We start from the raw sequence: 144179 nt of genomic DNA, 5'->3' as shown, positions 1-144179 counted from the left end.
ATTAAACAGAAAGAAAATATAGGAAGCTTTAAAAAAATAAGGGATTTCTCTCCAATATATAGGACATCTAAGGCATTTAAGAATCAGTGCTGCTGCAAAGACTGCTGTGTCTGAGAAGCTTCAAGTATCTGGCCACAAAGTGATCACTGTACATGCCTCTGTGTCTAGGAACGCGTCAAGTCTCTGACTTACCCGATAGTCACGCCAGTTAGCTGTGTGTTTAAGAAGGCTTTAAGTCTCTTATTTGTCTGGAGAGGCAGTTCAGGTGTGTGGGGGATTTTCCATGTGATCATGTATACATCCCACAAAAAGCGGCTACTGTGGGCTATAACCTTGTGGAAAACAAATATATCTAGGTTTAAAGTGCTTTGCTTTCACAGTTGGCACAAAGTACCCCAGTACTTATTAGACGCTTAGTACATGAAATTCGTTCATTTTGATACATTCTTTGGACACCTCACGGCAATATACATCAATACGCAGCAATATAATTAATGTTTTTCCTTTTTTTAATTTTGATTGAGTTAGGCATTACCTTAAACACAATTACACTGTCAATCCAATTAATATTCCAGCACACTACCCAACCCGCACCAAATCAGGTGGGAAAATCAAAGCTCTTTCTTATCACAAACGGTAACTTAAAGTTTGATTTTGCTTCCTTTTCTGTGTGCGAATCTTTCTAAACAAGTCTAGTGTGTACGTGTGTGTTGTATTTTTTACTTGTCAATTTAGTCATTAATTCTGCATTCGAATTCATGGAAATGTATTTGCTGTAAGCTGTTTTTGTTATACTTGTTTTTCATGATAACACAAACGCACGACTCATTTGTAAAGGGGTCTTTTCACAGATTTTGGCATGTATCGAAGTTTGTCATTAAATGCTTTATATTGATAAATTGAAACATTGTATCTAAAAAGCTCCAGTAAAAAAAACAAGAATACAATTAAAAAAGAAAAAAGTAAACCTTAACTGGCCACAAACCACTGACCCCTGGAGTTCTTGAGTAATGGTCAACCTCTAAGAGCACAAGGCCAACAGTGCTCATACAACAAATTATGTATTTTATACATTATATAAGCAATACTCGTAGTTTCGCAAAAAATAACGACAACAACAGAACACTAGAAATTATTCAAGCGTTGCAACGCTTTATAATTTTCAGTGTTTTAAATCGTGAAAAGATGCATATAATGGATATTTTAGAGCATGTTAAATGTTCAGTATTACTGTTTCCTCTCAAAAATCATTTTGTCAATTTTACCAAAACGTTAAAAGGCACCTTTAAGTTTAAAATATTGAGTTGTGCTGGCATTTTAACGTGTTTATGTCTCAAGTATTATGAAATTAACTTATTTTCTTCACACCGTGCTATCAGTAGTTACTTATTTTTAGGACAACCTCTAGCTATAGGACCTTATTCGGCTTTTTTGCATATGCGCATAATATCTTGCCAAACATATCACATACGGGGTGTTACATAACCATGCGTTCAGATATTTTTTTATAAAAAAGAAAATACTATTTGTTTAAATAAGCAAGCAACAAAATAAAACTATAACAAGAGATGTGTTAGTCAGAAACACAACGCCCCTTAATGCGCAGCTTTGATTATATTTTTTTATCTTTGACCTTAAAGAATGACCTTGACCTTTCACCACTCAAAAATGTGCAGCTCTATGAGATACACATGCATGCAAAATTTCAAGTTACTATCTTCAATATCGCAAAAGTTATGGCCAATGTTAAAGTTTTCGGACAGACGCACAGACAGACAGACAGACAGATAGACAGACAGACGGACGGAAGGAGTGACGGACAGTTCAACTGCTTAATGCAATTCTTCATAAAAACAACAAGATCAATAATAGAAGTCATGCGACTGTTTTGCTCACAGTCCGTGTATATATGTTTAATTTAAATACTATATTTCTTCAAGAGTTGGTCATTTACACGTTTAAAATAAATCTGTTAACATTATTTCAAGAACGTGTTTACTAATGTTTTTTGTTAACTATGTTTGCATCTTACTCTGATTACCGCTTGATAATAGCATGTCTCAGTCGACATTTGATGAAAAAGAATGTGTAAAGAACAACGTGTGCTAAAATAAAATTCTACCTGCCCTCAAATATCTACTATCTTTTTTAAATATACGTAATGTGGCTACGATACACATGTTTTAAGTATATTGTACACACATTGTTTTAGCCTGAAATATACATAACTTACACATGCAACGAACATTAAAATCATAGTCAACATCTAAAAATATATGTTATAAAGTTACTAAATTGAAACATGTTAAAACAGTTTTGGTATATTTACACTTATTATATGATATATTTTTACTGCTACTTGTGGTAAATAGTTTATTAAACAGATGCCACTCGAGGGATTTCGGTATTGGTGCAAGGACGTCTAACACAGATATTTCAATGTATAGAAATACTGAAGTTAAAAGTTAATTAAAAATCAGTAATGTTTATAATAAACAACCTTGAAATACAAACGTTCACATGCACTAATGTATCTTTCGTTTATACGTTGAAAGCTTGGTTATACGTCATATGACTGTAAAGTGATCTTCAATTTTCAAAGGAGTTAGGTCTAGATTTATGTACTAAAAACAGTTTTTTCATATTGACTTTTGTTATGGTAACATACCGGACTGTACTTTATATCCATAAAGTATGGAATTACTTGTGGCACTGTTCAGTGTAAGATGTTCTTTGTTTATACCATAGGTAACTACCCTTATATGGTAAAATAAACTACCCAGAATCAACCGGAATTATTCTTCAGATTTGTAATGCCAGCCTCCATACATCGGAATTTACAATAGCATTCATTAAGCTGGGCGGGGCGACTGAATATTTGGGCGATATTTGATTAATTGCAAAGAAAACTTTTTCTTTGATTATAATACGATTTTCGTCTGTTTTCCTTTAAACTTAATTAATAACTTTGTTTTTGTCTATACTTCGCATACTTCTCAGCAATGTATATTTACGCGCGATTTTTTACATGAAACACATATACCATTATGTTGTTCATAATTATAAGAAAATAACGTATTGCATTGTTATAATTTTAAAACACCGATATGACTCGGTGAAACAGTTTAATTTAAGTTTGTGAATTATTCGTCTGAAGATAATAATTCAAATGATGACATTTAAATTATTACGAATTCACAACAAAACATTACTGTTAACGTATAAAAAGGTCAAACTATTAATAAATAATATCGATACTACAATTGTGTGTATATGTGCTATCCACACTTCTTATTTTCATTAATGTTAGTATATGTTCCTTACTGCAAGAATTATCTACAAATTAAAAAAGTGATAAATGCGTTTTTATACACATTTTCTGGTATCATTTACTAATCTAACATTTTGTTCAGAAGGCATTTCACTCTATTTATAAATAAAAAAACTACAATGCATCTGAGAGTATACTTAAAAAACTTGAGAAAAGTGTATTTAGATGTTTGAACAGTGTAAATAAGATAAGTGTTTTTTCGTTTTCAGAAAGAGTGCCCATTGAGATACGTAAGATAATGACTCGCATTGGGTACGGTGAGGACATGAGACGGTTTCGGGCGGAAAAGACCAGGGAGCATGTTCGGCTGTTTAAGAAACAATATCGGGTTGACAATAGTAGGCTGTTTGAGAGGCTGGATTATTGGTTAAGTGAGTCTACAATAATCATTGCTGGCAGCATGGCAGAGGGGTTGACCCTCTGGTTCAAAAGCGACTCTGACTTGTTACATGTTCTGAACAGTGTCCTTTGTGTGGAAACTGGTATCAATATTCAAACCATACCAAACGGCATGGGAGTTTACAGGATGGATACACGTGTATATCCAGGACATTGTAGACTGTTACTGGAAAGACAAAAGCATGCAAATCTGGCTTGTATTAAGAATGCGCTGTGTGATAATGGATATGGAGTAGTTCTATTAAGTAGTAGTTAGTAGTTTATATCTGGATGTGGTAGATAAGCGTTGGAACCAGAATATATTCACACAGTTCAGACAAACTAGTAGTACATGAACGCGCGGGGCCGTCGATACAATCATCCTATTATGGCGTACTTTATATCGACTGCACTGTCACTGCCGAGCATCCTACAAAGATGGGCTGCCAGACCCCGTCATTGGCCGTCATCAGTCATAACTCAGAAAATCGTATCGTTATGAGCCTATCTAACCCCGGTAGAATTTAAGAGAAGTAAATACAAGCACATGGAATGGAGGATTTGAGGCAGAACTAGTCAACAACCTTAATGACACACAACCAAAAGTGTATGTTTTGCTTAACATGATCCTAAAAGATGTTTTAAGACCATATAAGAAAGAAATTTAATCATACGTGATGAAAAATATAGTATAATTGCAAGCTGAAAGTTATCCACAGACAGAGTTTCATGCAAGCAGCTTACTTTTTTGGCTGCATGACGGACTGAAAGAGGTTAGAGCTGCTATTAATAAAAAAACAATGACGCTATTTCGTGATTCCAGATAGAAACTTAATGGCAGCCTGTGGTTTGGACGTTGCGCTGCAGCAAAAATGGATAGCGGATATCACAGATATGGTAGAGGAATGTCCAATGGTTATACTGAGATTACAGACGATACGAAAAGCCATTATCGCGTCACCAGAGCCACTAATGTGGTTCAGTGAGACAATGATGGAGCTGAACATTCTGCATTTGGAGGTTGTGAAGAGAGTCGTGCAATGTAATTATTATCCTGGAAAGAAGGATTGCTTGGATTTAACGCTGTGCGTGCTTGAAACACGCAGTACAGATATACTGAACCGGTTGTGACTACTTATGCTCCTGGAGGGCAATTATGTACATGAACCGTTTGATATTTTAATAAGAATATTAACATAACATTGAAATGAATATACTTAAATTGCATATGTACCATTGCTGTATAACTGGTCGTATATCCGCTTCCAACAATGTCGGTCGTCAAGAGGTTCATCGACGGTTCATCCAGAGTGTCTGCTTCATTGTGTAATTGTGCAGCAGTGTTCGGTAAAAGGATTACCTATACAGCCTTTCTATATGGGCTAGCGCTTAGAGCGACTAGGTAGAGTGTCCGCTCGATTGTGAAATTGTGCAGCCGTGTTCGGTATAAGGATAACCTATACGGCCTCGCTATATGAGCTACCGTTTATAGCGACGCGGTAGAGTGTCTACCTGATTTGGAACCGGGAGGTCCCGGGTTCTATCCCCATTGTTAACGGGAACGTTTCTGGGTGGGTTACAGTTTGACGAAAACAAATGTGGTTGTTTTAATAGTCAAAACGCTTGTACCTAAATATTATAATTGCTATGCTCTGTGTTTTAGTGACATCCCAAACATCTACATGCAGTTTCAACAACTCAACATGACTCGTAGTGTTATGTTGATTAGTTTATTATATGTAAAAGAATTATATTGGCTTTGTCTTATGTTCCCTTATCCTTTATTCAAAACATGTTCGAGATCGTAACATTGAAATATGAAAGCTAAATAAAAGAATGGCTCCGTGTCAATAATATCAATCGCGTTATTTCAGCGTTCAAACCGGTTGACATTATAAAGAAAAGGTCATTCAAATATTCAGAGTGTGTTTCTTGTTACCACCTGACTTGACATCAAAGGGCAAATGGACATTATTGCAACATCTTTCGACCAACAGGTTACTTTAAAAACATATCAATAACAATGGACCGGTAATTAGTTGACGTTTCAACATCGGCAATAATGTGAAAACAACATATCTTATTTAAATATTCCGCGCTCTGCTAAAACCGGGCATACTTATTGTGAGTAAAATATCGCCCCAGATAAGCATGTGCAGCAGAATTCAGTGCATGCGGAGAGTGTCATTAATGATTAGACTAAACAGGCTTATCTGGGACAATTCTTTCAGCACGCGCATGAAGCCCGGTTTTTAAAAGGCGCGGCTTAAATTCATGCTTGGTGCAGCTTAAATAAGTTCACTCTTTGGTAAAGTTATTTACATGCAGTGTTACTTTTTTAACTGATACCACAATGGACTGTGTTTATGTGCAAAATCAAAGCAAACAATCATATTAAAAATTTACACATTACAAGTTTAACAAAGTGACCATATTGCATTTATGTCGATATTTGAACTTAAAATTGAAACAATTCTAAATATACTTTCCAGATGTTATAAATGGCATTTCTATTTTCATCTCCTAATTCAACCACGACTATAAAACAACGACTAAATAGGGAACGATACGCATTTATTTTATACTTTCCGCTGGTTTATTGAGAAATATCAGTGAATTAAAACTGATAATTTCACTGTTATAAACAGTGAAAATTATCAGTGAAAATTATCGATAATTTTCACTGTTTACTGTGAAATGACGTCACTTTTTCACGAAATGTCGTCATTATCCCAGCGAAATGCTCAGGTTAAACTGTTTAACAGTGCAAATATACTGTGAAATAAAAGCATAAAATAAAAAGAACATTTGCTGCGCCACTCGTGAAAATATTATTTTCTATGATCACTCGTGAATAGATTTGTCCCGGAATTAGCGCGCACTGGGATTTTCCCACGTTAAGTCACGTGACTCCGGTACAAATAGTCGCCATTTGTGATATTGCGTTATCAATGAGCGCACAATTTTCGACCGATTCTGTGGCAAATTTACAGATTTTTTTGCAGGATAGGAGTGTTGTGTTTAGTGGAATAAGAAAACCCGCACTCGTTGAGTTGTGTTTTCTTGCCAATAGTTTCGGTTTAGAGCTAGTTCTGGCTACCATAACTTTAAATGTCGCTTTTTATGATTATTGACAGGCGCGACTTTATAGTTATGGACCAACCCCATTAGGAAAGTCAACCAGAAATTCCCGAAAAGTTGACAGTAAACAAAGACCGGTCCAAAACAGCTTTTAAATGCAGTTATTGGCCTAAATCAACCACTTGATCGGAAAGATTGACATTTTTCACATTTAACTGATATATTCTTTCACAAAATACTATCTTAAACATTTTAAATTGTATATATTCTGCTCTTACATATCGAGAAAAACAGCAATGTGACAGATTTTCTTGAAATGCGAATCTCTCGATATTTCACGTTCATATGACGTTATTTCTTTTTTTAGTAACATACCATGTGCTCAAGTGTTTTCAAATTCAGAATTACATTTCCCGGTATTTTAGATTATTCTGGCTTGTTTTGTAAACAATTTGTAGTGTAAGTACAAACTCAAGTTTAATATTATTTAAAACTACCTGATTATCAATGAAATCAGTCTTATAATCCAGACGTAAGTTGTTAATCACAATTAATAGATTTCATAAAACGAAACTAATGTTTACAATTTCATCAAAAAATGTCAAGGTCGATCCGAAAGTATTCAAATGAAAACTCGTCACATGACAAAGCTACAATGGCGTCAAAATTGTGAATTTCAGACTGATGAGAGTTATTTTCATCTATTGTAAGATGCATTTGAAACATTTGAACCTGAAAATATTCCCCGATGCAGTAATTTATATTCATTCACCAATATACGTAGAAATGTATCCAAGAAAATGAGTTTTCTTTGATTTATAGCGTGACATAAATATGTTACAACTCTGGTTGACTTTCGATACGGGTTTGGCTTCAGCGTACAGGTATGTCAATACTATATAAACTGTACGCTGAAGTTTCTTTAGCTAGACCCTGATGGTTTTAAGGAAGACCGAGCTGAAGTGATCAGTGCTAAACTAACGTGTGAAACTGAAAGCCTGTGTTTACGAAATCCGGATCGGATTATTGGAACAGCTAACCTGTCGTTTGTGCCACATTTTTCTATTTTTGATATTTACAACTATCTTCTTGCGTTTAATGAGTTTGACCATGCTAAACTGAGGGACTATCACCGTATGGAGGGTTACACCATGGCCAAGGACGGTTACGTTGTGTATTTGGAATCTGTTCCGTATGTAAACACAGGTAGCGTAATGTCATACATTTTATTTTTCTTAAGATTGTACATTTATGTGTGTAACTTTGTAACACTCGATCTTCGCCTGGGACTCGAACCTGAGGCATTTCAGTTTCTTTGCAGGTGTTGTACTCATTTAATGAGTTATCCAGACTCCAGTACACTTTAACTCGTGTAGCACAAACTTAACATCATGTATTAGTGTATATGTATCATGTATTCATGTGTATGTCTAGCTCCTTAAAACCACAATTAAACTGTATGTCTGTTTTAAATATATTTTATATATGCATTTTATTAGTAAATAATCATCATTTCATTACCAATAATAATATGTTGACAAATTGTGGAGCTGTCATTACACATATGATGTCATTCATTATAGGTTATGTTGCCGTCAAGGCACATGTGAAACGCCGAACCAATGACAAGGACCCTGTAAGTAAGAAGGGATATAATCCTCAAAACATGTGATGAAGGATCCATTCATTCTGCATACTGTACATGCAAAGGAGGGTAAGAAAATGTATTTCAGCCTTTTCCTACATCTGTTTTTACAATAGTTGAGAAGGGTTATAGTAACTTAGTAATTATAGTAATTTAAATTTAGAAAGTTACACATGACTGTATTTGCATTAAAGTGCACATACGAAGAATAGTTATTAATTGCAAACTATTTAATAGTTTAATACACAATATTGGACATTTAGAAAATTCTGTGTTTAAAAAAACATGTTATAATCCTAGCAAACTACTGATAACAAAATATCACCATTTGTTAAATGCAAGCTTTTTTATACTGTCTCTGTGACTCAAAATATCTTACCCTTTACCCCAAGCAAACTTTTCCAATTTGCTGAACATTTTCCCAATCCAAAAATATAACAGCAGAAATTATTATTATATGTCATAAAATAAAGTGAACAATTGCTTGGTCTTGTTTAAGGACAAGTGCCTCAAACTACGTAACACAAATGTTTGAAACTGTATTCACAAACTGTTTTATTTTATTTTTGGCTCATGTCTCATTTTGTTTAAATAACATGATTGCATGTAAATTAATTTATTCCAGAATTGACGGATGCTGTAGACATGTTGTAGCCACCCTATTTGAAGTACTAGACTTCATTGAAGATTTTAAAAGCACTAGCTGTACATCAGAGCCGTGTTTGTGGGTACGCCGTGCATCTCAGGTGGATCAACTTTGGAAAGTTATATCTGCTGTTGAGATGGAAACTTCGGTAACTGTTAACTCAAGGTATTAAATCAAAAATGCTGTTTCAAATAAATATTTCTGATTAAAAGTATTACAAAAGAAGACATACTCTGATTAAATAAAGCAATTATTAAATAATTTCATATAAATACTAAGACCAAACTTTAATATTAAGACCAAATTTTAATGTTTTTGGCTGTTGTTTTGAATGATTTTGTTCACAAGAGTGTTCATGTACAAATTATAATGGAAATTTATTGTATGCATAAGAAACTTAAAGAATACCCGATATGAGTTCAATATAGGGAAGTTTATCTTGCAATGCTTAGATAAACTTCTCTATGTTGAACACTTATCATTAAGAATAAGAAGTCTTTTTATCATTTTCTACGCTTTTGTTCAATTAAAGATAATAAAACACACTTAAGTCGAAAATCATTAAACAAGATTGCGACAAAAACTAAATCACATAATTTTACTGCAAGTGTTTGCTTTATTCAGCAGTGTGTATATAGCCCAGTTTATCCCATTTGTCCAGGCTGTAGTCCATGGATTTGTCATGAGAATTTGAGATGGTTGAGATCTAATATTTGTACATGTTTCCAAGAAAAACTACTTTTTGGAAAACCCCATTAATCTACTGGTACAAATAAAAGCTGAACCATTTATAATCCTATTAAAATCACACACTGTATCAACCGTTATGTTTTAAAGTAAGCTGTAAGCTATAATTGGTTGATATAATGGACCAGCGTTGTTTGTACCGGGTTGATTAGTGAGTTTTTCTAAACTCACGCTTTTCCGGGATAAGTCTATCAGCACAGTGTTTTAGCATCTTTTAGCAAAATAATATATTTTTACAGCCGAGGAACTCCAGCTCCCGTTTACTTGCCGCTAACTATGGACTTCCAAATTGCTGACCCTGATGTATTCTTCAACAAACTCAAGGAACTTTAACCTAGTGCATGTGCACTACGTGCAATACCAGTATATGATTGCTCCAGTAGTTACAGGCCACCACCACCACTTAAGTGTGCAACTCCTACAGAGAAAGCTCAACAGTTTGTCCAGAATCATGAATGCGCTCACAGTTCAAGTAACTGTTCAACCATATTTGTTCACTAAACCTTAATGTACTCTTCTTTGGAGTGTGATGACATTGAGAAGTGCACAAGAGGTCAATCCAAGAATGATAATTGGCATAAGATGAGGAAAGGTCTGTTGTCTCCCTCAATTTTTTATAAAATTATTCATTCAAAGGATCCGGGAAAAACTTCCAATTCTGTACTATTTGGAATTAAATTTGATAATACATATGTTCCTGATCCTATTAGTTTTGGACGTCGTTTTGAAGACAAAGCTCGTGAAATGTTTATTAAGGCACACCGCTTTAAGCACCGCCTTGGTAATCCCAAAGTAAGTGTTCCAGGATTGGTCATTTCAAAAATTGATACAATTCTTGCATGTTCCCCAGATGGTGTTGCAAATTGCAAACTATGTGGACAACTTCTTTTGGAAATAAAATGCTTGTTTAAATATAAGCATTTTCATCCAAAAAATGCTCTTAAGTTGTCAAAATTTGTATTGAAAGTGAAGACAAGATTTTAAAAATGAGTTCTTCTCATTCATATTTTAGTCAGATTCAAGGCCAGATGGGAGTAACTGGTATAGAAAACTGTGTATTAGTTGGATATACTCATATGGGTATACTTAGTGTGCAAGTTGAATTTGACTCTGCATTTTGGGAAGCAGCTTAGTGTTCTTTGTACAAGTTTTATCACGAGTCATACTTTCATGTTATGTTGAATAGTTTGCACTCAAAGAAGTAATGATATAAACGTAGAAATCTAAAGTGGAGTTTTTTAGTTTGCAATGTACAACACCATCTGGGAAACATGCAAGAATTGTGTCTCTGTATGCATATATTTGTTTTTAAATACCTCATGTCTTAATAGTCTATATAAGAGTCCAAAGAAGAGTACATTAACGTGTAGTGTTCAGGTCGCAGTGGTGTAATGGATATGGTGTCCACCCAGCAACCGGGAGGTCACGGGTTCAATCTCCACCGTGGAAGTGTTCTTTAGATCTCCCGCAAAGACGCCTAGTACTGGTTCTAGACCCAGGAAACAGTCTCGAGAGCGTTTATATAAGCCTTAGGCTTTCGATGCAATCGAGCTAAAATAGTTTAAAAAAACTAAACTAATAGTCTATAGGATTGATTATGCATCATTTAATGCTGATGTTTTTGTTTTAAATATGCATGTTATTACTGTAAATGTCGGTTAATAGCTTTTCATAGCTAATGTTTCTTTGTTACACATGTACCGACTTAAAATAAAATTTGATGTGATTTGATTTGAGTTTGTTGCTTACATCAACTGTTTTATACTGATAAAATAACCAGTCAGTCAGTTTATATTCAGTTATCCGATCTAAATAAGAATATTTTAAACTGTTATGTACTTCTATTACTTTATACTTTTTAGTGATACCCAAACAGGTTAACAATCATTATTAATTATTACAATTAATTTTCAATTTTAATAGAACAAATGTGTATGGCAGTAAAAATACATATTTAGAAGTTAGATAACTGAATGTCAAACATGAATATCTGATTATTAATAGGGATACTCAACTCGTATGACGAATGAGACTCATTCTTTCTTTATTTACACATACATATGAAAATAAAAAAAATTATTTTCGAGTTTCCACTGTTTAACAGTGTTTACTAAGAGCAACTTACTATGAAACTGATTTTAACATCGATACATTAACAACTTAATTGAATATTTGTTAACACTGAACAATAGATCAATTTGCAGGCTAGATGAAATAAAGCAATAAATCAATCTTATAGTCAATCTTTTTTGATGGCTCACTAAAATAACACGTTACATTCTTGCTCTATAAATTAACAATATTTTTCCTAACAATCGTGTGTGAATTTTAGTAAATTGCACATGTACTTACAATATCGAAAACTTATGCAAGTAAGTAAGTAAATAAGTAAGTTGTTTATTATCATGACATGTGCAATATAACAAAACATCATATTAATATATATATACAAATATGCTTTGCACCCGACCCGATGGGCCTATAAGTCACCAAAACAGAATAGTAAGTAAGAATATTTCAACATTTGTACAATAGCACCACATACACTGGTGCATATGAATAATATAATGAATATGAATATGAAAGAAAGATTGTAATCTGCATGTAATTTTTTCACTATACAGGATAACCTACTGTTGCCTTTTTGACATGGTTGTTTTAATGGATTTTCCAGCTGCATTCTGTCCCAAAACTTTAACCTTTCATTAATGTTTTGCAATAACTTTTGAAATATTGAACATAGCAACTTGATATTTGGCATGCATGTGTATCTCATGGAGCTGCATATTTTGAGTGGTGAAAGGTCAAGGTCATCCTTCAATGTCAAAGGTAAAAAAAGCGGCGCATTAGGGGGGCATTGTGTTTCTGACAAACGCATCTCTTGTTTTTTTAGATCTTCCCCCATAGACACAAAGTTCTGGTTCTATAACCCGGAAACAGACTCGAGAGCGTTTCAAATAAGCCTTAGGCTTTCGATGCAATCGAGCGTAAATAAATAAGTTTGAACTAAATGGGCCCTTTTTCATCGAAAGGTGAACCTCTTAGCACTCCTATCTATATATTAGGTGTGTATACTTCTAAGGGATGCTGCTCTGTAAAAAAAAAAGCTCATAATCCACATAGTATGTATGTAGTTAAGCAAGGCAAGGTTGGAGGTTACACAAAACTGATACAATTGTTGTAATCTGGTGCAATAAGTACCTGAATTTTAAAGGAATAATTCCTGAAAGAATTTTTAAAGTTTCCATTCTTCTAATTGCTCTTTCTACATGAATTCTTACAGATGCTATTGACCGGGACCTCTTAACAGCTTTGCTGCTTAAGCACTTACCATGGGTAAAGGCAGGGATAATGAGGTTAGCTTGTTTAGGCAAAAGCAAATGTCTTATATTGAAACCTCTGTCTGCCATTATATCATCCCCTTCTTGTACATATTGTAAAAACTCACTATCCTGTACATTTTTTGCATCGGTAACTGAGCCTGTATATATTTTTGAAAGAAAAATTATTGTACCAGGTGGAGAAATAGCTATAAGCTGTTTAAAAGTATTTGAATGTTTGTAGCTGGACCAAGTTACTTTCAGTGCGGCAGGTTTTATCGGTTTTTGTATAAAATACTCTGTACAATCAATAATGGCTCTTGTTCGTGGGTCTAGAAAAGGACAGAGGGAGGTTTACTTTAACAATATCACGGTGGGGTCACACAATTAAGGGTTTCAATTATTGGTGAAGCAGATTTGTCCAAGAAATAAACATTCTGCTAATGTGACTTTTTGACAAACCAAAAAGATATGATAAATGATCATAACCAAACCCCGTTCTTATTTCAACAAGGCACACTAATAATTCAACAAACAACACATCTTTGTTTCTTTTCCTCCCTTGAGTTTTCATTTTTCTGGGTATGTTCTTATATTTTCCATTCCAAAGCTTTATGCGTTGTGCAGCTGGAAAATTCCATTCAAAAAACCATGTCAAAAGGGCAACAGTAGGTAATCCTGTATAGTGAAAACATTTAGAATCTTTCTTTAAAAATGTTGTTAATTAAATCATTAACTATAGTATTATCAGTTTGGCTACACTGGTGGGTAACAGAAGTTCACACTGTCTTGATAAGTGAATGGTCTTGATCAGAAGCAACCAGATCATGGAAAAATGGCACATTTTTCAGTTGGTTCAGATCATTACTGTCAGTCAAAGGTGCTGATAGTGAGTGCTGAGCAAAATTTAACTTTGTCTTCTTGGTGGTCCCGCGCTTGATTATTGGAGATGCTCTTTCAACTGGGCGCTTGCGTGAAGATGATGTTGAATTAGATGCATACATGGCTGGAACAGGGTCAGTAGCACCAGGGAGAAAATGCTGAAATATAAATTAAATGAGTGGTTATAACAAGATCTACCAAATAGTATTTTTTTATGCTTATAGCATGTGCCAATGTTAAGATAGGGCCAGGAAAACAACTAGCATTAATGGCCACTTAAGTACAGTTTAAGTTCAGTCTACAGTACAGTACAGGTTGCAGTTGATGTGTTCAACAATTGATAACTTGTGACATAAAACGACACAGGTTAAGAACAAGAGCCATACATGTCAGTTAATGCCATGTTAGTTATTATTAATTTAAAATAAATTTAAATATATTTTAAAAATCCTTTCACTTCTGGTTTTCAAAATTGTGTTGTTGTTTTTTCTACCCAAATCATAACTTTACTCTACACAACAATAGGGTTTACAAATATCTAGGTTCGAAAGCGCTTGGTACAAATAAAGACATACAGAAGGCTGTGATATTTTATTTAAAATTCCGCTAAAATTCAAATGACACAAATAAAACTAATTAAACTATCACCATCGAACATGCGAAGTGATGCGGACGAATCATGTCCATTGGTAAATCTTCGTGTGGTATGCCGCAGTTCTTGACCCACAGTTTGCATCGTTCGATGGACGTTTTTGGTTTGGGAAATGGATGGAAAAATACATCTTTCATATGTGGCCGGTCTTTGTACCTAGTGTCACTTGTGCATTTTCCCCAGCTACACCGTTTGGTTACCATATTAAAATGGATAAGTCAGCGATTTGAAAAAGTTAAGTGTAGAAAGCACTCAAATATTCGCGCCTCGCGTAGGTTTGTTTGTACCGGGATCACGTGACCTTAATATTGGAAAAACCCAAATGCGGATTTCCGGGACTGACGTATTAAAATCGATAATCCCCCGAATCCAACACATATCCTCTATATTATTAAAACGTGGGTCGCATTTAGATAATCAATAATAACCGAGTAAAGAATATGCTTTGAGACAAAGACAACCGTGTACATTAATATTGTAAGGTCTGTATCTGCTTGCAATATAAGGCAGAATGGATCAATTTATTGTGTTTTTTTTCTCGGGATGATAACAAAACCAGATGGGTCGCGCTCTGGGAAAGCATGTGCGTAAAGCATCGTCCCTTATCAGCCTGTGCAGTCCATACAGACTAATCAGATACGACACTTGCAACCAAGACTTGATGTTTGTTAAGAAGAAACTTACTTTAAATGAAACAGTCCAAAAAAGCGGACAGAGCCATCCTGATTAGAATGTGTGGACTGCATACTGGACGACACTTCACGCACATGCATAACGCTTTCCCTGAACGAGATTAAGATCCACGGCAGCCTACAGCTGTCGTTTTCCGTCTTTCCAGACGATTCTGATGAATTCAGAATGATTTAGAAAACAGTATATGATGTGGCCTACAGCTGTGGTTGTCAATCTCACAAAATGATGGAACACGTATTCAAATACATGACATAGTGATATCTTGTTTGAGCTGAACAACGACACGTCCATGTACACTTACCTTAAAACTTGCTAAAACCACGAAAGCCATTAGCATTTACAAGGCGATAACCAGCATCGCATATACCATTTCGCTTTCGTTGCAATTCATGTACTCATGGTTTTAATCTTTACCAGAGCAATAGAACTAATAGTATCGGAGGCATGATGAAAGGGAGTAAATAACACGTCAGCTAAATCTCTTCTTGCTGACAAGATTTCAGATGTTAGCAACATATGGTTACAATTCCAGTAAAGTAACAAGATCATCAGAGGCAATTTGGTAAAGAGTCGTGGATCAAGAAGTTAAACACCCGATATCATCGCGAGGATGAATATGAATTACAGTAATTACTCAAATTTTAAAATTTAAGAAACAAGTGATGCACAAAATTAAAAACAATTGATAATAAGACTTTCCGTGTATGCTTTAAGTGGACTTGACGTGAGATACATCTTGGATTATATGAATATGTAGTCAGTAAAACGTTCTGTTTATGGGCGTTGAAAATTGAGGCTAGTTTTTGAAAAAAAAAGGCTTGATGCATGTGCGTAAGTCCGCACAGGCTCATCAGGGAAGAGACTTTCCACTTACACTGGATTTACATTAAGAAGGCACCTACTTTAAACGAAAAATTCCATTATAGCGTGTCGACCCAGATTTGCCTTAAATGACAGCACATACTTATCTGGAATGACACTTAACGCACATGCCTTAAGCCCGATTGTCCCAGAACGCGGCTCCATTTTGGAATGGCAATTACTAGATACACTTTAATAAAAAGTAACATGATGGGCATATTCCAAAATCATTTTTTTTATTTGAATTGCTGATTGAATATTTCAAAACATGAAAATATAATTATTTTATATTTCGATGTTCAAGATGACATCGCAAAGCAGGAAATAAACTGATGCATTCAATTATAATTATTGTATATATCATCAACTGATCGCTAAACGATTATACAAAAATAACATGTCATCAATATACTCTGTAAAATACTAGCAATACTAGATTACACAAATAAAAGATGACCGAAAACACGTTGCAAAAATATAGCTTCTATTGGTTTTATCATTTCAATTCACAATTTTGTTTCAATATTATTAATAGTTAGAAAACAGTTAGTTCAACCTATATTAGGAACAGTGCAAGATCCGCATTGCTACCTTCAAAGTAAACATGCATTCAGGTCAAATGTCAAACTATAACACGTAGTTGTTATAATAATTTTTGCAGAGCTCAAACTTCTTAATGTATGTTATAATTTTGATATGTGCACAAATGTATGTTTCCTTAATTACTTGCAGACAAGTACTCATTGATATGAGAACGAACAAAAAACGCACACACTGATGATTACCTTTAGTGTCAAAGTCATACTTGAATTTAAACTATCAAAATGCAAACTGATCACTTAATTTTGAACTAAGTGTCCGTTGAATTGAGCCGCATCAAGCAAAAAGGGGGTCTCATGCCATACGTGACCAACGTTACTGAAGACCAGCCTTTTCATTTGCGGCTTTCTTATCAGGCGCTATTCTGTTTGCTATTGAGATCAGGAGAACGTATAGGACTTCAAGTGGGACAGTGGAACCCCATGACCAAGCTTCGCTAATCGTCACATAGATCAAACGATTTTCTTCATGTAAAATTCAAATTCGAGCTCAACTTTTAAAGAGAATCAGTTATTTATTTTCTTAATGTAGCTTATTGCTTAATGCCCGATATATTCAATGGTTCAAACAAACCATTATGTTTCAAATATCGCATGACCAGTCAGGCATTGAAATTCAAGCTATTACTAAAAACAAATGGCGGCAAACTACAATTGATTCTCGTCGAATCCTTGAACAAACCGCATAAAATAAAAAGTTATCGTCTGTACAATAACCATACGGTATGTCACACTTACTTGTGTGAAGAAGTAGGGGTTTTAGAACAGATTTAAGTGGAGCTTTCCTCACTCAGTTTACTACATTAAACACAAAATAAGAGCAAAAAACCGTTCCCACTCGATATTTTAATTTTGATGCAAGAATCGCTTTCACATTTTGTAGGAAACTTACACTCACTTTGAATTGCATACTTATTTAAATAAAATTCAATGTATTAGTGGTAACGGCCTTATTTTGTGTCGTGTCATATTTTTGAAAGACCTCTCTCACGGCATCGCGGCAGGATGATATCGGAGTCAAACAACCAACTCGATGTCATCTCTACATGAATGTCGCTGATAAACTCCTCCAGCAACCTCTTTGTGCACTTAAATCTATGATCACATTAACATTCTTTTCTGAATAGCCCACAGATCATAAACAGCACAGCCTTCCACGTGCATCCGTTGTGCCACCTCAACCATTAGCTTTCTCATACGTCTCGATATCTCATGCTGGATATCATCATACTCATCAGGCACTAAATCCTCACTGAGACTATACGTGCGTCTGTTCCAAAACTCCACGAACAGCATTTCCAGCTCCATCCTTTTCTTGCTGAACCACAACATCGGCTCTGGGGACGCGACGACGGCCTTGCGTATCTTCGGCAATCTCAGTATTACCCGGGGTCCTTCCGCCATCATATTCGTGATATCTGTTAGCCATTGACTTTTCTGCTGGTCCTGCAAATCACTGCCTGCCATTAAATTTCTTTCCGGAATCATGTTATATGACAGTTGTTGTGTGGCAATAGCAGTCTTAAGTTCTCTCAGTCCGGCATGCAGCCAGTGGAAAAAACTACGTGTATCAAACTCGTCCTGTGAGTTACTCTCAGCTTGCCAAAGTAATATATTTTTAATTACGTATGATGTAACTTCTTTCTTACAAGGCCTTAGAACATCTTTTAGAATCGTTTTAAGCATAACATACACTTGCGCTTGTGTGCCATTAAGGTTATTTACCAGTTCTGACTCACCAGTGTTCAAACAAGTCCGCCACTCCATGTGCTTGGTTTCACTTTCCTTAAAACCCACCGGAGTAACAAAGGCTCCAAATGATACGACTTTTTGTACTGTGTCTGGTGACGGCCAATGACGGGGTCTTGCAGCCCATCTTTGGAGGATGCTGGGGCATTGACAGCGTAGTGCGAGTACTCTGTCCACATGAAGTACACCATCAGCCGTCCATGGTGTCGACGGCCCCTCTCGCTCATGAAACACTTTATATGAATCTGCAGATGATTCCGAATATTCATCTAGGAATAAACTACTACTAAGTAGAATGTCCCCATATCCATTATCACACAGACAATTGTGAATTCTGTTTGAATGTGTATGCCCTCGTCTCTCTTGTAACAGTCTGCAGTGTCCAGGATATACACGTGTATCCATTCTAAACACACCAATGTCGCCTGGTATGGTATGAAGATTGAAACCAGCTTCCACACAGAGGACACCCTCCATCACGTATAATATGTCCATGTCGCTTTCGAAAAAGCATGTCAGTCCCTCTGCCTTGCTGCCAGCTGTGATGAAAGATTTATCACTAAATCGTGCATTCACCAGCCTATCCTGCTCCTTGTACTTCTCAACTCTCCACCGCCTGATCTCCTCGCTGTACCCCAGCCGGGTCATTATAGTACAGATCTCAAAGGACACACGTTCGACATGATTCTGAAAGTACAATAACACAATATAAAAGTTTGTTAACAATGAGTAATTCATTATATTTGAACTATTAACAATTAATAAATACACTTTCCGGACATTGGTTGAAATATAGTTTTAGATAATAATTATGTTTCAGTTATTCATAATAGCGCATAATGTCTTCTAATATACGATTTAAATAAATGTTTAATTATTAAATAAATTATTAGAAATAGTACAAGTAAAAATAAACGCATACATCGTGTTTATGTATATGTGATGTTGTTTATATTATTAATACTAGGGATGTCAACGAATATCCGAATATCCGAATATTCGGTCCCGGACCGAATATTCGGATACTATTTTCCGAATCGAATATTCGGAAGAAAAAAATCAAATAACAATGAGTAATTTCAAAGACTTTGTATTCGTGAAATTTGCTTCAAACATTGTAAAAACGTTGTTCCTCGTGTCATAATGTTTAGTCCGGATAATTCGTCGCTATGGTGATGACAGTATACCGGTCATAAATCCCGCTAATTGCCGAACAAAGACAGTCACTATGTGTCAAAATTATGATAGGTTCAAATCGCATCGGCAATCAAAACACCGACCTGCAATTGATCCAATGACTCGAATTACATTTAAAATTATCAAAGATTAAATGAGTAAAGGAAAAGCCGACTTGGTGTAAAAAACAAATAAGACCGTATGGAAATTTAAACACCGACCCGTCTTGATCTAATAACTCGAATTACATTTAACATGATCAACGATTAAATAAGTAACGGCAGTGCCGACTTGGTGTGAAAAACAAAAAAGATCGTATGGTTATAATCACGTTGTCCAAAAGCTTTTAGAAAATAATTTACTCAACCTCTAATGAGTATTTGCGTATCGTATGGTCCAAACTTTAATTAATTACTCAATATTCAATCAGGTATTATATTTAAAGAAATGTTTTTGGTATTTCGCCCTCATTTAATTGAAAATACATTTGTATTATCATTGCTACACGCATAAAGTAAATCTCTGTCCAATCAAAATGCCACCTACACCTTCCGCTGCTTGGAAGTATTTCACGAGATCATCCGATAAGAAGTCGGCAACGTGTAACTTGTGTGGAGTTAATCTTACGTGCATCCAGGCCGGTACGACGTCCAATCTTCTCAATCATATTAGTAACAAACATCCATCTTCTGCATCTTCGAATGATGCTGGGGACTCTAAGAAACAGTCGTCAATGTCATCGTTTTTGAGTACTCCTAAGAAAGTGTGTTTCCGAAAGTGAACGGCTTACATGTGCTATTGCGGAGAAATAGACTCTCCAGTGATCTGGTCGACGCAATCGTGTTTTTAAATAAGAACAATGTTCATGTGCCCAGTGACGCCGATCCGAGTGACTTTTAAATGTGGCAACGATGTTTTATTTGCATGTGTTCGCTATGTAAATAATACGTTTAAGTTCAGTTTAAATTATTTATAGATCTAACTGTTTTGTCTTGTAATTATTTTGTCGTCATGTAAATATAATGTTTCTCGTTCTAGTGTTGATGTACAATATTAAAGCACGTGTTCGCTATGTAAATACTACGTTTAAGTTCAGCTTAAATTATTTATAGATCTAACTGTTTTGTTATGTAATTATTTTGTCGTCATGTAAATATTATGTCTCTCGTTCTATTGTTGATGTACAATATTAAAAGTTTAAAAACAGTTTTCGTCGTTCAATTTTAACAATTTGCGACGGCAATGCTGTGTCAATATTTAGTCACTTCCGGGGAACTTCCGGTAAAAACGAAAGTAGAATTCATGGAGTAATGGTACGGTAAACAAAGTTGAATTTTTTCTAACAGATGTTGACCGAATATCCGAATATTCGTTCGGAAGGATGACCGAATATCCGAATACCAATATCGGTATTCGTTGCCATCCCTAATTAATACGTTTCATAAGAAGTTTTGATAGGCATTAAGACAACCCATTGTCGTATGGAAACTAATGCTAGATTTATTGATTAGTTTTATATTTTAAAAGTTTTGTCTATATACTAATTGTCTAAAACTCACAAAGTGAGTTTCCGCGTTAGTTTTCTTATTTAATTAATTACAAGCGATTTACGCTGCTAACAAGCTAGCCACGCACTTAATTGTTACTACATATTCACCCTTGGAAACCCGATATGCTGTGAAAAGTTGGATGTGCTTGGAAAAGTTGCCGATAGATTTCGCTGAATTTCGGTAGGGTAAGTAAATCCAGTTCTATAATTGTTTAAAGGCATTTTTGAATAAAAATATATTTTGGTATATGCAAAGGAGGTGTTACCATGTATGCTAGAAAAATCCTGGTTATTATTATTCAAGATTTATTGAAATATGGCTATTGTAAGTCGACGATGCAGGAATGCGTCCCATATTTAGCACATTACTTACAAATTTCTTTAAAGGTATGCCAGTGGGAAAAAGTTTTTGCACCGACAATTATATCAACCAATGTCCGCGAGTAACATATCCTCCAGGGTTTCTTTAAAAAATCGTATTGGTGGAAAAATTCGACTTTACATTCAACGTGTTGATGAAAAAATGATATGACCTGGTGCAGTTCAAAAGATGTCGAGATATGACAGGAATGCAGTTCGTTTATCAACTTAAAAGCTCACTATTACAGCTGATTTATGCGCTTTGCATGCTTGTTCCTTGAAATGAAACTTTTCATACTTACTATTCGGTCACTGTTTGAAATAATTGTGGAGTAAATGATACTCTAACGTAGTAATCCACAAGTATATTTTAACCCCGTAAGAGCGATTTTTACGGAATGAACCTCATTGTGTCGAGTTATACAGAAAACCGGACATAAAGAACCCCCAACTGTAGCTCCGGTATGTACGGACAGACAGACAGCCACTGACAGAGACAGACACAGAGGAGATAAGCAGACTAAGAGATATTCACGACATGTATGCGAGAGCCGTTTATTAATAATCTACCTTTAGTGGGTTACGCGACTTGCAAACAAACTGCATGTCGTACTTAATATTCAATACGATAAATACCATTTATCCATGAAGTGAAACTTTCAATGACTAGTAAAGTAAAACACATACTATGACGTCATTGAATGAGTATAGTGATAAAAGACCAGAGCTATATAATTTAAATGCAAGCTTGACGAGTTCTCTCAATATGCTTTTAACGCTAAAATGGAAAGTACGTCCTTGTTTTAAATGTTATAATTTGCTGAAATCTGGCTGAATATATTCCTTCAAGGCTTGGGGCTTCAGCAGATGAGAACTGCGTGTTATGTATGCAAATACACATAAGAAGGAGGCGTGAATTGGGTTTTGAAAATAAAAGTTTACAGTTTGCATATATCATTACCAAAAAAAAAACGAAAAGAAACAGACATTGACACACGTGAATTGTCGGGGATGTTTGCAAAGCTGTCATCTTTAAAGTGATATTATGGGCATCTAACATTTTATAGGTGTCTATCGCAATCGTTGTTTATTTTTTTTTCACTTCATATACACTTATATTTGTTAATGCAGCATCAACATACTAAAACAATATACCGGAAAGAGAAAAAGAATATCAATCGTACTTTCGTTTGACAACTGATCATGCATGTACGATGTGAACCTAAATTTAGTTTTAGTGCAGATTCGTTCATACGACACAAAGACACAATTTTGTTTTACGGATCATTTCGGCTTAGAGGACTGGGTGAGTGATGTAAAATATTTTTTATAAAATATATTTTTAATAAACAAATGGTAGCAAGATGAGTTGCAGATAATTGGTCAGTAACCACATTTAACTAACTTTTTTTACCTGTTAATGCTTTTCAGCTCAATTCAACAGTGAAAAATGCCCATAATATCACTTTAAGCCATGTATCATAGATCCAAATTTAGTTCAGATTTATGAAAGTCTACCCATTGGAACTATAGGCAGAAAATATTATTATAAATGTTTAGATTGCCTAACTGACGTTTATTTTTACCTGTTTGAATCAATTGCTTTACATTTACAATGATTTTCAAACAATAAAAAAGGATACAAATAAGCTGGAAATTAAATAAGATTCAGAACGAATATAATTATGAATCCTCAAAGTTCAATGAAATCGATCTAAAATGCATCAGAGTGGGCATAAATCAGCTGTAATAGTGAGCTTTTAAGTTTATAAACTAACTGCACTCCTGTCATATCTTGACATCTTTTGAACTGCACCAGGTCATATCATTTTTACATCAACATGTTGAATGTTAAGTCGAATTTTTCCACCAATACGATATTTTTAAGAACCCTGGCGGAAATGTTACTCGGGGACATTGGTTGATATAATTTTCGGCGCAAAAACTTTTTCACTGGCATACCTTTAAAGAAATTTGTAAATAAAGTGCTAAATATGGGACAAATCCTGCATCGTCGATTTTAAACAGCCACATTTCAATAAATCTTGAATAAAAGTAACCATGATTTTAGTAACATACATGGTAATTCCTCCTTTGCATATACCAAAATATATTTTAATTCAAAAATGCCTTTAAACAATTATAGAACTGGATTTACTTACCCTACCGAAATTCAGCGAATTCTATCGGCAACCTTTCCAAGCACATCCGACTTTTCACAGCATATCGGGTTTCCGGGGGTGATATTGTTCCCATTAAACGCTGTAAAATCAACTTTACTAGGCTATTCTGGAGTCACACCCTGACAAAATTACCTTTTTGCTATCAGTGCAATATTAGTTTTAAGGCCGCAGTATACTAATCCCAAACCTTATGTTATTTTATCTAAAATATTTAATTTTATTCAAAAATAAAGTCAACATTTGGAACATAGGGACTACCATTACAAAACATTTTCTTAAAGAGCATTCAATTACCATAAATGCATTTAAAAAATAAAATAAAGAATAAGAAAAAAGGTATATAAGAACTTTACACGTTTCTAAATCCGCTGATTTTTCATGTTTTTACAAAGAACTTTTAAGTTTGATGTAACCCGCCTTCGCGCATGTAGTCTCCAGTATTAAAATAAAATAGTGGTGTCTTAGTGAACATCAATTCTTCCTTTTAACACAGGTCTACAACAAATAGGATAAGATTTGCGTTTCATGAAAACAGATATGTAGATATACTCGCAGATCTCCATTATTTAGTATACTGTAACCTCCAGTCTCTCTGTTAACCGTACGTGACGAATGCACATGCCCCTGTGTGTAGGAAAGTTGTAAGTCCCTTACTTACTACTACCTGGTATGATGCGTCAGTATAGAGCGCTGTCGTATAGGCTTTTGTGTCTGTAAGCGCTTTCGGACCCTGTCTTACCTGAGAGTGACGACTGTGAAGGCTTCTTTGTCCTGGAACAGTTTCAGTCTGTGACATGGCTGATTGGATGCCTCCTTCTGCCATTTTCAGTCGGCTGTGTGTACATAATTGTATTCAAACATTAAAATATAATGATAAGGGAAGATAGCTAACATGTGAGCCCGAAGAATTCGTCAGAGATAAAAGATAACAACCATAAGTCAGCATATAAACATCGGTGTAAATTTTGTAATGTGTTAAAAGATCCAAAGATTCGCTAAAAGTCTATAGGGTCTTCATAGTGCTTTCAATTCCAATACAGTGCAGTACGATTTCGCAATAAATACATGGAAATCCCAGTCAGGTTGGTATATTGGAATTGTAGGCGTGTCCGCACCTGATTATCGATACAATACGTGCAAAATATTGATGTTCATGATTGCGATTTAAAATAAAGATTTTCGTACTAAAAGATATATCAAATTAAAACACCATTAAGCTGAAATTGGAACGTTATAGTCGTAATTAAATACGTGTACTTCTGAAAGTGCGTCTACACTTTCGATTTCAAAATCGTTCAATAAATAGAATGTTCTTGTTAGGGTTAATAATATCGCGATAAACATGTTTCATTGTTGTGTCAGAGAAAACAAACTTAATATAAATCTATTTGAGTAAACATAAACAATCTGCGAAGATTCGCTTATTACAAATGAACTTACATTTTGGGTAATCACTCGATAAACTGCAAGCAGAAGTATTGACTTCCGTAATGCTTTACATACATTCTATTTTTAGCGTTCGCGTCACACAATAAAACACTACTTACCGTCATGAGATTATCACCAATCGTGATATATCGACTATCTCCGGAATGTTCTTGTAATCGGGGTGTTATGGATATTTTATCAACGTGTAAAAGCAAATAGTTTGTTTAACATGAATTTTCATGGATTCATACAATATTGCATTTTCGTGTAATCATAAATTCGATGATTTTAAAGGGGCGTTTTCACATAGCGGTATGTATTGAAGTTTGTCATTAATTGCATTTTATCCTATCACCAGATGAAAATCGATAACGATCGTATAAACTTTAGCTTTATACTAAAGCTATTTTTAGATAAGATTTGTGTTTTTCCAAAAATTGGAGATTGTGTTTTTGTCAACTACGGAAAGATAAAATCGTCGAAAATGCGATATTATGTAATTATTAATGGAAAATAGGGAGGAAATAATAGGATAAATAGAATATTATGTAAATTTTGGATAAAGATCAAGTTTATCATGCTCGGCTCGAACCATGTAAGAGCTCGGCAAGCCTCGCGCTACATCGGCTCTAAGCCTCGCATGATAAACTTTATCTTTATCCAAAACTCACATAATATTCTCTATATATCAATACATGTAAACATTGGTTCTAAAAAGCTCCATTAAAAACAAGAATACAATTAAAGAAAGAGAGAAAAGTAACCCTCAAGTCGGCTCGAACCACTGACTCCTGGGAGTAAAAGGCTATCGCTAAGACCACACGGCCATCCGTGCTCATACAATGAGCTATGTATTTTATACTTTATACAGGCAATCCTCGTAGTGTCACAAAATATAACGACATCAACAGAACTCTCCAAATTATTCATTTGTTTCGCGTTTAACGCTTTATAATTTTCAGGTTTTTAAATCGTCAAAAGATGCCTATAATGACTATTTTAGAGCATGGTAAATGTTCAGTATTACTGTTTCCTTACAAATATCATAACTTCAAAAAAAAATTGCGAATCTGAAACAATTATTTTGTGGGTTTTTTTCCAATTAACAAAAACGTGAAAAAGGCCTCTTTACTGTCTGATATATGACTTCGGAATTGAACTTGCATTGGACAACGAAATTCCACGAAAATAAGGGAAAGTTTTGTCTTGTTTGACATAAATAACGAACATAAGAAAGGCAATTGTCACCATGGGTCTTTGTTGATCCTTAAAATTGTTAGCGATACCAGGTCATTAATTTTTTCTCCTCGTACCAGTTTAGAGCTTAAAGAGCAGTGATTCGACGTTTGGCTCGCAACTTCAGCATAATTAAGCTGCACTTTGGGAAAACGGTGCTTAATGCTTGCAGGTAAACAAGTGTCGCCTGTGCCTGTGCAGTCTAATCATGGACGAAAACTTCACACTGTTATTCATTTTTATGCCCCCTTCGAAGAAGAGGGGGTATATTGCTTTGCTCATGTCGGTCTGTCGGTCGGTCGGTCTGTCGGTCGGTCGGTCTGTCCGTCCACCAGGTGGTTGTCAGACGATAACTCAAGATCGCTTGAGCCTAGGATCATGAAAATTCATAGGTACATTGATCATGACTTGCAGATGACCCCTATTGATTTTGAGGTCACTAGGTCAAAGGTCAAGGTCACGGTGACTAGAAATAGTAAAATGGTTTTTGAATGATAACTCAAGAACGCATACGCCTAGGATCATGAAACTTCATGAGTAGATTGATCATGACTTGCAGATGACCCCTATTGATTTTGAGGTCACTAGGTCAAAGGTCAAGGTCACGGTGACCCGAAATAGTAAAATGGTTTCCGGATGATAACTCAAAACGCATACGCCTAGGATCATGAAACTTCATGTGTAGATTGATCATGACTCGCAGATGACCCCTATTGATTTTGAGGTCACTAGGTCAAAGGTCAAGGTCACGGTGACCCGAAATAGTAAAATGGTTTTCGGATGATAACTCAAGAACGCATACGCCTAGGATCATGAAACTTCATAGGTAGATTGATCATGACTTGCAGATTACCCCTATTGATTTGAGGTCACAAGGTCAAAGGTCAAGGTCACGGTGACCCGAAATAGTAAAATGATTTTCGGATGATAAATCAAGAACGCTTTTGCCTAGGATCATGGCTCTTCATAGGTACATTGATCGTGACCCGCAGATGACCCCTATTGATTTTCAGGTCACTAGGTCAAAGGTCAAGGTCACAGTGACAAAAATCGTATTCACACAATGGCTGCCACTACAACGGACAGCCCATATGGGGGGCATGCATGTTTTACAAACAGCCCTTGTTTTCGATTTGAAAGGAAATTACTTATTAACGAAATAAATTAACTATGTGTTAAATATAGCATTTTCAACTGAAAGAAAATTCCATGTTCATGTTAAAATCAATTTCAATAAGAGAATATGTACTTTTCAATACATAGCCTTACCACTGTATGAAACTCCAAACCTGAATGAGCCGGAGAGAATGTGACCGATCTGTTCGTAGAGAATGTGTCCGATATGTCCTGAGTGAATGTGACCAATCTGTCCTGAGAGAATGTGACCGATCTGTCCTGAGAGAACATGACCGTTCTGTTATGAGAGAATGTGTCTGATCTATCCTGAGAGAATGTGAACAATCTGTCGAGAGAATGTGACCGATCTGTCCTGAGAGATGTAACTTATCTGTTCTGAGAGAGTGTGACCGATCTGTACTGACTTGATGTGACCAATATGTCATGAGAGAATGTGTCGATCTGTTTTGAGAGAATTCGACCGATCTGTTCTGAGATAATGTGGCTTACGAGAAGGCCAGAAAAGTTGATGCTACGAGTGCTGGCAGGTAACTAGCTCAGGTCACAGATTAAGGGCGATGTACCATGTGCATGTAAACTAGTCTCACAAAGTCAACGTATTGATGAGCAGTTCACCAAATGTTTGACAAACGATACTACTGTCGACCAAATATATCCAATTAACTTACCGTTACTCCAACAATTCTTTAATCATACGGTTTTGGATAAATTGATGAAAAACATCTCGTATAATGATCCAATCAATGTATTATTACCGGTGTTTAAAACATTCGATCAAAACACACAGGATATATTAACTCGGTCGCTCAAATTAGAAATTGACATGCAAACATTTGTGAAAAGAGCAAAGAAAAACCAAATTGTGTACCATAGCCTAACAGAAGCAATGTTTAACGGTGAAATCTCAATTGAATCAGGTTTATCCACTTTTGATATAATTTCAATCATAAGTATATTACTCACAATCGGAAACACGCTCATGTTGATATTTCTTTCACGAAAAATTAGCATTCTATTAACTGCGATTACACTAATAAAACCAACTGCGGCACAACATCTTAAATACGACAATCCCACCACGCCCTCACCATTTCAGGAATTTGCCAACAATCTTAATGAGTCTCTGAGATATGAACATTTTCTTGTCTTTCTGGCCATGATTCACGTTCTCTTGCTAATAACAATCCTTCGCAAATTGCAAATATTCAAACGACAACGTGGTACTCTTTTGATTTTACATATATCAAATGGTTTAAATTGTATTGATATCAACATCGTCAGTTCGGTTTCTTGTCGATCAGAATGGATCATTGACTTACCTGTCACCCTGAACATAAACAGCATACGCTTTGGATTGTTTCCAAAACTGCTCATTAACACTACGGAAATTTCGTTTCGGAACACTACAGGGGATATAATAATGGAAATACCATCTGCTCTGTCAATTGGCATTTATCAATACATCAAACTTCGACAAATACTCAACACAAACTATCACACTGAACTATTCTTGGTCCATAACGGAATTAAGGAACGTACTTAACCGAAATTCTACTCCTTCCGCAATCAAAAAAAAATAAAAAAAATAAAAAAAAGAGAATAGCATTAGTTATCACTTTGTTTTATTTCATTGATAATTATCATCATGTTTGAATATGTTATAACTTTGATGTCAAATTTTGCATGGATTTCAACTTTGATGTCAATTATTCAATGTTAGATTTCAATTTTTCCATTTAACCATTATCAACACTTTGGAGATTATTGAAATGATTTGGTTGAATTTTCAATAGGCCTAACAAAAAAAATGTTTGTTTCCACTGACATGGCCTAAAAAATTAGGGTAGGTAGGTAGGCAAATAATTTTATTTTTGAAAATATTTTTTTTTAGAAAATGTCGTACATGGTGCATCTTCTTCTCATTTTTTTGTGTACAACTGTATGTACAATAAATTTGATGATGTATGTAATGCAATATGGCTTAATTTAAATGCTTTAATGAAATAAAAACTTGCTGTTCATTAATTTTGCATTTGTTGCTTTCCTTATTTTCGAGTTTAATGTTGACTTCTGGCAGCGGCTTTAATAGTCCATTTTATAACCAATAAAAGGCATAACTAAAGTCGCAGTAAGCTTGACCCTCAGTGTCTATAGGGATTCAGTGTTGTTATACTTTCCGTTCCTTTGGAATCATGGAGTATATACTATATTGTTTATAATTTATAATATATTAAATAGCCCAAAAGTCATGCTAGGGGGACGCGAGTGGTGTTGCATGTAACATTATCACCATGAACAGACCCAATCAAACTGGGTGTGCTATTATACTTCTTGGATGCAGTTTATGCTTCCAAAGAACCACATTTTCAGATTATATTATGTACTGGTGTCGTGAGTTCTTTGAGCCGACCAGGTTTTTGTTTTTCGATGCGCGAAAACTGGTTTTGAAATAATTATATATACATTTACTATCAACTTGTTTATATTCTTTTAATGACAACAAGGGCATATCACATATCATAATGTAACATACATTTTTCAATATAGAAATAATTAGTATGGTACTTGTCAACGTACAAACATAAGTTATTTTATAGATGAACATTTAATAGGGGTGTCAATTGTTCCAAATTTGAAATCCTGAAAATTAGGCCGAGGGTCTTGGAACCGCAGCCGCAGGAATCCAACAGGAATAAAGGGCAGATCCACCACCCCATCCAGAGCCTTTACTAATTGTTCTTTTTTTATAGTCTTTCCAATTGTATTTTCAGGTGAATACAATCTAAAATATTATAAACCACACCGTCCATATCACCGCATGTGCATTCGTCATTCTATTTCTTCTATAAAGAACTTCGAAAATAAATTAAAATCGACGAAAAATAATGTATCCGAAAACGACAGTCCGAAAAATTGTACGCGTTTGCCACATGAAATAAAATGTGCATATCGTTTGACTGCAGACATTGCAAAACCTAGCAAATATACAATTTGGTTGCCATATTGCTTTACAATAACATTTTTGTGGGTAAAAAACAACTTAATTATCACCTTTTAATTTCAAACGATAATCGGCAAAAAGTTGTAACATCGTCGAACGTCGAAATAGAACTAATTATTTATTTATCATCCTTTAATTCAGATCGATAGTCGGGAGAAAGGTGTTAAGTAATCAGCTTAGAAATAATTCATTTATTGGTACGCTTCTTTTGATTTGCTAATCTTTAAATACGACGTTTGCCATCAGCCGCTATATTGTTGGCAGACGACAAGATCAACTGAGTGTGTATTTCAAGTGTACAGTGTCTGCGCATGAATGACCCAATATCATGTGTGAGCAAACTCATTGCTGATTGGCCAGCTACCACATGCGCTTCAATAACAATAAAAATGATATGCGGATAACGTAGACAAGTTTGACAAGTTTATTGACCGTTGCCGAAAAATACGCGGTCCGATTTTTTTCGAATTTTGGGCTCAAAAAAGATTAGGACCGGCGGCAAAAAATTAGGTAGGGTCGGGCCACCGGAAACAAACAATTATTTTTGTTACGCCTTATTAAATACTACATCTTGCATGTTTTTCTCATTTTAGATGTCAATCGTTACATACTCCCATTTTATTCATTACATACAAGATTTAAAAAAAATAAAATATATATATAAATATATAAAATATTTAAAATTACTATCTCAATGGACACTGTAATTAACTTTTCATTGTTTATGTTACATTCCACCTATTTCACATTATTATTTAAATACAATGGCAATTTATCTGATAATCTAGACATTTCCTTCCCTTTGAAACACGATCAGCTACATCACATAAAATACTTGTTAAATGCTTTTCCCAAATTAAGAAAAATCCATAGACGTACTAAAAAGTTACTATTTACGCACATGTTAAACAATTCTAACATTTCATTTTCAAGCTTAATTTTTGCTATAAACTACTTCGCATACGGAAGATTTATTCAATCAAAATTTCTACCTCCCTCTTTGTATTCCTTTTCCATCCCAGACATTTTAAACGCGGATGTTAAACAAATCAATAGATTAATGAATCAACATTATCACTTTTACCAAAAATTCCTTAAATGCCAGTCGATTCCTTTCGATTTTGACGACACATATTGCCGAGTTTGTAACGAATCCTTAAAAAATTGCAAAGAAAAATTCATAAAAATCCAAGGTCTTTATCCCCATAGCAAAAAAATCTGGAAAATTGATAGCTTAAATTTCCATGTATTAATACGAACTCGTTGTTGTAATAGACCGCATCATTCCTTTTGTGATTCTCAAATTCTCCAAAACAAGTTCATAATTTGCAAATTGTGTCTTCATTATCGTAAACCATTCGACTGGAGCCTTTTGCCAAATTGTTAATCCGTGTGTATAAATTGTATATATATTTTTTTCGTTTCAGACACTTCCGACGGAGTGTACATTTAAAGTTGTATTTTCATTTACGTTCTTATTGTTTCATTTTAATTATAGCCTGTATTTGTTCTATTTTGTCAATATTATATTTCATTATCGTCAATCAAAATGTACACCATTGACGTATTCATTCAGCTCAGTTTTTGGCTTTACCATTCTGCATACATTCAGGCCCTCATTCGGTTTTCACCAACACTTTACATTGAAGATATCATAGCCAACACACTCCCAATTTACGAATCACAGTTACAGCAAATCCGTTACTTCATATCTACCTTTCAGACAATGGACACCATAGAACACACACATGACATGTCAATATTTACATACATGATGACATCAGAAGAAATACAACTTGATACCATGGTCTTCCTCATCAGCTACTTAGACATACCTGTTTTACACCAGCAAACGTACGACCACTTATTAAGCATTAACCATACACAAAATATCTACCTTTGTAAAGCTGTCATAGGAACTTACGGGTTTAAATCACTATTATCCATAAAAGCATTTCGTTTCCTAATACGATCCACATCACTTCCCAAAAAATTCCGCAAACACATGTCTATCACTACACTCTACCATACCGACAATGATCAATTACACGAGCGCATACACCAATTTATCGCTACTGGTCGCCGCGGAAAGATACATTTAGAATCTTATTTTCTTTGTCAATTCTGTCTACAGTACAATTTAGGTGGCGCTAGAACACATTGTTGTGGCCTAGGTTATCACGTCATATGTGGCAATCAACATCAGGTCATAAAGAACAAACATTTTTGCTGATTTTGTTTCACGGAACTACAGGATTCGGACTTGCAATTAATCCACACTCGGCATCAACAACCACAATTCCATAAGATCAAAAGTAGAAAACAATACCGTGCAACAAAACAGATCAAACATCCGAAACAAACAAACAGATACGATTGGTTAATACGATTCCTGTTCAAATCCCTCACATGAGTTAGTCGTGGTGCTACATATGTAAATATATTATATTACTGATGTTGTTTTGTTGTACTCTAGTGTCATTTTCTTGTCACTCTAATCTCTGAAAAGAAACTTATATCACATATAGCATATACCTAAGAATTTACTATTATTTCATATTCTTTATTTTTCTCTCAACAAAATTGTCATGTGCTTTGAAATAACGTAAGAATGATTTTATTTTTTTTATAATAAAAATGTATTTATGCACGTAACATATTATTTATTCATATGACATACATGTTGTGTTATATTATAAATCAGATGATAGAAATTTAATTACGGAACATATAAATAACATGATAGCAACTAAGAAGTAAACTTAATCATCATTATCGTATTCCAGTAATTATCAAGAGGTGGTTTTATAATATTACAAAATCATATGTATAATTTCAGACATTAGATAGACATTTAAGCAATGTAAGAACATAATTATTTACATTTACATTTATGCTTCACATAACTTTTTTAATTATTGACACATAATTATGTTGTATTTGTTATACAACCTTATTGTTGATTCAAATATATAGTAACATTCATTCAATGCATAGTGTGTTTACGAATTCTTTTTGTATTATCTACATATTACATCTGTTTCGATTGTTGTTAGACTTAGGTTAGATTAATGTATGCATGCTTTAATATTATACACTTAAATGTTTTGGGATTGTTTTAAAAAGCAGTTAAATTTAAACAGCCCATATATTAGAATAGGAATTCTAATTAAAAGAAGGAGGGGAGGATGTAATCCAATTAAAATCACAATCTTATGAAATATTTGTAATATTTAAATTTTCATTTTAACTTATTTAATAATTTTAATTAATCATAATTAATAAAGTTTAAATTAATTTAAATTAACAAAATTTTATAATTAATATTGCATATTGTTTAAAATAACTATTGCATATTGTTTAGAATAACTATTGTATATTGTTAGAAATACTTAAGGAATTGTGCAGTCCGTATTACGCATTAAGCCCGGGTTTCCTACACACCACATTTTGTGCCAGGTGAGCTACAAACTCTAACATATTGAAAACTACCTTGATGTACTATAAGAAAACAGCTTAGTAAGCTAAGAGAGCGAGTCGCACATTCCAACCTAAATTGTTTCCCAAATTTGGAACATAAAAGTACACAGTAAAAGCTTCGAGAAAGTTCCATGACTTAGGGTTAACAGTCTTGACCCGAATAAACATAAAAAAGTAGGTGAATAAGCGTATCACGTGAGACCACGTGGGATCACGTGGGATACGTATTTGGAAAAGTCTGATCAAATTTCAAAAAGCAGCCACCGAAAGAATATTTAAGAAAATGCTGTGCGCGATTTAAGTACTGTATTTTCGGATATTCTTTCAGGTGAGATGTTATTACTTATTTATTTTCAAACCTATATTATTGTTTGCTGCAAATAAATATATTCATACTTAAATTAGTGTTTGCTACTTCAATTTGTTTTAGTTACATTCAATGAAGGGTATTTAGGAAAGTTGTTTGGCTGCACAATATCCGAATAATTATATATTGTGTATTTATGATGATTACTATTTTATAAGTATCATATTAGTTAAACTAATAATACTGTTTTCTCATTAATAAATAATTTCTTTATTTCATGATTTGATAAAACAATGTTATTGCCTGGAAACTGTTAGTGAAATTGAATAATATTCTGTATAATTTATTAATATATAATAAGAATCAATATCGTTACATATGTATGTATATATCATAAATGATATCTGTGCATGCAAATATTTATCTTGTTTTAATACAGTACCACTGTATTTTCGGATATTCTTTCAGAATAAAATGGGCTGTTTACTTCACCGACTTCCTTAATTATAAACATTTCTTAAAACTCAAAGAATGGTAGCGTTAAACGCTAATTGAAATTGAAATATGGCAGAAACAACATTCGCTAAGACCATAAATCAAAGAACGAATAGAACTGTTAATTACTAAGAACTAAATAATGTATCGTACGTAAATGAAGATCCCGTTACCAATTATATCAAATGGAAATGATGAAAACCTCAAGGAACATACAATTATAGGAAAAGCACGTACGATAAATTTATCCTGTTCGATCAACGTCAATGGCGTCGTTTATAACGACGGCAATGTATCGGAAAGGTTTCGGACGCATATTAGCAACATATTCAGTTACTTTCATTCTAACGGAAAATCTTTCGATCTGGTAAACAAGGAGTCCGACACACGCCTTGTGCATCCATTTTCATTCGAAGAGGTTTCAAACGCAATACGGTGCCTCGCGAACCGCAAACGTCCGGGACATGACAATATTCTGAACGAACATATAATACATGCCGGTTCGGTTTGTACGAGCGCGCTAGTAACACTGTTCAACTCGGTGCTTCATTATAAAAAGGTCCCAATAAACTGACAAACTAGCATTTTGATACCTCTATACAAAGGAAATGGGAAGCCTAAAGATAACCCCAGCAGTTACAGACCTGTTTCCCTTATACCATGTTTCACACTGGTCGCGCTTAACCCTGTTCTACTCCAAAACCTTGTAGATATCGTGTATCGGTACTGTAAACAAATGGAATATTGATATGAACGTTGAAAAATCAAATGTTTTAGTTTTTCGAAACGCCGTCATAGCCCGCAAACTGGAGCGAGTATATAGAACAGACCAGGTCTGTCTCGCACTTAGGTATATTACAAGAATCTGATCTAAAGCTACATAACCTCATCGAAGAAAGACCTACAGAAAGCTAATTTTTGCTATGGCAAGTTATGGTCTCCACCCAAGAGGTGTCAATCCCCTTGTTTCAGTAAAACTATACAAAAAATATTATACCAACCGCTTTATAGGGTGCCGAATTATGGAATGACATGACACAAAGCGAAATACTTAGTATAAATAGCTTCCAACATTTCATCGCCAAGCAGATTAAAGGACTAACCATAAGAACACGCTCAAATATTGCCGAACCAATAAAAATTGGTCTCAACAAATTATCAGCGGCTATTGAAATAAAGAAGTTAATGTTCCTACATAAGATATTGTCACTACCCGATGACACAATCACCCATAACTCTTAATAAACAAATTCATATTGTATAAGTCTGATAATAAATGGGTGCAAATGGGTTTTATTCCAGACATTTGTCCTCTTTTAAGAAAGCACAATCCCTAATGTATCGTTAATTAATGTATAGAACATGGATTGAATTTGCCTCTAAAATCAATTTGGAAACGCGTTGTGAAGCATACTGTTCTGTGGCATCAATACAATTGTTTAGGGCAATGACTCTCCAGCGACAATGAATTTCTATGAATTTCTTTTTTTTCGTATTTTTTACCCACTATTTAAACCGGTCGTCTTATATTCTGTTTTAAAGACGTGCAGCTTTAGAGAAACGCTACTAACTATAGCACAACTGTGGTGTAGGCCATGAACACATGTGATATATGCGAACACATATATAACGACCATCTGGCACATGTTTTGTGTGAATGTGAAGTGTCGGACTCGTTGAGACACAGCACTCGGAATAACTTTAAACATCAACTAGATTCTATGAACAGTATAGACATGAGCTTGAGAATACTCGGGGCTCCAGTAGAACCCATACTCGGAGTAAGAAAGAACAATGTATATCTGAAACTGTCATACATTTTTATTGTAAAATGTATCAGATATTGCCGTAGAATATGTATGTGTTAAACATCTTGTGACAAGAACTTAATTTTTAAATAGTATTCATGTACTTGAAAAAACGCACTGTGTATCTATCATACACTTCAATTGTATCACATGCAGATGTATATGTATAATGCACTTATATCATTATATGTAGATAATTGTTATAATAACATGTTCAAAATCTCCATTCTGGGGAAAATTTGATTTGATTGATTGATTGATATTATTGTTTACATTCGGGATTTTCCGCGCATGCACATTAACGGGTTGGCAAACCACTGGTTTAAACATATGCAAACAGACATGTGTTTAACGTTATAAACAAATCGGATATACCCCGGAAAACATTAAAACACATAAATAACAATTCGCATATATTATATTCAGTACCAATAGTGTATATGAATAAATTTTAAATTTCCTCTAAATAAAAATACCAGTAAGTTTTCAGCTTAAGAGTGAAGGTGATCTGACGACTTAATTAATACCGACGATTCCACAAAACAGAACAATGAAGTAGCATTATAATAACTTAAATTAATGAAATTACATGGTATAAAATGGTATGGGTGTGCTATTGTGTTAATTTTCATGAACGATCGAAAGTATAAGAGGTGCATTGAAACAACCATAAATCAAAGCCGTATACAGCGATGCTCATTACAATATAACATGTTTCGCAGTGATTGATACACGTGCTTCTCACCTAGGTGACCCAGGTTCGATCCCCGTTCCCGGGAGAAAGTGAGTTTGGTGAGGATTTACTATACCGGACAGGTGGGGTTTCCTCTTGGTACTTAGGCTAGTTCACGCAACGCAAGACCACACCGAAATTGAGGATTTTTGATAACATCTCAATAGCGGGATATTACAGTTATAGTTCAAAATTCATCCCAACTTTCGTGAGTCTATAAAGTTAATTAGGTAGGAGTGTCGAGGCACATTCCCGGTCCACACACAATGCAGCCTTAGGCGCGAGAGGACCTCTCAAACCTCGAAATATACACAAACTTAAAGTATTTAAATCGTATTTATATTGTCTATTACATTGAGTAAATTTCTTTTAAATTGAATGAACATATCGATGAATATTAAAGTGATATTGTGGGCATCTAACAGTTTATCGGTGTCTATCGCAACCGTTGTTTATTTTTGGTGTTTTAACTTCATATACACTTATTATTGTTAATGTAGCATCAACATACTAAAACAATATCCCGGAAAGAGAAAATTAATGCATTTGAATATCAACCGTACTTTCGTTTGACAACTGGTCACTTTAGTGCAGATTCGTTCTAACGACACAAAGACACAATTTTGTTTTACGGATCATTTCGGCTTAGAGGACTGGGTGAGTCACGTAAGAATATCAAATATAAAATATATATTTATGAACAACTGGTAGCAAAACTGAGTTGCAGATAATTGGTCAGTTACCACATTTTAACTAACTCTTTTGACCTGTTAATTCTTTCAGCTCAATTCAACAGTGAAAAATGCCCATAATATCACTTTAACGTATAACTAATTGTTTTTTACACGTAATGCAAATTGAACTGTCAATGAATGCGAATTGATATCTCTATACTAGTGATTATGAGTGATACACACCTAACATTTTACATCATTAATCTATAATGTTTTAATATTTGGCAAATATGACTAACCCTCTTTGTGGCCAAACGTAATTGCTTTATTTTATTATATGATGTTTCGTACATTTCCATAACGAACACTCTTACTAAATTATGACGAAGTTTTTATTTACTGTAAGCAATAAGTAATTTAAATGTTTAGCAATCAACTTGTAAAATAATTCAAATGTTAAGTTACTTAAGACTTTATTATTATGATTTAATAAGCTTATATCTATACAGCATGTAGTTTCTGATAATCTATTTTGGAAAACACAATTTTATTTTTTATTTTACAAAACAGATATGTAACATATCAAATTAAAGCAACACCGAAGTATTGTGGCGTTAGATTTCTCCACGAAATGACAGAACAGAACAGAACAGAAAGTTTATTCATATAACTTGAACATTTACAGTTCATCGTTACATATACAAAACTGACAATATATAAGCAATAAGCACAGTAATGCGAAAGTGACCAAACTAGTATATAAAAAGGTGTTAAAAATGCACTAAGGCCATCGAATTACTCAACGTTTGCATTCAATGTATCAGTTCTCATTTTAAAAGCATTTTTACAATATATCGCGAGTTTATTTAGGACTTTGGTTTTATTATTTGTTAACAAAAGAACAAATTTATGCATACTAGGTCGGTTATAATAGAATGAGTCAATATACATTTTTCTTATATCTGTATAAAGAGGACATACAATTACACAATGGTATTCGTCTTCAATATCATTTGAGTTACATATATTACACTTGCGTTCGTTTTTAGGAATATTTGTATGTCTCCCAGATTCAATTTTTAACATGTGTGACGAAAGTCTTAATTTTGATATGTATTTTCTTAAATTAAAGTTTTTGATTATGTTAAGGTAATCAGATAGTTCAAATCGATGTTTCAATTCTTTGTATAAAGTTAATGAACTTTTAACGTTTAAATCATTAAGCCACAAACCTATGTACATATCAATAAGTCTATTTTTAAATATAGGAATAAATACATTTGCATTTACTGATTCTGGGTACATCCAAACATCTACAAAACCAGTGTTTTGAAGTAAGTCTCGTACTGGTAATCCAATTGTTACATCGTATTATATTTTAGCACCATTTCTCATATTACATAGTGTACTATATAATATACAATAAGTTTGTTTAACAGTATACAATTTTATGAAATATTTTATAATTCGTACATAGCGATTTGTATATAATGGGTATCGCCTTAGTTCCCCGTACACAGCTGAATTAGCGGTACTCATTTTGACACCCAGTATTCGTTTCAAAAATCATCTGTGAACTCTTTCAATATCATCAGCATTTACAAACCCCCAAACCTCACACGCATAACACAGTATTGAAGTAACATAAGAATCGAACAAATTTAACATTATTTTAACAGGAACATGCATGTCTTTGGTGATTGCAAAAAGCGACCCCAAAGCCTTTAAGCCTTTATCGGATAAAGCTTGAGTAGTTTGTATAAATGACCACCACTTGAAAGTACAATGCCGAGATAGTTAATAATTGAACCATTTCTATTTGCTCATTGTTATAAAAAAAATTGGCTCGTTCTGTGAATTATTTCCTCCCTTTTTATATATGACCACTTTTGTTTTTTCTACATTGACTTTCAACCTCCATCGTTCACAATATTCGTATAGATTATCTAAAGATTTTTGCAATCCTTTTGGTGTTTCTGAAAAAGTTACAGCAGCATCTGCAAACAATAACAAATAAATAGATAGCTGGTCCAACGTGATCATGTTTTCATTGTTATTACTCAAAAAGAGTTCGATGTCGTTAGCGAAAAGAGAAAATAGTATAGGTGAGATTGTCTCCCTTTGCAATAATCCAACTTCGCAATTAAAGAAATCCGACAACGTCCCCACATGCCTTACACATAATTTCACTTCATCATACATAGACCGAATAATTTTTAACAATCTACCGTTTATTCCGCTCTTAATAAGCTTGTACCATAGTCCGTTCGATATTGAATCATAACATTTCATTAGGTCGATATAGCAACAGTATAGTTTCTTTTTAGTACTGAGTTGATTATCTATAAAAATGACTGCTCAATATTACTACTGATTGAAGACATGGATGGTGATAAATGTGATAAGTGATCAGACATCCGTTTGACACAAGGGGTTTATGAAACCATGTTGTAAGTTAGTGATTTTCTGGACAGTATCTGATCATTAGTAGATAATCAAATCGTGCTGAACAAAGGGCCATGAAACACGGGACTAAAATGTGTGATGTAATTATACAATTACGCTTATTAAATTACTTATTTATTAACGGCGAGTATTATTATTTATTTTTAATTTTCGTGTAGAATATGTACACACTGACAGGTTGTAATTAGTATATCATTATTAATGTTGATGATCCTTCCTGTCTAATTAGCCATATGCGACGGAAATTGCACCTGGTGTTTCAGCGAATATAGCTTTTTAAAGTCGTTGTAAGTTAGTTTTTAAGTAGTCCAGCCTGAAAGTTCATAACGGAGTGAAACTGTTGTTAGACACGGATAGATTCGGGACTATAAAATTCTCTATAGGATATTAGAAGAAAATAACTGCAGACAAGGACATTTGAACGGTAATTAAAATATATTTCAAATAGGCAATGGCACTGTTATAATGAACGTCGGTATATTAAATAATAGATGCCACTAGTAAATGTTGTATAGGTCATAATATACTTAATGATTTCCTTAACAAATTGAATGTCAAAGCAATAACTTTAGCTCAAAATAAAGTCAAACGTTTGCGCATACAGTCAACCATAACCATAGCTTTTCTTAAAGAGCATTCCAATCCGTATTGATTTTAACAATAAAAATATAGGCCATGCGTAATGTAAGAAAGAACTCGACGCGAATCAACGATCACAGTTATAGGGCCATCTTTTCACCGGCTTCTTTCCAGTTGATGAGAGTTTTCAGTCTCATGTAGTCTCCAAACTTAAAGCAAAGCAGTCGATTCGTAGTAAACAGCAATGTTTGTCCTACCCCATCCACAGATAAATATTCAAAAATAAAGCATGGCAAATTCCGATACAGAGAATTGTGCCTTCAAATAAATGCTGTCGATTTTTTTTATAGAGTATAGCATTACACACCAAAACTATCACTGTGGATCTACAGACGATATATTTCATAAATCAGCCTATCTTGCGGAGCATTCCAGAGATAGTCGATGTATCACGATTGCAAATCTTTTTAGTATACTGTAACCTATTTGGTATTTAGACGAACACGACAACAACAACTACCCGAAAAGTATTTAACAAATTTAATATTAAAAACACGTTTATTGAGAAGGTGTGATCTCTACAGAAATAACTAGGTGAGTAGGCAACGACACTCATTTGAAGGCTTAAATGAAAGTAAATTTATTTCAATTAAAGCGGGTATATACGATTTTGTCAAATATTTATGAATTTTTATTTAATGCTTTCCGGTGGTTTATAGAGAAATATCAGTGAATTAAAACTGATAATTTCACTGTTTCAAACAGTGAAAATTATCAGTGAGAATTATCGATAATTTTCATTGTTTACTGTGAAATGACGTCATTTTTTTGACGAAATGACGTCATTATCCCAGCAAAATTCGTTAGTTAAACTCTTGAACAATGTATATAAACTGTGAAAAATGCATTAAATAAAAAGAAAATTTGTTGGATTCGGTGGATTATCGACTTTAATTCACTCGTGATCATAGAAAACATATATTTTCACTCGTGGCTGCGCCACTCGTGAAAATATTATTTTCTATGATCACTCGTGAATTAAAATCGATAATCCACCGGATCCAACAAATATCCTCTATATATAAACTGTGTAAAAAACTTATTATACTGGTCAGCGAGTATTTGTCGGACAGCAGTATTTATCGGACGTTCTATTTATTTCGTGTATTTTAACCCTTAAGCACACTTTTCTACGTCACATACTTACGCGCGATTGTTTTCTCGATGTTGACACCAGAAATTCGTTGAAAGGCAAGTATTGTAGTTAAATAACTGTAATGTTTACAAATTTTGTCGCAATGAAATGTGATCCCCGCGCGGGGGATATTAATAGTACGCGCATGCGCAAAATAAGTCACTTAATAAGGCCCGACCTGTGTTCTTGACATTTTCGGTCGTCTGCTACCATATCTCCATTGTTTTTTCTTAAAACCTCATATTTAGCACGAAATTGATGTAGTCAACAGCAACAAACTATTTACGTTATTGATTTGTTTACATTAAAAACTCGACACACTTTTATAAACAGATATCTGATTTGCTTGCAAAATGTTTATAGTTAACTCTTTGATTAAAGGGAAGCAAACCTTATTGACGACTATACATTCACTGCTGGTATTTTCGCCCTTGATGAGTTTGTAATAGCTGTGTTTTGTAATATTGAATAGTCTAATCTATGTTAATGTTTGCATGGTTATTTTACGAATAAGCCCCACATTTGATAGCCAAATAATACACACTGAAGAATACATTTTGCACCATTAAATTAATACATTCACTTGATTCTATCGTTTCAGTTCAGAAAAATGCCATTTTAAACATAAGTTGTTGTGATTTACTCAAATTATATAAATGTCCGGAAAATACTCCTGTATATTGTAAAATTACCTCCCTTTGATGACCCCATTTGCGGGCCTCGTACATACGCATGCGCACATCAAAATCCGACTTTGTTTACATGCACTTGTACATGACGAACCCAAGATATATCGGTAAAATTTTCATTCCGTATTTTGCCTTATTAAGGGAGTAATCCACGAAAACCCCTGAATTTCGTCCGACAAATACTCGCTGACCAGTATATATATTTCCATATAAATTAAAATAAAAGTTTAGAAGAACATGTGCCGAAAAATGCGAAATAAGCCAGATATTTAATTCTGAAATTAAAAACGGCTGTACAGCCGAATTCGCCAGCATGTATACCATACATGTACGATTTGAATCTAAACTTAGTTCAACGGTTTATTTGAATTCCTGCAACGATATCTATTCCTACGACACACGAACACTATCTCCGATCCTAATACAAAAACGAATGCTTCGGTTATTGTAGGAAATTATGTACGTCACTATCGGCTCAGGGCGCTAATTTGTCTTTGCTGCATTTTATGAAATTCGGCTTCAATGTATAATTTTTCTTGCCTATTTTGTGTTATTGTAACATATTTTATCAATATATTACAATTAAACACATATAAAAAATCGTATATACCCGCTTTAACAGATGGCAATTTTTGTTTAAATGACGAGAATTGGATGTCAAGTATTTTCCGGACAGAGTTATTTTCCGGACATTTTAACATATTTCGTGACAGATGTCCGAATTGTGTTATCCTATGAAATATGTGCTTAAATAATTAAGGCAATATCATTGGTCTTTAAAAAAAATATTTGTATATTAATTGTCATAAATGTAAACTAAAAGTTAACTATGCGACTGTTGTTTTGGGAAATAAATCAGGGGCGTAGATAACCTCCAAACATTGGGGAGGCGGACACAAGGTCCCGGCTCTGAAAAGCTCTGAAAAGAATAAAATTGTTAATGTAATAAATTTTGCCTTAAATATTAATGATAATAATAGAAAATAAAAACATTATTAAGCCACAAATTGAACAATACCAGTATTATTTGTATGTTGTGTTTTTTTCTAAATTTCGTTTGTATTTAGATCGACGTTAGGTTCATAAAAGGTAAGAACGGTCACAAATTAAAATTTTATACTAATATACATACCTCATCGTAGTGGAGCCATGTGAACTAATCAAACCAACTAGATTGGAATGAACGCTGTTCTGACTTTTCAGCCTTTTTCTTCCCGAATGTGTACTTAGTTAAAGCAAAATTTCAAGGCTGATTAGGAATACTCATTTTGAACATTAAACAATTACATATAATATGTTATTGTTTCAATGATTTCTAATCAAATAGTAACTGTGATACTAAGAGAACAAAAATATTTTCAATCAAATTAATGTTTTTCACACGTATATTTACTCAAAATTGTTTTAAGTGGCAATTACCTTTGAATTAAAGCGATCAATTAAAATCAAAAGAAGTCTGTCCTTAATCAAAGCACTGACAGTGCAATCACGGAAAGGAACAATTAACGCAATTACATTTACCCAGGCCCCTGGTTTATAACACCTAACAAGGGATATTGACACATCACTATTCGCAACCTTGGAGCAAACGGAGAGGGGACACATGGCTTCTGCACTGACTGCGGGTGATACTGGTTTAGGGGCGGCAATTATTGGGGATTTTACGTTTTATTTATATAACGACGACTAGCCGAAATATTGGGGAGGCGGCCGCCTCCCCTGCCTCCCCATTACCTACGCCCCTGAAAATGAACTGCTTGTGTTCCCCTAGTTTCTCTTGAATGCTTTCAGCTTTTACCAGTGCATTTGTACATTTGTAAGTTCTTGCTGGGAAAGGCCAAAAAGATGTAAAACAAATATGTTCCATGTATGTTTATAAAACACATAACCTCTTACAGTACACTCCACGCGTTTTCCCCAATTTCCCTCCATACTCCGCGGGTTTCGACCTGGAGGGAGATTAAGAAAATCCCGCTATACGCGGCGTTTGCATGATTTTGGACGCGGCGGTTAACGATCGGCAAAACTGATAAGCCAACGCGGCGGCCCTCGGCGTTGGCAACGCGGGGGAAACTCCGCGTTTTACGAGATAACGATCAATTTAATTTTCTTTGACTTCCTGATTTTCAAATAAAATTACATTTATTACAAGTACATACATGTACATGTAGTATAATATTTACAATAAAAAAAAACAACCAAGATAGATCGATCCCGACGTGGTTGTAGAAGTAGTTGTTGTTGTATAGAAAACTCGTTGATTTACGACACACAAAACGTCGTCTTTTAACTAATACTTACCAATTAATATAAACACAGTTTGCAACATTGTTTTTATTTTGATAATTTAATCCAAAGTTTTCATGTTAGCAGGTGATTTTCTATACTTAACATGTATACAAATGACCAAGGACCCTAAAAATCTCGCAAATCTGTGTGAATTGACAGTTTGACGTAATCAAAGAAAAGCCGCTTCCTGTCTACAGGCATAACTTACTCAAGTAAACACGTTCAACGAATGCATAAGGAATGGTTTTAATTGTCGGAACAAAGTCAATTCTCTTTGTTTGTAGGTTATTCCATTGATTGCTAAAAGGTGGTAACTATTGAGTTGATAATTGCATTTAATATTCACAGTTGTATTCTTGTTGCGTCGACATTCTAAACAATGTTTACCAGTAATTATGGACCAAATCGGCAGAGTGACATTCACACATGTTAATCCCTTTTGTCAAAACACCGCAGACAGCAGTCTACACAATAGGTCAGTAGACAAGCTTTGCGTGTTTTCATAACGTCAAACACTTAAAATCCAGTTCCGCCCAGATGTCTTCTTTAATCAGTTTACTATACAATTAGTGTTAAAATAATTACTCTACTAAAATACCGTAACGATAAAGATTCGGCGTGTTCGATTTGAAATTATTTTAGAGGAAATATCAACTTTTTCGCGATATAATTTCGTTAATAAATACCAAAGAAACTTTTAACCGAAATCAACAAAATTCAATGTTCTCTGCGCTACAAAGTTTGTATAAAAAAATCAATACACGCACGCTTTGCAGGAGTATACATTGTACCTTGACCTTGTACATTGCAGCATAATTTTCGCGCGCTTTTGTCGGGAAATATACATGACTGTATATTGGAAGCATTTGTAAACGTCGTGTTAACAATTAAAAATCGTAGTGTGTTTCGGATTACGAATTATTATTCTCATTTGGAAATTTTACGGAACATTTATTCTTGTGTCATATGTGTTATGATTTAAATATTAATTTGTCAAATGTATTATATTAGACTAATTCATATCGTAGACGTACCTGTGAATTAAAAAACATAATTTTTATACGTATTAATTTTCTATACAATTATCTTTTTTATACATGTACTACAGTATTTTAACAATTTATTATAACAATGTTTTTATTTTTTGGCATGCCCAGTAGCACACTGCTAACGCGGCGTTGCGCGGCGATCACTGATAAGAACGGAAAGTGTCTGCATTTACCGACTAGCCTAAAGTAATACACGCCGCGGGAATTAGCGGACGCGGCGTAACGCCGAGCGTTTTATCGAGTTCACCTCGCTCTTCCAACGCCGCGTGAACACTCGCTAGCAGAAAAAACCCGCGGAGGGAGCGCGTTTTTTGGGGAAAACGCGTGGAGTGTACTGTACCTATACAACAAATTGAGTCTTTTGTGGAGAAATGCTAAAAAGACCTTCATAAAAACTTATATCAAACCAAAAGCAGGAGTTTTTAGTTATAGCATTTAGCTATAAGCATTTTTTTCCTTCATAATAAAGTACAAGAAAACAGCACTTTCCCAAGTAGAAAAAAATACAAATTTCCCAATTGCTGTTAAAAAATTCCCAATTGAAGTTTTCCAAAAATATATATATTTTTTATAAATAAAATGCAACATTTAGTTTGTTTCTCTATCCAGCTAAATGGCTTTAACCTAAGTAAATACAATATTGACAACTTGACAACTCTAAGTTACATGTAATATGATAATAGGTGCTACATGTACCTTATTTACAGGCAAAAGCTTATTTGATAACCATCTATTGTAATAAATATTTTGACACTACAGTGTACAAATCATTATAATTGTTTCAATGATAAAGTAACGCAGCCCAAATAAATCTTATTTTTTTATTGATGAAAAAAAGCGTTTTACATCTGCCAAGCTATAAGATTTATTTAATATCATAGAATTGTGTGCTTTTTCAGCCTCTGGAATTTAAAGCTGGTTTGGTGGCTGCGGCGTAGTAGATATGGTGTCCGCTTAGTGACTTGGGGGTCTCGGTATTATCCCATGAGTGGGAGCGTTCTTTAGATAACCCTAAAGATGCCAAGTACTGGTCCTACCCAGGAAACAGGTTATTTCATAAAATGTCTCAAGTCAAATAAAGCTGTTGATTCAAGCATAAACTTATTTAACAAAATCAAAATAATGTAATGTGTCAAATCAATTTCTCACTTGGTTTTTTGCAATTGAAATATTTCACAAATATCGGTATCTCACAAGGTTTTAGTTTTCTTTTGTAAACTATTGTCGCCTAGTTAAAATGTTGTTTCCACTAAAACTAGCGATTCTGTAGTTATTTAAAAATCACAGTCCAAACTGCATACACTTAGTATGAGCTGTATAGTAAATATTTGAATGCAAACAAACATAAGGTTATACCATCCATATTTTATTTTAATTAAAACATTCTAATAACACAAACAACAAACACAGATATTTAAGTAATCATATGAACTTATTTATATATGAGTCTTTCTAGGCTCAGCCACTAGAAGAAGCATGTAAATTATGTTAGTATATTCAGTACATATAAAACTAATAATAGTAATGCATTGCGATACAAAACACTTCACATCATTTATTTGCAAATAAACGGCAAGTAACACAATAAGTAATGCTTAAACTCTGTCATCAACTTACAAGAATATTTACGTACATGTACTTATAAAGTGATGTTATCTTTTAAAAATATGTTGAATGAATTTCTTACGTATCATAATCCATTCAATGCATTATCAAAAACAAGTATAATACAGAATAGTATGCAGTTTATTCAAAACAATATATTATACATACAAATTTATGACCTTAAAAAAAATAAACAATTCTGGTTTTTTACAAGCATATAAAATATTTATCATGGAACAACAATTAACAGCCTATTTATTAATTTATTAAGCTAGTTGCTACTGTTTTTAATTACATCGTCTTACTAAATGATCACAACATCTATGTATGCAGTGCTTTTACAAACTTGTGGTAAGTTGTTTTATTACAAGTTAATCATTTAGTAATGCTGCAGTTGCAGACACTGGTCAACATATAGGCTAAATTTGTATTGGAACTATCACTTTTCTTCAACATGTTTATTGCCTTCAAATGTTGACAATGTTTGCACATCCTGGTCTTTATAATGTGATAGCTGATTTTTGTTTACAGACAGACGATATAGACTCTACAAAGTTCTATAAAAGTTCACATTAAATTGTGTTACTTTGAAGTAAACCTACAGAACCCATAAACAAGAACCCCATGGCTAAAAACTTTATTCCATAGAAACTTTGATAGTTCAGGAATCCCTCCTTTTTTGATTTCTAGAAACCAAAACTGTCAGTTTCACTCAATAGAATGGCTTGTTGTGTGATGCCCAGTGCATAACAGTTTCTCAAAATGGAAAACCAACAGTGAACACAAATCTTAAAATTTGATAAATGATGCAGACGTTTTGTAAATTCCAGTTTTTTTGTTTAATTTTGAACAGTCTGGAATATTTTGGTACGAAAATCCAACAGTGTTAGATTTAGTGGTTTTAGGTAATATTTATATAGTGATATGTAACCTCGGCAAAGTGCGAGCAGACAAGGTGTAAACAAGTTGAAACTAAGCTAAAATACAAAACAGTTAAATTCACAATATCAATACATTTTCAAAATAAACTTGTTTCTGATGGATTACAATCGCAACTTACCAGAGTATTGCTAATTGTCACATGTAAAACTGCTTTCTGACAGCGAATGGAAATTGGGTCACAAACTCTGACATGTAAACAGCAGGTACTGTAGGGAGGCGCATTTGAAATACTGCGAGAATACAGATGCCGACTACAGTCAATCTTGTATTAAAGGGGCCTTTTCACAGATTTTGGCATTTTTTAACTTATTCATTAAATGCTTTATATTGATAAATGTAAACATTAGATCGTAAAAGCTCCAGTAAAAAATCAAGAATAAAATTAAAAAAAGGAAAAGAACATTGCCCGGAGCAGGTTTCGAACCAGTAACCCCTGGAGTCCTGCCAGAGTTCTGAAGTAAAAACGCTCTAGCCTACTGAGCTATTCCGCCGAGTACACATACGCGTTGCATTTTATACCTTATATAAGCAATCTTCGTAGTAATACACAATTTAACGACAAAAACAGAACTCTCCAAATTATTCAATCGTTTCGCGTTGCAACGCTTTATAATTTTTAGGTTTTATAATCGTCAAAAGATGCATATAATGGCTATATTAGAGCATGGTAAATGTTCAGTATTACTGTTTCCTCACAAATATCATAACTAAAACGAAAATTTGCGAATCTGAAACAACTTTTTTCAATTTTGTCAATTTACCAAAGCGTGAAAAGATCCCTTTAAGAGACCACTCAAGGGAGTAATCAAAAGTGGTCTCTTAATGAAATGGTCTTTAAATAAAAAGGACATTCTGGAAGAATGCTTACCCTCAATTTTAATCTATATGAAGAATAATCTCTTTTGTCAACTATGATTTTAACTTTTATAATAAAATGAATATAAACACAATACATAAACAATATTTTACTTATAATGTGTCTTATTTTTTCACTTATTATAAATTATCATATATTATAAATGAATTGTGTGTACATATTTATTTGCAAAAACAACATAGACAAGGAAATATTTTTCACGTTTTTTTTTCACCTGACACATAATTTTCCACATCTTCAAGCACCTCGGCTTTACGCTTAAGAATGTTCTGAATTTGAGTTTAACCGACTCCAAACTCATCTGCAATTTTACGTGCACTTTTACTCTTTGACAATTCCAAAACCCGAATTTTCTCGTTCAACGTTAACACTTTTGGTTTTGACATTTTAATTTCTGCATGTACGCTTAAGGAAATCTGACTCGATTATGATACATACTGAGCTGAAAAAATTAAAACACTTCAATTGAAAACAAACAAACAGACCTGATTGGAAAATTTATTAAGTAAATAACAATGTGATTGGCTAACAAATATCTACTAATTAGCATAATTTGAAATTGGTAATGTACGGATTTCGACAGATGTTGCCGATTAATAGTTTATTTTTCCGCACTTCTCAGGAAATGTTTGTCGCATACAGTGCATTGTTTCTGCACCTGTTATCTATACTCGAGAAAAATCGGCGTTGTCTCTTAACGTTCCACATAGTAAACTGTTTAAGCTGTAGACTGTGCGTAAAACGTTCCTCTATTATTGAACTCAATAAATTGATATGCAGTCTACAACAATACCGGTCAGAACCGGTCAACGAGACAAAGCATAATCATAATGGTTAATGTGAAATCAAAGCAGCGGTGTAACAGTACATCTTATCGGTTTAGATAAACAATTAACACGGACTTGTCCCTGAAAGATCAATACATTAACCACTTTTACCTCCTAGTGGTCGCTTAATTCAAGATTTGGACATCAAAATACATAGAAATCAGCGGTCGCTGGTCGCGTAAGACAAAAGTCGCTGAATACAATATCATTATATAGCGAAAAAGCTCCGTGGGATTTCTAAATGGTCGCATAAGACAAAGGTCGCTTAATACAAGTGGTCGCATCCACAAGATTGACTTGTATACTGTTTTAAAAAATCATTATTAGCTCAGCTGTTTTAGGAGAAAACCCGAGGTATTGTCATAGCCAGCTCGTCGTCCGCCGTCAGCCGTCCAACGTAGGTGTCGTGCTAAAACCTTAACATTGGCTCTAAAATCAAAGTGCTTCCACCTACAACTTTGAAACTTTATATGTAGATGCCCCTTGATGAGTTATACATGCCAAACCCAATTTGGGGTCACTAGGTCAAAGGTAAAGGTCACTGTGACCTCTAAAAAAAATAATGACAAGCTTTCGCAGCCGAGCGTTGGCACCCGTTATGCGGTGCTCTTGTTTTTAAACAAGCATTTATTGATTTATGAGGATAATAATAATAATTAGATGTCGAATAGATTGAAGCAATTAAATTCGAAAGAAATCTGGTTTCATGCAATACATTTTAGACAGGTTATATTTATTAAAATTGTGTTTCCGAAAACTAGTCTGTGGAATACATGTATGACTTGTTCCGTGAACAGCTTAAGGCCAGGAAACAGGATGCATAACAAAGAAGAGCAAAAAGGCATATTTTTTGCGGTGGAAAACATGTAATGCAAGAATAAAGAGTACAATTCGCAACACAATGGTAAACACCCTTCGGTCTTTTGACCTTATCAGTTTTTAAGTATTTGGGAGCAAACAATCTAATACACAAATTTCCCAATATAAAGACTCCGTGACGCGAATGTTCCCAATCTTAGGGTGTTTTGCGCACATTTTTATCCCCACGCTTTTTGAAAAAAAGGTGGGGATATTGTGGTTATCTCCGCCGTCCGTCCGTCCGTCCGTCTGTCTGTCCGTCCGTCCTGGCCACTATCTCCTCCTACACTAAAAGCACTAGAACCTTGAAACTTACACACATGGTAGCTATGAGCATATGTGCGACCCTGCACTATTTGGAATTTTGATCTGACCCCTGGGTCAAAAGTTATAGCGGTTGGGGTGGGGCCGCGTCAGAAATTATCACTCATTTTTTTAGGTTATTTTACATTTACTTCTTTATTTCTACACCGATTCACTTCAAATTGATACTGGACCTCTCTTATGACAATACGGTCAATCTCAACCATGCATGGCCCCATTCCCAACCCTGGGGCGCCCCGCCCACATAGGCCACACCCACCAAAAATTTCCATTTACTATAATTTTTTCATTTCTACACGGATTCACTTCAAATTGATACTGAACTTTTGTTATGGCATTAGGGTCAATCTCAACTATGCATGGCCCCAATCCCAACCCTGGGGCGCCCGCCCACATAGGCCACACCCACCAAAAAATTCCATTTACTATAATTTTTTCATTTCTACATGGATTCACTTCAAATTGATACTGAACTTCTCTTATGACATTAGGGTCAATCTCAACTATGCATGGCCCCATAACCAACCCTGGGGCCCCGCCCACATAGACCACACCCACCCAAAATTGCCTTTACTATAATTTCTTCATTTCTACACCGATTCACTTCAAATTGATATTGAACTTCTCTTATGACAATACAGTCAATCTCAACTATGCATGGCCCCATTACCAACCCTGGGGCGCCTCGCCCACATAGACCACACCCACCCAAAATTGCCTTTTACTATAATTTCTTCATTTCTACACCGATTCACTTCAAATTGATACTGAACCTCTCTTATGACAATACGGTCAATCTCAACTATGCATGGCCCCATTACCAACCCTGGGGCCCCGCCCACATAGACCACACCCGCCCAAAATTGCCTTTTACTATAATTTCTTCATTTCTACACCGATTCACTTCAAATTGATACTGAACTTCTCTTATGACAATACGGTCAATCTCAACTATGCATGGCACAATTACCAACCCTGGGGCGCCCTGCCCACATATGTCACACCCACCCAAAATTGCCTTTTACTATAACTTCTTCATTTCTACACCAATTCACTTCTAATTGATGATGAACTTCTCTAATGACAATACGGTCAATCTCAGCTATGCATGGCCCCATTACCAACCCTGGGGCACACCTAGGTCAAACATTCGGCGTGGGGATACGCGTCGGCCTCTGCCGCGCCATTTCTAGTTCCCAATTGGGCTGGTACCGTTACTTTTCCCAATTGGGCAAAACAATTGCTGTCTTTATAGCAATTGTAGCAAAGGAAAGGAAAAGGTTACTTTGAACTAATTTTTTACCCAAATGTCTGATGGTCTTGTCTTATTACAGCATTTGAAAGTTTGTAGTGTATAATAGTACAAATATGGCACATTTAACAATATTGTTTGTGTAACTATAGGTTAATTGGTACATGGTGTAAGCACTACTCACACATTTGTTTTTTTGCAGGTTGTTTGGCATATTTTCAAATCCTGATACATTTTGTAGCTAGGCGTTTTCCATTGCACACATATAGGCATTTTCTGGAACCGCTGACATGTTTGAAACTTGAATTAGTATGATTATTCTGAAAGCACACCATATCATGTTAGTTGTTTTACTTTGCTCATATTTAGGAGATTTTGTGTTTATTTACTTTGAAAAGGAACACCAAAGGGAATTCAGCAAAACATCATGTCAAGTTTTGTTTTCAATGTTCAACATCTTACTTACAGTTTAACATTTTCTATTTTAAATTTATCTCCTTATTAGTTGCTATTAATTTTACATAAAATGTTGAAGGATTATTTATTTGCTTTTTCATAAAATTTAGATAAAGTTGTAAAGCATGACTTTTTTATGCCCATGTAACAAAACTTCTGTAAAATACTACATACAACTTGAAAAAGCTTTGTTTTGTGTAACTTTGTTGGACTTCTATTGTGCGCAATTATGTGCACAAGTGACATTAGCTTTGTGTAATTTCACAAATATATAGTACAACAATGAAATTAAGCAGTAGAACAATGTACTTATGTTTTGGTAATTACCGGTATACATAATTGTCAACATCATCTGTATTTTATGCTTTCACCAAGAAATGCCTCAGTAGTTAAGGATCTCTTTTGAAAACTTATTGGTTATATATGATTTGTTTTCAAAACAATAACCAAAGTGGGTGTAAAGTAACAAATCTAGAAAACTTTCATATTAGCATAAAACCATTAAAAGGCATTATTTTTTACAGTGGATGTGGAATTTTGAAAAATAGCTGCAATTTCCAGTTCTGTTTTTTACGGAAACATATTTAATTTTGGCATTGTCTTTCGCTGTGGGGGGAAACTAAAGTAACTTGAGATAAACCACACTGTCACACACATAAAGAAAAAATATTGTTAATTTTATTGTGCATATGGACTGTATTTGTCCCCTAAATTTAGACATTTATTCAAACAATGCATTATTCCTCTTTTTTTAAGATAAAAACCTAGTAGCAATGGAATATTGCTGAAAAAAATTGTTAATTGGCGAAATATACATGTTTTACATGCCTATAGTCAGGGGCGTTCCTAGGCATACGGCAGTACACCCGTTGCTTTTAATTCAGTTCAGGGCTTTTTTTTCCTTTTTTGGGACCCGCCGAAAATCGGCCCTTTCCCCTCGGATTTTTTTTCCCCTCAGAAGGTAAATTTTCCCCCAGACTTCATTTTTTGTGTTTGTTGTTTGTGTTATAAGAACAACATATACATAAACATTAGAAGATATGTGCAATAAAGCTCTAAACACGTAGGGCTGACATGGGCTCAATGTGATTTCTGTTTTTGATTTTTAGACTGGTAGCTTGGAGATTGACAATTACGCCTTTGAAATCAACCCGACGCAGGAAATGTTTGTGTTTACTTAAACTTCCATGCAATTTTCACAGCTGATTGAACTTAATGAACTATGATAATGATTGTTTGCAAAAATATTCCCCATTGGCCTGTTTTTAATACTAAAGCATAGTCCTAACGCTTGTGAGAGTAATACTACTCTTTAAGAGCTTTGTGGCTTCCTTCTCAGTTGAATGACTTTAATTTGTAGATAATGATTATGAAAGGAAAGTTGTCAGAATTATTTCATGTTGTCTTTTAACCATAGAGTCTATTTTTTTTCACCAAGATAATATGTATTCTAATTTCAACTCCTCCTTAAGTGTGTTGTGGACTTGGCTATAATTTTCTCAGGGAATAACATTAATTTAAAGGTCATTGTGCAAAAGATGATCTTTTGTGGATTTTACTGAATAGTGACTGGATTTGCCTGTGTCCATATACATGTACGGTATGGGTCATGGGGGCCTTTGAGTCTGTTGCATATCTAATTAATCCTGAAATTTTCTGTTTCCTTGCAAACGACAATTGTGTTGCCAATTATTTGTCAATAATAAAATGTAACACTTAATTTGACTTTTTTCACAGGTTTTCCTGGGTGTTGAAGAGAGTCATGGAATCCATGGCAAACAATACAGAATGACAACTATATTGTGATCAAGAGATTGAATTATCAGCGGCCAGAAAGTGAAGTGACCCTTTTATATTGACACTTATGCAAACTTATGTGTTGATCAATTTGTTGACTCGTCAAATATAGTATTAAGTAATCAAGTGATGTTGAGGCCAACTTCAAAATAATCTAGTGACACTGTGTTGATCGAGATTGACTGATGGTAACCTGTGCATTGATTTAGAGATATTGGTAAATTCAAACCTCGTTGGCGATTTAGAGACAGCAGCATCACACAACAACTACTGTGAAATTCCAGACATGTTGACATCAAATGACAACTTTTATAGCAACGATAAGGAGCAGTTCTGGTGTGATTTCTGCGGACGTGGTCTGGGGGACCTCATAAGCTTGAGGCAGCATGTTGCGGAGCACATTGTTGATTCCATCGCAGATAAAACTGACACCAGCGTCAGTTTACATGCAGGCCTTTTGTGTAATCAGGAACCTGTTACTGACGGAGATGTGAAAATAAAATTAGAAGACACTACACTAGGTATGCTTAGCGTCTTATCCTCACATTGTTTGCTATCCGTCCTCACATTGTTTGCGCAATTAATAAATGGTGGCTGTCAAGCGATTCCTATATTCCCATTTTGTTCCTGTATTTCGGAAAGAAATCTTCTATATGTTTTTTATAAATCTTCTTTATGTCCTATATTCTCCTGCTTTTTATTCCCCCCCCCCCCCTTTTGAAAAAGAGAAGGTACAGGATATTGTTTTCCTGGATGAAAGTGTGTAACAGACTCTGTTGGTTTGTCTGTCAGTGAGTCGGTCTGTGTGTCTGTCGGTAGACCAATTCCTTTCCAATCAATAACTTGTGAACCGATTGACGGATTGGCTCAATACTTTACATGTGCATTGACCACGGACAGTAGATGACCCCTATTGAAATTGGGGTTACTAGATCAACTGTCAAGGTCACTGTCACAATAAGTGTGAAAATCTTTTCCGCTCAATAGCTTGTCAACGAATTGACGTGTTGGCTTGATACTAAACCTGTGAATTGGCCTTGGAAAGTAGATGACTCCTATTGAAATTGGGGTCACTAGGTCAAATGTCAAGGTAACTGTCAAAATAAGTCTGAACATCGTATCTGATCAATAACTTGTCAACCAATTTACCATTTGACTTGATACTTCACATGTGCATTGGCCTTAGGCATTAGATGACCCCATTTTGAAGTGGGGGTCACTTGGTCAAAGGTCAAGGTTACTGTCACGATAAGCGTAAAAATAGTTTCTGATCAAAAATTGACTGATTGGCTTGATACTTCACGTGTGCATTAACCTTGGACAGTAGATAAACGCTATTGTAATTGGGGTCACTTAGTCAAAGGTCAAGGTAACTGTCACAATAAGAATGAAAATCGTTTCCGATCAATAACTCTTATACCAATTGACCGATTGACTTGATACTTCACATGTGCATTGGCCTTGGGCAGTAGATGACCCCTATTGAAATTGGGGTTACTTGATCAAAGGTCATGGTCACTGTCACAATATGGGTGAGAATAGTTTCAGATCAATAACTAATTGACCGATTGGCTTGATACTTCACATGTGCATTGGCATTGGATAGTAGATGACCCCTATATAAAGTGGGGTCGCTAGGTCAACGGTCAAGGTCACTGTCACAAAAAGTGTGAAAATCAAGGCCCTGTTTTGGGGCCATATGTCCCCGACCACGGAACTCTCGTTTTTTATAATGCCCACCTTCAAACAAGATGGGTTATTTTGTTTTGCACATGTCGGTCCGTCAGTCGGTCCGTCCACCAAATGATTCCCTGATGATAACTCAAGAATGCTTATGACTAGGATCATGAAACTTCATAGGTACATTGATCATGACTGGCAGATGACCCCTATTGATTTTCAGGTTACTAGGTCAAAGGTCAAGGTCACAGTGACTCAAAAGATTGTAATGGTTTCCGGATGATAACTCAAGAACGCTTACGCCTACGATCATGAAACTTCCTAGATAAATTGATCATGACTTGCAGATGACCCCTATTGATTTTTAGGTCACTAGGTCAAAGGTCAAAGTCACAGTGACTCGAAACAGTATAATTATTTTCGGATAATAACTTAAGAACGCTTACACCTAGGGTCATGAAACTTCATAGGTACATTGATCATGACTGGCAGATGACCCCTATTGAATTTCAGGTCACTAGATCAAGGGTCAAGGTAACAGTGACTAAAAACAGTATGTTTTCCGGATGATAACTTGAATGCTTATGCTTAGGATCATGAAACTTCATAGGTACATTGATCATAATTGGCAGTTGACCCCTATTGATTTTCAGGTCACTAGGTCAAAGGTCAAGGTCACAGTGACTTGAAATAGTAAAAAAGTTTCCAGATGATAACTCAAATATGCTTACGCCTAGGACCATGAAACTTCATAGGTACATTGATCATAACTGGCAGGGACCCCTATTGATTTTCTGGTCACTAGGTCAAAGGTCAAGGTCATATTGACTCGAAGCAGTAAAAATGTTTCTGGATGATAACTCAAGAACGCCTAAGCCTGGGATCAGGTTATTCATAGGGACATTGGTCATGACTGACAGATGACCCCTATTGATTTTCAGGGCTCTAGGTAAAAGGTCAAGGTCACAGTGACTTGAAACAGTAAAATGGTTTCAGGATGATAACTCACGAATGCTTAGGGTTAGGATCAGGAAAATTCATGGGGACATTGGTCATGACTAACAGATGATACCTATTGATTTTCACTTTTTTTCAGGACTCGAGGTCAAAGTTCAAGGTCACAGTGACCTGAACCCACTACAACTGACAGCCCATTTGGGGGGCATGCGTATTTTACAAACCCTTGTTACAAGCCCTTGTTTATTTTATCATTTTGTAAGAGGGCAATTTGCCAGTTGAAAAGAATACGCATCTTAAGGAAAATAAATTGGATTTGTTTCAATTAAAACACAAACAGAACAAACTAACCTGTTCTCTATCAGTAGGACAATTTAAAGGAAAAGTACCATAAAAGATCACAGCTTTGAGGCCCAGTGTAGCGCCAATACTGTAAGTAGGACTTAGTCCATAACTTAAAAGTCATTGTGATTTTTAGAGACCAAAGGTCAAATATGGCCACGATATAACGGGTCTAGACTATAACCAGATGCGTCCATGATTTCATGTGGATACTAGAAACTAGGTCTCTCCGTGAAATCAAATAAAACATTCTCCAAACACTCCGAAATTACAATCAGTGTTGAGTGTTGGTTGTGTACATTTGTCTTATCACGCAATAAGATAGCTGACTTGGATTACCTAATGCACATATATTCATGAAGCGTTTATTTGGTCATATTAATGTTAGTTCATATAATTAATTGTCAATATCACTGATGTTTCACAGGGGCTCCTGACTGTCAAGAGGCCGCTGGGTGTAGGTACACGTGCTCAGTATGTGGAGCAGACTTCTCAGAGTTGCTGGGGTTCAGAAAACATCACCATGTACACAATGGAACTGGCATTACTACTCCAAATGAAAACTTGCTTCAGGTAAACGAGGAGATTTCTTCAAGAGACCTCACTAATGCTATAAGGATTGGCAGCGGAGAGCGATTGCATATCTGCAGCGTGTGTGGAAAGGGCTATCTCTTCAGCTCCCATCTCACTAATCATATGAAAACTCACTCAGGGGAGCCGCCACACCGTTGCAGCGTGTGTGGAAAGGACTTTGTTAACATCACCAAACTGAAAAGGCACATAAGGCATCATGACCGGCAACACAGTTGCAGCATTTGTGCAAAGAGTTTTGCCACCAGTTGGAGACTCAAAATCCATATGCTGATTCACACGGGAGATCGGCCACACAGTTGCAGTGTTTGTGGAAAGGGATTTGTCACCAGTGGCCATCTCTATCAGCATATGCACATTCACACGGGAGAACGGCCACATAGTTGCAGCGTGTGTGTAAAGGACTTTGTCACCAAAAAACAATTGAATATTCACATGATGTCTCATACAGGAGAGTGGCCTTACAGTTGCAGCGTGTGTGGAAAAGGATTTGCTAACGGCTTCGACCTCAAAGTCCATATGAGGATTCACACGGGAGAGCGGCCACACAATTGCAGCGTGTGTGGAAAGGAGTTTGTCACCAAAACGAAATTGAAAAGGCACATGATGTCTCATACAGGAGAGCGGCCACACAGTTGCAGCGTGTGTGTAAAGGACTTTGTCACCAAAAACCAATTGAACAGGCACATGATATCTCATACAGGAGAGCAGCCACACAGTTGCAGCATGTGTGGAAAAGGATTTGCCACCGGCTTCAACCTCAAAGTCCATATGGGGTTTCATACGGGAGAGCGGCCACATAGTTGCAGCGTGTGTGGAAAGGACTTTGTCACCAAAAACCAATTGAATATTCACATGATGTCTCATACAGGAGAGTGGCCTTACAGTTGCAGCGTGTGTGGAAAAGGATTTGCTAACGGCTTCGACCTCAAAGTCCATATGAGGATTCACACGGGAGAGCGGCCACACAATTGCAGCGTGTGTGGAAAGGAGTTTGTCACCAAAACGAAATTGAAAAGGCACATGATGTCTCATACAGGAGAGCGGCCACACAGTTGCAGCGTGTGTGTAAAGGACTTTGTCACCAAAAACCAATTGAATATTCACATGATGTCTCATACAGGAGAGCGGCCACACAGTTGCAGCGTGTGTGGAAAAGGATTTGCCACTGGCTTTGACCTCAAAGTCCATATGAGGATTCACACGGGAGAGCGGCCACACAGTTGCAGCGTTTGTGGAAAGGGATTTGCTGCCAGCTTCACTCTCACTAAGCATATGATGATTCACAAGGGAGAGCGGCCACACGAATGCAGTGTTTGTGGAAAGGGATTTGGCGTGAGTTCCAGTCTCACTAAGCATATGATGATTCACACTGGAGAGTGGCCACACAAATGCAGTGTTTGTGGAAAGGGATTTGGCGTGAGTTCCAGTCTCACTAGGCATATGATGATTCACACAGGAGAGCGGCCACACAAATGCAGTGTTTGTGGAAAGGGATTTGGCGTGAGTTCCAGTCTCACTAGGCATATGAGCATTCACACTGGAGAGTGGCCACACAGTTGCAGTGTTTGTGAAAAGGGATTTGACACGAGTTCCCTACTCACTTACCATATGAGGGTTCACACAGGGGATATGCCGTACCCGTGCAACTTGTGTGGGAAGGCCTTTGTTTCAGACTCCTCCCTCAAAAAGCATATGTTGATTCACACGTGAGAGCAGCCTCACAATTAAAACGTGTGTGGAAAGGATTTTGTCACCAGATCTCAACTCAAGTGGCACATTTGGTTTCATACAGGAGAGAGTTGCACAGCTGTAGCGTATCTGACAAAAGCTTTACAAATACAGCAGTTCTAAAAGTGCACATGAGCTGCCATACAGGATATAACACTTTCCAATGTTCCAAGTGCGGGATAAAGTTCCAAGTGCGGGATAAAGTTCCATCAAAGGGAAATCTGAAAAGACATTATACAGAGCCACAATAACGAGTGCATTGACGAGTGTCTGCAAGAAGAAATCGGTGAAGTCCTTTTCATTAAACGCTCATAACACACGCTTCCATCATGGAGAACAAGATGACGCGAGCTTTGCAGTTTAAGATAAATGTTAAATCTAAAATCTAAAAGATCCGCGCACATGGATTGGCATATATTAGTTTATGAAGATCCTGCCATTTGTCGATCATGTTGTACTTCAGTATTATTATTTGTTCAAACATTAACCTTCTTGTGTGATAAACTTGCTTCAGATGAAAACATATATTAATATTTATTGACTTTACATGGCTTTAACAAATCTTAATTTAAGCTGTTATGCTTATTACTCATGACATCACCGAAATCAAATGGGGTTGGGCAGGGATTCTATTATAATATGCATTACTACATGTATGCATTTCATTAAGGGATGTGAACGAATATTCGAAAATCAGGCCGATTTTTGAATCCTAAATTCCGATTCTAATATTCGGTTTTTATGCAATGAACCTTTAAAAAAAATAAATATATATTTATTTATTTATTTTTTTACATACATGAAATACATACATGTAGTGCCTATTCGACAAACGTCGAAAAAGAAAAGTTCAAAAATACCGTATTTTTTACAATTATTAGTTTATATTGATTACAAAATCCTTAACAACTGTTTCAAGTAATGTAATATACCAGTCGTGATATTTTAATCAAATTAAACTATATAATTTAAAAAAAAAGGTATTTTAGAACTTCGTCGTTTGTGGTTGACTGTCCCTTTAAGTATTTATTACAAATGAATAAATTGTCGAAATGCTATACATCTTGAGTTAACATTTTCTTGTTATATCACAAGGAACTAGGGTCAAATAGTTTTCTTTAGTTTTCTGTTTATCAGAGTCCTTTTCTCATTTATTTTGTTTGTAGTTACGAGCAAAACTCGAGATCAATTCAAAAAGAAACACACTTTGCTATTTTGGCATCGTTAGAAAAAAGTCATTTTTGACGATTTTTTATTTACATGTGTCAGACTGTAAAATATGTATATTTTGTGTGTACAAAGTAAATGTTTGACGAACTTAAAACTGTTCACTTCGTTGTACTTTAGCATTTAATATAACAAAATAAATCTAATACTTTCTATTTTACCATTGTCATAAAAAATGTTCAATGAACTTTTTTATTTGCTTATCAGTGACAGTTAAATACGTTATTTGAAACTAAATCAACTGTACTGTGCATCGTAATAAAAAAAAGTTAATTTTTAAACATTTTCTATTTGAAAGCCTGGCATGGTCATTACACATTTATTTTGTTTGTAGTTACGTGCAAAACTCGAAAACAATATGAAAAGAAACACACTTAGCTGTTTTGGCATCGATAGAAAAAGTCATTTTTGACGATTTTTTTATTTACATGTATCAGACGGTGAAATATGTATATTTTGTGTATAGTGATGAGAACAAAGAAAATAGCTAGACATAGTCGAAAATTTGCTTTATGACATCGTAATACAAAACGTCATTCTTGAACATGTTTTATTAACCAGGTTTTTAACCAGGTTTTCCGAAGGAAAAAACTGGTTATTAGATTGGCGAATGCGGGCGGGCTGGCTGGCGGGCTGGCGGAATAAGCTTGTCCGGGCCATAACTATGTCGTTCATTGTCAGATTTTAAAATCACTTGGCACATTTGTTCACCATCATTGGACGGTGTGTCGCGCGAAATAATTACGTCGATATCTCCAAGGTCAAGGTCACACTTTGAGTTCAAAGGTCAAAAATGGCCATAAATGAGCTTGTCCTGGCCATAACTATGTCATTCATTGTGAGATTTTAAAATCATTTGGCACATTTGTTCACCATCATGGGACGGTGTGTCCCACGAAAGAATCACGTCAATATCTCCAATGTCAAGGTCGCCACGACTAAAAATAGATTTAAAAAAAAAAAACTTACAAAGGGGGTTAATTTTTTTTGGTCATTTCAAAAGTTCAGTTTGAGTTTTCTCCCTTTATCAGATTTTTTTTTCACAATGAAAACCTGGTTTTGTGACAATTTTGTCCCTTGTTTGCGTGTGGTATGTTGCAGGGTCATTGCATATTATGTTGTGTTTAGTTACGAGCACAACTCGTGAACAATTTGAAAAAAGACACTTTGCCGTTTTGGCATCGTAATAAACAAGTAATTTTTTAATTGCATGTGTCAGACGGTAAAAATTTATATTTCGTGTGTACAAAGTACAAAGTAAATACTGCTTGCTGAACTCAACACTTTTCTCTTTGTTAAAAAATACTACTACTTTACTAAAATACTACTATACTATACTATATACTACTGAGCTAGGCGCAACATCTTAATGTTTTGTGTCATTGTTGAATTATACAAACTGTCACGGCCTACTGGTTACTATTGAAACTAGTCTATGTAAAAACGTATGTTCTGGATTAAAAAACTATAAACGTTCGCTTAGATGAAGATTTTTCTTATTGTTTGAAAACTGCGCCCATTATAGGGAATCTATTTTAAAACAATATCAATAAGGTATGAATATTTTCGAAAAAAGTAACGGACAAAAGTTTTTACTTGCCTTTATATGATGAGCCGTTGGAAATCGTCGCATCATTCAAATATTTGGGTGTAACTTTACTAAAAAACGAGAAATTGTATATTAAAATCAAATAAATATCAGAACACGGTAACATGTCGCTTCATCGACTTTTATCTCTTGCAAACCAATATAAATTCCCAACTAAAGAACATTATAATCTTTTTGATAATTAGTAACCACCGCTCTTCACTACTCTGCTGAATCTAGAGATGTATTCATACGTTTTTAGCTCACCTGAGCACAACGTGCTCATGGTGAGCTTTTGTGATCGCTTTTTGTGCGTTGTGCGGCGTCAACAATTGCTTTGTTTACTCTCTAGAGGCCACATTTATTGTCCAATCTTCATGAAATTTGGTCAGAAGATTGATTTCAATGATATCTTGGATGAGTTAAAAAATGGCTACGTTTGCCTAAAAAACATGGCTGCCAAGGGGCAGGGCATATTTCCTTATATGGCTATATATGGCTTTAGTAAAATTTTGTTAACACTGTAGAGGCCACATTTATTGTCTGATCTTCATTAAACTTGGTCAGAAGATTCATCCTAATAATATCTTGGACGAGTTCGAAAATGATGCCGGTTGGTTGAAAAACATAGCTGCCTGGGGGCGGGGTATGTTTCCTTATATGGCTATAGTAAAACCTTGTTTACACTCTAGAGGCCACATTTATTGTCCAATCTTGATGAAATATGGTCAGAAGATTTGTCTTAATCATATCATGGATGAGTTCGAAAACGGTTACGTTTGCTTGAAAAACATGGCCGCCAAGGGGCGGGGCATTTTTCCTTATATGGCTATATAAGGCTAAAGTAAAATCGTGTAAACACTCTAGAGGCCACATTTATAGTCCGATCTTCATGAAACTCGGTAAGAAGATTCATCCCAATAATATCTTGGACGAGGTCAAATATGATGCCGGCTGGTTGAAAAACATGGCCACCACGGGGGCGGGGCTATTTTCCTTATATGGCTTTAGTAAAACCTTGTTAACACTCTAGAGGTCACATTTATTTTCCGATCATCATGACACTTGGTCAGAAGATTTGTCCCAATAATATCTTGGACGAGTTCGAAAATGGTTTTGGTTGCTTTAAAAACATGGCCACTTATGGCGGGGCATTTTTTCTTATATGGCTATATATAGCTATAGTTAAACCTTGTTAACACTCTTGAGGCCACATTTATTTCCAATCTTCATGAAATTTTATCAAAAGATTGGTCTCGATGATATCTTGGATGAGCTCGAAAATAATTATGTTTGCTTGAAAAAAATGGCTTCCAAGGGGCGGGGCATTTTTCCTTATATGGCTATAGTAAAATCTTGTTAACACTCTAGAGGCCACATTTACTGTCCGATCTCCTTGAAACTTAGTTAGAAGATTCATTCCGATAATATCTTGGACGAGTTCAAAAATGATGCCGGTTGGTTGAAAAACATGGCTGCCAGGGGGGCGGGGCATTTTTCCTAATATGGCTATGGTTAAACCTTGTTAACACTCTAGAGGCCACATTTATTTTCCGATCTTCGTGAAACTTGGTCAGAATATTTGTCCCAATAATATCTTGTTATCTCAGGTGAGCGACTTTGGGCCTTTCAGGCCCTCTTGTTAAGAAAAAAGTATGTGTCAACAAATCAATACATCTATCAGCACTGTATTGCGAATTATGACGATACCCCATATCTGTGATACGTAAATTACAAATATTTAAATATTGCTTTAAATAAATATCATGAACGAATGGTAGTCTCATAAAAAAACATGCATTAATGCTCAATGACGCAGAAAAACACATAGCTTTCAACAAAAGAAATTGGGCTTTTCAAATCAAATCAATAATCGAGCAGCAAGGTTAAACTTATGGATGGACTGAACAAGAAACTCTGAGAGAAAAATATGAACAAACATACACTTTCAGTCTAATCAAACAACGATTATTTGATCATAATAAACAACACTGATACAGTGAAATCAATAACTCATCAAGACTAAATACATATTGCCGCATCAGGAATACGTGTAATTCAGAACAATATCTGGATATGATTACAACGAAACAATTAAAAAAAAAGCACTAACTCAATTCCGCCTAGATAAGAACAGATAAGAAATAGCACGAGGTCGATACCACAATATTGCTCGTGATAACAGAAAATGTAAATTTTGTTATCTTAAGGTTGTAGAACGTGAATGCCATTTCTTATTAATATGTCCGAAATTCAGTACGTTAAGGCGAACACAAATAAGAAAGGAAATCATTAATCTTTCAATATATATGCAAATCGTTTACGGAACAATTCAGAAACAAATTAATGCATTTATGTATTTTATTTTTTCTCAGAATTTGATGAATCATTATCAATATCAGTGTTTAAGTGCTTCTACTTATAAAGCACAGTGAATTCGTCGTCACATTATTTTATTAACTACACTCTGTATTAATGTTTAAGTGCCATATCTTATGTTATGAATCTGTTAAATCTTTGTTTACTTCTACCATAACCTAATTTTCATAATTATTCTCAGCCATCTCTTTATACTTGTGTATTTTGCATTTGGCTTAAAAGCAATTGTATGCTTAAGACCTTATAAATGTTGTTGTTGTTGTTTTGAAATAAACGATAGTTAAACATGTTAAGAAAAATGACAACTTTTCGAAACTCTCTCGCTTTAAGACCAATTCGAACGCTAACTTAACAAAACCTGCCACTAACACCTCATTTTCAGGGATCAATGGACTGAATAACCAGAATAAAATCCGTATTATTCTAAAACTATAACATTTAAACAATCAATTTAGTAGAAAAAATAGAACATGTACTTGTTCGGGTTGTTTGAGTCCAACATGCAAAGTAACCACTGTGAATGCGATAACACACTTTGTCGTTTTTCTTGAAACACTTTGAAACAAAACACACACAAATCCAAACTCAAAATTAAAAATGAGGAATTATCGTCTGTGTACGTTCATTATTTGCCGAACAATTATCCTTCTGTATAATGCTCGATAATACCGGGTTTTCTGTTCGTAACCTGTTTCATAAACAATTTGTCGAATATTGTTATGCAAAATCATACAACGATTTTTATGAGACCGAAAAAAAAGATAAGCGAATGTAGGTGTGATTTTAGTGATTTACAGTTACGATTGTGAATCATTCCCTATCCGATAAAAATCAACCTTAAGTTGATAAAATTTTCGGTGATTTACCTCTCGAATTTAGTTGTTCATTTAAAAATGATATGTTATCGTTTGAGTGCACTTTGAAAAATACTAATAAAATCTTACAGTATACTGGTTTAAACATGTGTGGTAGGTCAACTGTAGCGTCACAATGTTAACGTAAGCCTAATTGAGGCTTTCTTAAAGTACCATTATGTACACCAAGTGTCACTCTGAAGTTAAATTAGTCAGATTGTACATTACAAATCGAAAGTGAACATCAAGTTAAGTGATACGCTACTAGTACAGTATTTCTTCCGCTATTTAATTTGTCACAAACATAGCTGTACTATCGGCTATGACGCACTGCATGCTACATAGTATACACTATTCAGGGTTTAATTAGTTCAACGAGTATTTTGGACATAAGACGAGAACTGTGAGTATTTTTTCAATGTATAGCAGTTTGATAGATCACAGTTAATATTGATTAGATGGCCATTTAATATGATCAGACATATATTGGTAAAAAGACATATTGACATAGTAGCAGCCGAGTTAAATACGATTTCAGCCGACTTATTTAAATCATTTTACACGGTTATCCATAAGTATGAAACGCCTCGTCTGTCTTCTGTCGACTTTTGCTATATCGGCTGTTTCATTGAAATGATGTGGGTTTAAATCCTATGATACGTTGTTATGTTATAATAGTATGCTATGTGCTTGCCATAGTATGATGTGTGCTTGTTTTGGTATGCTGTGTGTTTGTGATGGTATACTGTGTGTTTGTGATATGTTGTGTGTTTGGATGATATGCTGTGTGTTTGCCATTGTCTGTTGTGTGCTTATCAAGGTATGCTGTGTGTTTGTTGTACTATGCTGCGGGTTTATCTAACACTTTTCATTCGTTATGATGTTACTTGGCGGTATTGTCATTCGGAACACTCGGTTCTTGTCAATTATCACGTGAAGGCTGCGTTCTTTGTATGACATAACCATTAGATATTGAGAAGAATCGAGTGTTCCGAAAGAAATTAACGCAAACTAACAATTTTATAAAATATTGGTGTACGTTTATAATTATGTCCAATCATAGATATCCTAAACACTGTTATAAAACGTTAAAAGCGTTTGATGACTCCGGAAGAAATTGTTGGGCTTCAAAAGTCAAAACAATGTTATTTCGTTATGGCTTTGGATATGTATGAATAATTCAAGAAATTAATGATGTTAGTTTATTCATATAAGACACGTTCGCCAACGCATTACTGATTGTTATACTCAGAACTGCCAAAGTGATAAAAACAATTAATCTCGCTGTCACCAGTACATGTACTACAAAACAATGAGGTATACAGGAAGATATCTTTCATCAGAACACATACCATTAAACATACAATTGCATTTTTTAAATTTAGATGTTCTTTTCATGAATAAAATGTTGAGATATGTAGACAATCAACTATTATAGTTAGATGCTTTAATCATAAATTAAATGTTGAGATATGTAGACAATCAAATATTATAGCTGATGATAGATTATGTTATTTTTGTCTTGGTAAAAATAGTAAAAGTGTTATTGATCGTGAATTTCATGCATTTTCCAATTGTTTAAAATTTAGAGAGATCCGTACCCAATATCTCTTTTATTGGTACCATGGTTGCAGTTAAGTATCTGATTTTTATTCATTAATGGGATTAACCAATGATACAATTACACATAAAGTCACAACTGTTGTACACCATCTGATTAATACCATCAATTACTAATTTTGTATTTATATGTACATCTATTTAGTTACAACATCAGTAACAAATTAGTAAGTTATTAACAAGGCAACGATGTGATAATATATTTTTTGTGTATATTGTATATCATTTGGCCGGTGGCCTTTATTTACTTAAATAAACTTGTTTGAGTTTTGAGTTTAGTAATATGTTATCTATTAAGAGAAAGCTCTTAAATTAAGGTGTAAAATTAATATTTCGCCAAACTCACTTATATGTATGATAAGAACACCTTAGATAATACGCTAGCTTACACTAATTTAAAACTAGGCTAGACAAAAGCTTTTTAAAAACCTTATTTTGAACATTTAGGCTTTAGCTATATGTTGCATGAAAACGTAAACTAAACATACCATTATCCAAAACTCAAACAACGACTTAGCGATCAATACGTCCAGTCATGGTCTGATATAATAAATTCGCACTTAAATTAGATTTTTACGTTAAATAATCCGAATATGTTGATAATGATTGCCAGAGAAAGGTCTTACGTGATTTACACTAAACGCTCACTCATTAGACATTAAAACTTGAAGCATTAGACATGCAATAACATTGCGAGAGAAAACAGGACATGCAACAGTGTACCAGTAACCGGGCTGAATCAGGATATCACTTCTCATGTATATGTACGCTTTATCGTGGTTTAAGAAGTAAGTATACAGATGACAAATCGGTTCACACTGTCAACAGGTTCACATCCATGATATCCAATGCTAACACTAGACAATTCATAATTATTTCTAAATTTGTTTACAATGCCATGTTAACAAAAACTGATTATCTTAGTAGTTACCTACTTGGTTGCTTCTTGATAACACTAACAATGTAACCTTATTAGTTATTTATTTATTTATCTATTTATGTGATATGGTTTGTGTTAAGTATTTCATTTATGTGATCGTTTTTTGTATATTTGTTTTTGAATGTGGCCAAAGGCATGTATTTGTTAATTCTGCCAATAAACTTTAACTGAAACTGATATTGTCAACATTCTCAATTCTGTTAATGTTTTATTTGTATTAATTGTGTTTTCTATAGTGGTAACAAGGTTTTTCTAAGATAATACCTTGCGAACTAGTTTTTTAATGCATGTGTCTCTCGCTTAATGTTGGCTTAGATATTGTCAATGTAAACATTCTGATATAAAATCACCAATACTAAATGATAGAAGAGGCTTTCAAAGTGCCTGCCATGTTTGTTTCTAAGATATGACAGAGTGACTTAATGTTTGGACGCAAGTGATCCGTAATAAAACTTTGTCTAGATCTTGTTAAGAGAAACATGCTGGCCAAGTTTCATAAAGGTTTGATTAAAAAATAGCCTCTACAGTGGTGAAGAGCTCAAAGTAGACACTTCACCACGCACCACACGCGACGTCAGACGCTGATATAGACTTACCGCAATAGGTCACCAAGAGCACTTCGTGCTTAGGTTAGTTAAAAAGCAAAAAAAAATATTTAATGCCCTTTTACCATTAATTTCGCTTTTGAAAGTTCTCTGAGGATCATGAGATTTGTAAAGAACACAATTATTAACAAGAACCCCAAAACAACCACCCCACGGAAGAACGTGCTACCACAATATGCACATTTATATAAGGAAGAGTACAATCATTCTCTGAAATAAAATTATAATATGATTCGCATTTGTTTCGGTCTAAATATAATTAAAATAAATATTTAACACAGCGTATCTGTTTGTGTTTAGCAAATCAAGTAATGGCGCCGCTTAGCTGTTATTCTTGTAAATGCTTCCATTGATTTTGATTGTCGGGCTTTGTCACAAGGTTACCTAGTTTCCTGAATCAATCAAAACATATGTGATTGAATATTTTCCAAAGTGTCAAAAGTATGAATAAATACAACGTTATTTCCTGTATATAAGTTATCACTTTATGATTAAGCATGAACTGTTATACTAGAGCTTTTCACAAAGTGACGATGAACTACCACCAACGCCGCATGACGCCATATGTAGCAACCAAAAGAACATTATCTATGGGGCTTTACCAGTTTTGATGACAGGGTCATGGTAGATTCTAAAAATAAATGTATAGGATAAGGACAATGTAAGTTGTACAATATGGTCCGTATATGTATTCTATATTCAAAGCTATTTTGATATACGAGGCCATGTAAATCATGTGATCCTCGGGATGGGCCCAATTTTGATCCTAAGGACATGATTTGAAAAAAAAATGCAGAACAACACAATTAGATGTTACATACTAAATATAATATCCCTTGGGAATTCAATGGAAACGTTTTAAAGTAAATGTGCTATATAATTTTATATAACATTGATATTCCAAGGGCTTGACCGGTGTTTAACCCAATGTAATAATGAAACACAACTTCGTAGACTACTGTACAATGTTACATACTAAACTTAACACGGTGATGACAATCTACCCCTCTCCCCTTCAAACATCGTTTTCAAATGATTGTAAAATATTAAACTGAATATTGAAAAAGAACGGAATAATAAATACCTCAACAATATTCATGAGTTTTCTAACATCCTTTCCATCTAGGTTAGCTGGATCCTGAATATGTAAACAACACTTCAATTATGATTCGCCATCACAGGCAAAAACTTTATGTGTGTAGTGCGTTTCATGGCAAAATGCAGTATATTGTAAGTTATAAGTAGTAAATAAATGGTGCCGTTAAGAAGATAAAGTATTTTCAGTATGCAATATGTACCCGCGAAAAGTTCCACATTAACAGCAACGTTAATTTGTGTTAATAAAAGCAAAAGAAAAACAAAATTACGTCCGTTGAGACGGATCCTCTGCAAAACAATTTCCAACAATTATTTCACCAAAATTTCAACGTTAAAATAGAGATAGAAATTAACCAAAATGCAAAAAAGTTCTGGCGGTTGTGCTGGAACCTTTATCTGGTGGATATGTTGATAGCAAATAATAATTTAAATTTTCAAACAATACTTCTGTTTATAGTCCATATATTTGACTTACTAATTATATCAATAATTCAATTGTCTACGGTAATCAAGAATATGTGTTCCATCAACACTGATGCTATCGGTTGGTTAACAAAGAAACCACCTCTTTCAATAAGTCAAAGAAATAAATAGACCTAGGTTAGGTGATCTTGGTGGATAGGGAATGGTCATTGGCATTTATCTCGAGTATTATTAGTATAATGGTGATGCTAGTTATTGACGGAGAGATAAAACAGTACATGCCTCAGTAATAATTTAATCGGGTGCATACAAGTAAACAAGTTAGTCAACAACCAACAGGAAATAGTCTTTCAGGTGCAAAACATACAATTATCCCTACTAACTTACCCGATTAAATCTTCCCAATGCGATACGAACTGCGATAAAAACACTTTCTTTCCCTCGAATATTTACTTCTTGCTCTTCTTCATTGGTTGCGATCAGAGATATGCAAACGTGGTCTCCAAAGGCTGTTACCAATTCTATGTCATTTTCAGAGTGCAGTAACAGCTCGTCAAAATGTAAATCTAAGTGACATAAACATAACAATTGGGATGCAACAGGTTACTAAATCATTAACCGGTTAACCTATTATTGTAACCGGTGTATTGAACGGTTAACTTACAAACTTAAAAAGTATACTTTCCAACATACCATATTGCACGTACATGTACTCTCTTTAAAAACGAAGATTTTTGATCGCATACGTTGGTAACATAAACTGCCATTATCATGTTCGTGATATAAATGTTTTATTGATGACACATTCAATTAAATTGATACGCAAATGCATGTTAGACTTTGTTTGTAAGTATCCGGTTCAAAAGCATATAATTAAGAAATAAACTAATTAATATTGTTCATTTATTTAAAAAAAATGTTGGTGAGACTTATCTCTTACATCAATTTAATTAATTATATTTTGTTATTATGTTGTTTCTTTGTTATTTCCATTTCAAATTTACTATGTTTGATGTTTACTTGCACCCATTCTGTTGCGGAAAGAATGTTGTTGTTTTTTCTTCTAGTTTCGGTCGACGTAAAGTGTTGTTTTGTAATTTAATTCGTTTTATTATTCGCTTTCTTTAAAAAACAATTGTGTAAGACAGTGGTGGTGACATCGTTGCTGACGGAAAAACAATTACACTCGGACAGATCAAATATGACGTTAACTTAATAGAAGTTTCACACATAACAATAAAACCGGTTAACCGATCGTTAAGTAGGTTAAACGGTTAACATGTTGCATCCCTAATTACAACATATGTTGCGTTACAATAAATTTATTTAACCCAATGTGGTCATTTGCAGCATATGTTTCATGTAACTTACCGATTACAGTGCAAACATTCTACATTACTCATTCAAAAACGTCATTGTTTTTTGGTATCAAAATTAAACGAATACGCACATATCATTTATATTAATACAAATCCTTTACAGGCGCATTTATATTCAACACATCAGTATCGCTACTTATATCATGTAATCAAAGAACGCATCATAATTGTTCCTAAATTTATGTGTACGATAGTAATATGGTTTTACCTCTTGCTATTTCCTTGCGCTTTTTGAAAACCTTTGTCTTAACAGTCCCCCGATCTTTATTGCATAATTGACTTTTAGTATTTAAAATAGAAATCATACCTACGATGCAATCAGTATTACTCATATGATTAACATGTATGATGTGATCATCTTCGACGTAAACATAATCAAACACGGAAATTATATATATATTTTAAAGACGCATGCGGTAAAATACTTCTTTACTTACTTATTTATTTCTTTACCTAACATGGGCATAAAGAGTGATAGCAGAATGTTTATAAAAAGGTGTAAACTAGAAATGGGACCACCAGAGTTCGATTACCATAAGACGTGTTCATATTTATATATGTGTTTACTCGATACTATGAAGTGTATCAATATGAGTAAGGATAATAAAATCACCAATCTACACAGTGAGTTTTGTTAACTAGTTTGTTTATATTCCGTTCTAAAACTCAGTAAGAATAATTTAAAACGTCAACAAATATCTAAGCGTTATAGTCAATTTACAGTAATTAACTCTTTTTTTTTTGGGGGGGGGGGAAATGAATATTTTTTAACACGATGCTGCAAACAGCGAAGCTGCCTACACAAAAAGAAATGAATGGCCCTATATAAACTAGAATGCATGTTTTAGAAGATATAGTTAGTATTTCCTAGGTTTTACCCTGAACATATTTTTTCCCATTTTTTGTTAACTGCATGCCGTTCGACCGATATCGAAATAATTAAATAATCTATCTAACCTGTTTTATATCGGACGAGATTTATTTTCTGAAAATGGTGTTCAGTGCATTCCTCTGCTTTCAACAGCTCTTCATATTCACCCTTGTTCAGCAGGAAGTGTAGTATATTAATCTGCCTCATAACCAACGGAACTTGTAATGTGTGCAACTTCCTTGATGATTCACCAGGTTTGATCTCGTACTCAGACAAATCACAGACTAAACAAAGTCTCCCTGCAAGCATAAATCCCTGGTACGCACAGACTTTGTCAATGCTTATATCAACGGTGACTGTTTGCTCTTCCTTCCAACCGTTAGGAAGGGGCACTACTTTTGAAAAGATTGTTCTATCTGATTCTTCAATCAGACTGCAGAACAGTTTTGTTTTGTGGCAGAACAGACACTGACAGAGACCAATCGTTATTCAATGTCACTTAAGATGAATTTGTTATCCTTACATAAAGAACAACATCATCATCCTCAGTGCTGCGGTTCTTACATTTGACACTTGTTATACGGAAGCAGGCCTTGTGTACATCTTCCTCGCTGTCATAAATTGCCAACAGATGTGCTGCAATATTTAAAAGGTGTAACTCATTTGTTTTTAGGTTACGTTAACGGCTGATTCTCTTCGTTGTAGAGGCTTCCTCATCCATTGTTTTGAAGAGGTCTCCTATTGATTCACGCTTTAAACTCGTAAAGTCGGCTTTGCTTTCCACTGTTATCTCCTCTATTTCAGCATTAGACCTCAAAAGAAGTAATTTTTCTGGCGCGTCTGTAAACAGATCAGAACATCGAATTCTTAAAAAAAATCATAACTATAAAACCCATATATGAAGGAGAGCTTTGGAATATGGAATTAGATATTAGTATCTATGATATATTTAAAAATGAGGTACAAACAAATAATAGGATTTTACTGCGAATGTCGCTGCCCTATAAAGTGTCATTTTAACGGGACAAAATGGCCGCGCCCCAGGGGTCACATGATATTAATAGATATAAATAGCATTATCTCTATAAACTATTCTTTTCTGAAATCACAACAAAACATCAAAAACTTCAATAGTCGATATGCAACCGCAAATACTGGCACAATTTGAGATCGTGTCTCTTAGATAGTTAAAACTGGACCTTACTAAGGTTCATTAGAAACGGTATTATACATCTTTTTTACACATTTTCTTCTTCGAACACAACTTCGGGGACTATAAATAGGTGGTGTGCAGCCATATACTCGTCATATTTAACCATTGTGTACATACCGGTGTGACAATAACGCAGTGACATCACCATCTAGGTTTAGAATTATTTTTAACATGATCTCAAGAAAACGAACACGTAGGTCATGTTTTTACCCGGAAGTTTAAATCATAAAAACTGGCGTATTTATAACATACAATTATGTAATAGCTTTATGATTTTTACACGGAAAAATGTTTGTTTAATACGGACAATTTAATGAAAACCTGACGTTGAATAAATATAAAACGGCGTTTGGTGAGAAACAACTTAAACATTAGTTTTAGCGAGATTGAACACATACTTTCGTTTTGTATGCATGAAATGTACAAATTAAAGTTAAAACACGAGTACAATATATACGAAATCAAGTGGTTTATATGCTTATTCATCGTATGATACCTCACGCGACTTTTTCATGTAGAATTTCCAAATACCTAGCGCGCGATTTTTTTAATTATAATATATGATTATCGAGAATTAAAACAAATGCCATGTTGCGTGGAGCTACAAAAAATAGAACAAAGGAAAAACCAGAATTTAGCGAAAGTGCAACTTGTAATTTACCTTAGTAGTTAAGCATCCGAAGGTACAAACCTATATCCACTGTCTACCCTGATTTAATGACATCAATGAGCAATTAAAAGCTATTTAGCAGTATCTGTGTGAAATACGTGTTTGTTGTAAACAATGCCTGAGAATATGACTTATGGAGGAAACCCAGCATATCAGAGCCAAATTGTGTCTGGTGCCAGTGGTGGCCTGTAGATTGTCTCTGAAATATTTTGTTTAATATGGACGATATCATAATTTAATAAACTGTTTTGTATTTACATTGGCTCTTACTTCAATCTCACGTTTTCACTTTGGCGTGCATACAACAGACAATGCAACGGGGTTATATGGGATACAAACTAACAAAAACGATGCCAAATTAAACACTCTTTACGAAATCACCTTATCAGTGGAAAAAGTGCATCGAACTACATGCAAGATTATTGTAGATGATATCAGAATCATATTTAGAAAATGTGTCTGGCAGTGCCAAATTCTAAGTCTAGACACATGTTCTCACTGGAATATTTTCATTGAACATTTAAAGGGACTGTCCAATGGATTATGGTCTGAACAAAACATAAAATTATTGTTTTAGATATTAAAAACGATTACCGCCTTTGATTTAAGGATATAAAAACTCAAAGCAGACTAAAGGAAGTATAACACAAACCAACACATAAGCCCAAGCGGATGGGAATTCCATATTATATTTCAAAAACGCCGCTCGACGTTTTTGACCTAAAAATAAATGTAGCTGAAAATCAGCTGACAAGTCACGTGGTACATGGTACTGTCATTTATTTTTGGCATAGAAATTACATTATTTCTAAAGAAAGAGATTTAGCTTGTTGAACAAATAATTGATTTTCATTGAATATTTTTGGTAAACCAATAAAATATACTTCATATTTAAATCAATATTTTTATTGGAATATCACTTTTCACAAATACGAATATGCGGTCGAAAAGAATTCAAGATGGTTCGGACAAAAACAAGTGCTAGCGCTAAGACTAAAAAAAAACAAGAGATGCAAGGTACAGGCGTAATAAAAGGGAAAGGATAATAGACATTGGTATTCAGTGTGATCGATGGAGAAGAGTTAAAGAAGCTACTGGGATTGAAAAGGACGAGAAAATGATGGAAATATTGATCGATGCGTAAGTCTTCTTCATTTGACATTTTCAGTTTGTGTTTCATAGCTACTTTTCTATAAATTCCCTTAATTATTTTGCTATATAATGAACACGATTTGACTTACACACACACAAACCCTTATAAGTATAAAAGATGTGTTTTAGAAATGTACAATGCTTTTAAAGGGACTGTCCAATGGATTATGGTCTGAACAAAATATAAAATTATTGTTTTAGATATTAAAAACGATTATCGCCTTTGATTTAAGGATATAAAAACTCAAAGCAGACTAAAGGAAGTATAACACAAACCAACACATAAGCCCAAGCGGATGGGAATTCCATATTATATTTCAAAAACGCCGCTCGACGTTTTTGACCTAAAAATAAATGTAGCTGAAAATCAGCTGACAAGTCACGTGGTACATGGTACTGTCATTTATTTTTGGCATAGAAATTACATTATTTCTAAAGAAAGAGATTTAGCTTGTTGAGCAAATAATTGATTTTCATTGAATATTTTTGATAAACCAATAAAATATACTTCATATTTAAATCAATATTTTTATTGGAAAATCACTTTTCACAAATACGAATATGCGGTCGAAAAGAATTCAAGATGGTTCGGACAAAAACAAGTGCTAGCGCTAAGACTAAAAAAAAACAAGAGATGCAAGGTACAGGCGTAATAAAAGGGAAAGGATAATAGACATTGGTATTCAGTGTGATCGATGGAGAAGAGTTAAAGAAGCTACTGGGATTGAAAAGGACGAGAAAATGATGGAAATATTGATCGATGCGTAAGTCTTCTTCATTTGACATTTTCAGTTTGTGTTTCATAGCTACTTTTCTATAAATTCCCCTAATTATTTTGCTATATAATGAACACGATTTGACTTACACACACACAAACCCTTATAAGTATAAAAGATGTGTTTTAGAAATGTACAATGCTTTTAAATTTCAGAACTACTTCTGAACTAGAGAGCTTCAACAATCATCTTTTGATACGCTCCAAACCAAAGCGAAATGCTTTCAGGTAAATAAAAAGTTAAATGTTTAAAAAATACACTTGTTAAAGTGTTTCTTTTTTTATGAACACATGCTCATTCATTGAACAAAGGAATTTATGCTCTTTCTTTTTGAGAATTTACATTTTAATAGTGTAAAAATGATGTACCCTTTGTGACAAGTCTCGTAATAAACTGCCTGAATGACTAAAATATGAATATATTTTTAGCTCGGCTGTTTTCGGAGAAAACCCGAGGTATTGTCAAAGCCAGCTCGTCGTTGTTGTGTCGTCAGCCAGCTGCTCGTTGTCGTGTTGTCCGCCGGCGTCGTGCTAAAACTTTTACATTTTGCTCTACAATCAAAGTGATTCCACCTACAACTTTGAAACTTCAAATGTGGATTCACCTTGATGAGTTCTACACGCCACACCCATTTTTCGGTCACAAGGTCAATGTCCCTGTGTCTGTGACCTCTAAAAAAAAATTATGACAAGCTTTCGAAGCCTAGCGTGGCACCCGTAACGCGGTGCTCTTGTTTCATCATGTGATAGTAAAATTATTTATGAACAGGATTTTTGTATTTTTGTTCACAGGATGTTTAAACAACTAGTAGTTAATCAAGAAATGAATTCTGATTATGAATATGTCAAGTCATTGGTGTTGAATTAGTTCATATCTAGTGTAACATCATCAAAGTCCTAAAGGCAGATTTTCACATGATGAGTTGCATGATATTTTCTGAGTTTCATTTCTAAAATTATTTTTTTCAGCTGTACAGGTGTCAGTTAGCAGCAATAGAATATTCAAAACACTTGAATCGTCCTGTTTTGTTGGACAAAGAAGGAAATGAGAGGTATTTATATTATTGTTTTCGCCCTGTATGTTGATTTGTATGTTTGTTTGCGTCAAACTTTAACATTTTGCCATAACTTTTGCAATATTGAATATAGTAACTTCATATTTTGCATGCATGTGTATCTCATGGAGCTGCACATTTTGAGTGGTGAAAGGTCAAGATAATCCTTCAAGGTCAAGGTAAAAAAAACAAATTCAAGAGAAGTAATAAGCTTTAAAGAGTTCATCTGAACCTACCAAATGATAAAAAAAAAATCAAAGTGGCGCAGTAGGGGAGATAGTGTTTCTGACAAACACATTTCCTGTTTTTATTAAATTTTGAATTGTAAGGATCAATTTACAGATTTATGATTACTTATTGAAAGTTTTATTATTAATAATTAAATTGAATTTACAAACATGATGTATTTAAGCTCAAATTTGACACATTCATGTGACATGAATAATAAGTATACATTTTGCAAACAATTCTCCTGTCATAAAAGAACTACTGCAGCAAAGTATGCACTGAATCAGTAAATTTATATTATGGCATATATATTGTCTATAGATCTTTATTCTTTTGTTTTGTTTTAGCAATTGTCATTTCATTTTTTCAAACATCATGTCAGTTATAAAACAATCTTTCAGGAGAAAAAAGGTGCTTGTAATTGGAGCACAAGGCCTGTGAAAAAAACATACATAACCGGTTTGATCACTGAAGTTATAAATGAATTCACCATAGGCAAGAAAAGAATAAGTGGCAAATGTGAACAGCTGCCTAAAGACTCCAAAAGAATTAGGTCAACTATAGCCCCCGTCACCCCTCCACCTACATCAATACTTGGAGATCAGCATGTCTCTAGATTGAGAAAAGCGAAAAAATGAATTGTTGCCCAAGACGTGTTTGATATTCATTTGAAGTTGACGCAGAAGTTATCTTTGTTAGATAACTATTAAGTTTCACATCTTTAGTGTAAATATAATTTTAGAAGTGTTTTGAAAATGTACAATCTTACATTATGTTATAAATAATGAATGCTCTTGGTTGTACAATGCAATGACATTTGTTAGTAAGTTTTAATATTGAATTTAGCATAAAAAAAATTTTTTATGTTATATTTTGTGCGTTTTTTATCAATACATTTTTATGCTCCCCCAAAATTTATTTTGGGGGGAGCATATAGTTGCCGCTTCATCTGTCCGTCCGTGTGTCTGTCTGTGCACAATTTTTGTCCAGGCTATTTCTCAGAAAGTAATGACCGGAATTCAATGAAACTTTATGGGAAGCTTCACTACCAAGAGGAGATGTGCATATTATCAGCCGGTTCTCTTCAGATGATTTTTCACAGAGTTATGGCCCTTTGAAATTTTCCATTGTACATATAGTGCAATTCTTGTCCGGGCTATTTCTCAGCAACTAATGACTGGAATTCTATGAAACTTTATGGAAAGCTTCACTACCAAGAGGAGATGTGCATATTACCAGCCGGTTCTCATCGGATGATTTTTCACAGAGTTATGGCCCTTTGAAATTTTCCATTGCACATATAGTGCAATGCTTGTCCGAGCTATTTCTCAGCAACTTATTACAGTAATTCAATGAAACTTGATGGGAAGCTTCACTACCAACAGGAGATGTGCATATTATCAGCCGGTTCTGGTCGGATGTTTTTTCACAGAGTTATGGCCCTTTGAAATTTTCTATAAACTGTACATATAGTGCAATTCTTGTCCAGGCTATTTCTCCCCAACTACTGACCGGAATTCAATGAAGCTTTAATCCATCCATCGTATAATTTTGTCCACAGTTATGCCCCTTAAGACGTTTCCTTTTATCTGAATATATAGTACAATATTGTGACAAAAAAACACTTTTGGGGAGCATCACCAGTCTACACCGGTTTTTTGTTACACATGTAAAGAACACAATTTTTCTTACAAAATGTTTAGTTTTTTGTTTGATTATCGATATGTGTTTTTCATTGCCTTCTTTATTACCTGTATTTAAAAAACCATTGTAGTCAATGTCTCTAAGCCTCTTATAATTGACCTCGAGAGTAGTTTCCTCTTTAATTATCGATACTATGAATGTGATAGTGTATCCAGATATGCCTCAGTGTTCTATTTACACATCAACATTTAATACTTTTTAATGGCCATACTCATTTGAAATGCAAATCACCTAAATAATTAAATGCCAGCATCATACACTCGAACCAACTTCAATGAGTTCTCAACTCCTGTCACATTTCTATGTGCATGTATTGAGTTCGATCCATTTTCTGACACCAGATGAATATAATACAAAATTTGTAAAAAAAAATCAAACTTCAATGCATGGATCAAGTTCATATCACACTGAATAAAATACCTCAATTGTATATCAATTTAATAGATAGGAAAAAATCGGCTGAGCTAAAATGTAGACGGTCTGCACAGGTTACTACATAAAGAAAGCACACAATATACAAAACATGGTTGAACAATAATAAGATACTATTTTTTTTTAATTTCAACAGCAACTTGTTGCTTTTTTATTGATTTCGAAATGTTTAATCATGCATTAGCATATGTCATGTTTAAAATGTATTTTAAGAAACCTAATCTAACAAATATCAAGTGTGAAACAAAATGACTCCAAATAAAAATAAACAAGGGCTGTTTGTAAAACATGCATGCCCCCCATATGGGCTGTCAGTTGTAGTGGCAGCCATTGTGTGAATACGTTTTTTGTCACTGTGACATTGACCTTTGACCTAGTCACCTGAAAATCAATAGGGGTCATCTGCGAGTCGTGATCAATGAACTTATGAAGTTTCATGATCCTAGGCGTAAGCTTTCTTGAGTTATCATCCGGAAACTATTTTACTGGGTCGAGTCACCTTGACCTTTGACCTAGTGACCTGAAAATCAATAGGGGTCATCTGCGAGTCATGATCAATGTACCTATGAAGTTTCATGATCCTAGGCTTAAGCGTTCTTGAGTTATCATCCGGAAACCATTTTTCTGTGCGAGTCACCGTAACCTTGACCTTTGACCTAGTGACCTAAAAATCAATAGGGGTCATCTGCCAGTCATGTTCAATGTACCTATGAAGTTTCATGATCCTAGGCGTAAGTGTTCTTGAGTTATAATCCGGAAACCATTCGGTGGACGGACGGACCGACTGACCGACATGAGGGAACAACATACCTCCTCTTCTTCGAAGGGGGGCATAATAAAAAAATCAAAATGCAAACTTAAAATTGAATAAATGCAAAAGATATAAAAAATAAAAATAAAAACAGGTAATACACAATTGACTGTTTTTTTATGAACGGTCTTTTCAAGCAAACGTTACCATTTTTGAACTCATCCAAAATATCCTTGAGACCAATCTTTATTTTACGGCTGTAGAGTGTTAACAAGGCAAATGTAGACGCCGCACGACGGACAAAAGGCGATCACAAAAGCTCACCATGAGCACATTGTGTTCAGGTGAGCTAAAAAGTGTAAAAATCAAACTATTAAGTTCAAACAAGAAAATAAAATAAGTATACAAGAAATGAATTTTGATTTTCAATTAGTTTATTTACATAGTATTCTTAAGAAATATGTCATTGCTTCTTTTATTTCTTTCATCTTACAATCCAGAGTACTCGTGGCATTTCATTCAAATGACACCAAAGTAAGCATACAAATGTAAAAACTGCTGTGCAAGTTTTAATAATAAACTAGCACATTTCACACAAATTGATTTTTCAAAACAAAATGCATACAACTGAAAAATCCAAATGATTAAGCATAACTCAAATGATTTGCATAAATATAAATGTTTCAAAAAAGGAGCCAGAACAAAAAATAATCAAAACTAAGAAAAGTTCTATGTCTGATAAATGAAAAAGAATAGCAACAAGGGCTGTTTGTAAAACATGCATGCCCCCCATATGGGCTGTCAGTTGTAGTGGCAGCTATTGTGTTAATACGTTTTTTGTCACTGTGACCTTGACCTTTGACATAGTGACCTGAAAATTAATAGGGGTCATCTGTCAGTCATGATCAATGTAACTATGAAGTTTCCTGATCCTAGGCCTAATTATTCTTGAGTTATCATCAGGAAACCATTTTACTATTTCGAGTCACTGTGACCTTGACCTAGTGACCTGAAAATTAAAAGGGGTCATCTGCCAGTCATTATCAATGTAGCTATGAAGTTTCATGATCAAAAGGCGTAAGCATTCTTGAGTTATCAGCTGGAAACCATTTTATTGTTTTGAGTCACTGTGACCTTGACCTTGTGACCAGAAAATCTAAAGGGGTCCTCTGCCAGTCGTGATCAATGTACCTATGAAGTTTCAAGATCCTAGGCGTATGCATTCTTGAGTTATCATCCGGAAACCGCTTTACTGTTTCGAGTCACTGACCTTTGACCTAGTGACCTGAAAATCAATAGGGGTTATTTGCCAGTCATGATCAATGTACCTATGAAGTTTCATGATCCTAGGCCTAAGCGTTCTTAAGTAATCATCCCGAAACCATCTGGTGGACGGACCGACATGTGCAAAACTATATACCCCCTCTTCTTCGAAGGGGGGCATAAATATGCAAAATTATTAGAACACTGGGCCTTCACCTGGTACGAAGCCTGTATACTGGCCTTAAGGACTAGGAAACTTCTCCCTTATTAATTTAACACAACATGCTGGGACAGTTATTCTCATGCATTAAGATGGTAAATTGTCTGTATGCAGCATGTCTGAAAGATTTATTGACATCTTCTAGTGTCTCTGCATAAAAGGAAAACACATCTTGTTGATACTGCTGCTGACTGTAGAGGGTCATCCTATCCAGCACCGAAAGAGTCATCTCCTACAAAGAAATTGTAACAGATTTTACAATAAACTTCTTGCAAATGTAACTCCAATCAGCAGTCAGTGAGACAGCACACTAGATTATATGAGCCTTGTTCTGAGAAAACTGGACATAATGCATGTGCGTAAAGTGTCGTCCAAGATTAGCCTGTGCAGTCCACACAGGCTCATCAGGGGCAACACCTTCCGCTTTTATGACATTTTTCGTTAAAATGTCTCTTCTTAGCAAAAATCCCATTTAGGCTGAAAGTGTCATCCCTGATTAGCCTGTACAGACTGCACAGGCTAAGCTGGGACGACACTTTACGCACATGCATTATGCCCAATTTTCTAAGGACGCGACTCATATAAAGGGGTGGAAAGGTGTTGATGGTATCAATGCAATGGATCAATGGAGTACAAAATATTGAAATGGTATGCAAACTTAACAATTTTTAAGCAAAAAAAGAGTAATCCTTTCTTTACTCATGTAAAATCATAAATTGCATTGAATAAAATAGCAAGATGACAAACAACTACACAATGTCTTAGCATCTTTGTTGGCATTAGCTGAAATTCATTTTAATAAGCCAATAATGATTCAGTAAATGATTTTCCCACATGACAAAATTGCCTTTATAGCAGGATTAATTTTTAAGATGGGATATTTAATAGGTTTGACCCATTTCTTAGTCCTTGTTATAACACAATATGACGCTGCAAAACTTAAGATATTCAGTTACAGAAACTCATAATACATGAATCTTACTCACAGGTCTGTGACTTGAGCATAATTCTGGGACCATCCCACAGCAAACTCGATCTTCCACTCTCTCGTTTTGTGGGCATCTGTGACAAGAGCACCACTTAGTTATTGTTGCTAATGTATCAACTTTCTGGCAGGACGTTTTCCTTAACTCTTCTGTAGACTTGAATCCTGAGTGTAACAAATAAAACATCATGCATTTGATAAAAAACCAAGTAATGCAGAAAATCTAATAAATAATAGCAAAAAGAGTAACCCTAAAATGACAAAATCATGATGTCAATGTCATGACCTAATCACATGAGTTATAGTGCATTTCTTGATTTACTACATGTTATTTGCAACCACAGCCTACATCCACAGATTTCGGACCTAAATATTGTGAAAAAAAAGCAAAAATTCCTACTATTCTTAGCCAAGGTGACTGTTCAACTCTCAGGCCTTTACAATAATTGTTCTAACTTGTAAATCATAATGGGTTATAGTCAAACCTGCATTTATCAACACAGAGCGGACAAGGGTGATATTATTATTTCTTCTTAGTTCGTCTGGTCACAAATAGATATACATAATTCACTATACCCCTCCGGTTGACCAGGTGGGAGAATTTATCGAATAACTGGCACATAAGTAAAATGTGTTCACACAAGAGCATTAAAATAAACTTACTGAATCTGTGTCCTGAGAATACAACAACATTCTCTTAGATGGCTGTCTCACGCATTTACTTCTTCTCATCTCTCCCTCTGTTTTTGCCTAAATAAAAAAACATAAATAATACACTGACTTATTTGTGCTCTAGGATCTGGGCACGAATTTACTGTGGAAGAATCAACTGGCTTCTATTAGCAAAATTTAAAAGTTAATGTAAAACGTACGTTGCAAAATAAACAACACAAAAGTCAAAACGAGAAAATCATAAAATCAAAATACGTTAAATTGATTCTCATTTTCATGCATTGGAGTCGTCTACTACACAGGTGAAGGGCGCGTGGCCAAGTCACTTTATTACTATCAATTTGTCATAAAACAACATTTTTTATCATATTGACCAAAAAAAAAAAAATTTTTTTTTCTGATATGTTATATAACATATCAGAAAAAAAAAATTTTTTTTTTTTGGTCAATATGATAAAATGTTGTTTTATGACAAATTGATAGTGTTAAAGTGACTTGGCCACGCGCCCTTCACCTGTGGTCTGAAATGTCTCTTTTCCATTGTCTGCAAAAAGGCAGTGAAACACCAAATTACGCAACATTTTTTTTTATTCAGCAAAACAGTTCAACGCTAAATTGTTTGTGCATGATGTTTAAAAGATTTAAGTTACATTTAAAAGCGAATACGTTTGTTCGCAATATGTACGGTACCGACGGACTAATACATTTAAAACAAATAGTCTATGTTTTTAGTTCTTTCCTTCTAGAAGTCTAGCCACGGCGTGAGAAAATAATATTTCAAATTGCATTCGTTAGCACACCTCATCCTTTACCACTAAAGATTATTATAAAATCGAGTGTGTTGTTGTAGTTTATTTACAGGTCGTCCCCGCGTCTTCACGACTACATTTGGTATCGACCTGGTTATAAAATCGAATTTTTGTTCTTGACTATAAATAGTCTATAGTCTTAATTAAAAGTCGAATATGGCCACAGTAAATAACACTGAAAATCGCACCATCGTTCCTTTCTGAAAGTCGACTATGGCCACAGTAAATGACTCTTAAAATGAGACCATCGTTCATCACTGCAAGTCGAATATGGCCACAGTAAATGACTCTTAAAATAACACCATCGTTCATTACTCAAAGTCGACTATGGCCACAGTAAATGACTCTTAAAATGACACCATCGTTCATTACTAAAAGTCGACTATGGCAACAGTAAATGACTCTTAAAATGACACCCATCGTTAATTACTACAAGTCGACTATGGCCACAGTAAATGACTCTTAAAATAACACCCATCGTTCATTACTGCAAGTCGACTATGGCCACAGTCAATAACTCTTAAAATGACACCATCGTTCACTACTGAAAGTCGACTATGGCCACAGTAAATGACTCTTAAAATGACACCATCGTTCATTAATGAATGTCGACTATGGCCACAGTAAACGACTCTTAAAATGACACCATCGTTCATTACTGAAAGTCGACTATGGCCACAGTAAATGACACTTAAAATGACACCATCGATTATTACTGGAAGTCGACTATGGCCAAAGTATATGACTCTTAAAATAAGACCATCGTTCATTACTGCAAGTCGACTATGGCCACAGCAAATGACTCTTAAAATGACACCATCGTTCATTACTGCAAGTCGACTATGGCCACAGTAAGTGACTCTTAAAATGACCCCATCGTTCATTACTGCAAGTCGACTATGGCCACAGTAAATGACTCTTAAAATCGACTATGGCAACAGTAAATGACTCTTAAAATGACACCATCGTTCAATACTAAAAGTCGACTATGGCCACTGTAAATGACTCTTATAATAACACCATCGTTCATTACTGAAAGTCGACTATGGCCACAGTAAATGACTCTTAAAATAAGACCATCGTTCATTACTGCAAGTCGACTATGGCCACAGTAAATGACTCTTAAAATGACACCATCGTTCATTACTTCAATTCGACTATGGCCACAGTAAATGACTCTTAAAATGACACGACCGTTCATTACTGGCAGTCGACTATGGCCACAGTAAATGACTCCTAAAATGCCACCACTGCTCATTACTGCAAGTCGACTATGGCCACAGTAAATGACTCTTAAAATGACACCATCGTTCATTACTGCAAGTCGACTATGGCCACAGTAAATGACTCTTAAAATGACACCATCGTTCATTACTTCGATTTGACTATGGCCACAGTAAATGACTCTTAAAATTACACCACCGTTCATTACTGGCAGTCGACTATGGCCACAGTAAATGACTCTTAAAATGTCACTACTGCTCATTACTGTAAGTAGACTATGGCCACAGTAAATGACGCTTAAAATGACACCATCGTTCATTACTGTAAGTCGACTATGGCCACAGTAAATGACTCTTAAAATGACACCATCGTTCATTACTGAAAGTCGACTATGGCCACAGTAAATGACACTTAAAATAACACCATCGTTCATTACTGCAATGCGACTATGGCCACAGTATATGACTCTTAAAATAAGACCATCGTTCATTACTACAAGTCGACTATGGCCACAGTAAATGACTCTTAAAATGACAATATCGTTCATTACTGAAAGTCGACTATGGCCACAGTAAATGACACTTAAAATAACACAATCGTTCATTACTGCAAGTCGACTATGGCCACAGTAAATGACGCTTAAAATGACACCATTGTTCATTACTAAAGGTCGACTATGGCCACAGTAAATGACTCTTAAAATGACACCATCGTTCATTACTGCAAGTCGACTATGGCCACAGTAAATGACTCTTAAAATGACACCATCGTTCATTACTGAAATTTGACTATGGCCACAGTAAAAGACTCTTCAAATGACACCATCGTTCGTTACTAAAGGTTGACTATGGCCACAGTAAATGACTTTTAAAATAACACCATCGTTCATTACTGCAAGTCGACTATGGCTACAATAAATGACTCTTAAAATGACACCATCGTTCATTACTGCAAGTCGACTATGGCCACAGTAAATGACTCTTCAAATGACACCATCGTTCATTACTTCAATTCGACTATGGCCACAGTAAATGACTCTTAAAATGACACCATCGTTCATTACTGGCAGTCGACTATGGCCACAGTAAATGACTCTTAAAATGTCACCACTGTTTATTACTGCAAGTCGACTATGGCCACAGTAAATGACTCTTAAAATGACACCATCGTTCATTACTGCAAGTCGGCTATGGCCACAGTAAACGACTCTTAAAATGAAACCACCGTTCATTACTGGAAGTCGACTATGGCCACAGTAAATGACTCTTAAAATGTCACCACTGTTCATTACTGCAAGTCGACTTTGGCCACAGTAAATGACTCTTAAAATAAGACCATCGTTCATTACTGCAAGTCGACTATGGCCACAGTAAATGACGCTTAAAATGACAACATCGTTCATTACTTCAATTCGACTATGGCCACAGTAAATGACTCTTAAATGACACGGCCGTTCATTACTGGCAGTCGAGTATGGCCACAGTAAATGACTCTTAAAATGTCACTACTGCTCATTTCTGCAAGTCGACTATGGCCACAGTAAATGACTCTTAAAATGACACCATCGTTCATTACTAAAAGTCGACTATGGCAACAGTAAATGACTCTTAAAATGACACCCATCGTTAATTACTACAAGTCGACTATGGCCACAGTAAATGACTCTTAAAATGACACCATCGTTCATTACTGCAATGCGACTATGGCCACAGTATATGACTCTTAAAATAACACCATCGTTCATTACTGCAAGTCGACTATGGCCACAGTAATGACTCTTAAAATAACACCCATCGTTCATTACTACAAGTCGACTATGGCCACAGTAAATGACTCTTAAAATGACACCATCGTTCATTACTACAAGTCGACTATGGCCACAGTAAATGACACTTAAAATGACACCATCGATTATTACTTTAAGTCGACTATGGCCACAGTATATGACTCTTAAAATAAGACCATCGTTCATTACTGCAAGTCGACTATGGCCACAGCAAATGACTCTTAAAATGACACCATCGTTCATTACTGCAAGTCGACTATGGCCACAGTAAGTGACTCTTAAAATGTCCCCATCGTTCATTACTACAAGTCGACTATGGCCACAGTAAATGACTCTTAAAATCGACTTTGGCAACAGTAAATGACTCTTAAAATGACACCATCGTTCAATACTAAAAGTCGACTATGGCCACGGTAAATGACTATTATAATAACACCATCCTTCATTACTGAAAGTCGACTATGGCCACAGTAAATGACTCTTAAAATAAGACCATCGTTCATTACTGCAAGTCGACTATGGCCACAGTAAATGACTCTTAAAATAACACCATCGTTCATTACTTCAATTCAACTATGGCCACAGTAAATGACTCTTAAAATGACACGACCGTTCATTACTGGCAGTCGACTATGGCCACAGTAAATGACTCTTAAAATGTCACCACTTCTCATTACTGCAAGTCGACTATGGCCACAATGAATGACTCTTAAAATGACACCATCGTTTATTACTGTAAGTCGACTATGGCCACAGTAAATGACTCTTAAATTGACACCATCGTTCATTTCTGAAAGTCGACTATGGCCACAGTAAATGACACTTAAAATGACACCATCGTTCATTACTGCAAGTCGACTATGGCCACAGTAAATGACTCTTAAAATAAGACCATCGTTCATTACTGCAAGTCGACTATGGCCACAGTAAATGACGCTTAAAATGACACCATTGTTCATTACTAAAGGTCGACTATGGCCACAGTAAATGACTCTTAAAATAACACCATCGTTCATTACTGCAAGTCGACTATGGCCACAGTAAATGACTCTTTAAATGACACCATCGTTCATTACTGAAATTCGACTATGGCCACAGTAAATGACTCTTCAAATGACACGACCGTTCATTACTGGCAGTCGACTATGGCCACAGTAAATGACTCTTAAAATGTCACCACTTCTCATTACTGCAAGTCGACTATGGCCACAATGAATGACTCTTAAAATGACACCATCGTTCATTACTGTAAGTCGACTATGGCCACAGTAAATGACTCTTAAATTGACACCATCGTTCATTACTGAAAGTCGACTATGGCCACAGTAAATGACACTTAAAATGACACCATCGTTCATTACTGCAAGTCGACTATGGCCACAGTAAATGACGCTTAAAATGACACCATTGTTCATTACTAAAGGTCGACTATGGCCACAGTAAATGACTCTTAAAATAACACCATCGTTCATTACTGCAATCGACTATGGCCACAGTAAATGACTCTTCAAATGACACCATCGTTCATTACTGAAATTCGACTATGGCCACAGTAAATGACTCTTCAAATGACAACATCGTTCATTACTGAAAGTCGACTATGGTCACAGTAAATGACACTTAAAATAACACCATCGTTCATTACTTCAATTCGACTATGGCCACAGTAAATGACGCTTAAAATGACACCATTATTCATTACTAAAGGTCGACTATGGCCACAGTAAATGACTCTTAAAATGACACCATCGTTCATTACTGCAAGTCGACTATGGCCACAGTAAATGACTCTTCAAATGACACCATCGTTCATTACTGAAATTCGACTATGGCCACAGTAAATGACTCTTCAAATGACACCATCGTTCATTACTGAAAGTCGACTATGGCCACAGTAAATGACTCTTAAAATGACACCATCGTTCATTTCTGCAATTCGATTATGGCCACAGTAAATGACTCTTAAATTGACACCATCGTTCATAACTGCAATGCGACTATGGCCACAGTATATGACTCTTAAAATAAGACCATCGTTCATTACTGCAAGTCGACTATGGCCACGGTAAATGACTCTTAAAATGACAACATCGTTCATTACTGAAAGTCGACTATGGCCACAGTAAATGACACTTAAAATAACACCATCGTTCATTACTGCAAGTCGACTATGGCCATAGTAAATGACGCTTAAAATGACACCATTGTTCATTACTAAAGGTCGACTATGGCCACAGTAAATGACTCTTAAAATGACACCATCGTTCATTACTGCAAGTCGACTATGGCCACAGTAAATGACTCTTAAAATGACACCATCGTTCATTACTGAAATTTGACTATGGCCACAGTAAAAGACTCTTCAAATGACACCATCGTTCGTTACTAAAGGTTGACTATGGCCACAGTAAATGACTCTTAAAATAACACCATCGTTCATTACTGCAAGTCGACTATGGCAACAATAAATGACTCTTAAAATGACACCATCGTTCATTACTGCAAGTCGACTATGGCCACAGTAAATGACGCTTAAAATGACACCATTGTTCATTACTAAAGGTCGACTATGGCCACAGTAAATGACTCTTAAAATGACACCATCGTTCATTACTGCAAGTCGACTATGGCCACAGTAAATGACTCTTCAAATGACACCATCGTTCATTACTGAAATTCGACTATGGCCACAGTAAATGACTCTTCAAATGACACCATCGTTCATTACTGAAAGTCGACTATGGCCACAGTAAATGACTCTTAAAATGACACCATCGTTCATTACTGCAATTCGATTATGGCCACAGTAAATGACTCTTAAATTGACACCATCGTCCATAACTGCAATGCGACTATGGCCACAGTATATGACTCTTAAAATAAGACCATCGTTCATTACTGCAAGTCGACTATGGCCACGGTAAATGACTCTTAAAATGACAACATCGTTCATTACTGAAAGTCGACTATGGCCACAGTAAATGACGCTTAAAATGACACCATTGTTCATTACTAAAGGTCGACTATTGCCACAGTAAATGACCCTTAAAATGACACCATCGTTCATTACTGCAAGTCGACTATGGCCACAGTAAATGACTCTTAAAATGACACCATCGTTCATTACTGAAATTTGACTATGGCCACAGTAAAAGACTCTTCAAATGACACCATCGTTCGTTACTAAAGGTTGACTATGGCCACAATATATGACTCTTAAAATGGCACCATCGTTCATTACTGCAAGTCGACTATGGCCACAGTAAATGACTCTTAAAATGTCACTACTGCTCATTACTGCAAGTCGACTATGGCCACAGTAAATGACTCTTAAAATGACACCATCGTTCATTACTGCAAGTCGACTATGGCCACAGTAAATGACTCTTAAAATGACACCATCGTTCATTACTGGCAGTCGACTATGGCCACAGTAAATGACTCTTGAAATGTCACCATTGCTCATTACTGCAAGTCGACTATGGCCACAGTGTATGACTCTTAAAATGTTATCATCTTTCATTACTGCAAGTCGGCTATGGCCACAGTAAATGACTCTTAAAATGACACCATCGTACAATACTGCAATTCGACTATGGCCACAGTAAATGACTCTTAAAATGTCCCCACTGTTCTTATTGCAAGTCGACTATGGCCACGGTATTTTTTTTTTGGAAATATCACCAATGTTCATCATTGCAAGTTTGCTATGTCCACAGTAATTGACCTGTTAAATAGCATTAATGTCATTTATTGCTTGTTGACTATTGCCACGGTTATTGCCCATTGAAATACAACCAATGTTCTATATTGCAAGTCAACTATGGCCACCCTAATTGCCCTTTGAAATACGACTAATGTTGTTTCTTACAAGACGAATATTGCCACCGTAATTGACCTTTAAAATATTATGAATATTAATCATTGCTGGTCGAATATGGTCACAGTAATTTACCATTGAAATATCATCAATATTATTAATTGCAGGTCGACTATGGCAACAGTAGTTTACCATTGAAATATCACCAATGTTCTTCATTGCAAGTCGACTATTGCCACATTTAATGACATTTGAAATACACTAACATTCATTTAAACATGTCGTGTATGGCCACAGTCATTGACCTTTAAAGCAACATAAACGGTCATTAAACCAAGTCGTCTATGCCGACAGTGATTGACCTTTGAAACAACACCAATCATCATTTAACCAAGATGTCTACGGCCACAATTATTGACATTTGCGTAAACCCCAATGATCGTTAACCAAGTCATATGCAGCCAAAGCATCCTTTGGGATATCAAAATTGTAAATTTTAGAAAGTCAGTAAATAACCTTTGAAATAGCACAAATTTATGCAATTGCAAGTTGTATACGGTCAAAGTGAAACAACACTTTGACACAACATCATTAAACCAAGACGTCTATTGCGACAGTGCTTGACATATGAAACACTATTTACGATCGTAAAACACATCGTACATGGTCATATTGAGTGAATATTAACAATTTGCTTTATTACAAGTCGACAAGTCAAATGATATATACAATAACACAAATATCGATCACAAAAAGTTGTCTTTGGCCTCAGTTATTTACATTTAAAATATCCCCCATTTTTTTTATTGCTTTTCGTCTATTGCCACAGTAAATTGCCTTCGAAAAAAACCCACTAATATCTATTAAACAAATCGCATGTGGCCACAGTGACCTTTGCAATAGAAACAATATGAAAATTCTTATATGACCTCAGTAATTGACGTTTGCAATAGCACCTGTTTACGTTATTCCAATCGTATATGGCTATAGCGATTGGCCTTGAAATAACATCAATGTCTATTTTAACAAGTCTTCTTTGGTCACAGTGATTGACCATTGAAATGGAAGTTTAAATCCAAGTCGTATATTACCAGAACAATATCCAGATTTAATTAGAGACTATTATAATGTTATGGTATTTGGAAGAGAGGTACAGATTTAATTAGAGACTATTATAATTTTATGGTATTTGGAAGAGAGGTAACTCTGTAGTTCATGTTACATTTTTTCTGTAATTTGATTTCGGGGGTTAGTTCCCTTTCATTTCACTATAATTATATGATGATTCTTGTGTTGATATAATACTCTAGTTTCATATAACTCTATACTTTCGAATGGCAGCATTTTATTGTTATGCTTATGTTTTATTGTATGTTGTGATTGTATATATACTGATGAGCCTTTAATAAACTAATAAATGTAAAATTTGATATCTGAAACTGCACAAATTAATGTTATTCCAATTCACGCATGGCCACAGGGATTGAACTTTGAAAATAAAGCAAATAATCTTTATGTCAAGTTGTATATGGCCACATTGAACTTTAAAATAACCAACGTGTCCATTTTACGACTACTACATTAATTATTTTACTTTCATACAATATGGCTACCGAATTTACATGTGAAAGTTTTGTATCGGTACATGAAGCGCTAGAACGTTTGCGACGCCACGAAATAAGCAACAACACACGGTTTGCCGTATATTCGTCACCAAGAAATTTTGGAAACACTAGTAAGTTTTTTTTTATGCAACAGGAATTCATTGTGAATACATATATTCGGACAAAAGTTTTATCCGGATTGACGCGTGTCACTGCTCGTTTGAGTTATAAAAATTACTAACGCCCATTAGGTCTTTCTGCTCACAAATCTTAATTTATAAGTCGACAGCTGTTTAAAAAAAAATCCCACGACAGCATAACAATACCATCTTTTCAGAGCATTGGGTCATATTTCTGAAATATTTCAAAAGATGACATTGTCATTAAAATAATGTTCTCTTCGTATATATTGGTAAATAGCATTAGAATGACGTACCAACTATCAATGGCATTGGATAAGCCCCCAAAAAGTTGCATGTTTCCACTTATCCGTCGGACCCTACTTTTGTGTGCCGACCCTAAACTTTGTTTGTGCATTTCAAGTCAAGTCGCCCCGCAGGGCCACCAAAGAACAAAATTAGTTCGCCCATACTTATTTTATGGTTTCACCGAATTTTTACAGTAAAATGTAAATGATTGTATGTTTTAAGCCATCAGTTGTTAACTTAACTACACTGCAGATACATGGATCATGAATCTTGATCGCTATATAGCTTGCGATGTATATGTATAGCACATCATTTGTTTAATATAATTTAGAAAAATAACTCTATTGGCTTACCCATTTAAATGAATTACATCTACGTTAAAATATAAAACTAATTTAGTTAAATAAATTTCGAATGGCAATTATGGGTTATACGAACAGGTAACAATGTTAAGCCCCAAAAGCGTATCCATTTTTTTTCTACACACAAGACATATGATGACGTTAAATAAGCTGCTTTGAAAGTTCAAACAACGCATGTATTTCATGTGTTAGGAAAAACGTACATAACTTGATTCCTAAGACCACCTCGAAAAGACGTTTTCATGTGTGGCACGCGCTATATAAGCTAATGACGTGAGACTGTTAAAATTCCAGGGTGTTGAGCATTCGGGCATAATTTTTGTTGCTCTAGGAGTGCAGACACCGAGATGGTGCGAAAAATAGGATTGAAAATGATTTATTCATAGAAAGCGATTTTATGTTGATGAAAATGCGGTCACCCCATCGGGTGAGTGTTTCAGAATTTATATCGCCTGAGTTTAATAACAAGTCGCCAATGCGAGCGGGTGACCGTAATTTTACACCCCTGTTAACTACTGTTTTGGCGATGTTAGTGGAAACAAACACCCTTTTTAAAGGAGCCGTCAAACAGATTATGGCATGTTTTGAAGAGTGTCATTAAATGCTTTAAATTCTTTATATTGATAAATTTAAACATTTGAAGTAAAAATCTCCATTAAAAAAAAAACAAGAATAGCATTTAATAAAGGAAAAAAAAAAACTTTCAACAGGGCTCGAACCACTGACCCCTGAAGTAAAAAGCCTCTCGCCTAGACCACTCACCTATCCACGTTCATGCGGACAGTGAATGTATTTTTAATAGCTATTTAAGCAATCCTTGTAGTTTCCAAAAATATCGTTCCGCGTCGCACGACGCTTTATCTTTAAGCTCTTTAAGCCTTTATTTATTCCGAGGTTTTTACATGCACGTGGTATATCTCGTGCGATTTTGTGATTTTAGCACTAAAATTTTTATTTGGTTTAAATATGTTGTGATACTAGAAACAACTGTACGTTTACATTAGATTGTCCGACCCTTGAGGACCTGCGCAATGTGGAGCCTATGGCGAAAAATGTTTTTGTGTCTGAGAAAGCTACTGGTATGTCAATTGATATCCCACTCAAAATGAATAAGGATATAGAAACATTAGGCGTGCCCGCCCCTTTTTTTCTGAAGGTTCTTTCATCCTGCACACTTTGCTTATGGGCAAAACTACTTCAACAGGAGCTACAGCGCATAATATCAAGTGATCACGATTGAAATACGTTTATGAAGATTAACCTTTATGTCAATAAACATGTGTTCATCAACTCTTTCAGAGCATGTAACTATTTAGCAATTTAGTTGGTGTAAACGTTTTATATGAATATATGTGGAAAAAGTTTAATAATCTATTACAGCACGTTTATCACGTATTTGTGACCAGTTTCATCACGTCTCAGTGATAACACTGCCAAACTACTTGTCAATGTCAGCTTAACACATAAAATATAATTAATCTTTGAATTAGAAGCGTGTACTAGATATATAAATAACCATGTTTAAGGAAAGTACTGTGATATATACACAACTATTGGAATAAAAACAGTTTGGTGTGCTAATTGTTTGTCTTTCAAAAAGATGTAAGTCTTTTCGCATCTTCAAGAACAAATGTATCCATAATTATATTGTTATCTGATGGTTTATTATTTAATGTAAAGAATCACTGCCATGTTCAACTGTCGACACGGATGCAGAGACAGTCAACCGCAACGGAATTAAACAAAAGGTGTGTTTTAACTGAGTATTAACTGAAAAGTGTCACGATGTTACAACGTAACTATGTGAACCAGGCATTAAGTGAAGCCGCACTGCATGAACGCGATTTGCTTTCCTGTCCTTTCGTCTGTCCCTATTACGCGTTTGAAATAACAACTATATTGCTTCTTTCAAAACTATGGCATTTATATAGTTGATATCTATTAACTTTTTTAACTCATCAATATCACCTTATGACCTTTATATTGAATTTATTGTGTGTTTGTTTTTATATGAAGAGAAGAAAGTCGTGTGGGCTGTATTACCTTTATTAATATACCATTGCAACAACAATGCTCTGCATTATGGCGTGTGTCAAAACTGATATAAGATGTAATAACTATGATTTCATGCTTAATGCGTTTAACAGGTAATCACGCACATTATTTTTGGTTATATGACGGGCACTATACTATACCATTATTTACATATTTGTCTTTACACAGACCCTTGAGGACCTGCGCGATGTGGAACGTATGGAGAAAGATGTTTTTGTGTCTGAGAAAGGTACAGGTATGTCAATTGATATCCCGCTCAAAACGATTAAGGATATAGAAACATTAGGCGTGCCCGCCCCTTTTTTCTGAAGGTTCTTTCATCCTGCACACTTTGCTTATGGGCAAAACTACTTCAACAGGAGCTACAGCGCATAATATCAAGTGATCACGATTGAACTACGTTTATGAAGATTAATCTTTATTTAAATAAACATGTGTGCATAAACTCATTCATAGCATGTCAATATTTAGCCATTTAGTTGTTGTAAACGTTTTATATATATGTTAAAAGTTTAATAAATCTATTACAGCACGTTTATCACGTCTTTTTGACCAGTTTCATCACGTCTCAGTGATAACACTGCCAAACAACTTGTCAATGATCAGCTTAACACATAAAATATAATTAATCTTTGAATATTAGAAGCGTATACTAGATGTATACATAACCATGTTTAAAGAAAGTAGTGTGATATATACACAACTATTGGAATAAAAACAGTTTGGTGTGCTAAGTGTTTGTCTTTCAAAAGATGTAAGTCTTTTCGCATCTTCAAGAACAAATGTATCCATAATTATATTGTTATCTTATGGTTTATTATTTATTGTTAAGAATCACTGCCATGTTCAAATGTCGACACGGATGCAGAGACAGTCAACCGCAACGGAATTAAACAAAAGGTTTGTATTAACTGAGTATTAACTGAAAAGTGTCACGATGTTACAACGTAACTATGTGAACCAGGCATTAAGTGAAGCCTCACTGCATGAAAGCGATTTGCTTGCCTGTCCTTTCGTCTGTCCCTATTGCGCGTTTGAAATAACAACTATATTGCTTCTTTCAAAACTATGGCATTTATATAGTTGATATCTATTAACTTTCTCAACTCATCAATATCACCTTATGACCTTTACATTGAACTTATTGTGTGTTTGTTTGTTTTTTTCGGAAAATTAAATAAATGTTTAGATAAAAGCATATAATTTTAGGGTCAATACCGCATTTTCGTTTCTGCACATTAGATCTGAAGCAAGGCGGCTTTGATTCTTTTATTATTGCTATGTCTCAGCACTCTCAACAATCTCATATCAACTGATCCCTTTATAAACTTGATATTGACCTTTTTTGGCCTAAAATTGTTTTGGGGTACCATAAATTTTGTAACACCAGGATTGACAATGACACGAATGTTTTCTGTGATTTCAACATATCAACATCACTACAAAAACGATTAAACAGACAATACAATTATAAATAGTCTCTTACTGAATAAGAGTTTGAACGTCAATTTAATGCAGTTATTTGTCAATATGCTCCAGCATCAGATGGAGAGAAGCGGAATGGTTAGAACGTGGGTATCCGATGATGATTGTAAATATGGTGTCCCCAGTTCGTTTTTCTTGAATACTTCATTAATATTGCTTTAATATCGATGTAAAAGCAGGTAACGGCATCATTATTAATAGTGACATAGCAATAGTGCATTTTGTGAAATAAATATTTATGTTTCATTATAGTGTATTTATATATTTTAAGGAAATGAGATTACGGCGACTATGTTCCAAGGTATAGTTATACAGTTATCTTATTTAATATCAGGTTTTTTTTTACAGAATTGTTAAAACATTTACATTTTTACTAATTAAGCATTGTTCATTAAGCTGATACAGCATAAAGCTGGTTATACAACCATGTAAGTTATAAAATTTAAGATTAATACTAACATACTTTTCGCCTTTAACAAATTTCATGTATATTTTATTCAGAAGAAGAGATCGTCTTGGGAGTACCAGGAGCTAACTAGGCCCAAGAAGAGAAAGCAGACATTCTGTGTCTGTGACAGGCCTGATGATGGCAGGTATGGATTTTACTTGAACTGCCTTGTGCCATGTCTATTGCTGTCGTATATATGAACCACTCACAAAGATCATGCTTTTGATTTCTTCGGAATTAAGATCAGAATAATATTTTGGAATATGTTCATGAAAGGGAGGCAATGACAATGCAGTTCACTTGTTGATGTGCACTGAACGCAAACCCAATGTATTATTGAATTCTCTCCATATATAGGTTGTATTGGATGTGTGACCATTGCAAGGACTGGGTGCATCCAGAATGCATCAAACGGGACCATGCAGACTGTCCCAAGCCTTTTTGTGCCCATCATGTTTGGTAAGCAATATTATAATACGACACGCGGCTTGTTTTCTATAGACAAACAAGGAAGTCAAGTGAGGGATATTCTTCAATAATTATGGGCGGAGCTTAATGTTTTGAAAATAGTTCCCGACATTTCACGGAAATTTTGCAATAAAATGCATGTGTTAAAACGCGCTCTAAATAAAATGCTATAAACTTAACATGTGTATTAATTTAATGAGTCAAAAACTAGTATATGTGATGAAAAATGGTTTAATTGCATCTTCACAGAACGTTATCAGTGTCGGAAAATTAATATTATTGCATGTTATAGCATATTAGCTTTTTACTAGCACAAATGAGCGTGACGTCATATTGGTTGTTTGCTTTTTGTTATCAATGACTCTGAGTCATTTGCAAAATATTTACGAATGAAATCGACGTAATATGTATGTTATGATTAAATTACGTCGATAAATAGCGTGTAAATGTACTCTGTAGTAAGATGGGCGGAGTATTCGTAATTTGATTCCATCTATACTCCTTGCTGTGGGTTATTCGACAACAAACCATGATAGAAAAATAGTATTTCGTAAATAGAAAACTGCAATATATTGTTTTTTCTTTATCATTAATGATGACAAGTATAACGATTCATTATTTTGCAATTTACAGGACGTCCACATAAGGAAATGGGAAGTCACTGACAGTGCCGAAAAATGTGGATTTGAAGAATCAGATGTACGTATTGGCCATAACAATAATTAAAATCGAAAAACAAAACAACGCATAATGCCTTCTAATTTATTCTGTTGAAAAACCTTTTTATCCAAATACGGTCCATAAGGTTAAAACCTTATGTTACTGTAAAGCAATCGACAAGACCTGTTTTATGGGTATAAACGTAGTAATTAAATTATATTACACAGGGTCCGGAAGATGTCGAGCGTTTTCTCATAACGTTGGACGTGGCAGTGAAAGTGGTATGGATCATATATTTGTATCTACTTTCATTTGTAAAAGCCACATTCCATGAATACCCATATACAGATAAATAAATTTTTATAAACAACTTACGACCATTAAGAGGAAACAACATGTCGGCAAAGTAATAAAGTGTATTTCTCATTAAATCGTCATACTGTTCATTGCAATAGCCGTTTAGGCTTGACAATTATTTTACACGGAGTGTAAATATCAATCGCATCGTTTCGAAGATTCATTTCGATAAATGAACGTTCATAAGAAATATTTGTTGAAAGATCTGAATGTATGAAATGGTGTTAATTATATTGATTGCACTGCGACTTTACAAAATGTTTTACACTAAATATATTTTGATTTTTTAAATACCGCAAGCAATTTTTTAAATAATGGTTCGTAAAGTGAACTCTGCATAGAATCTAACACAATGCAGTATAGTTTGCAAATTAATTCAATCATTTCAACGTTTGCATAATTTTAGTTCCTCGTGTATTCCAATTAAGAAAAATTACAGTGTAGACTTATGCGCGAATTATCCACTTAATTTTGGTGTCGAGTGTCAAGTTATTATTCGAAGCCAATACATTGTTTGCTTTTTCTGCTATCTAGGTCCCTGTGGCATACAAAACGTGCTTTTCCATTGTCACGTCGACGGTGGAAGACAGGTGAGCAATGGTTTCATAGGATTTCTACATGTTCTAGTGGTTACAATATTGTAAAAGAAAGTCATATATATTTTACTCTCCATTGGATCACATAAGTTCATAGGAATTTGGTCGAAGTTCTATCGCCATTTCATTCCGATCTTTTATATATATATTTCAGTGACGTTTTGTGGTTGCAAAACCATTGCACATTTATTACAAACGTAGACGCGGCACCAAAAAGTTCCATCGGATATGGATTTGGCGTTTTCACGTTAGAGGTATTAATTCATACATTACTCTCCGTTGCATGCCTATTGATTATCATATTCAAATATTAATGCACAATTTCATTAACGTATTGTCATACTCTTGAAACAGTGTACCTGCTATAATCATTTGGTTCTTTTTTATCATTTTTTTCCACATGTAATTCAGGCACTGACTGTCGTAGAGAAAAACATCCAAGATACCTTTTCAGAAAATGGGTAAGTTGTAATTGTCATAAATAAGGTAGCTTTTGTGCAATTAAATTCAAGGCACTGATATACTAAGCTTCTTCAAAATGTGCGTTAATGCTTACAAAAACTGACTTTAACAGCAGAAAAACTTTCTAAACAGCGTAGTATTCGAACTCGGTCTTGCCACCGAAACGGTGTTGTGGAATTGATCTTGATGCGTCTGCTACTTGCCCAAAGTCAAGAGCAACTTCGAATTCTATAAGCTCCGAACGAAATAGATAAACTCTATATGAGAAATTCGTAAAGACCAAAGTATCGCAATGATTCTGTTGCATTACGAACAGGCACTTAGTACAGTACAATGCCTAGCAATGGCAACTGTATATTGCATAAGCGCTTGGCATTCAAAATACAAATTATATTAAAAGCTATCTGTGTTCCCATATTACCACTTTATATTTAGGATAAGAGCCGAAATATTTTGAATTAATCAACGATACAAGTCGAGGTTCGATTGTAAAGAAAAAATATGTGTTATTCGCTTATTCACAATTTCTCCTGACAAACGGTACTATACACAACGTAAAACTTTCCCTTTCTTTGATTGTTTACAAATTTCTCAAAACATGGGAAAATGATTGCTTACTTAAACTGTCAATAATGACGATATTTACAGGAACCACCCTTTGGTAAAGCTCGTAGCTAACGAAAAGCTGAAATCAGCTTTCAAGAAAAACAAAAGGTATTTCGTATTATATTTTTTATTGAGTATTTATTTTTCATGAACTATTCCAGTCAGCCATAACATAATCATTGGGCCGTTTACAATGGATTTAGAAAGTGAAAAATAAACATAATCTTGCATATGACCGATTTTGTAAAGGTTAAAAATTAGTATTTCGAAAGATATACATTTAAGGTCGTGCTCGATCGAGACTGCCATCAACATTTGTTCAAAACTTAACTTAAACTTATAATAATTAAAACCAATACCATTTCTATATTGAATTACAGACTAGTTTCATCGTATACAGAATCCGTCCTCGTCAAGGAAGCGTGTTCAGTGATCATGCAAGAGGTATAGAGTATGGTCTTTGATTATTTTTAGTAACAAGTATTATCTTACAATAATATATATGTTTTCAAAACATGATTTTATGAGTGCGTTACATTTTGTTCATTTTGTGAACAACCACATTTCATTCACAAAAGTATAAGCTTGCGCTGTGTTTGTGTAAATTTAATTTGTCAAATGTAAATATTTTAAATGTTAATGGGAAACAAAGTCTTAAAATGTACAATATCTCCATATAACATGCCTGTTAGACTGTCAATAGACATAGAATCCCGTTTTATTTTTTACGGGGTTTTTAAAGGCGATTCCGAACAATATAAATAGTAAAGGCAAAAATATAAAGTTATATAATTTATTGAAAAAAAGTATATCGGTTTCGAATGTCATACAATAATTATTTTTTTCTTTGGTGTAAAAGTAAACTACATATTCGTACAGAAAATATTTCACAGTACATGTATGTAAAATTTGTTAAATATTCTCATAATCGTTTGTTTCAAATCATAAAACTGCAGGCGACTGGATGTAGTTATAAAGAGGCCACAGAGGCTCTGCAACGAACGGTGGCCAAAAGTATTTTCACAGCATATAGCCTGGCAACAACTCACCGTATGTATTGTCCATATCATTAATACTACAATGATCAGTTTTTGTAAAAAATATAGCAGTCATATTAGGTTTTTCGTTTTCTTTTCGTATAAATGTCATAGAAATTTCATTCGGATTTACGTTTTACAAAATGGTTTAAAGAGATATCTGTAACGTGTTTTAGCATAACCAAGCCATTAATACAATTACTAGTCACAGGCAATTTATGATTAGTAAAAGTTTATCGTATCATTGAAATCAAACAATTACATATAAGTGTCTTCGTAGCCTTTGACACTTTAAAAGTTTGACTTGTTATGTAAATTGATGTGTTTTTAGTTCATTTTCACAAATATTTCGGGGTGTTTAATGCAGGCTCGAGCATAACAGAATATTGGTCAAGCGCCCTAGCGGATAGACGTAAGTAAAACACGGAACATATTTACAGATGAAATTGTAGGTGCTCATGAAATTTCATTTGAGAAATTTTTCTGGATAGTAGATGTATATTAATGTTAAAAAGCAAGTTTTCTTGTAGCTTATGTCACAACTGTCATGGTACTCAGAAACTGTGTGAGAATCATAGTCAATATGTCGTATCAGATTGGATTTTGTTGCAATCTATTTCAAAGGTAAAGCCTGGTGAACACAAAGACGCTAACAACCTGCAGAAAAGTTCAACATGGCTGACAACACCGTACGGTCGGAAGATGTGTAAGGACAAAAATGGGATCGTTGCATTACAGACACCGGTTTACTGTTAACTGTTGAGTTATCGATCCGGACTGAACTTAAGTGTGCACCACTGCAGTATGATGACATTTAAGTTTTATAGACTTTCATGCAATAGTTACTGTCACACAGCTCCGGACATTAAAAGTGGAAGGACGGAGAACCACACAGAAACAATATCGGCGAATGATGATGCATATTTGTTTTAAGTTTCGTGAAATAGGTACTGTGAAACAGCTCCGGACGTACAACCTTCATGATTTTCAATCTATTAAGGGGCAATAAATTAATTATGCGTGCACCGCATTATGATTGAACACATTCATATTAAGTTTAATGAAATTTAATAAATAATTATTGATAAACACCTCCGGACATCGCCAAAATTATATTCCTTCACTGTCTTAGAGGGGTAAAAAGCCATCATAATGGAGGTGTCATTTTGTCTACTTACAAGAGTTGGTGCATTCGGATTAAATGCGTATTCTACATGCAATAGTAAATGCATGCAAAAAAAAATATCTTTCTTGCAACAAGTGTAAATCTACTGCAAATCTTAGCAAAACATTTGCAAACGTATGTGCGTGTGTATAGTGACGCAATCATACGATTTTTCCATAGATAATATGTTTCTTAATGACAATATGTTTGTATTTGATTAATAAAATACCTGGATATTATATGAAAATGTCAGTTTCTGTTCCGAATCGCCACCCTGCTTCTTTCTAGCTGCACCATGTACCTTTTGGGATCCTAGATCTTACCCTGTATTATACATACGTACGTGGTCCTTTATTCATGGCAGGTGATGAATTGCCGAAACAGAACGGCACAAAACGAAACAAAATACAAACAGAGTACAATAAAGCCGGTGTCACCGCTTTGGAACGGTCGATGTTAACTACTGGGGTTTAAACAGGTTAATGAGCGCTCAACCTCATACGTGAATCAGGAATATTCATTATACATACAAGTGTAAAATATAGTACTCTTACATTGTATTATATTTATGGCTATATGGTTGATAAGAGCGCCTATGTCTTTTGACTAAATCTCGTTCATATTTCAGTAGTTATGGCTATATGGCGAATAAGAGCGACTACGTCTTTTGAATAATCTTGTTCACATTTTCGTATTAATGCTTATAATGGGATAAGAGCGCCTTTGTCTTTTCATTAAATCTCGTTCTAATTTCAGTATTAATTGCCTATATGGATGATAAAGAGACTATTTGTTTTAACATAATGTTGTTCATATTTCCGTATTAATGCTTATCAAGGGAAAAGAGCGCCTATGTAGATTGACTAAATCTCGTTCATATTTCCGTATTAATGGCTATATGGCGGATAAGAGCGCCTATGTGGTTTGCCTAAATCTCGTTCACAATTTTGTATTAATGATTATAATGGCATACGAGCGCCTTTGTCTTTATACAAAATCTCGTTCACATTTTCGTATAAATGCTTAAAACTAGATATTAGGGGTTATTTACTGTGGACATAGTCGACTTTCAGAAATGAACGATAATGCATTTTAGGAGTCATTTACTGTTGCCATAGTCGACTTGCAGTGATGAACTGTGGTGACATTTTAAGAGAAATTTATTGTGGCCATAGTCGACTTGCAGTAATGAACAGTGGTGTCATTTTAAGAGTCATTTACTGTGGCCATAGTCGACTTTTAGTAATGAACGATGGTGTCATTTTAAGAGGCATTTACTGTGGCAATTGTCGACTTGCAGTAATGAACGATGGTGTCATTTTACGAGTCATTTACTGTGGCCATAGTCGACTTGTAGTAATGAACGATGGTGTCATTTCAAGAGTCATTTTCTGTGGTCATAGTAGACTTTCAGTAACGAACGATGGTGTCATTTTAAGAGTCATTTACTGTGGCCATAGTCGAATTGCAGTAATGAACAGTGGTGACATATTAAGAGTCATTTACTGTGGCCATAGTCGACTTGCAGTAATGCACGATGGTGTCATTTTAAGAGTCATCTACTGTGGCCATAGTCGACTTTTAGTAATGAACGATGGTGTCATTTTAAGAGTCATTTATTGTGGCCATAGTCGACTTTCAGTAATGAACGATGGTGTTATTTTAAGAGTCATTTACTGTGGCCATAGTCGACCTTTAGTAATGAACGATGGTGTCATTTGAAGAGTCTTTTACTGTGGCCATAGTCAAATTTCAGTAATGAACGATGGTGTCATTTTAAGAGTCATTTATTGTGGCCATAGTCGACTTGCAGTAATGAACGATGGTGTCATTTTAAGAGTCATTTACTGTGGCCATAGTCGACCTTTAGTAATGAACAATGGTGTCATTTTAAGCGTCATTTACTGTGGCCATAGTCGACTTGCAGTAATGAGCGATGGTGTTATTTTAAGTGTCATTTACTGTGGCCATAGTCGAATTTCAGTAATGAACGATGTTATCATTTTAAGAGTCATTTACCGTGGCCATAGTCGACTTGCAGTAATGAACGATTGTGTCATTTTAAGAGGTCATTTACTGTGGCCATAGTCGACTTTTAGAAATAAACGATAGTGTTATTTTAAGAGTCATTTACTGTGGCCATAGTCGACTTTTAGTAATGAACGATGGTGTCATTTTAAGAGGCATTTACTGTGGCCATAGTCGAATAGCAGTAATGAACGATGGTGTCATTTTAAGAGTCATTTATTGTGGCCATAGTCGACTTGCAGTGATGAACTGTGGTGACATTTTAAGAGAAATTTATTTTGGCCATAGTCGACTTGCAGTAATGAACAGTGGTGTCATTTTAAGAGTCATTTACTGTGGCCATAGTCGACTTTTAGTAATGAACGATGGTGTCATTTTAAGAGGCATTTACTGTGGCCATAGTCGAATAGCAGTAATGAACGATGGTGTCATTTTAAGAGTCATTTACTGTGGCCATAGTCGACTTGCAGTAATGAACAGTGGTGACATTTTAAGAGTCATTTACTATGGCCATAGTCGACTTGCATTAAATTACGATTGTGTCATTTTAAGAGTCATTTACTGTGGCCATAGTCGACTTGCAGTAATGAACAGTGGTGACATTTTAAGAGTCATTTACTGTGGCCATAGTCGACTTTTTGTAATAAACGATAGTGTTATTTTAAGAGTCATTTACTGTGGCCATAGTCGACTTTTAGTAATGAACGATGGTGTCATTTTAAAAATCATTTACTGTGGCCATAGTCGACTTGCAGTAATGAACAGTGGTGACATTTTAAGAGTCATTTACTGTGGCCATAGTCGACTTTTAGTAATGAACGATGGTGTTATTTTAAGAGTCATTTACTGTGGCCATAGTCGAATTGCAGTAATGAACAGTGGTGACATTTTAAGAGTCATATTCTGTGGCCATAGTCGACTTCCAGTAATGGACGGTGGTGTCATTTTAAAAGTCATCAACTGTGGCCATAGTCGAATTGCAGTAATGAACGATGGTGTAATTTTAAGAGTAATTTACTGTGGCCATAGTCGACTTTTAGTAATGAACGATAGTGTTATTTTAAGAGTCATTTATTGTGGCCATAGTCGACTTTTAGTAATGACCGACGGCGTTATTTTAAGAGTCATTTACTGTGGACATAGTCGACTTTGAGTAATGAACGATAGTGTCATTTTGAGAGTCATTAACTGTGGTCATAGTCGACCTTTAGTAATGAACGATGGTGTCTTTTTAAGAGTAATTTACTGTGGCCATAGTCGACTTGCAGTAATGAACAATGGTGTCATTTTAAGAGTAATTTATTGTGGCCATTGTCGACTTGTAGTAATGAACAATTGTGTCATTTTACGAGTCATTTACTGTGGCCATAGTCGACTTGTAGTAATGAACGATGGTTTTATTTTAAGAGTCATTTACTGTAGCCATAGTCGAATTGCAGTAATGAACGATGGTGTCATTTAAAGAGTCATTTACTGTGGCCATAGTCGACTTCCAGTAATGAACGATGGTGTCATTTTAAGAGTCATCTACTGTGGCAATAGTCGACTTTCAGTAATGAACGATGGTGTCATTTTAAGAGTCATTTACTGTGGCCATAGTCGAATTGCAGTAATGAACAATGGTGTCATTTTAAGAGTCATTTACTGTGGCCATAGTCGACTTTCAGTAATGAACGATAGTGATTTTTTAAGAGTCATTTATTGTGGTCATAGTCGACTTTTTGTAATGAACGATGGTGTCATTTTAAGGGTCATTTACTGTGGCCATAGTCTACTTTTAGTAATAAACGATGTTGTCATTTTAAGCGTCATTTACTGTGGCCATAGTCGACTTGCAGTAATGAACGATGGTGTCATTTTAAGAGTCATATACTGTGGCCATAGTCGAATTGCAGTAATGAACAGTGGTGACATTTAAAGAGTCATTTACTGTGACAATTGTCGACTTGCAGTAATGAACGATGGTGTCATTTTACGAGTCATTTACTGTTGCCATAGTCGACTTGTAGTAATGAACGATGGTGTCATTTTAAGAGTCATTTACTGTGGTCATAGTCGACATTCAGTAACTAACGATGGTGTCATTTTAAGAGTCATTTACTGTGGCCATAGTCGAATTGCAGTAATGAACAGTGGTGATATTTTAAGAGTCATTTACTGTGGCCATAGTCGACTTCCAGTAATGAACGGTGGTGTCATTTTAAGAGTCATTTACTGTGGCCATAGTCGAATTGCAGTAATGAACGATGGTGTCATTTTAAGAGTAATTTACTGTGGCCATAGTCGACTTGCAGTTATGAACGATGGTCTCATTTTGAGAGTCATTTACTGTGGCCATAGTCGAATTTCAGTAATGAACGATGGTGTTATTTTAAGAGTCATTTACTGTGGCCATAGTCGACTGTAAGTAATGAACGATGGTGTCATTTTAAGAGTCATTTACTGTGGCCATAGTCGACTTTTAGTAATGAACGATGGTGTCATTTTAAGAGTCTTTTACTGTGGCCATAGTCGACTTGCAGTAATGAACGATGGTGTCATTTAAAGAGCCATTTACTGTGGCCATAGTCGACTTGCAGTAATGTACGATAGTGTTATTTTAAGAGGCATTTACTGTGGCCATAGTCGACTAGCAGTAATGATCGATGGTGTCATTTTTAGTGTCATTTACTGTGGCCATAGTCGACTTTTAGTAATGAACGATGGTGTTATTTTAAGAGTCATTTACTGTGGCCATAGTCGAATTGCAGTAATGAACGATGGTGTCATTTTAAGAGTCATTTACTGTGGCCATAGTCGACTTTAAGTAATGAACGATGGTGTCATTTTAAGAGCCATTTACTGTGGCCATAGTCGACTTGTAGTAATGTACGATGGTGTCATTTTAAGAGTCATTTACTGTGACCATATTCGACTTGCAGTAATGAACAGTGCTGACATTTTAAGAGTAATTTACTGTGGCCATAGTCGACTTTCAGTGATGAACGATGGTGTCGTTTTAAGAGTCATTTACTGTGGCCATAGTCGACTTTTTGAAATGAACGATGGTGTTATTTTAAGAGTCATTTACTGTGGCCATAGTCGACTTGCAGTAATGAACAATGGTGTCATTTTAAGAGTCATTTACTGTGGCCATAGTCAACTTACAGTAATGAACAATGGTGTAATTTTAAGATTCATTTACTTTGGCCATAGTCGACTTGTAGTATTAGACGTAGGTGTCATTTAAAGGGTCATTTACTGTGACCATAGTCGACTTGCAGTAATGAAAAATGGTGTCTTTTTAAGAGTCATTTACTGTGGCCTTAGTCGACTTGCAGTAATGAACGATGGGGACATTTTAAGAGCCATTTGCTGTGGCCATAGTCGACTTTCAGTAATGAACGATGGTGTCATTTTAAGAGTGATCAACTGTGGCCATAGTCTACTCGCAGTAATGAACAATTGTGTCATTTTAAGAGTCATTTGCTGTGGTCATAGTCGACTTTCATTTATGAACAGTGGTGACATTGTAAGAGTCATTTACTGTAGCTATATTTGACTTGCAGTAACGAAAAATTGTTTCATTTTCAGAGTCATTCACTGTGGCCATAGTCGACTTGAAGAAATGAGCAATGTTGTCATTTTAATAGTTATTTACTGTGGCCTTAGTCGACTTGCAGTAGCGCTCATCACATGCACGCGCACTATCAAGTTGCCTGATTATATATTTATTATCGATGTACATTAAACTTATAAACCATACGTGTAGTTTATTTATTTATTAAGTACACCATACACATCCATATTTGACCATTGCAGATAGAAGACTAGTACCAGTACATATAATTTCATTCGTATTTAAGAATGAAATTTATGTTATTACTATTTACTTTTTATCTTTTAGTCCTCCGACGTCTTTCTATGAATGTTTTATAACCGGTCTTTCTCTTCCATAACCGGTCTTTCTCGTCTCTGGCCATACAACTATTTTCCATAGCCGAAACAGCCAATCGAAACAGGGGACGAAACAGCCAATGGAATCAGGAAAATGGAAAAGAGTGTTTCCCAGATTTCGAAGCCTCCGCCATTTTGTTTGTTTGTGTGTGAATCACGTGACACGAAGCGCGAAATACAAATAGAAAGGGATTTCCCAAGGTAGACGCAAAAGTCGTAATACAATTTGGCTGTTGCTCTTTAGTTTTGTAGTTTTTAGCAAAAGGTTGAGTTGGATATGGTTCAAATTAACGAATGTTATTAATTGATATCAAAATAATAGCCTGCTAAATTCAGGAAAATAATCCATTGGACAGTCCCTTTAATTTTTATATTTTGATAATACATTAATTTAATTTAGGTCAGTTTTGTATACAAATGGTTTATAACCGATTCATTGATCGCTTTAGTATTTTTTATTATTCAAAATATAATGCTTTATATGAAACCGGTGTTTAAAGCCTACATCTATTTGTTCTATTAATGATAAGCTTATTTCGATATTTTTTAACTGTGATTTCATACCTGAATAAGACCCAATGTGTTTTAGCATCAATTTATTCCAATCATTTTGTTTGTTGCTACAAATTTATTGTGTTTGTTTGTACAAATATATATACTTTTCATAATTAATCAGATATTTGCGGAGGCTTTCATTGGTCGGTCTACAATATCTTCACCAAATAGTCAGTTCATTGTATACGTGTGTTGACATTTCTTATTTTAAGCGATGACCTTAAATAACCTGCTTGATCGGAAAAAAATGTTATACTAACAGATATTATTTATGATTTTTGCGTACACTTTTAGGTATGATTTCACGCCGTGATTTCATTGTTTATATGTATATATCTAATTAACCAAATTTTTAATATACTGACTTGTCAATGGGTTTTCCATGTAAATGTGTGTTGTAAAAGGGTGTTAAATAAAGTCAGTCACAGATTGAAGGGGTTCCTAAAATAGTTTTAATTGTGTTTGTTGACGCAACGTCTTACATGTACTGAAGAATCTTCGAAATGACAATCTTTAGAGGTGGTTATTTAACAAAAAATATTTTAAAGTTGTAAAACATGTCCCTTTAAATCAGGTATTGCCAAAATGGGCTTTGGCGAGTCCTCGTTTCTTACCCGACAAAATCAGTGCTTGAAGATTGTACATGCACTCTTCATACACTTCGCTCGAAAAAAAAGAACAGAAACCACTTAGAAATATATAAAATGATTCTCAATTGGTACCACTTGCTCAAAAATCCAAAAAATACATAATAAATTGCCATCCACAATTTCCCAAATTATCTGTCACTTCGTTCCAGGTCTTTAATTTTTCTGACATGAACAATTTGACAATTGACCGTCTTTGTTTGAACAACAATATTTATGATTTGAAATCTTGTTTGGATTGCATAAAAATACTGTAAAGCATGATTCATTTTCTTTAGCAATACATTTTTTTATTTTGATTCGTTTCAGAAAACCATGGGCGTAGATATTCAAACGTATCGCTTTAGAATTGGATCATGCAGCTTCACGAGTTGCAAAACAACCAATTCCACAGGAAATGGTTCTAAAATAAAAGACCATAGTCAACCTGGACGAAACAGTGTTTACTTACGAACCATCACTTTTGTCATCGTTCTGTGTCTGTCTTCGAATGAATATCATTCCAATCAGAGTCGTATCGTATTTGGGTAAGATACCTGACTATTAACGGACATTATTTTTGCAAACATCTAATGTCCATAACCAAATAAGAGTGTTTTGATTTTATGGTATTTTATTTATTCATGAATATAAGCACATATCAAATCTTCGCATAGCGTTAGGTTTTGTGGTTGAAATGTGATCAATAGTAAAACTTTAAAGACTTATTCATAACATGTTGTATCATGCTACTGAAGTTATAGAACGGTTGTAATTTCAGAGTATTGAAGTAAAATGTTTTATTTTCCATATATTATTTAAAAACTTGAATTCATTTAATTCTTCATAGTATGGTACAGAATGTTTGCATGTTGGGTATAGTAATAACATGTATAACAAATACAAACGTTAATATATTTAATATGTTGCTAAAATAATCATGAAGCAAATGCATGTTCCACTTTACATATTATTAACATAACCGATTTACACATAGTTGCAATTTTAATCATTAAAACTACGTATTCAGTCATCGTTTAGTATATAATAATAAATATTTAGTAAATATCATAGAAAAACATAAGTTTTTGTTTAGAATATCTGACATTACATTTATCACAATCTTATTCAGGCTTCCACACGATGGACAAGACACCAACAGATCCACTTTAGGGCATCGGTTCCCTGTTTTGGAAAGGAATCAAAACTCTTTACTGAATTCATTAAAACTCAGTAGAATGTATTTGACTGTTAATAACAGTTTGGAATGTGTCTTGCATATTTCGTCCCGGAAATCGCAACCGTGTGCCCAGACTAGATGTTTGAATTTAGAAGAATGTATCTACAAGCCACTTGAATATTTTACAGATAGGTATTTTGTTTAATTATGCTGAACATCAAATGTAAATGCGTTGAAAGTGTCCATATATAATATTAAATATTCAATATATAATGGCTTAGTGAGAATGGAACATAACCTTTTCAATATGCCTGGCATAAACCTAGTTACCTGACTCGATTTTCTCAATTTTACATAATAGATCTTTTGTTAGTTCGTGGTATAATTTAATTGGAGCGGATATGCCATATTAAGCACAAAATACATTTGTTTAAATTGTTTCTATTATAAGAGATGTAGGTGCGGATGAAGTATGGTATATGTGGGAACAAATTTTGCCGATCAGAGTCATACAGATACATTTGCTCATTTCTGGCGTGGAACCAAATCCTGGTCCCGGATTGGTAAAAGAAATAGAAGGTAATTGTTTTATTATCTTTACGCAAAAGCACGAAAAAACTGTTCACAAAAACATCCATGTTAAAACATGTTGGCCTTTTTATTCGAAAGTCGGCCCAACGGTTGAAACTAAACAGTGGCGATTAAAGCCACTTGAGTTTATACAAAAGGTGTGACAGTATATTTGTATGTTAATTTGAGAATTGAAACAGATTGTGTCGCCATTAAAAAAATAAAGCACACACATTCAAACGTCTTATTACAAGAACTGCAACATCTCGCATTTATATGCATGCTCGATACCTGTGTAATGCTATTTGTAAAAAATGAATTATGATAACAGTTCTACATGTTATCGTAACGGTTTGCTTAGAGTTAAGATCTATCCGTATCTTTCCTTGATTCAACAGAATTTGCTATGTTTAAATTTTATAGCCAACACCAAAAATGTGGCAGATACAGCTCCGTGTGACAGGTAATGAAGCCATACTGGTAACGATATTTGATTGTATATAAACAAATGGCAGAGGATCGTTTAAACAAAATGCTTTTCGTTCCTTAATATTCACATATATACTTGTATATGTGTGAAATTTATTTGTTTAATTCTTTTGTATAAGTCCAAATTATGAAACGAACTACAAGCTTATTTCAATGTTGTTGGGACGGGGAGATATACAACATCCTATTCATACCGAAGTTTGATGTAGAATCTTCTTGAGTAATTTAAAAACACCGCAATATAAATAGAGAATACTAGGTCGGTGCCGAATAAAGCAAAGTTTATTTTGCGAGGCTTAGAAAATCTGAACCACGAGCCTTGGCGAGTGGTTCAGATTTTCGTGCCGAGCAAGATAAACTTTGCTTTATTCGGCACCGACCTTGTATTCGATTTATCCCATCAATTTTCTTAGTCGCAAATTATTTCTTTAAACATAGAATAGGAAAATCGAACTAGACGGAAAATCCCAAAGATATTTTAAGCAAACATTGTTTCATTATTTTAATCGTGTCGAGCCTAATACATTACAAAAAGATCAGTAACCAACCTGTTTTTCGTTTATCATACCTCTACGTCCCCGATTTTTAAGAAATAATGAAAAAAAGACACTAAACAACTGCATCTTTAGCGTGAAACAACATGCATTGTGTCGTATGACGTATTAATAATGACGTCACGAGTACGCGCACTTAATATTTGTAAATAATGTTTATTTGCTTTTTGAGTTGCATTATGTGTAAAAACTATATTACATCTTGGTATCAAATTGTTTGTTTTGTTAAATCTGATTCGATTTTACTAAAAATGATTACTTTATAGTTGATTCCGAGTAATATGAACATTCTTCGCCGCGCGTGACAGCTATATTTCAGCACTGCTGAAATAAAGGTAAATTTATTCCACAGTGGTTTATTTCGACAATGCACGTCTGATGATGGGATAAAAACGTGTTATTTGTGTCTCTTTAGGAGCCTTAAACACAAGTCAAGGTTATGAATTGTTGTTAAAGTTTTATACGTGTTGTAGTGAAAAAGACGTGCATTTAAAGAGCGCATCACCGTTTAATGGTAACCCACAAGGTAACTATTAGCAACATTGTATCATTTAATATCATATTATAATCAAATGAGAAAGGCGTATCCATTTGAATCGGTTGTTAGCGAAAACACGATGCCTGTTAAAATAAAATGAAATGAAATTTACAGTAAAACTTAAAAGAAAAGTTGAAATATAAACTGAACTAAATAAATATACGATTAAGATCTTAAACTGTTAATTGGCATCATCATATGGATGTGGTTTGCAGATATTGAATGTATTGTGTGTGTGATGTTCAGTGATGTTTGAAGGAAATTTATCATTTGCCGCTTTTACATCTACTAAATAATCAGCACTCAAAGGAAGTCGATGCTGAAGATTCTCTTTGTTTATATTAACGTATTCATATGCATTTGTTTTATGTGAGTGTGACGTCTTACTTAGGCATCCGATCAAAGTGTATGGTTTTCATTTATCTAAATGAACATTTAGAGACGTGAAATGATAAATGGAAACTGCAACATTTTTTGCATCAAAATCAATGCTTTATATAAGTTATGTCGAATATATCTATTGAAAAAAAGACATGCACGCCCATGCATTATATTGTGTATAATTGTGTTGTGCAAGTTAATTACACAATGATTTTAAAATTATATAAATATGAATCTGTTTTGACTTCATCAAAGCAGCGAAGACAAAGAAAAAGTTGGATGAAAACATGCAAACAAGGTATGAACATCAAAGTAAATGTTAATGAATGCCGAGTTAAAAATTATTAATGAACATGTTTTCGAGCCTTAATTTTAAAACTTTATCTAATATAAAAACCTTAAAAACAATTATGCTCTTTCCCTTTTTTTACTATTTCTAATTTTCTACACATATGGTGAGGTATTTTTGGTTGAGTTTTATTTCACTGTATGATTGACTATTGTATTAAGCAATTAATGTCAGTTTTTAATTTATTCTTTACTTTTTGGTTTGTTATGGAATTATAAGTATTAAACTTTTTTTACCAACGTGAGCTTTTTATAATTTTCATATAAATGTATATGTTGTAGTTGGGACGAAATATTGATTAAACAATCATTAAATCGACATCAAACATATATCGTAAAGTACAGTATGTTTTACAATTTATTCATTATATGTAGGCATTTACGACCATATGTCAAACGTAAGTTGTACTTATATATTTTTGTTCGAATATTGCAGAAATGCAGACGTTTATTTTGGAAAAGTACAGCCATGCACAGGTTCCGTTAAAGGTATTAAATGCATTTAATTCGAGCAAAGCCATTAATTACATTAACGCTTTATAATAAAGGTCCGAATATGTTGATCAAAGATTTAATATCATATGTTTCAGTCGGTAGCCTTTTCGGATCAAAGGTTTTCAAAATAGAGCTAAATGACGACCTACGAAAAGGGCTTCTGAATAAGAATTATACAAAAGCAAAAATATTTGCGATAGGTCGAATTTTAGATGAATTATGTAATTTTGGCGCGTTTGTTGAATTGGATATACCGCCATTGTTTTATTCACGAAAGAAAATCGCTTATATGGTTTTACCGTCTTCATCTTGGTGGGGAGATTTGGATTTTACGACAGATGGGACAATACCAGCGGCAGTGCTCGCCTACAGAAATGAGTTTAGAGAATCCTTCTTCTGTCGGGATAGGCGTACACTTTATTTGCTAGATGAATATATTTATAATAATCAATCACGTTTGTCTGCTATTAACTTCTGTGACATCACGGTAACAAACCCTTTTGGTGGTTTTCACTTGCTTACCTGCAATAGTACGTATATGTACCCGAACGGAGGTAATCGCCATGATAAACATCTGAATCAACCAGAACTAAAATACCTAACTCAAGTTTCTGAAGCTCAACAACAACACGACAGTTCAGTGTCAGAAGAGGAAACCTCGATAGATGAACATCTTTCAACAAGCCATCAAAACGATACTTATCTGTCTGTAAATCAGACTGGCACTTTTCGTCATGACAATTTACCGGATAGTTCGCATCTCGTGCAGATAGACAGACCACACGTTCAGATCAATATGGCATTTAGAAATCCAAATGATGATGAAATGCGCTTTAATCAGAACAACACGGAGCGGGTTCAAGACATGGCTGCTAGTATAAGAGGGCAGCAAAAAAGATTTCCGGTACGCATTGGTTGCTATAGCATACTTTTACATATTTCATTACACCCGAGTATTGACCAATACAAAGTTTCTTCGAGGTGAAAGTAATATAGCGTGCTGATTATAAGAAGTTTACAAATATTCTACTTGACATTTAATAGAAATATATTACAACTTATTGGTATTTTATATTATGCAACGAATGTCATTGTTACAGACGGCTAAATATGCTTCGTATGAAAATGACGGTAGCAGGAGGGAGACGTATCGCGGATGGCCCTTACAACAACCAGATCCTCAAACCCTTTGCAATGCTGGTTTCCTCTTTACAGGTACAATAAAGTTATATTGATAATTCATCTGATTAATTGTTTACTGTTTCTAATGTGTTTTTGTTTGATGGTTAATAGAATCACAAACAGCCACATAAAGATACCTTGTTGTAATCATCATACATCTAAACTATATAATAAGTACTAAAGCGCCGGTATTTCCGTCAAAAGTATTATTTATCCCTTGTCGCACTGAATCCAATGCTCTATTTTGCAGGCCAAAGCTACGACCTTGTTCGATGTTTCTGCTGCGGTATCGGCTGAAAGACTTTTCAGACGCGGACATTCCACTTTTGGAACACGCGAAACATTCGGGAAACTGTCCGTTTTTGCTTGACCATTTTGGAAGTCGGGAAGCGTTAGAAATTTATAAGGTTAGAGTTGTCGTTATATTTTTTCTTAATGGCCAAACTCTCTATTCTTTAACTGACTAAGTATTTGTTCTTAACAAAAGGTAAGTAATGTTATATGCATTATTAAATAATGTTATTTGTATATACATTGCAGCAGAACAACACGCGTCCCGACCCAGAAGAAATTAAACGAAGACAGCGTGAACTGTATCAACAGCAACACGGTGTTTTTGCGTTTCATACGCTCTTAGCTTTACGTTATACAAGTACGAACGAACAAAATAATCATTCACATAGAATCCACTTACGCACTTAATGTTCAACGGGACAAATACAAGATTTATTCGTTTCAAATCCCTGGACATTTCCATGCACGCCATGATTGCAAAATCCGCAATTACACCAACGATTGTGGACTCACAAAACCCGTTTTTTTGCTTTACGCATGTCTGCAAATTTGCGCAACATATGTTGAGCTTGAAATATATACATTATTTCATTGAATGAAGATATTGTTATATACAATGTACATCCTTACCACAAAGGTAATCTCTTCAAAAACACTACCTTCATGACCCATACATATCATATGCAAGTAAAAGTTCTGTTTGGTTAAACAAATCAGTCGTGATCTGAATTGATTTCAAATTTGCTAATACAAACGGCCATACCTCTGTGTTAAACGATCGAATTTAAATACCGAAATTGTTATTGTGATTTTGGTGTAGACCCTATGGCTTTATACGATTGTTTTATCATAAGTCATCAATTTATATTTGGTGGGCATATTTTATGGTAAGTTAGTTGAAGGCAGTTCAGAAGTGTATGTGTAGAAGTGAGCTCGAAAGACATTTATTTTTAATGACATCATAATATATCATAAATGTTTCCTTTAATCCATCGACCGTTATCTTCGGGTATGACTTTTACCTTTTCTTGTTTTCATGAATCATTCCTTTTTTCCGATATATTTATTATAACAGAAACTGTATTGATACATTTATTTAAAAATAATTAATATAGACACACAATAAAACTACTTATACTATATGCAACAGCAGTGGTTTAGTTATCGTTAAAACAGGCAGCCAGACAGACTAGTTTATTGACGTCTCACTTGTGTACATACAAACACAGTAAAGCAGAACAAAATCATTATATATTTACGGACAAAATCACTCTTAAAGAGTTACGAGAGACGATGGTTCTAACAATTCTAAAAGTGTTCGATGAGTATATGCATCATAAAAACTTTCACATATGTTAGAAATATAATAAAGATCATCAAGGAAATCAAATTTAAAAGGATTCATTTTATATTGAAAAAATAAGTAGATATTGATATACTAAGTGCATATTTCATAGGTCGGCCAGTTACGAACTACAGAGCAAAGCACGAACGATTCTGGTCATTATCGTCACGCCTTGACACGTTCATATCCTGGCCTCCACATTTATCACAGAGACCTGAGCAATTGGCGGCGGCAGGATTGTATTACACAGGTTGGTTAATCCGGATGAAGGTGTATGCTCCATAACAACACATGTAGCTACGAGAATAGAAACTTTCAGAAAACTACGTTTTAAGAACTAGAAATCGTTGTTGTGTTTCCAGATACACATACAATACTATCTTTACACGCAAATTACTTTTTAAATGATATAAAAGTGTACATATGATTATTAGATTTTAAATGACTTGTCTTTCAGCATTACTTAGGTCTATTGTTATTGTACCACTATGATGGTAATACTATGCATATTTTGTATAATGTTTTTTGTTTCAGTTTAACGTGTAACAACTTATAAACATCAGTTAAACTCCAAAACAAAAACATAGATACAAGTTGTTGTGTTTAAACGATAACTTAAAAGCGGATGATCGAAATAAATGTTTCTACAATAATATTATGAATTTTAAACATGGTATTTTAAACGATTTGAGTAATATTTAATTTGAAGCTAAGGTTTAAACACTACCCAAAGTCACATTGAATATTGTAAAGAGTGCAAATAGATGTAAAACCTTTAGGCCGTACATACCAGTGTTTGAAACGTGCGACATAAAATCGCCATACTGACATTCTCAAAGACACGCATTTTAGTTTAGGAATCCCTCTGACAAAAACGGAGAATATACCACTTTGTTGAATGTTATGATCTTTGTTGAGCTTATGGACTTTACAGCGTGTAGTTCTGTTTCCGTCGATTTCGATTAAATTGAACTATGCGTTGTTTTGTTGTTTATACCTTTTCAACGAAACTGTTGCGTTATATGCAGTGTTTAAGTATGCGCGATATACATGTTTGCTCATTTAAGGCGTTGACGACCATTGTCGATGCTTCGCGTGTGATGGCGGTTTAAGGAAATGGGAACCAGGATATGATCCCTGGATAGAACACTGTCGGTGGTTTCCGGCCTGTCCATATGCACGCGAAGTAAAAGGAGATGAATTTATCAACCTTATTCAATTGTCAGCAGATCAAGCAGCAAGTGTAAGTGTGATAATTCTTATTTGTTCTGTTAAGCACTTCTGCATGCTCTATTTATTTTTACATTCATGAATATATTGAACCAGGAAACCACATCGGGTCAGAATGACGAGATGAATGGTGCTATGGCTGCTGTAACAATCGATGATCGACTCGTTCAAACGATTTTGGAGAAACATCGACACATGATTACATATGACATGGGATTCCCCGTAGACGATGTTAGAAATGCGGTCCTGGAACTGGTTCAACAAGGTTGTTTATAATAACTATGGTAGCAGATTGACACATACTGTTATGCCCTCCTAAAATGTGATTTTTGACACAAGATGAAGTTTAATTATCATTCTCCTTACTACATGATTTAATACTATTAAATGTATTTACTGTTTTATAATCAGCCTAGTTTTATATTGATGATATACTTTGATTTGTTTTAAAGTTCTTTTCACAATTTGTATTAACTTGGTAAAAACAAATCATCTAATCCAACCCTAAACAATTGGTTAATACGTTTTAGGCACCGGGGATCCGGACATTGAGGAAATTGTAACACGTATGGAAGTTATACGTGAGAGAAAGTCACTAGACGAGAATCTCATAGCGCAACCACCGCCATGCCCACAATCAACAGGTAATAACATAGTATGGCCTTCTTATTTTTTTATATACGTTTATGCTTCATTAGAACTCGCTATTTTAATGTCAGTGTCGCTTTTCGAATGTTAGCCTGCTCGATTGATCGAGACTGTACAAAAGAATGTTTTCTGTTGATTAATTTTGTATTTATTAAGCAGTGTTTATCGATGACTCACAAAATGTCAACACATTGTGAATCTATTGTCTTAGTGATACCCGTTCTTAATGAATGAAGAACAAAACAAATTGCGCATCTGCATATACTATGATAGTTTTATACTAATAAATTATTTACATTTTTGTATTATCTTGTGAATGTGCGTTGTAATAGACATGGAGTCTGCATGTTTATTTTGAAATTTCATGCACTATGTGATTTAAGGCCGGAAGATGTAGTTCGTTTATTTGAAAAGAAACACAATTACCATTTCAGAGACTTTGATGGAACAAAATCAACGACTTAAGAGCATACTTCTATGTCATATTTGCCACAAAAACCAAATAAACGCCTTATTTCTACCTTGTACTCATCACAAGTATTGCGTTGAATGCACGAAAGTTAATGATAGATGTCCAGACTGTGGCAGACCGATTAAGGAAAGGATTCGCACGTTTATTGGATGATCAATCAGCTGACATATATATATATATATATATATATATATATATGCATTTTATTTGTATCAGAATAAAGTAGACCATTCAGGCTAAATAAGATTTGGCTATGTAAACTAGGAAGTTTTCAAAAACCTCACAATTACAAATAATTGAGGCCGAGGCTTCTTGCGAGACTTTGAAGCAAACGAAGCAAAAATGAATGCGAAATTGCATTTTTGTTATTCCCGATATTCCCTATAATACTTGAATATCCAACTAACACCATTATAAATGATCATGATGGTTTGCTCTATATAGGTTAATACAGTTCCTCACTATTTAAATAAAACAATACGCAATATTAAAAATTCAATGATTTGTTATCTTCCATGGAACAGGGAGCGTGCACGACGCAGAGAAGGCACATGACAATGTTTGAGTTACAATATCATGAATCTAGACAATTAAAAAGAAATATTACTTTATCTAATGTTTCAGCTAACATATTAGCTACACACAATATTGGTGATACGTATGAAAATAGCTAGTGGATCGTCACCAAATACTATCAAATACAGCTACATACACTCAAACATGAAATTTCACACAGTGAGCTCGCGCTGCTTAAAACCATCTTTCTCATGATTATCTTTTAATCTGCATGTAATGCTGCATAGTGATTTATATTCAACGCGTGTATCTGTCATGACAAATACCCTGGTTAAAACGTTCGTAGCTTACATAACAAGGACTACAATGGGTATGCAATATTTGGCGTTTGACATATCTTACAAAGCATGCGTCTACACTGGTTTGCATACTCAAATATAACGAATGAATGCAATAATGCGACAGAACTGAACACTGCAAAACAGTGTTGTCTAATAAAGAAAGGTGTACACGCTTAATGTTGTACACTATATTATCTAAGTAGTTTTAAAACACATCGGGTATTTTTTTTTGTTTAGCTGTTTTATATGTTGATGGTTTAACTTTCTGTTACTTTCCTTATGAATTATGATAGTGATGATCAATGTTCTTTTGTTAAGAAAGATGTATAGTACAATTATAAGACAATTATTTTCTTGATACAAACGTTTCCCTTGCTCTTGGTCGGACGTACATATTCGAGTGTAGTTGATATTGTCTTTTGTTGATCGATTTGTGTCCCCTATCGGTTTCACCGGAGGGGTCTTATGGTTTGCGCTCTGTGTGTGTGTCAGTATGTCCGTCACACTTTTTTGCATCCTGCGATAACTTTAAAAGTTCATCATATTTTTTCATGAAACTTGAAATATGAAAAGATGGCAATATGGACATTATGCACGTCATTATAGTTTGTACCTACGTCAAAATTTTTGGTTGCTATGGCAACAAATAATTTAAAAAAAATCTGACAATGGTGAAGCCGGTAGGGCACATCATTGCTTCGCAAAAGTCTTGTTTAAATTGTTGTTTACCATACAAAAACTTTTCCACACATGAACATAGATTACAACAAACTAATTATATAACTCTTAATGAAAGCAATCTTATTACAAATCAATATTGAGTACCATTTGTAAATGAAGAAGCATATATACATTTGTATACCATGATTTTTACAAGTTTGAAGTGGATCGATTTTATACTATATTCATATTGCTTTGCATTGACCGTTCCAAGGCGGTGACCCTAGCTTTATTTCTATATGTGTTTATGTTGTTTTGTATTGTGCTGTTTTGTGCCGGTTTGTACTGTTTTGGCAATCTGTCACTTGCCTTAAATAAAGGACAAACTAATCGTATATAATAAGAATTCAATACTGCTCCAGCAGCTGGAGTTTTACTTCTTTATATTTATATAGATTGCGTTATTTCAGTAAAATGTGGTATTGCTGAATTGCTGGATTTAAGATTGAAGTTGCTCTTGTTGCATCGGGAGTGTTTGTCGTATATGCTAATATTATTGATGACTTTTGATAGAAAGATCCTCGTTTGCCCTATGTGCGGCTGTTATTGATGCTTTTTACAGAGAGGTCAATGTTCGTGTAAAGAACTTTTTATTTGTTCTTTTTTTCATTTCATCTTTTAAATTGTTTTTTTTTTAAGTTGTGTTGTATATACGGCTATGGCTATTATTACCATTCTAATTGTCCAATGATGTATGCTCATAAGCATAGATTCGTGTATGTATTAAAAATTAGTTTTGAAAAATGTATTTAAATTCATACAATTATCTTATTAACATAAAAATAAATTTGTATATAAATGAAATTGAATTGTTTCTTGAAGGATAAGTGTCTGTTATTTTTTTAGGTTAGATATTCTATAGAATATGTCTACACTAATGGCCTTTCACTTTAAAAATAAAATAAAAAATAGAAAAGTCAAATTTGTGTGTTCATTGAATTTGTATGACCCCACCCTCCCCCCTTCGAAGAAGAGGGTTTATATTGTATTGCTGAATGTTGGTCTGTCGGTAAACCCGTTTGTTTTCGATCAATAACTTGTGAACGGATTGACCAATTGGCTTGATACTTCCCATGTGCATAGGCCTTTGCATGCAGATGACCCCTATCGAAATTTGGGTCATTAGGTCAAAGGTCAATTTCACTGTCACACTAAGAGTGAATATTGTTTCTGACTATAACTTGTAAACGGAACGACCGATTGGCTTGATACTTCCCATTTGAATTTGCGTTGGACAATAGATGGCCGCTATTGAAATTGGGGTCACTAGGTCAAAGGTCAAGATCATTGTCATATTAAGTGTGAAATCGTTTCCGATCAATAACTCTTCAACTGATTCATCGATTGACTTGATACATCCCATGTGCTCTGGCCTTGGACAGTAGATAACTCCTATTGAAATTGGGGCCACTAGGTCAAAGGTCAAGGTGACTATCACAATAAGTGTGAAAATCGTCACCGAACATTAACTCGTAACAAATTTACCGATCGGCTTGATACTTCATATGTGCATTTGTCTTGGCCAGTAGATGACCCCTATTGAAATTGGGGTCACTTGTTCAGAGGTATACTTCTTTCCGTAAAAGTGTAATTTGTAAATAGAGTTCCTCGCTGGAGGGCGTACATATTACCATGGTGGTCTGTGGATTTCTTTTTAAATAAGTTATAGTTTCCTTGCAGAAATGAAAACTATGACGAGACCAGATAAGTCTTGCGCTTGACCAGATACTTCGTTCTAGGTTATAGGTCATGATAAATATTAAAGTTAAGAGACCAAATAGACACAAAGTATCCCTAACGGAGACGTATTTTCCAATGCCCTGATCACATGGAGTATATCAGACACCCCTTATCGAAAACGTGTCTGTATAATGACTTTCGCAAAATATTGAAAAATATCAGAACAAACATTACCAAGTATGATAAAAGGAATTGAACAACAATATGTTTAATGTGGTGAACAAAGTGCCAGATTCGGCATCATTCATCTACAAATATAATACAAAATAAATTGCATTTAACAATCTGATATAAGGTTAGGGTAAGTTTTAAATTTATTTCTTTTTTTTTATAAATCGGTGTTTTGTGCTTATTTGTGATTTTACTTGGATTAAATTATAATTATTGTCATGCAATTATCTTAACGCAGATTACGAGTATGAAGATACAGTAACTTAACAAAAATTCATTGTGATTTAATGAGCATTTTAATTCACTACCGATTGCTTATGATATCATGCGCATAGAAAAAACTCGATATATATACGCTTATTTAGCTACACGTAGAGAACATAAAGCAGAAGCATTGTCGCTTTGAGTTTTCGTGCCGAGAAAGTAAACTTATATGTGTTGACATTTTCCCGATATTGTATTTATCCCGTCATTGACTCTTTTTTATTTTCGAAAGTAAACGCGAATATAGTTTACGAACAGTACTGAATACACAGTTCTATGTTCTGACTTGATAATTCGAGTATGCTGATGAAATACAATATGTGTTTTAGGTTTCTGAGATATATATATATAACTAATAGATAAAGAATAAAAACTTTTGACATTGCAAGTTTATATCATCCTTGATTCAATTCTTCTCCACTATTTGGAGATCCGCAACTCGATAAACGATGGGTGCATGTAAATATATATTATACAAGTATAGTAATATTGAATAAAAAAAACAACAGAAGTACAGTAGACTTGTAATGTTCACTTTTCATTGACTAACAGTAATTCCAATGTTTAAAAAAATCGAGTTCAATGTTCCTTAACAAAACAAATGTAACTACAATTTTTTTATAAATTAGGACCGCATTATGGTTTTGAATGCATTCAATATTCACAAGTTTCTTTACATGTATAAATTTAACATGTTGGTATATCATCTATACAAAATAATCACCACTCTTAACACACAATTCGGAAAACAACAAAAAATAAAACAAATGGTGTAAAATAAAACACTCAACCATATTTAATAATAAACAAAACACATTTACTATTATTATAGTCACGAAAAACAAAATAATAAGTCGAACAGTTTAATTTAATTTGCAAATTACAATGTGGGTAAATATGAGAGTAATATGCAATTAAGTGCAACATACGCTTTTGTGAACTTGAAAGAAAAAGAAGTTTTTTAACTGAATCATTTTCACTGACTTAGTCATATTACCATGGCGACCGCAGCGATGGCCAGACTGAGCAGGTTGTGGACAAGCATTTCCATAACCTTCCCCACCACGTACAGGCACTTCAAGTCCATCGTAGCCTCAATCCTTCTCCTTGGCTGCGAGACATTGACGCTTGAGCGGACACAGAACGCAGGGTACAGGCATTTCAACAAAAAATGTCTCTGAAGACTGCTCCGCATTTCCTATACGTAGCACAAGACCAACGAATACGCCGGAACGTGACTGCATCACTTTTTGGTCCACAAGAATCCCTACTGCTGACCGTCTAACGACGAAAGCTGGCTTGGCTTGGACACGTCAACAGACACAAGTCTCTGCGCAAGACTGTTTTCCAGGACACGCTAGAGGGAGGTCGATGTCGAGGCCGTCAGAAAAAAAAATGGATTGATAATGTAAAAGAGTGGACATCCTTTTCCATAAAAGGATTAATTACTCTCAACAGCACACAACAGACCTGACTGGGGGAGGATTTTTGTACCGTCGCCCCTCATTTCCCCCGGGATTGATAATGTGACATAACGGTTTATCCATATTGTTTATTCTTATGATAGAAATTTAAGTACAGATAGATTTAATAATAGGGAAATATTTTAATAATATGTTAAGTATGTAACGTAGCTGTATGTTGCGGGTATTTAGGAGTTAACATAACAGATGTCAGTTCGGATGGGACATGTAATGAAGTTTGAAAAATTGATTATGGAAGTATGGTTTCATTTCTCCAATGTAGTTCCATTATCGGGAACATCTGTTGACATGGTCATAATTTACTTCAAACCAATACATAATTCAGATATAATAATTATATAAGGGTAATTCCGATTTCACAAGATACATAACGGATACAAGTTTGGATTGAATGTGTATCGGGGTTTAAATAATTGATTATAGAAGTGTTAGGTTTCATATTACCAATGTGGTTTGTCCATAGAGAGCATCTGTTTGTATGATTAAGTATGCTAATGAAATGAGTCTCCTGTTCCCAAAGTGATAATTGTGTAGTGCACTCTTCTACTGTGACATGTGGTAGAGCCATGAGCGATCCATCCAATCAACAAGGGTTATTCAAAGGGGTGGGTTTAGAAAATCGGGGGAAGAGAACAGTTAACCAACCAAGAATGAGATAAGGAATATCTAAATTTTATGTTAATGTACCTTGGAATAAAATGTTGTGCTTTGTTGTAAGAAGGACAGTCTAGAGTCCTAGTTTGACAATCGAGTAGAGCAGTCACGCTTTCTTGACGTGGCGGCCAATTGGCCGCCGCGCTGTAAAAGTGTACTTCATGAACATTAGAAGCGTTGTGTTAGAAATTATTTAACAGAAATAAATCTCGATGAAAACAGAAATGAACTTTGGTTGTTATTGTGTGTAATTACGCTACACAACACATATTTTATGGTTGCCGTGACTCAGGACGAACATTGAAAAACATTGGAAAACGGAGTACGGGCATCACTTGGCCAACGGAACAAAAAAAACAACGCACGACATGGAAAACGGTCAGTGTTTTTTTAAATTCTTGCAAACAGGGGTTTATGTTAAATTTTATAAAGTAAGAAATAAAAAGTAAAAAAAAAGCGTCATGACAACGAAATGTTCAAGAATTGTTTTAAAGAATTTTACTTAGTTAGGGGTTAAAGAAATAATTAATCATGTAGGGAGAAATCATGCAAGTGTGAAAATCAATGCAATTTTCATTGATCAGTAACTTTTCTAAAATATCAGTAAATTGAGAATAAAATGAATGAATAAGAAAGTGTTTGAAATTTACATAATTTTATGAGTTATAGAAATACTGAAATAGGAGGCGCACATATAGTTGAGTGTATTTAAATAATTTTATATAATTTTTGTATTATTAGAATATAGAAGTATGTACGGACACATCGTTGCATAATACAAATACATTTTTAAATTGTTTGTCTTTTTGTAAAATTTCATTTTATTTAAAACGCACAATGAAATAAGAATATCTTATGTACTTTTGTTTATTATTTTAATAAAGAAAATTTGTGGATGGTTTTATTTATTAGTATAATAGAAAAACTCGAAGAAGGCACAAATATACAAATATTCAAAGAATTTACTTATAATTTTACATTCGCAGAATTAAGAAATTAGGAATATAGATTATTAAAGACAGTTTTGTTTATTATTTTAAATAAAGAAAATAAGGCGGGTTTTGTTTATTATAATAATAAAGAAAATAAAAGTGGACGAATAAATAAAATTATTGGACAATTTAAAAATAGTTTTCCGATTTGTAAAATAAAATGAAATAGGACAATAACATTTGAAAAGATATGAAAAGAATTTGAAATAATGAGGATAAAGTTAATAAGGAATGTAAGTGTATAAATAGGAACGGAAATGTTAATTGCGAATATGAATAGAGCAGACACTGAAAAAAATATTATGTAAATATGTATATACGTCATTGTGTTGATTGCAAATATATGTAGGGTATCGGTAATATTGACGGTCTTGAGTAATTTTAAGTAAGAATTTAATGTGACCTGTCGCGTATCGCACAGTTGAAATCTAACGATAGGCACGCATTAAATTTCTAATATAAATGTACCTTATAGTTTTAGGATACACGGATCTACGATTAATCGGCTACCCTTGCTTAAGGTTACAATTATATTTTATGAGCATGGCTGACTGATCAGCGTTCGGACATACCGAGCCCGAGGTTCTGATAACCTTAGCATCCTCATGATTTAGAGAATTTATTCCTGTGCCATTGAAGCATAATACGCTATGGACAGAAGATGCGATGTTGCATAAGAATTATTTGAATAGTTTGATAAGGAGAAAAAGACCTGAACTTTGCAGTATACCGATAAATGTTCTGGTATTATGAATGCATATATAAAAAGTCTGCCCTTTTCATAAAATTGTTCACAATTGTCTTGACCAACGCGCGTATTTAAGAGCGAGCAGGTTCATATGTCGATAGAAAAATTCCTAAACTATAATGGTACACAGGAGATTTTTATTTTAAGATACGAACGCGATTCGTCTGTTTAATGTGCAATATACTAGGTAAATAAAGTAGCGCATACCTGTCACAAATTTACTTGTAGCATGTACGTAAAATATCGAGCTGTTATGTAATGTTTAAGGGAGTGTTGCGATATAAATCGGTGTAATAAAGGTTGTGTTTACTAAGACTTTCTAGTAAGTTGTCATGACTGTATTTAAGTGTAACTTAAGGGGATGTTTATAAATGTTTGCCATGATTTCGAACAACTGATACTTATATCAACACAACGCAGATGAAAAATTGAGATTTGAAGACCACGCCAAAGAAGAGCGACTTCGCGAGACAATCCCTTTCACAACGAATTGAAGAATAAACAACGTGATCAGCATGGAACATCATTGGGTTTACTCTCAAAGTGAACCCATGGTTCTATCGCTAAAAGAAGACCCAACGCCAGAAGTTTTTGAAGGACAACAAGTGACGCAACGCTGGACAAAATACTTGTGACGTTAAACACTATAGAGTTAGATGCAGCCGTTCAACTGTTTGACATGCGTAGATAACGTATTCGGAATGGTACTTCCGAGGCTTAAGACATCAAAGGGAACACTGCTATAGTTAATACCGTGTGAGCATTATGGCCAATAGAAGATCTTAATGTCCCGAGAGAAAAGAAGAAGACGCTGGAACCAAAAACGAAAATACAACAACAACGGAAACGAAAATAGATGACGCAATATGAACAGCAGAAATAAGATCAGGAACACCAAACGCACGCGTATCGCCATGGACGACCTGACGATCGGCTTATATTAATCATCAGAGCAACAGGGATAGACCCGATTCGCCTACACGACTTGAAGACGGATCGATCTTAATCTCCGCGACGGCAGTAACCAGTCCGACTTCAAGCGACTTAATTTGCCGCGAGCCGCAACTTCAATACTACATTGACGACAACAGATGTACTGAAGACCAACGATCAACAGATGATGTGCTCCAATACATCCCGATTGACATTGACGATGTATAACAATAACTAATATATCTATTTCAGCCGAGACGCTTGTAAAGAAAAATATTATTGTTATCCGCATATTTCCCATGATAGATGGGTTTATATGAATTATGTTTTCAAGTACTTCGTAATTCGATAATTAAATTTTAAAGAATTTTTTGGATCATAAAATGCAAAAAAATCAAAATAAGAGGGTTGTGTGACATAACGGTATATGCTTATTGTTTATTCTATAGATTTAATAATAGGGAAATATTTTAATAAAATGTTTGAGTATGTAACGTTGCTGTATGTTGCGGGTATTTAGGAATTTACATAACAGATGTCAGTTTGGATGGGACATGTAATGAAGTTTGAAAAATTGATTATGGAAGTATGGTTTCATTTATCCAATGTAGTTCAATTATCGGGAACATGGTTTTAGTCCTGATTAACAATTTGGCTCGTAAGTCAACATTACTTCAAACCAATACATAATTAAGATATGATAATTATACAAGGGTAATTCCAATTTCCCAGGTACATAACAGATACGAGTTCAGATTGAACTATAATTGATTATAGAAGTGTTAGGATTCATATTACCAATGAGGTTTGTCCATAGATAACATCTGGTTATATGATCAAGTATGCTTAACGAAATGAGGTCTCCTGTTCCCAAAGTGATAATTGTGTATTGCACTTTTCTGCTGTGACAGATGCATGAGCATCCACCCAATCAATAAGGGTTATTCGAAGGGGTGGGTTTAGAACATCGAGGGAAAAGTACAGTCAACCAATCAAGAATGGGATAGGAACTATCTAAATTTTATGTTGATGTACCTTGGAATAAAATGCTGTGTTATTATGGTAAGACAGAGATTCTGCGATTAGATTTGGAAAAGAACTTTGAGAGTTGTCACGTCTTCTTGACGTGGTGGCCATGTTGGCCGCCGCGCTGTAAAATTGTATTTCACGAACAATAGTAAGCGTTGTGTTAGAATATATTCAACACAAATAAATCACGATGAAAATGGAAATGAACTTTGTTTGTTACTGTGTGTTTTCCACGAACGATACATGATTACGTGACACAGAACATTTTATGGTGTGTGTCACATAATGATAGGAAATTAGGTGAAATATTTGGGTTTTCTTTATGTAAGAAATATTAACAAGTTTATCAATGGCGAGAATACATGACCGTTACAAAGTGAAAGATTAAATATTAAGATATGGTGTATGTTTAAAAACAAAAAGGGAACGATGATGCTGACACAAGGCTTGGGCTGTATTTGCATTATTTATTTGTATCACAATGCTGATTAGCGTGTACATACTTGAATAGTGACTTCTCCAGTCCTAGGTTGTAATTCAACCAACCAGCAATAAGCGCGCATAGAATCGACCAATCAAATATGTTATAGAAATTTTATTATTGTATGTTTATGTGTAGTTCGATAGAACGAGATGTTTGGTGTGGAAACGAGGTTAGACAGCGTTTAGACTTGGAGGCGTACGGATCGAAAAAGATACGATCATGTAGCTATCAGACTTTATTTGTATCACTGAAAATATTAAGTATGTCAGACATTAAACTGGATTAGAAACTGATATATGTGTTGTTGAATATTGTATCCTACATTATGCAGAGAAATTTACATTTATAGAGAGGGACGGACTTGTCCCATGCGCGACACGAGAAAATGGTAGTTAATACAAATCTCGTCATCATGACAATACGCGCATGACTAGATATTGAATGATAGGCTACACGCCAGTAATTTAAGAGTAATGAACATTGCTAGAAACTTTGTGTCGACCATGAACTATGAACGATTACGTGATATTTTCCTCAGTACATTTTTTATTCTGTACTATGTTTTATATAACAAATGATATATAATCGGATTGTAAAACATTTCATTTGTTCAGATGTCACTGTATTTTTCAAAGAGAATATATTGTACGTCATAACATCGTGTAACAATATGCATGTTTTATTATGACCTTGACATTAATAATAATAATAATTATTATTATTATTATTATATTAAGAAGAAGAAGAAGAAGAAAAAGAAGAAGAAGAAGAATAACATACACTGTGAATTAATGAAAACATTTAATTATTGAAAAATACCATGGTTTTTACAAATAAATTCACCGAATTATAACAAACACATTTATTTATAATATTATTAGTCAACCCTGTCATAAATTTGATTAAAACATGTTTATGACCTGTCATATTAAGTAGTTTTAGCCTGTACGTCAATTGGCAATGATAGCCGACTCTCTTCCTCAAACTGAACAAATATTTCACTTTCACTTTCGGTTTTGATAGTTTTGTCAACAGTGTAAATTCCTTTTGAAACGTTGATAATACGGTTGTGTAAAACTGTTTGACAAGTTAACCGTTTGTATACTGTAAAAATGAACATTGATTTTGCTATGTTGATACAATTTCGGCAGAAAGTGTGGCGCCAGTTCAACGCACCCCCAATACAGTCTTAAAACAACACACAGATCGCGCGTTGTGTAGACGGCTACACAATTGACGCGAGAACTGTCTTACTGGAAGGAGTACTCGATGTATCACGATTTGATTATTTGAGTAACATGATACGTGTTTTTGTTTAATCGTGTTCGAAGTTCAAGGCTGTGTCTTCTTCTTTTTATGTTCGATTGCACATTTATTTATGAAATCGAAATCGAAATTAGCAGTGAACTGCTGTACTTAATAATTTACATATTCAAATCGAAAGTGACAGTACTCAATAATTTGCTTAGCGACAAGACGTACATTTCACAACTGTGAGTTTGTATTTATGATGATTCAAAATCAGGACAGTCTAAGTACTGTGGAAAACCTTTAGTTCTGCTAAATTACTCGCAAAATCTTATGTGTTAAAGTTCATACAAAAATATTAAATAGGTTATTGATTAAACCAGATTTTTAAAGCAGGTGTACGAATTAAACTCACTTAGGTGGACGGTGCATGCAATTTTAAATTTGACAAGTGACATTGGAGCGATAACTAGCAAAACTATAGGTGGAATATTTAAAATACAATCATTGTTTCTTGTACATGATAAGCTACGAAGATTGTGAGATATATATGGTGAAGATGGGAAAGTCGGTAGTTAAGAACGTATTAGTGTACCGGTATGCATAAACGCAGATCTGTGTCCGATATATTTGAAAACCGCTTTCATTTCGTGGAAGCGAACAATCAAGATGGCCGATAAATACACTAAAGAACCACCGGTAATCGCCGCTATTGATATTGGTACGACATTTACAGGTTACGCCTTCAAGTTTGCTTCTAACGACACAATTTACTGCGCCGTTAACCAACCCGAATTACGGGTTCCAACGTGTGTTCTACTAAATCCAGACAAGACGTTGCGTGCTTTCGGAAAGGATGCAGTTGAGAAGTATGAAGCGGTTATGTCGTCCGCAGAGCAGAAATCCCATTTCTACTTTCGAAATTTTAAAATGTCGCTATATAAACCAGAATCAGGGGATGTGAAAGTTAATATATCTGACGAACGTGGAAAAGATATGGATGCGTTAGAAGTCTTTAAAATCGCCCTAGCTCATATGAACAACAAAATATTACAAGACATAAAAACGAGGAGATATTTTGACACGCCGATGATGAATGAAGAGATACAGTGGATTATAACTGTCCCTGCTATGTGGAGTGATTTCTCCAGGAATTTTATGCGACATGCAGCCGAGAGTGCAGGATTCGTTTCTGAAAAGACGAGGCTCGTGTTAGAGCCAGAAGCGGCATCGGCGTTTGTTAGAAGTCAAAAAATAGTGATCAAAGGTAATGCCAGTGGTGCATTAGAGAAAGGCCATCGGTACATTATAGCTGATCTTGGTGGAGGAACAATCGATATCTGTGCCCATGAGATTCTTGATAAAGGAAGAGTTATTGAAATTAACCGGCCGTGTGGCGATTACGGAGGTGGGACTGTTATTGACCAAGAGTTCTTTAGTTTTCTTGTTAAACTATTCGGAGGAGAGGTTTTTGAAATGTTTAAAACCGGAAATCGATTAAAGTTCTTTGATCTTCTGAGGGATTTTGAAAACAAAAAGTCCACGTTTTCAAAAAGTACTGACGAAGTCGTCATAGATTTAGGTGGTCTTATACACCTGTATCAACAAAAAGAGAAAGAAAGTACATCGGAAATGCTCGAAAGATCGTTATATGGAAACAAAGTCCGTATGCATGAAAACAAAACCCATATGTATTTGTCCAACCGGACGATGAAAGAGTTCTTTGAAAAGTCACGGTCGGCGATAATTAAAAATATGAAAGAAATAGTTGAAGAAAGTCAAAAAAAGAGCAAGCCCATTCAGTCCATTTTGTTAGCTGGTGGGCTTTCAGAATCGCCTTACATAAAGGAATGTATCAGAGAAGAATTCGAGGGAAAACTACAAGTCGTCTGTGCGGACGAAGGTAGATTGGCAGTAGTAAAAGGGGCTGTCATACTAGGATATACACCGCGAGACCATATTACAAGAAAGGCACCGTATACGTACGGATTTTATCGAATACGACCATTTGACAGCAAATGCCATGACGAAAATCTCAGCGTAACGTACAACAGCGTCAAGCAGTGCGACAAATTGTTTCATAAATTGATCGAAAAAGGACAGACCATTCAGCATAATGAATCCTTTGAAGTAGAAGGCGAAATCACAATACGAGATGACGATCTGAAAAATAAAATCCGCATTATGTCACTCTGGCGGTCGTCGCTTACCGACCCTAAATACTGTCAACCAAACGAGGAAAACCAGGCTCAGATTGTAGCGAAAATAGAGATAGAACCACCAAAAGGTGGATGGCCGAGCACGCTGCGGCACGTGCAAACACTAATAGTGGATGACAATCAATTCGTCATCAAGTTTGTAAACAAAAACAATAATATGGAATTCAAAACGACAGTCACTTATGTAAGCAACTAGTCCTGAAGACAGAGGTCGTTTAGGTTCGTAACATACCTTTTGGTGGCTGTGGTTTACAATTAGCTACGATATTAATTAAGGGCATTATAGTTGCTCTCAAATGTCATTTATGATTTATCATAATGTGTATAGTGTACCGGTAATTGAATTGTATTATATTATGAATATATATCAACTGTTGAAAGAATACAACAATGTGTATGCCTGCACATTTTTTCCTTAACTGTTATAAGCATCTGATTGTATCAAACAATATATTGTAGAATGTATTCTTATAGCAATACTTACTTGATATAAAGTTTAGTGTCGTCGTCATTAAAGGGACCTTTTCACGTTTTGGTAAATTGACACAATTGAAACAAAATGTTTCAAAATTGCACATTGTCGTTTTTGTTATAATATTTGCGAGGACACAGCAATATTGAACATTTACCATGCTCTAAAAATCCATTATATGCATCTTTTGACGATTTAAAAACCTGAAAACCTGTAAAATTATAAAGCGTTACAAACGCGAAACGATTGAATAATTTGGAGATTTATGATGTTTTTGTGGAGATAATGCTAAAATTTCAAAAGCACAATTTGGATTTAGAAAACAATGTTCAACTGTTGATACAATTTCTTTCTTGATGTCTGTTGTAGAGCATATTTTGAAATGAAAAACAAACATTTGCATGTTGTATACGTTGATTTGCTTAAAAGTTTTGATAGTGTATTTCGTAGTACATTGTGGTTAAAAATGTATACATCTTGTATATAAATTTAATTAGTAAGAATGTGTATGAAGATTAAATCTTGTGTTAAGTCGTGTACATCATATTCGTAATACTTTAGTTATGATGTCTGTCTCAGACAAGACGAGATAATGTCCCCGATTCTTTTTCACTTTTTGTAGAAGATATTGAGCCTTTTTTACAAGATAGCACATTGTCTGGCGTCAGTATATACGACCTAACCTTAATTTTAGAGTAATAGTACATAACCTTTTTGATGACCTTTACCTGTATTGCAATTTTAGTGTGTGTGGGGGTGGGGGGCTCAATGTGAACACTTCAAAAAACAACAATAATGGTTTCAATCGTCTGTCGCAATAGAGGAACAATTTGACAAGATGGAAAATGGACATATTATGGTAAAAATAAAGAAATCGTCGATGACTTCAATTATATCGGCACTGTTATTAGTTGCATTGGTAGTTTCACTTTAAATCAAGAACATTTGGTGAAAAGGCATTGAAGCTATATAAAGTAGTTTAATATATAAATGTAATCTTAGGCCGAAATTAATTTGTCAGTTGTTTGATTCTTTTGTAGCGTCTATGTGTTGCTATGCCTCTGAAATATTTGATTTTCGAAAATCAAAAGAGATCGAAAGCAGTCATTAATATTTTTTTGCAAAAGAGTGTTAAATGTAACAATGAACACATATGTCATGCTTCACTATGGTGAGTTAGGCAGTTACCCGTTATATGTAAATGTGTATATACGAATTGTTCGATATTGCTTAAACGTTAATAACAGTAAAAATATTAATATTCACACTGTTTATAACCAAGCATTAAATGATTATAATAAAGGATGCAAACTTTGGGTTGCAAACGTTAATCAAGTGTTAATGTATTTGTATATATGTATATGATTGTCTTTGCCATAACTTTTTTTTGTATTTGTTAATGAACAAAAGGCAAATATTTTGCCGATTGCTAACAAACTGAAACTGTTTAACGAATACGGACTGTCCCATAATTTCGAAACTGCGAATATAACTAATAGTCATGCTTTCGTATTTGAATTTAAATTTATTGAAAACTTTAATCATAAATGGTTGTTTAATATGAATAGAAGTTATATTCTAGATATTATGTTTAAACCTACATTTGAATAAAATACTTCTTAGATTTCGTTTATAGTTTGCCAACCCCTTGTATTCAGACCGGAAGATACTCACACAACATTATCATTCGTGAAGAACGTTATTGTTTTTTTTTTAAGTCAACGGGACAAAGAGGATTAATTCCATTTGGATGTTTCATCTTTTCAAAATCGTTGTTTTTCTCTGCTCTTATTTTGTTTCGAAATTTCATTGAATTTAAACACACACACATACACTCACACACGCACACACATATATATAAACAAACAAACGATACAAACATAGCACAAAAACAAAAGACAGTCAATGTAAATAAGTAGAGATTAAGTCAAATTGTTATAAATATATATATATATAATTGTTATAAATATATATATATATATATAAAAAATGGCCGCTGATGAAGACCGTGAGGTCGAAAGCTTCGGCAAAAAATAATACAGCGTTTTTGTTTAAATACAACAAGGCTAATAGAGACTTTGTTATATATAGATATATACATGTAAATACATAGATATTTTCAAAGCATGACCCTTGGTTATCGCAAGGGTGTACTTTATTTCTCAGTTCTTTGAACGCGTAATATTGATACCTTAATCAGCGTCCTTTGCACTTCACTAATAAAAAATATAGTGAAATTTGGAAGTGCCAGGTTTGGGGTTCGACGACATGCGTGGAGTTCTCTTGATGACTATGCCGCGAGTACCGATTGTAGAAAATTGGTGTAGTTAATCAAAAACTCTGGGTAGAGTTCTGTAGGCATCAAGTCTGATATGACGTCATCGATCATTCCCATGAGGTACAACACCAGTGTTGCAGGTTCTGCGTTTTTTAAGTGTTCGTGCCGTGGTGCGCTTACTGGCCGAACGGTTTCTAGGAACGTTTGTAGACGTGTCGGCGAGTCGGTAAAGGGGCACTCAAAAAGTACAGTACCACTTCGATGTGCATGTACTGGTGTGTGCACTTTGAGCATAGGACGGGTTGTTCAGGTGGATTTTTGCAGCATAAACGAGACAGGAACTTCATGAGCGAAAGGCTGTCTGGGCGGATCTTCGCGAGTCTCCATATGGTAGCCGGTTGCAGGCTCTTGTGAACTTCTTTGAAAAGCGAAAAATCTGTATGTTGTTCGAGCCTCAATAGCCAGTGACTGGTTTCGTGTTGGCGCACTGCCTTTTTAATTACAGATTTCCATTTCTCTTTTGACGGGAATAAACTGTTGGTTTTAAAGCTCATTAAATAGTCTTCAAGGTGATATTTTTGAAGAATTTTCACAATATCTGGAATAAAGAAAATTTTCCGGTTTTCGCACAAATCAAACTGACACAGTCTTAAAATGAAAAGCATATGGCACGGTTCGCTAGTAGGGGCGTGGCATTGTGAACCATAAACGCTTACTTTTGTAAGTCGATAATCGCTTCGCTAGATGTCATTTCCGCAAGACCGAGCCTCATGTCTGAGCGCATGAGGTGGGGGAGACCTTGGGCACGTTTCAAACAAAAGTGGTGGGCTACCTCGAGTTGTTGCATGTCGGCGATAGAGATACTGTTCCACAGCTCGCAGCCAAACAGCGCTTTGGGAATGACTGCGGTCTTGTACAGTTTAATCGCTGTGTTTGGGTTTGCTCCGGACCTTCCGGACACTTTCTGGGAGAGGGAAAGGAACATGCCTCTAATTGTCTGTTTCACAGCGTCAATGTCGTAAGGGTATTTTCCACTGATCGACTGGATTATACCTAAATGTTTGTAATGCCGCTTCAGGTATTGGTGTTGAGTCATATGCAATCTGGAGAGTGGGTACTGCTTTGGACCGTTTTCGGCGCATGGTCATAACGGCACATTTGGAAGCGTTGTATGTGAAACGCTACTTGTTGGCGTATGAGTTGCACTTCTCCACCAGTTCGTGTAAGCCGCGGCGCGAAAGCGACAGGAGTACCACGTCATCAGCTTGGGTTGGGAAACATAAATAACAAATTGAAATAAATGAGGCCCGAAATGAGGATTACGGGCTTGAGTCAACCGGAAATATCTTATACCTTATAAAATAAATTTATGAAATGACAAATGAAAAACGTAATCATCAACTATTATTTTCAAACATAACTATATACCCTTTTAAAAAATGCATATAAGATACTATTTATAGTGATATTTGTGGCAATCGGGAACAGTACTAAGTTCCGGACGTTCGTTAGTTAGGACTTTTGAATCTATGGGAAATACCTGATGCTTATAAAAATAAACTGTATTAAGTTACAAATGATGAGCCTACTAATGCGTTATCATTTTCAAATTATAACTCTATCCAATTGTGTTTTGTTTTCAAAAATGCATATAAGATTCTTTATATAGTGGTCTTTGTGACAATCAGGAACAGTACTTTGACGTCTATTATTTCGGATATTCGAGTCTAAGGTTTAAAAATAGAATATTCGAATCAATTGAAATAATGAAAAACGAATTCGAATATCATTTCAAGTTCGTTCCCACTCATAATTGCAATATAATTCGATAATGATGACCATTAGCTTTACATTTTCAAGTAACAAATGAGTTATTAGTATATTAAACACTTATTGTTAAGCTTTGTGTTAACCTATATTCATCGACACGATGCAAGGCATGATATTATAGGATTAAACATTGAGCAATGTGCAAATGCTTGCATCACTCAGTAGAATTATACTTCAAATGCAATTCCTGCAATGCTTATGTCCGTCTGGTACAAAACGCGCATACGTCAAAACGTACCGAAACTTCTTCCAGTTGCTAATCGGTTTAAAACGTATGTTTCTTATAGACGATATAAAGAGAACTTGTACAAAATTGCTGAATTATAAAACATTTAAGCAAGAACCTTGTATGGAACCATGAATACCAACTCGGGGGAGAGAATGTTGTATTTAAGTGTTTAGTTAGTATTATAATTGTGTCCCTTTAACGTCAACATATTGAATGTAAATAACTACATGTAATGCGTTTTTGTTGTACATATTTAGCAAATACAGCTAAACAAAGATGTCGTTTTTAATTCGCTTGCATCGTGAAAATATTTTTTACCGGACATATGTGAATTAAAATTCGATCATTAACAAAATGCAACAAATATGTGTTATTTAATAAGAAAAGAACTAATGGGAACTGTTAATAAAACAGAATTGTCTAAGCACATATGTCTTAAAGGAACTACAATTACCAACTTATGGGAGGTAAATGATGTATCGAAATCTTTAATGAGTATATAAATATAGACCCTTTAACTGCATGCGTAATGAAGGGAATTTAATACAGCGTTCTCGATATACGTCTATAAACCATATTAGAAGTGTGCTCCTTAGTAATGAAGGGAATTTAATACAGCGTTCTCGATATACGTCTATAAACCATATTAGAAGTGTGCTCCTTATTTCTAAAAAAAAACTATTGCGATTTTGTTGTACAAACCATGAAGTATGTGACTTAACAGAAGCATTTCTTTATACGATAACGTAACAAATCATGTTATCACGTTATCTGAAACTCTATTATTATTATTATTAAATGTACCGAATAAAATGACAAAAAGAATGTAAAGATATCTACAGTCCTAGTGGAAAAAACAGTGATCATTTCTTGTTTTATTAATTTGTATTTTTCGAGATGGTGAAGTTTTCAACCGACAAGTATAAGACATTAATACATTTATATTTTCCTTTAAGTGTCAATCTAATTAGTTAGCATTCTTATTGAAGTCATTTGTTATGACAAAACGTCGAATTACATTTTGTTTACTGTTACATCATCTTATATCAACATTTAAAGTAATGCGGAAACAGTTGTTATCATTATCATTTAATTTAAACAAATTGTTGAGATCGTCATTAAAACTATAGTATCTGTCTTTAAATCGTTATTATTGCTCCAAATTGTTAAAAACGGGCAATATGTATGTAATACGAAACTTTGCAGGGTGACATGCGCTACAAGTAATAGTAACGCACATGGTTAACTGCTTGAACCTTTTATTTAAAAGCGACACTATAACATATGCAAGGCATTTATGTGTTGTTTTTATAATTGTTTTTATGTATAAAGACATGAACATGATACCGTATTGTGCGTGTGTTTGACCGGTGTATAATACAGCAATTTTAAATAGTGTTAATTAAAACGTATTTTTAAACTGTGCTAGAACTTGAAGTTCTTTGCGCACAGTGAAGTTTTACATACGCTGGCGCAAAGCAACAGTGAAGAGAATAAACTATTTAAGTGTTTCTCGATACCAGACAAGGAGTGTGCTTCTTCGTGGTAAAACGTATTGTAGAGTTCCGTTTATCATATAACATGTTTAGAACACAAAGATATTTAGTGTTGTCGTAGTCAAACTGGCTCAGTTAACTCATTGATGTCTAGCGTCTAGAAAAGAGGCCTTGGCAAACAGCGTAGACCCAGATGAGACGCCGCATGATGCGGCGTCTCATCAGGGTCTGCGCTGTTTGCTGAAGGAATTTCTGTGATTAATATTCTAAATATAGAAATAAATATACTAGACATCCCTAATTTTGGAAATAAATTGATCCAATTTAGAAGGATTGGAGAGTCCACTAGGCATAAATGGGTTAATATAGCACTGGAATGCAAATCCGATGACTGCGGTTTCGATCCCCAGCCCGGCTACATCACTAGTGTGGGGAGTGGTCATAAAACCCAACACAACAAACAAACAACCGATAATGATATATACGTTTCTGCACAGTAATTACCGAAGGGAATTCTGTAATTTAAGTGAGTGGAAAGATTTGTAACCTTCTAATGTTAATGAAATAGGGTTTAAGTTTATATTTATAAATATAATGGGATTATTTTTGTTTTCAAGGTGGTGTCATTGTATGTTATAATAGTTCACTCAAATCCATTACCTAGCAAGTGGCTATGTGTTAAATGCTGAGACCAATACATAAGTGTTTGTGGTTAAGGTGTTTATTTTTGGAATGCTGTTGGCACGTTGTGGCATCGTGTTTTCATAATGTTTTCAAATTGATACCGTTTTATTTTAGATCTGTGTCAAACAGCCCATGCAGATTGTAAAGTAAATCTCTTTTATATTTGTTTTTTCTTTCTTTATTTAGGCAACTTAGCACATTATGGTCATCACATGCCGGTTACAAAATAATATGTTTAAGGCTTAAAGAGCATTAACCAAAATTTTGATGTACGCATTTGTTTCTTTTATAAATTAGAAATTTAGAAAATTTATTGTAATGATTTAACTTTGAAAACTCTATCACGATTCGTCCTAGGTTGATGCAATCAAAAATGCTTAAAAGTAATACACGTATTGCAAGGTACGTATGCAATAAGCTGCTTTTTCTCCTTCATCAAGGTTCTATACGTTGGTAGTGAGAATGTATAACATTATGTTTACTTAGTTAAGTGTACACTCAAGTGTTCACACACTTTTGCATGTTTAGTACTGCACTTATAATAGGATATGTTTTACCAACCATGTTGTAATTATTTTTATTAGATGAACTTAAAATGAACTTAAAATCATTTTAAATTTTCTGAAGACATTTTACAAAAGATGGAAACTATGTTTTTTATGGAAATTTTTCCTATGGAAAAACATTACAGATAACGGGCAATATGATATTTATGCAAAATCTTATTACTACTGTCTCTTATTCAAAATCTAGCGGTAAGGCATAACACATTTTCAAGGGCGTACTTGGGAAATTTAAGGCATTTAGTTATGTATTTGTGCATACCATTTGTAACATAAAAAATTAATTAATTGTAATTTTAAACTTCGTAAAACTAATTTTATTTGTTTAATTTGCATGTTTTAATTGTGTTCACTAAATAGTTACTGTTTTAATTAAAACAAATTTTTATAGTAAAATTCATTTTAATAATTAAATACTTACCTGCTATCACTAGCTTATACCTTTTCAAAGGGGTTAGCTACTCCAGAAATCTTCAAGTGTCGGAATTCGGCCACCTCTCCTAGTGAAACAGATCAGGTTAAGCATAGTACAATGTAACCTAACCGGAAATCAAGAACCGTAACTCATCTTACTTTTCAAATAACTTATGAATATATTAAACGATGAGCGGGGTAGGGAGGTGGGACTTACCGCGTTAGCAGGTAAGTATTTAATTATTAAAATGAATTTTACTATAAAAATTTGTTTTAATATCATAAATATTTACCTGCTATCACTAGCTGATTTTGTAGCTATGGTGGGAGGTTCTCGTATATTTTCCCATCACAGCAAAAACCTATGATCAGGTTTCTCAGCCAGAAATATTTGCAATATGTCCTCACACAATCTTCGTTAGTATATATATTGTACTTAGTTTCTGGATAGAACGAGTACATTATGCCATGGAAGAAACTACTGTTTGAGCAACCACAAGAGGACCCAATCTAAATAAATTGTCTTGATGACACTCAAGAGAACGAAGATAGAATGAGGAAAAGGTGGTCGGATTCCTCAAAAAAGCAGCTTGAAGCACCTCAGAAAGTGGAACATTATTAATATACGCCCACGAAGCCGAAAGAGCCCTTAATTCATGCGGTCTGATGTTAAATAGGGATAATTCCCTAGATGACAGAGAAGAGTAAGACTTCTTAATGGTCGAAGCTACCCAACGAGAAATAGAAGACGCATACACATCTCCCCCCCCCCCCTTTTAATGGAATGAAAAGTCTCTTACGAGAACCTCGAATAGACTTTACTCTTTTAAGATAGAATTTTAATGCCCTAACTGGGCAAAGAAGTCTATCCTCATCTTCATATCCACAAGTATTCGACAGACTTGGAATTGTGAAGGGTTTAGATGCCATAGAAGGGAGTTGATTTTTAGCAAGGAATCCTGGCTGATATAACAAAGTTACAGATCCATCTGAGGAATCGAAGCGAAGATGACCATCCTCAATAGAAAGAGCATGAATTTCACTTCTCCTTTTGGCTGAAGCCATAGTAAGAAGAAAAACTGTCTTCCAAGTTAAGAACTGTAAAGAAGCTTCTTCTAGAGGTTCGTATGGAGCCTTAGTAAGAGATTCAAGAACACAAGCCAAATCCCATTTAGGTGCAAGTGTACGAGAAACAGGACGTTTAAGTTCCATAGCTCGAATAAGTTCAGCAATAGCTGGATCAGAACATACCTTAGATGACTTAGTAAAAGCCAAAGTATGCGAAAGCATAGATCTGTATCCTTTGATGGAGCTAAGAGAAAGTTTCTTATCATCAAAAAGATGGATTAGAAAATCAGCTATGCGTCTAGCAGAGGGATTGAGGGGATCAATTTTCCCTCGAATACACCAATTAGAGAAGATTTTCCAGCGAGCATCATAGACTGCTCTGGTGGACTTCCTCCTTGCCGAAGCAACGAGGGTTGAAGCCCTGACAGAAAATCGTTTCTTTTGCAGAGATTGCCTGATAATGGCCAAAGGTGTAAGTGAAACATTGCTGGATCCGCATGAAGTTTGCCTCTTTGAGACAGAAGATCTGACCTGTAAGGAAGTTTCCTGGGATAATCGTACAGGAGACTGAGTAGATCGTTGAACCAAGCTCTCTTGG

General features: G+C 34.7%; 4 protein-coding genes and 2 long non-coding RNA genes across 12 annotated transcripts; 4 read left to right on the top strand and 2 right to left on the bottom strand.

The window, feature by feature from the left end:
- Nucleotides 1-17661: 17661 nt before the first annotated feature.
- On the bottom strand, nucleotides 17662-25373 carry LOC127851706 (uncharacterized). 3 transcript variants are annotated; one of them, XM_052385560.1, is made up of 4 exons: nucleotides 25293-25373; nucleotides 24592-24685; nucleotides 18575-19271; nucleotides 17662-18281 (listed from the first exon to the last, which is right to left on the bottom strand). In XM_052385560.1, the coding sequence occupies exons 2-4, from the start codon at nucleotides 24673-24675 to the stop codon at nucleotides 18094-18096; spliced, it is 969 nt and encodes a 322-aa protein (XP_052241520.1). In that variant the 5' UTR covers nucleotides 24676-24685; nucleotides 25293-25373; the 3' UTR covers nucleotides 17662-18093. The 3 variants fall into 3 exon arrangements, with proteins under 3 accessions (XP_052241520.1, XP_052241518.1, XP_052241519.1); XM_052385558.1 differs by having other exon boundaries at nucleotides 17662-19271; XM_052385559.1 differs by lacking the exons at nucleotides 24592-24685; nucleotides 25293-25373 and adding an exon at nucleotides 24434-24510 and having other exon boundaries at nucleotides 17662-19271.
- Nucleotides 25374-41684: 16311 nt separating this feature from the next.
- Nucleotides 41685-121190, top strand: LOC127851703 (zinc finger protein 260-like). Of its 5 annotated transcripts, none has more exons than XR_008035894.1 (17): nucleotides 41701-41790; nucleotides 111609-111826; nucleotides 112411-112650; nucleotides 112910-113037; nucleotides 113452-113491; nucleotides 114545-114597; nucleotides 115249-115288; nucleotides 115775-115827; nucleotides 115929-116737; nucleotides 116934-117048; nucleotides 117266-117422; nucleotides 117556-117625; nucleotides 118767-118904; nucleotides 119722-119897; nucleotides 119981-120149; nucleotides 120415-120528; nucleotides 120967-121052. XR_008035894.1 is itself a non-coding variant. In XM_052385555.1 (17 exons), the coding sequence occupies exons 10-17, from the start codon at nucleotides 116990-116992 to the stop codon at nucleotides 121155-121157; spliced, it is 1074 nt and encodes a 357-aa protein (XP_052241515.1). In that variant the 5' UTR covers nucleotides 74851-75206; nucleotides 111609-111826; nucleotides 112411-112650; nucleotides 112910-113037; nucleotides 113452-113491; nucleotides 114545-114597; nucleotides 115249-115288; nucleotides 115775-115827; nucleotides 115929-116737; nucleotides 116934-116989; the 3' UTR covers nucleotides 121158-121190. The 5 variants fall into 5 exon arrangements, 2 of the variants coding, with proteins under 2 accessions (XP_052241513.1, XP_052241515.1); XR_008035893.1 differs by lacking the exon at nucleotides 41701-41790 and adding an exon at nucleotides 66393-67108; XM_052385555.1 differs by lacking the exon at nucleotides 41701-41790 and adding an exon at nucleotides 74851-75206 and having other exon boundaries at nucleotides 120967-121190.
- LOC127851710 (uncharacterized) lies at nucleotides 76685-80516 on the top strand. Its single transcript, XR_008035897.1, has 4 exons — nucleotides 76685-77440; nucleotides 77608-77679; nucleotides 78421-78503; nucleotides 79136-80516. It is a non-coding gene; the product is annotated as an uncharacterized LOC127851710 (long non-coding RNA).
- On the bottom strand, nucleotides 81765-84935 carry LOC127851709 (uncharacterized). The gene is made up of 4 exons (XR_008035896.1): nucleotides 84753-84935; nucleotides 84091-84254; nucleotides 82631-83336; nucleotides 81765-82492 (listed from the first exon to the last, which is right to left on the bottom strand). It is a non-coding gene; the product is annotated as an uncharacterized LOC127851709 (long non-coding RNA).
- LOC127850238 (uncharacterized) lies at nucleotides 95204-104286 on the top strand. The gene is made up of 15 exons (XM_052383115.1): nucleotides 95204-95221; nucleotides 97018-97084; nucleotides 97682-97749; nucleotides 98836-98927; nucleotides 99140-99236; nucleotides 99884-99949; nucleotides 100138-100191; nucleotides 100802-100857; nucleotides 101018-101117; nucleotides 101275-101324; nucleotides 101974-102039; nucleotides 102312-102375; nucleotides 102888-102981; nucleotides 103336-103380; nucleotides 103593-104286. The coding sequence occupies exons 1-15, from the start codon at nucleotides 95204-95206 to the stop codon at nucleotides 103604-103606; spliced, it is 951 nt and encodes a 316-aa protein (XP_052239075.1). The 3' UTR covers nucleotides 103607-104286.
- Nucleotides 121191-132086: 10896 nt separating the features above from the next.
- On the top strand, nucleotides 132087-136646 carry LOC127851704 (heat shock 70 kDa protein 12A-like). Its single transcript, XM_052385556.1, has one exon. It carries the CDS (start codon nucleotides 132998-133000, stop codon nucleotides 134741-134743), a length of 1746 nt encoding a protein of 581 aa, XP_052241516.1. The 5' UTR covers nucleotides 132087-132997; the 3' UTR covers nucleotides 134744-136646.
- The last annotated feature ends 7533 nt before the right edge of the window (nucleotides 136647-144179 follow it).

This window comes from Dreissena polymorpha, chromosome 11, assembly GCF_020536995.1.
Source record: "Dreissena polymorpha isolate Duluth1 chromosome 11, UMN_Dpol_1.0, whole genome shotgun sequence".
Classification (NCBI taxonomy): Eukaryota; Metazoa; Mollusca; class Bivalvia; order Myida; family Dreissenidae; genus Dreissena; species Dreissena polymorpha.
Note: the sequence above shows the minus strand (reverse complement) of the source record. Positions and strands in the feature narration are given on the sequence as shown.

Coding starts and splice junctions, on each gene's coding strand:
- LOC127851706 (XM_052385558.1), bottom strand. CDS start 24,675: ATGGCAGAAGGAGGCATCCAATCAGCCATGTCACAGACTGAAACTGTT. Junction 19,272..24,591: donor TTCACAGTCGTCACTCTCAG/GTAAGACAGGGT, acceptor TTGTACTTTCAG/AATCATGTCGAACGTGTGTC.
- LOC127851703 (XM_052385553.1), top strand. CDS start 55,643: ATGTTGACATCAAATGACAACTTTTATAGCAACGATAAGGAGCAGTTC. Junction 55,878..58,762: donor ATTAGAAGACACTACACTAG/GTATGCTTAGCG, acceptor GATGTTTCACAG/GGGCTCCTGACTGTCAAGAG.
- LOC127850238 (XM_052383115.1), top strand. Junction 100,858..101,017: donor ACGTCGACGGTGGAAGACAG/GTGAGCAATGGT, acceptor TATATATTTCAG/TGACGTTTTGTGGTTGCAAA. Junction 101,325..101,973: donor GATACCTTTTCAGAAAATGG/GTAAGTTGTAAT, acceptor CGATATTTACAG/GAACCACCCTTTGGTAAAGC.
- LOC127851704 (XM_052385556.1), top strand. CDS start 132,998: ATGGCCGATAAATACACTAAAGAACCACCGGTAATCGCCGCTATTGAT.